The 144,179-nt window shown below is 37.4% G+C and overlaps 2 protein-coding genes and 1 pseudogene across 2 annotated transcripts; 2 read left to right on the forward strand and 1 right to left on the reverse strand.

Moving 5' to 3' along the window:
• The first annotated feature begins 2,215 nt into the window (after positions 1-2,215).
• On the forward strand, positions 2,216-19,942 carry LOC127661545 (tubulin-folding cofactor B-like; annotated as a pseudogene).
• Positions 19,943-20,235: 293 nt separating this feature from the next.
• tmem123 (transmembrane protein 123) lies at positions 20,236-25,896 on the forward strand. Its single transcript, XM_052152300.1, has 4 exons — positions 20,236-20,380; positions 22,526-22,675; positions 23,296-23,419; positions 23,594-25,896. Exons 1-4 carry the CDS (start codon positions 20,320-20,322, stop codon positions 23,616-23,618), a joined length of 360 nt encoding a protein of 119 aa, XP_052008260.1. The 5' UTR covers positions 20,236-20,319; the 3' UTR covers positions 23,619-25,896.
• Positions 24,265-64,287, reverse strand: LOC127661544 (transcriptional coactivator YAP1-like). The gene is made up of 8 exons (XM_052152299.1): positions 63,699-64,287; positions 62,105-62,340; positions 40,146-40,264; positions 39,299-39,412; positions 32,960-33,132; positions 30,152-30,285; positions 27,128-27,240; positions 24,265-27,027 (listed from the first exon to the last, which is right to left on the reverse strand). Exons 1-8 carry the CDS (start codon positions 63,897-63,899, stop codon positions 26,789-26,791), a joined length of 1,329 nt encoding a protein of 442 aa, XP_052008259.1. The 5' UTR covers positions 63,900-64,287; the 3' UTR covers positions 24,265-26,788.
• Between the last annotated feature and the right edge of the window lie 79,892 nt (positions 64,288-144,179).

The following is a 144,179-nucleotide window of genomic DNA, read 5'->3' on the forward strand; positions in this document are numbered from 1 at the left end:
TTTAATTTGAGAAAATCGCCACTTACCTTTTCTGTGTAACGTTATAGCCAATTTTACAACTGCGATGAAATGACGATGTAATGTCAACAAACTCTGAAACCCTAAAACTGTAAATGTTCTGATTTAAACAACTTCACATCTCAAATAATTTCAACAGAAAAATTAATGTGTGCTTTAATAAAAATAATAATCTTCACATTTCTGCCTTTAAACCCTCCAAAAATTGGCCCTATTCACTTCCATTGTAAGTGCCTTACTGTAACCTCGATTTTTGTTTTTCTTTTTTAAGAAAAAGTGGGATGAGCCTAAATAATATTTTTTGATAGTCAACATTTTGCCACAAATGCAGTCGATTGAGCTGAACTTCTATTGAATATATAGAATATATATATCTATTGAATATTCTATTGAATATTAATTATTGAAATGTTTTACTTTCCATACGGTTGCGCCAAATGCCACATTTTTCTCTTTAATCCCCAGGAAAAAAAATATACAACTGACTTTGAACTCAGTAATTAAAAACATGTTCATCATTTAAGAGGTGTATTTAAGTAAGTGTTTTGTGTGCCTTGCATTGTTTATGTATTTCTAAATAATTTACAGATCTGAACAAAGAAGAAGAGAAAAAAAGAGTCACCCTAAAACTTTACATTACCAGGGTTTTAAGAGTATTTGTGGTGTTTTTGTTGATACTGACTTTTTCATACTTGAACTTTTATTTACACTTTATTAAACTTGAAAAAGCAATTAATATTGACTGAAGACATTCTGTTTTTATGTATGAAAATTCCCCATGGAGCTCTAATAATCTCTGATGAGTTTGCAGCAGTTATTTTTATGACCTAAAACTTTAATAGCTTGTATTTCAAGGACAAAACGACTCCTTGTTGTAATTTGTCAGCACAAGAATTCACCTCATAGTGTTTGTGTGTGTGCGTGTGTGTGTGATTTAAAAACTTTGCATGCTGGATGGACAGGGAAGGATTTAATGTGAATGAGGAAATGCACACCTGGAAGCAGAAGGACAGATTTAGATGAGGCAGATCTCAGTACCTCCATATCATCCCTTTGCAAGAATGTAAACTTAGTTTTCAGGAAGGATCAGGTTGTAGTCAGACTGCCACCCCCATCCCCGCAACCTTCTATCCTCTAAGCCCATAACCCCATCACACTTTGATCATCTGTTTCATGCCTGTGGACACTTGCCTTTCAGCTCATCCAGTCATAGTCAAGAGTTCTACTGAACAATAGAATTTCCCTGTTTTTTTTTAACGCTGGTTGTCTCTCATACCACAGTCAAATATCTTTTTGCTAGAGTATTGAATGGTTTAATTCAGTTAGCCTATGTCAAGGTTAAAATTACTGCAAGCTGAGAATGTTTTGCATAAAACAAATTTAACGAATTTTAACAAATCAATATAAATCAAATTGCTTTATGGAGCAAAAGCTGAGGATCCTATGAATGAACTGACTCACAATGTCTTTATACGAATCAGGAGTTTCTAAAAGTCTAGCAGCATCGTGTGGAATAATTTCAGTACTGCACGTTTGTGGATTTCTCAAGTGGCTTTATGTAGCAGACCTGCGTGAAGTTGGTCCCCCACCCAACGCAAAACGTCGGCAAAATAGTCTCAAACATTTTTGTTTGCGCTGCTTCGGTTTTTAGACATTAAAAGAACATTTATAGTTCATTCTGAGGTCACTCAGCCCCCCCACATGCTCTAAATTCACCCCAAATAGTCTTGTTTGTGCTTCGTTTGTGCTGGTAAAAGTTTCGTTTGTTCTGCTTCGGATTTTTAAATATTAGACATTGAATTATTGGCGATGACGTCACGCAACCCCCCCCCCCCCCATGCTCTAAATTCACCTAAAATAGTCTCAATCTTTTGTGCTTCGTTTGTGCTACTTCGGTTTTTTTAGATATTAAAATCATATTCATAGGTCATTCTGAGGTCACCCCAATTATTCAGGTACGCTTTAACAAAACAACAAAACATGTGGGCATGTAAACATTTCACTGAAAAGCCTGATTCGATAGAGTACCGTTTCACCGCCCAAAACAATAGCAGTGACAGTTTATTATTGGTTAATAATTGAAGATCCCGCCCACTTGCTAATTTTCATTGGTTCCAATACGAAAGTGGGTGGGTAGAATCGTCCAGAAGAATCAAGTGGCGTGGTCATTCACGGAAGCACTTGTCATAACACGGGCAAGAAGAAAAACGTTAGAAGTTTTCAGACTTCATCCTCAGGAGCAGAACACGTTTAACTGATAATATCGAAAGGAGCAAACAGTAGACCGAATCGCCTGAAACAGAGAATAACGTGTAAGTCTTGCCACCTGAGTGCATGTAAATACTATTTAGCTACACCAACCTGCATGATAATTAATATTAAACCTTTAATGGAAGCAGTTTTTGTGTCTTTTAAAGCCAAATGGAGATAACAGAACTGTATATATTGCTGTATTCTGTTGAACAAATACTTAACACAACATTTAATTTCATCCTCAGCCACACGAGCAGTAACATCAGAGTTTGATCAGTCGCTTTGCTTAGTAACGGAAAGATGGACGGGAGCGTGACAGTCATAACTATGGCAGCCGGTTTCCGCCACAGTTAAATAAAAAAAGGTGATTTTGTAAGTCAATATAATGAGATACTAAGTCATTATTATGAGAAACTTTCTCATAATAATGACTTAGTATCTCGTAATAATGAGAAACTTTCTCATAATAATGACTTAGTATCTCGTAATAATGAGAAACTTTCTCATAATAATGACTTATTATCTCATAATAATGACTTAGTATCTCGTAATAATGACTTAGTATCTCATAATAATGACTTAGTATCTCGTAATAATGACTTAGTATCTCATAATAATGACTTAGTATCTCATAATAATGACTTAGTATCTCATAATAATGACTTAGTATCTCATAATAATGACTTAGTATCTCGTAATAATGACAGTATCTCGTAATAATGACTTAGTATCTCATAATAATGACTTAGTATCTCATAATAATGACTTAGTATCTCATAATAATGACTTAGTATCTCATAATAATGACTTAGTATCTCATAATAATGACTTAGTATCTCATAATAATGACTTAGTATCTCGTAATAATGACTTAGTATCTCAGTAATAATGACTTAGTATCTCATAATAATGACTTAGTATCTCATAATAATGACTTAGTATCTCATAATAATGACTTAGTATCTCATAATAATGACTTAGTATCTCGTAATAATGACTTAGTATCTCATAATAATGACTTAGTATCTCATAATAATGACTTAGTATCTCATAATAATGACTTAGTATCACGTAATAATGACTTAGTATCTCATAATAATGACTTAGTATCTCATAATAATGACTTAGTATCTCATAATAATGACTTAGTATCTCGTAATAATGACTTAGTATCTCGTAAAAATGACTTAGTATCTCGTAATAATGACTTAGTATCTCATAATAATGACTTAGTATCTCATAATAATGACTTAGTATCTCGTAATAATGACTTAGTATCTCGTAATAATGACTTAGTATCTCATAATAATGACTTAGTATCTCATAATAATGACTTAGTATCTCATAATAATGACTTAGTATCACGTAATAATGACTTAGTATCTCGTAATAATGACTTAGTATCTCATAATAATGACTTAGTATCTCATAATAATGACTTAGTATCTCATAATAATGACTTAGTATCACGTAATAATGAGAAACTTTCTCATAATAATGACTTAGTATCTCGTAATAATGACTTAGTATCTCGTAATAATGACTTAGTATCTCATGATAATGACTTAGTATCACGTAATAATGAGAAACTTTCTCATAATGACTTAGTATCTCGTAATAATGACATAGTATCTCGTAATAATGACTTAGTATCTCATAATAATGACTTAGTATCTCATAATGATGACTTAGTATCTCGTAATAATGACTTAGTATCTCATAATAATGACTTAGTATCTCATAATGATGACTTAGTATCTCGTAATAATGACTTAGTATCTCATAATAATGACTTAGTATCTCATAATGATGACTTAGTATCTCGTAATAATGACTTAGTATCTCGTAATAATGACTTAGTATCTCATAATAATGACTTAGTATCTCAATAATGACTTAGTATCTCATAATAATGACTTAGTATCACGTAATAATGACTTAGTATCTCATAATAATGACTTAGTATCTCAATAATGACTTAGTATCTCATAATAATGACTTAGTATCACGTAATAATGACTTAGTATCTCATAATAATGACTTAGTATCTCAATAATGACTTAGTATCTCATAATAATGACTTAGTATCACGTAATAATGACTTAGTATCTCGTAATAATGACTTAGTATCTCATAATAATGACTTAGTATCTCATAATAATGACTTAGTATCACGTAATAATGAGAAACTTTCTCATAATAATGACTTAGTATCTCATAATAATGACTTAGTATCTCATAATAATGACTTAGTATCTCGTAATAATGACTTAGTATCTCATAATAATGAGAAACTTTCTCATAATAATGACTTAGTATCTCGTAATAATGACTTAGTATCTCATAATAATGACTTAGTATCACGTAATAATGAGAAACTTTCTCATAATAATGACTTAGTATCTCATAATAATGACTTAGTATCTCATAATAATGACTTAGTATCTCGTAATAATGACTTAGTATCTCATAATAATGAGAAACTTTCTCATAATAATGACTTAGTATCTCGTAATAATGAGAAACTTTCTCATAATAATGACTTAGTATCTCATAATAATGACTTAGTATCTCATAATAATGAGAAACTTTCTCATAATAATGACTTAGTATCTCGTAATAATGACTTAGTATCTCATAATAATGACTTAGTATCTCATAATAATGACTTAGTATCACGTAATAATGAGAAACTTTCTCATAATAATGACTTAGTATCTCATAATAATGAGAAACTTTCTCATAATAATGACTTAGTATCTCGTAATAATGAGAAACTTTCTCATAATAATGACTTAGTATCTCATAATAATGACTTAGTATCTCATAATAATGACTTAGTATCTCGTAATAATGAGAAACTTTCTCATAATAATGACTTAGTATCTCATAATAATGACTTAGTATCTCATAATAATGACTTAGTATCTCATAATAATGACTTAGTATCTCGTAATAATGAGAAACTTTCTCATAATAATGACTTAGTATCTCATAATAATGACTTAGTATCTCGTAATAATGACTTAGTATCTCATAATAATGACTTAGTATCTCGTAATAATGAGAAACGGTCTCATAATAATGACTTAGTATCTCATAATAATGACTTAGTATCTCGTAATAATGAGAAACTTTCTCATAATAATGACTTACTGTGCACATGCGCAATGTGCTCAGTCAGACGAATTGTGTGTTTCAGATTGAGATGGATCAAACAAATGACAACAGCACAACTCTTTTGAAAGTAAGTATAGTTTTATAGCAAGAGGTTTGCAAATAACAACAATTTAGCTGATGTAAGTGCAGGGCAAGTGTGTTGACTCATGAATCGGTTTCACACCGCAAGCGAGGTGTGCATTATTAAAATAAATATATAATAATCTCGTTTATAATACCACAGTTGTTACACCTCAAGACATTTTCAGGTTTTAATTCCTAAAACGCTCTTGTGAGTATAACTACGTTCTTACGCCAGGGATTCAGGGGTGAACCTCATTGCGGCTGTTTTTAGTTCTTCACCTAGGGTCTTGCGTACAAAGTCTCCGTTACGGATTCAAAAGCGTCACTTTAGACCTACTAACGGAGGTTTATTGGAGTAACGTGTGTGTGCGTGCGTATGAGCTGGAAAGAAAGTGTTCAGACCTGCGTGTGTACCTGTGGGTTCGAGCTGTTATGAATCAACTGGGGATCGTTTTAACTGTGGATGTGCGCTTGCACACTGTGGTAAAGTTAGTTTTACGTATACTGTTACAATGTGATATGTAAATAAATAATAAAACAATGTGACAAGCAATACATCTTGGAAAAATTAACCTAACATTTATATACTTGCACTGTTTTAAAAGATGCCCATCCAAAAGCGTAGGTTTGCATTCCATGTTTAAAAAAGTTACTCTGGGTGCTTTTGGATGTTATTTAAATAAAATACTTGATTTAAAATTTGTTATTTAGGTGATGGCTTAAATTTCATAACTGACATATGTTTGTCTACAGGATGGAAGATCTAAAGGGATTCTTGAGACAGAGGAATGTCCCTGAGGAAACAATAGAGACACTGGAACATGAAACGGTGAAACAGATACAGATTAACACAGATAATGTTCATAAAAGTTTAAAAGTATTTTGTTAGAGATTAACATTTTAGCTCCAAACTCAAATATAAGCCGCCAAATCCATTCTTGCACTGACATTGGTAGTATTACAACATGTTGCACAAGTAATTGATTAATCGAGTACTCGTTCAGCTTTAAACATTTGACTAGAAAAACTTGATTTTCATTTGTGCCAGCTGTGGGCAACAATGAAACTGCTTTTCTCACTAAAATCTTGCAGTTACAACTAAATTGGCTGGCACTGTACACTCCAGAGCACAAAAAAACGGGTCAAGCCCAAAATGTCAAAACATTAAGTGAGGAAAGAGGCGTGACATGCTGATTAATAAAGCTAAATTTAGACTGAATAAGACGTTGGTCTAAAAAGTGGCACGTGAACTTGTCCTGTCACAAACCTGCTTTAGTTGAACCATCCGAGTCATTTATCAGACAGATGAAGATGATTTTTCTTTTCACTTTGCTTTATTCTCATTTTCTGCAGTGTGTTTTAGCAAAAGATGCCAGTCTCATTGCTGCTCACTGTGTCTCCGCTGTTGTTGTTAAAATAACTGCATCTGGAACTCTACGTAGCCTAATAAGGCTTTATGCGATGCCTCGTGTATATTGTGAGGGAGAGAGGCAATATGCACAGAGCAGGAAATTAAGTGTGTTCGGTGCTTGAGAAAAAGATGATATAGCGCTGATTGCCCCTGAGTGCTTGTCAGAATCAGAATCAGAAAAAGCTTTATTGCCAAGTATGTTTTTTTTTTTTTTAAGCATACAAGAATTTGTTTTGATGTTGTAGGCACGTGTCACACATTCTTTAAATATAAAAAACAAGTATTAAAATATAAGCAATATAAATATAAATATGTCCACACAGTATATATTAAAAGTAAGAATAAAAATAAAAGAGAGCAGTACAGCAGAGTAAGTACAGTGGCATGTAGAGCCAGAGGTGGAGTGTGGAGAGTGTCAGGGTGGGTACCGGGCCTTGTTGATAAGGTAAGTGGAGGATGGGAAGAAACTGTTCTTGTGGCGTGAGGTTTTTGTCCTGATGGACCTCATCCTTCTGCCAGAGGGGAGTGTCTCAAAGAGATTGTGGCCAGGGTGGGTGAGATCAGCCACAATCTTTCCTGCACGCTTCAGGGTCCTGGAGGTGTACAGGTCCTGGAGCGGCGGCAGATTGCAGCCAATCACCTTCTCTGCAGACCAGATGACACGCTGCAGCCTGCCCTTGTCCTTGGCAGTAGTAGCAGCGTACCAGATAGTGATGGAGGATGTGAGGATGGACTCGATGATGGCTGTGTAGAAGTGCACCATCATTGTCTTTGGCAGGTTGAATTTCTTCATCTGCCGCAGGATGTACATCCTCTGTTGTGCTTTCTTGATGAGGTCCTGGGAGATGATAGTTCCCAGGAAGCGGAACGACTTCACAGTGTCGATTGTGGAGTCCCCGAGGGTGATGGGGGCAGGTGCAGGTGAGGCTGAGTTCTTTCTGAAGTCCACAACCATCTCCACTGTCTTTAGAGCATTGAGCTCAAGGTTGTTTTGATTGCACCAGGTCACCAGGTGGTCAACCTCCCACCTGTAGGCGGACTCGTCACAATCAGAGATGAATCTGATGAAACTTCAGAAGCTTGACTGACTGGTGACTGGAGGTGCAGCTGTTAGTGTTAAGGGAGAAGAGCAGAAGAGAAAGAACACAGCCCTGGGGGGATCCAGTGCTAATGGTCTGTGAGTCGGAGACGTGTTTCCCCAGCCTTAGGGCTGGGGCGGTATGGATATTTTCTAACCGCGGTTGAAAAGAAAGATATTCCCGCGGTATAGCGGTAAACCGCATTAAATACATTACATTGGATCAGAGAAGTCCCCCCCGACAGACTTTGGCGCACACATCAGAAGTCGCTTTTGATAGACAGACTTTAAATATTGTCACCTACATCCGAAGAAAAAAAACGAGCACAATTTTAAATAGTCAAATTTTCATCAAGCAGTAATTTGGCATCAACTAATCACTGTGTAGATTTCCTTATTTCAGATTATTCTCAGATACATTCGCATTGAAGATGGGTCAGACATGATTTTGACCACTTTATTAAGTTTTGTTTTGTAGAAAGCCTTTCTTTAACTTAAAATTTCGTTTTGTATAAATTGTATCTTAATTTTAATCACTGTTTCATTAACTAATTGCCTGGAATTAATAAATAAGAAGCAAATATAGCAGACATAAAATCAGCAGCAGGACGTGGAAGCGCCGATGCGATCTCTTGCGCGTGAGCTCTCTCATAAATGAACCGAAACTCGGCGGCTAGGCCTACTGCCTCACAGACATGAGAAATAAATAGAAATCTTAAAATACATTTTAAACAAAATTCAAAACAAAATGATAAAATTTTAGGCTACAGTAGCCTAGTAGTCAGGTTTGCCGATGTACGCTACTATTTATTTATTTATTTTTATCCCTGTGCTCCAATCGGAAACGGACTTCACTGCTGATATTCTGGGGATACAACATAGCCAATAGGCTATAGCCTACTAGGGACTTTAGCCTTTAAAATATCTTTGCTGCATTGGATCAGTCTCCTTTCCAGAACAGCCAAGAGCTTTCTAGCCTCGCAGCAGCAGCCTTGCATCGCTCGGACCTTAAAACAGTCAGCGCCATGGATGCGGTTTTGAAAATTTATCAAAAAACGTTGGTGCGGACAGATGAGTTTTGTGATGCGGTTGCGGATTAAATAATAATAGCCCATCCAGCAGATCTCTAATACAAATGGAATGTTATTATGTGTCATGGAACATTGCGCTCCCCAACTCACGAAAGGTCGGATTTGCTCCATATTTTGATACGTTTTGTTTAGAAAACCTTGAATCCATGTAGGCTAATATCATTAGACATAATCCATATCATTAGAATCAATGAATCCATGTCATTAGACACAACGAATCCATGTCATTAGACACAACGTGCACACATGTGCAGGCCAAAGTTTTTTTGTTTTTGTTTTTTTGCGGTGACGACGGTGACAAGCTCAGACCCGCGGTTGGAGTCACGTGACCGCGGTATTGCGGTAATGCGGTAACCGTCCCAGCCCTACCCAGCCTCACATGTTGCTTCCTGTCAGACAGGAGGTCAGTGATCCACCTGCAGGTGGAGTCAGGCACACTTGGCTGGGAGAGCTTCTCCTGGAGCAGAGCCAGGATGATGGTGTTAAAGGCAGAACTGAAATCCACAAACAGGATCCTGGCGTAGGTTCCTGCGGAGTCCAGGTGCTGGAGGATGTAGTGGAGGGCCAAGTTGACTGCATCGTCTACAGACCTGTTGGCTCTGTATGCAAACTGCAGGGGGTCCAGGAGGGGTTCGGTGATGTCTTTGAGGTGTGAAAGCAGAAGGCCCTCAAAGGACTTCAGAACCGTTGCCCTGACCTCTGTGGTTATGAAGTCGTTAAGTCCTATGGTCCTTGTCTTCTTAGGAACAGGGATGATAGTTGAGGATTTGAAGCAGGCTGGCACGTGACATGTCTCCAGTGAGGTGTTGAAAATGTCTGTGAACACTGGATACAGCTGAGCAGCGCAGTGCTTCAAGCTGGATGGGGAGACCGCATCCGGTCCAGCAGCTTTCCGGGGGTTCTGTCTCATGAAGAGTTTGTTGACGTCGCTCTCATGGATGGGAAGAGTCGTCACTGAGGTGGGTGGGGGGGTGGAGGGGGGTACCTTTTTAAGGTGGGCATTGGTGGGGGTGCCCAGGCCCCTGCTGAGGTGGGGGAGGTGGAGGTGATGTACTGTAGCTGGAGCTGTTGTAAGGTGTCGTGGGGGATGGTTTCAGGACTGTCCCTTTGTTGGAAGGTGTCGTGGGGAATGGTTACAGGACTGTCCCTTTGTCTTTCAAAGTGGCAGTAGAACTTGTTCAGGTCGTTGGCTAGGCGTCGATCGTTGATGGCCTGGGGGGCTTTAGGCTTGTAGTTGGTGATCTGCCTAAGGCCTTTCCAGACAGACGCAGAGTTGTTTGCTGAGAGCTGGTGTTGGAGCTTCACAGAGTACCGTCGTTTAGCCTCTTTCACCGCCTTGCTAAACTTGTACTTCGCCTCTTTAAATCTGTCTTTGTCCCTACTCCTGAATGCCTCTTCCTTATCAAACCTTAACCTTCTGAGTTTGGCAGTAAACCAGGATTTGTCATTGTTGTAACTCACCCTGGTGCTTGATGGAACACAGCAGTCCTCACAGAAGCTGATATGACTTCACAGCCTCTGTGTACTCATCCAGACTGTTTGTAGCAGTCAAACCATGTCTGGAGATCCTCCACAGCCTCACTGGTCCACTTCCTTGATGTCCTCACTGCAGGTTTGCAGAGCTTTAGTTTCTGCCTGTATGCAGGAATCAGGTGGACCATGACGTGGTCAGAGTGTCCCAGTGCAGCACGGGGAACGGCATGATACACTGTGGTGTAACATTGATCCTGAATGTTCTCCTCTCTGGTCGGCATTTAATAAACTGTCTGAATTTAGGGAGTTCATGAGTGAGGTTTCCGTTTGTTAAAGTCACCAAGGACAATAACTAAACAGTCCGGGTTGGTCCGCTCCACACACAGTATCTGGTCGGCGAGCATGCGCTGTGCGCCCTGCACGTTGGCCCGCGGCGGGATGTAAACACCGACCAGAATGAATGAAGCAAACTCACGGGGTGAATAAAAAATCTTACAGTTTATTATGAGAGATTCCAGGTCAGGAGAACAGTGCTGCTGGATCACGGTCACATGGTTTCACCAACCGCTGTTGATGTAAAAACAGATTCCTCCACCTTTTGTGTTGTGAATAGCTCTGTTGTTTTGACACACAGCTCACTAAAACTGTAGCAAAGTTAAGATAGGACAGCCGTTGTCATTATCTCGCAATCTAGATGGAACCAAGCCGGGGTCCGGACTTGCACCGCAGTCCGCTAATTGTTGACCGCTGCCCTACACCAACCCCTAAACCTAAACTTCCCTTACAAAAATGAATCATGGTACTACAGTAACCATAGTTTCACCATGATATTTTGTAGTAAAATCAAATTAAAATATAAACTCCATGGTTGATTAAATTAAAACTATAGCTTCTGCCAAAAAATATGGTTACTGCAATATAGGGTTGCAGCGGTATACCAGTTTCATGGTATACCACGGTTTGAATGTTTTTTTTTCTTTCTCTCTCTCCATTCACGGTATTGTGTGACTCAGGACTTTTTTCAGATTTTTTTTTTATATATATACAAGTAAAGAAATTATTGTTTCCATTGTAAATATTAGTTCAATAATAAAAAAAAAAAAACGGCTACATTTACAGCTTCACCAACCAGACGTGATAAAATAAATTAATTTTTGCAGTATTCATAAAACAAGACCACATATTTGTACCAGACATGTGTAAAATTTAATGTGAAAAAAAAAGAAAAATACTTTGAACCACGAGTGTATTCATACAAACTTGTTCATTTGTGCCCCACTCTCCCCAACAATCTCTGTGAACTAAGGCTGTCGATTTAACGCGTTAATTCAGTGTGATTAATTTGGCAAAAAAATACAGTGTTAAAAAAATGTACTCAATTAATAGTATGTTTTATTTGTAAAGTTTAAAAAGTGCTTGAGGCATACAGAAAAAAAAAATGCTAAAAGTGCACAAAAAAAAAAAAAAAAAAAGAAGAAATGGAAAAATAAATTAATAATATTTAACGGCAAATGAAAAATTATTTTTGGTTGTAATGAAGCTAAGTGAAGGGGAAAAAAAAGCTGTTGGTGTTGTCGTCCACCTTGTCGGTGTTGCTAGATTTACTTTATTTTAGACCCATTTAGAATCAAACTAAATTACAAATGCTATTACTGAATAATATGCACAACGTAACTTTTGCAGGGCATTATAATTGAAAATTAGGATTTTTTTTTTATATATAATTTAAAAAAAATATTTCAATGCACCTTAATACAGTGAATAATTTTTGTATTTATTTTGGACAGTTGCACTTTCTTTATTATCCTTGGGAGGCATTTCAGTTGGTAGACAGCAGCCGATAACACAAAAACAATTCACATCGAACAAAACTAAAATTATCTTACGAGCTATTTACAGTTGAATTCAGAAGTTTACATAGACCTTAGCCAAATACATTTAAACTCTGTTTTTCACAATTCCTGACATTTAATCATAGAAAACATTCCCTGTCTTAGGTTAGTTAGGATCACTACTTTATTTTAAGAATGTGAAATGTCAGAATAACCGTACCAAGTGATTTATTTATTTTATTTCTTTCATCACATTCCCAGTGGGTCAGAAGTTTACATACACTTTGTTAGTATTTGGTAGCATTGCCTTTAAATTGTTTAACTTGGGTCAAACATTTTGGGTAGCCTTCCACAAACTTCTCACAATAAGTTGCTAGAAATTTGGCCCATTCCTCCAGACAGAACTGTTGTAATGGAGTCCGGTTTGTAGGCCTCCTTGCTCTCACATGCTTTTTCAGTTCTGCCCACAAATCTTCTATCGGATTGAGGTCAGGTCTTTGTGATGGCCACTTCAATACCTTGTTTTTGATGTCCTTAAGCAATTTTGCAACAATATTGGAGGGGTCATTGTCCATTTGGAAGACCCATTTGTGACCAAGCATGAACTTCCTGGCTGATGTCTTGAGATCATATCTTCACGTCTTCAATATATACACATCATTTTACTTCCTCATGATGCCATCTAATCTGAGGTGCACCAGTCCCTCCTGCCGCAAAGCACCCCCACATCATGATGCTGCCACCCCTCATGCTTCAAGGCTGGGATGGTGTTCTTCAGCTTGCAAGCCTCACCGTTTTCCCTTCAAACATAATGATGGTCATTATGGCCAAACAGGTAAGTTTTTGTTTCATCAAACCAGAGGACATTTCTCCAAAAAGTAAGATTTTGGTCCCCATGTGCACTTGCAAACTGTAGTCTAGCTTTTTAATGGCAGCTTTGGAGCAGCTTCCTTGTTGAGTAGCCTTTCAGGTTATTTTGAAATAGGACACATTTTTCTGTGGATATAGATACTTGTCTACCTGTTTCCTCCTACAGAATGTGCCTCCTTCCTCAGTGGTATGATAGCTGCGTTGACTCATGGTGTATATACTTGCATACTCTTGCGTCCAGCGTGTCCTGCTGGATATTTTCATCATTACAGCAGAAACAACTTAAAATACTGTCATTTTTGGGTATACAGATAAGTGTAAGACATCATTAGAGACTAAAGGGTCTACTTTTATTTGTGTACACTACATTTGCTATTGTTATTGTGAAAGTCTTTTATGTAAAGAAAATATATAGTCAGATTACTTCTTTTAACCTAAAATACATCCACAGGTACACCACCAACTGACTCAAATTGATCAGAAGATATATTAGGCTTGACATGATTTTCTGGAATTTTCCAAAGCACTTGGTGTATGTAAACTTTTTGTGATGTAGTCAGTTGAAAGTGAAACCGTCTGTCTGTAAACAATTGTTGGAAAAATGACTTGTGTCAGGCACAAAGTAGATGTTCTAAACGACTTGCCAAAACTATAGTTTGCTAATAGGAAATCTGTGCAGTGGTTAAAAATTTGTTTTATTGACTTCAACTTAAGTGTATGTAACCTTCTGACTGTACAAAAAATAGACCTAACTGCTGGAATAAAATCAATAAAATGCAAAATCTTGTAAATCTCATACAGGGACCAGGGAAATTTTTGCCATCCGTGCAGATGATTCAAATTAACTGTCAGTTTAGTTTTACAATACATAATACATAATACATAATATAATATACAAGTTGATGAAGAGTGGGCTTCTCATGAGAAAATACATGGTTATCATTAAACCCAAGTACATATCACGATGTGACGTCAAGTTACTTTAGTCTTTTGTCCCGGGATGTGTGTGAATGCAAGCACAGATTATGGGAAAGTTCTTGCAGTTTGAATGAACAAATTTTGCAGTCCCAGAACAGTTGCCGGAACGACTTTACCCAGGAATAATACTGGGATATCTGTGTAAAACCGCACCACCACCAAAGTGATTTCATAACTACTTTTCCGAGTTTGCTTGTCTAGGGAATGAACATTTTCCTGCGCGTGCCGCGAGTGAGAGAGGGAAGATGCATGCACAGCCTGAGGTGAAATGAAACTTTGTATCTGCTCCAGATATCCTCTTTTTAAAATAATATTTGTATTATTATATTTAAAATCTAACATTAATATGATCTGAAGTTAAGTGCAGCCTCTGTAAAAATTTTAAGTTTAATGGGGTAAATATTAGCAGATTAGTAATTCCAGTGTCAACTAGCAGCATCTGAACCGTTTAGTCGACTAGTCTCGTACATCCCTAGTCAAAACAGTGTTTTGTGGAAATGACACAAATGCTGTTAATTTTGCCTAACTTGTATTGAATCCAGATAATTCCTTTTAACATCTATTACTTTCACAGGGTAAACTGGAGATGATTGTGGGTTCCCCAGCTGCTTGTATGGATCTTGAGCTATTCAGCACATCAAATAACTTCTTACAGAAGCTAATGGACAATGAAGCCCTTCTCAGTATCTACCCTGTGGATGATGACTGCAGAATACATGTGAGTATCGCAACTTTTCTGACACCACATCTACACTGTCCGTAAACAAATTAGCAAAATTAGAATTTTCCCATTATAATGCACCCCTTGAAGCTTCTAGATTTGTTGCATTGCATCACTCACATGCGATGTAGAAGAGATGTGAGATTAACAGTTCAAATCTATGTTGTCAACTCGCTGAGCACTTTATTAGGAACACTATGGCCTAATAAAGTGCCAGATGTGGTCTTCTGCTGTTGTAGCACATTCGCCTCAAGGTTTGACATGTTGTGCATTCTGAGATGCTATTCTGGTCACTACAATTGTACAGAGTGGTTATCTGAGTTACTGTAGCCTTTGTCAACTCGAACCAGTCTGGCCATTCTCCTTTGACCTCTTACATCAACAAGGCGTTTCTGTTCACACAATTTTCTTTTTCTGGCACCATTCTGAGTAAACTTTAGAGACTGTTGAGCATGAAAATCACAAGAGATCAGCAGTTACAGAAATACCCAAACTAGCCCATCTAGCACCAACAATTGTGCCACGGTCAAAATCACTTTGATCACGTTATTTCCCCATTCTTATGGTTGATGTGAACATTAACTGAAGCTCCTGACCCATATCTGCATGATGATATGCACTGCTCTGCTGCCACACAATTGGATGTTTAGATAATTGCATGAATAAGTAGGTGTACAGGTGTTCCTAATAAAGTGTTCAGTTGGTGTATGTTATTAAAATGTGTTGATGTCATTAATGATTTGATAAATATGGGATGCCTATACTACAAAAGTTGTGTTAACTGATCGTGACCATTTTGTGTGCAGGTGACGGACCGCAGTGGGACACAGACTGGGGAGTTCACTGATTTGTCCTAGGTGGAGAAGTTTGAAATTTCTAATGATGCCTATGAAAAAAGGACAGGTAAGGTGCATGCATCATCAAAACTTCTATATATGTCTTGATAGCTGTACAATTATATGTATGAACTAACTTGTGTGCAAATGTGACACAATTCCAAGATTCTATTTGCTATTAGAGTGTTGCTGCAGTGACTCTGCTGTAACTGGAAATTGCTTTTAGCATTTCAAATTCAGTAACGCAATACAGTTAGCTAGCCGGAAATCATGATTTTTTTTTTGGCCTGTGTTTGCTGTCTATTTTGAATTTAACATTTAAGCTCCGATGGACCACGATAATTTTTTTAAAATAAAAATAGAAATTACTAATGTCTTGACCAACACAAAATAGGTATTGTTTTAAAGCTAAGAAGCTTTACAGTGCATGTAGGCATTATGACCAAAACTGAACAAGTGGTTTGAAATTTGCAGACAAATCGGAGGTATTCAGTTTTCATAATTTATAATTTTGCACTGCACATATTATTGTAATTGGTAAAAACATCAAACTGATCGATTAGCCATGTGTCATGTTGTTGGAAAGCTAAAAAATAGTTGAATAAAACCACACTTTTTTTTCTTCTTTTGTTTTATTTTTCACAGACAGAAATATAGCAAGTAATAGCCAAGTATATGTCTTTGACATGTTACATGTAAATATATATTATATTTCGTGTTTTTGCTTATAACTTAATGAAAACAGAACATAACATTTCACATATCATAACTTAGAGGAGGTAATTATCTTTAAAACGAGCCCACACACACAACATAATTGTATGGATTATCTATTGATCTATATGCATCCAAAGTCCAATGTGCACACAGCACATAATGTGCTAAATGGCTAAAAACACGTTAGATGACTTTTCAGAAAGTATGTAGTTTGTCGTACAGCATCATGGAACGCTAAACCAATGTATTCGAATTCAGATTGTGACGGGGGCCTGGATAGCTCAGTGAGAATTGATGCTGACTACCACCCCTGGAGTCACAAGTTTGAATTGTACATGACACAGACTCAATGATAGCTCAAATGAGACAGAATGGAATTAAATGAGATCTCGTTACTCATGCCTGCATGCTTTAGAGAGAGAGCATACCTTTTATTCATTGTTGTATTTGCAAGTGTAATTCGTTTTATTTGTTTGGAAAGCTACCTTATTTACACCTTGAGATATATAATGTCAAAATGATACAAAAAAATTCAGACTTATAACAAAAAGTTATAAGTCTTTAATTTTGTGTATGCCACTGCAATAGGAAATCTTTAAAAATAAAACATTCAGAGCTAAAAGGGTTAAGTAATGTCTTTCCTCTTAATTAGTTATTGAAATTTGTTTGTAGAAAATAATCTAATTTTTTAACACTTTTTTTTTTTTTTAGATTCAGTGCGGAACTTTAAGAAGAATATGAAGTTTGGTAAATTTAATGAGGAAAACAGGGCCAAGGAAGAAGAGGCTCTTGCTAAGAAAGAAGAGGAAGAGAAGGCAGCCGCTGCAGCTATTGCTGTTGGTAACTGCTGTAAAGTTGAAGTTGCTGGGCAACCCAGTAAGATTGGTACTGTTATGTTTGTGGGTAAGCTAACCTACATTTTCTTATCACACCTCTAGATTAAGGCTCCTTGTGTGTGGTTTGACTGATTTAATCACATGTACTGCTTTGTTTCATTGCATAGATTGAATTAGATAGATGTGTGTGTTCATAATAAAGCCAAAAATCTTAAAGGGATATTTCACCCAAAAATGAAAGTTCTCTTGTCATTTACACACTCCCATGCCATCGCAAATGTGTATGCCTTTCGTCATTCTGCTGAGCTCAAAGATTTTAAGAATAACTTGGCTCTGTAGGTGCTTTCAATGCAAGTGAATGGTGATCAGACATTTTGAGCTCAAAAAATTACATAAAGGCAGCATAAAAGTAAACCATATGACTCCAGTGGTTTAATCCATGTCCTTTCTAGTGATGCAATCACTTTGGGTGAGAAATGTATTAATGTAAAAAAAAAAAATATTACTGTAAGACTTGACCTTTACTTTTACTTTCAGAATGTGAAAGTGGAGATTTATTGTAAAAAAAGGACTTAAATATTGATCTGTTCATCACCCAGACTTGTCATCACTTCTAAATACAGATTTAACCACTGGAGTCATATGGATTACTTATTCTGCCTTTATGTGATTTTTGGAGTTCTAAAGGTCTGGTCACCATTCACTTGCATTTTTTGGTCCTACAAAGCTAAAATATATTTGTTTTCTGCAGAAGAAAGTCATGCATATCTGGGATGGCACAAAGGGTAGTAAATTATGAGATTTTAATATTTTGGGTGCACTATCACTTTAAATGTGAACTGCTATTGATTTTTATATTTACATTGAGAATGTTTGTAAAGGTAGTTTAGGCAAAAATTTACTGTAAAGTCCTTAGTCTCTGTAATTTATTGCATTGTTTTCCTTGTTTGCAGGTATGACCGATTTCAAGCCAGGCCACTGGGTAGGTGTGAAATACGATGAACCACTTGGGAAGAATGATGGCAGGTTAGTGCACGCACCAGTTTTAATGCTTCAGAGTACAACCAGCATCTCTCAAATGACTAATGTGACCCTTACATGAACCTAACAAAGAAAGTCTAACTAATGCTCCATGAACAACTTTTTGTCTTGATTTAGTGTGAATGGGAAACAGTACTTTGAGTGTGAGCCAAAATATGGTGCCTTTGTGAAGCCTCTATCAGTAACTGTGGGAGATTTCCCTGAGGAGGACTATGGTTTGGACGAGATGTAAGACTCCCCTGATAAGCAGTCAAAAGCATCAGAAGAAAGAAGTTTGACTCCTCGCAGCGAGACTTCGTTGCAGTAGTTGAAGTTTTTCTGTCGTCAACGCAGATCATTTTGTTTTATGCTGGTCTGAAAGAGATCAGAAGGATTGCATTTTAAGATGTACTATCAGAGAAATACCTTAATTTACTGCAGTCAAACCCAAGTAATGATCTTTAATAACATCTCTGCCATGGCGACTTGAAGTTACCAATTAGGTAAGTGTGAAGAACATTGGTCGAGATCAGATTAAAGGATTAGGCAAGATAGGCTGAAATAATTTGTAACTCTTAGAAGCATTTGCTTGCATGTTGATTATTGAATTACAAAATTCTGCAACTAATTTCAGCCCAGACAGAATAATTTTACTTCAGACTAACAAACCACAACAAATTATTTTTTTGCAAGGTCTGTACAAACTGTATTGTATAAATGCCTTTAGTTGTACCAATGAATTCCTCCAGTTGACTTTTTCGTCCAGTCCATCAATAAGATTTTGTTTTGTGTCTCAATCCCTTATTCGGCTAGGCACTTTTGCAATTAGCTCACTAATGAGTCAATCCTGTGACCTTAGTTTTCCCATGGTTCTTCATTTTCAGTGTGAATTCTTATAATTACAGAAATGTATAAATTTTAAGCCCGTCTTGCAGGTGAAAATGGGTATGCAAGCATTTTTATGCATGTTTTATGCACTATGTGCTGAATTTGGACATCCTGAAAACATATGCCCAATTTATCTGTCTTATGCAAATGCTTTAATATGGAGCATAGAAAACTGTCCATGCTGTGCTGAAAGACATTGATTCTTGTAAACATTAACCACTCACAGATATTTAGGATTATCATAAACATTTGTTTTGCTACATAACGCAGAAGTGGGTTGTATTCATATGAATATCATGTTTGTGTTTCAATTGCTGCACTACTGTGTAAAAGTAGAAACGTTTGACACCAGACTAGACACAAATTGATGTTTGAGATGAATACTCTAGATTAAAAAACAGACAGCTTGCATGTGTTTCTCTACAAACTTGCATAGTGTTACTTGTGCTGGCTACAATGCAGCTTTTCCCAGCACAAATATGAAGTGTTTTTGATATTGATTTATTTATTAACATTCAAACCATTGTGTTAAGTTTTAAATTATATGTTGTCATTTATCACACTGAAGATATAACTGAATTTATCATTTATAAACTAAATGTGGTAACCAGATTTCAGGATTTATGTGAGTGCACTTCTGTAAATTAAGACAAAGTGAAAAAAAAAATACGATTTTAAACCAAGAGTTTCTTTCTTGCTTGTATGCCATCACCCCAAACATACACGATAATGGAACATCAGAAATGCACCACCAAGGTTGACAAGCTGTCCTTGTGTTAACTAAAACTAGGGGTACATTTTAATTTCTCAGAAGTATGTTGAGCCAGTTTCTTATTGTAAAAATGTCATCTGTAGTAAGCCAGTCTGGCAGCTTTCTACAAACTTTGGAATGTTTTTTTTTTTTATAATTGTTTACTGTACTTGTATCATGGGCAATATGCACATATCGCACATGCCTAAATCCGCCACTGTTACCCCGCTTCGATAAAACAGCTCGGAGTTATCCTTCAGTCATGGTTGCCGTTCTGGAGTGCGGGACTGTCGTTCATTCGTCATGACAATGAACAGCTACTTGTGTTTAATCCTCATCAACACCGGTCTTATATTGTCGTCAGGTGAGTACTTTGTTTCTTAGTTGTTTGTTTGTTTATTTATCTTCTAAAACTCTTGATACCTCGCTATTTAACGTAATTTGAGAAGGCTTACATTGTGCATACGTGTACACAGATTTATTTTGCGTCGCTGCTGTCTCATCTTAGCGAGCTCCCTACCTAGACAGCATTTTTGGAACTTTTCGAACGCGCTATCCTATGTAGCACAAAGTTAGGCAGCTCACTCGGTTTGTGGACTGGACTGTGAATCAGCATCTTATTTAAGAGATTTGAATTACTAGCATTTTGTTCATGACGTAGTGTTATCATCTTATGAAGTACCTTTAATTGTTGCTTTGAAACTGTTTGTTAGACACCCTGAAACCCTTCCAGGTAGCATTGGAAGTATTCGGAAGCTCGATCATCTTAAAGGGATAGTTCACCCAAAACTACTTATCCTCATTCCATCCCAGATGTTTATGACTTTCTTCTGCTGAACTTAAATATTTTTAAAAGAATATGTAGGCCCAATTGGTCCATTCAATGCAAGTGAATAGTGACTTTCAAGCTTCAAAAAGCACAATGTCAGCATAAAAGTGATCTAAAAGACAGATGTGGGTGAAGGTGGGGATTGGTCATAAAAAAGGACTTAAATAGTGATCTTTTTGTTACCCACACTTCTCATATAACTTCTGAAGACATGGATGTAACCACTGTAGTTATATTTATTACTTTGATACTGTTATGTGCTTTATGGAGCTTTAAAGTTTTGGTCACCATTGATTTCAAATCAAATCACTTTATTGTCACACTACCATGTACACAAGTGGAGAAGTAGGTGAAAGACTTGTGTGCAGTTCCGAGCAACATGTCAGTCATGACTGCTGAGACATATACCAATTACAATAAACAACATATTTACACAACACAATTTACATATCAAATGTACACAAAAATAATATACAATGTACAGTAAAAAATACACACAATATAGAATACACATACAATAAAAATAAAGAGTATATAAAAAATATATATACAATAGTTGTATTGAGGAGAATATAATTATGACAGTCCAGTGTGAGATAATAGATGAATAAAGTGCAGTGCTGATTATTGATCGTGAGAGATCAAGTGTTCAAAAGTCGGATTGCTTGGGGGAAGAAGCTGTCATGTAGTCGGCTGGTGCGGGTCCTGATGCTGCGATACAGCCTGCCTGATGGTAGCAGTGAGAGCAGCGCATGACTTGGGTGATTTGCATTGGATGGACATACAGAGCTGACATATTCTTCCAAAAATCTTTGTTTGTCTTCAGCAGAAGAAAGAAATGTCTTGGATGGCATGAGGGTGAATAAATTATGAGAGAATTTTTCATTTTTGGGTTAACTATTTCTTTAACATGTAAATACAAAGAGACTATTGTAATTGAATAACAATAATAAAAAATATATATGAATGGAACTGGGTTATACGAAGTTCTGCCTTCAGAAAAATAGTTTTAATGTTTTCAGTTATCAGTACAGGACAGTTGACAGTTTATACTAAATGAGATTGAATAGCTGCTATATGACTGATTAGTGCACATAATTCATATTTTCAATAGAAAACTGAGATTTTAGTGCACAGAATATTACCATTTAATTGGGTGTGATTAGAGATGGATTTTTAAAGAATGTTTTTTTTAAAAGCTGTTTTAAATTAATTTGTTGTTTAAATGTTTCTAAGTTTGTCTAGGAATTTATGACGGCCTATCTGCTTATTACTTTAAATATTATTTTTGTTGTTTTCATGTCATGTTGATTTTTTTTATCACCAGAAAGGTAAATATTGAATTTCAATCTCTCTCTCTCTCTCTCTCTCTCTCTCTCTCTCATATATATATATATATATATATATATATATATATATATATATATATATATATATATATATGAGTATTTCAATTGTTGACTTTTTAAGATATATTGCATTTAAAATAAAACAGTGTAAAGTCATCTGAGTTATTAAATACATTTTTGAGTGTTAGCAAACAAAATGTTTCATGCAATATACTTTTTGTTACTTAAATCACAAAATAACTATTTTTCTGCACTATTTTTCTGTTTCCTGTCCTGATCCATTCACTTTACCATGTAAATAGAGCAGAGTTGTCCATGCTTGTTTGTCCAGCTGAAGGAGAGACAGAGACTGGATCCAATATGTATAGTCATGCAGTGTTCCTGCTCAAAACTGAACCAGTCACCACAACTGAACCATATCTGAGTACTGTGCTCATCCCAACAGAGAACAAAATCCAGACATCAATCCCTACATCTACAGGTATAGCACAATTTCTTGTATTGATGTTACACTACTCAGTCATTTGATTAGTTATAATTTAGTAATAACAGGCCAACATAGATTTAGCCATTTTGAGATTATCAGCATAGGCCGATAACCTTGCCTGTGATTGATAATTGAAACATGGGTAGAACATGGGACTTGGCAGCATTAAATACCTATTAAATGTAGTACCACCATAATAATAGTGTAATAACAGGGGTAGCACATTTTGTCACCATTTGGCCGATTTACAGAACCTATAGCTCTCCATTTTGTCAGTTTAAATATCTATTGACAGCTTTGTCAATGGTAAATAATGCATATTTTGTATGCTCAAATATGTTTAGTGTAAAATGTTAATTTACTTAGATAATTTGTGTACATCTCATTTGATATTATTACGGATTGTATTACACACACACACATATATATATATCAGCCATCGGCCACCCTGCTCTATAGATGCCAATGGAAGACCTGTTGGTCAATCACTACAAATAAGTAAATGGCATCAGCACTGTAACTATAGATATGGCTCTGATTGAGCATTAGAAGTAGATGGTATATTCCCTTGTTGAGACAGGTTTTTTTGTGTGCCATTTTTGCCCACCCTCCAGGAGGTCTCTGGTTCCATGCGGGTAGTTTCATAGGTGGTATGATGCTGGCCTTTGTTATCATAATGTCTGTTGCTCTGGTTTACAAGTTGGCCTGCTCACAACGTGAAGTGTGCTACAGAGCCATGTGAGTACCCTCCTCATTACTGCCTGTGTATGTACATGAAAGAGAAACATGGATATCCAGATTAATCCAGGGATTAATTGTTTAACAATGTACATTTACTTACTACTTTACAGTTTACAATGATGTATTAACCAACTGGTCTTTTTCTAATATATGTTATTTTATGTCATGCAGTGAGGAGCATGATACCATCATATAAAAATGGAGCCAGGAAAAAAAAAAAAAGTCAGGACAACACGGACACTTCACTACAATGTAGAAGCTTATGTTTCCAAAAGTTTTGTTCATGTTAAAAAATGATTAAGGGTCAAGGATCTGTGTTTGTTATGATATATTTCATATTGTAATCTCCAATAGGTTGTGCAATACTTGAGATATTTGATAATTTTCTAAAGTTCTTGAAATGTATACTTGGACTCAAATGTATTGTCAAGATTTTGTGTGTAAATTAGTCTAGTATTTGTACCACAGGACATTTTAATGAGTTGGGTTTGTACTAAAGTTACTTCAGTGTACACTGTAAGGGCATTTGAAAAGAATGCTTTGGTATTTTTGAAAGGGGTTGTTGATATTATTGTAACACTTCACAATAAGGTTCCATTCCTAAACATTAATTAATGCATTAGGTATCATGAACTAACAATGAATATTTTTTACAGCATTTATTAATCTTTTATAATTCTAGTTAATAAAAATACAATCGTTCATTGTTAGTTCATAGTACTTCAATTTAAAACAGCTTGGACATTTGCTCAGACACACTCTACAATACATGTATAATGATATATTCTTTGCTCACAATGCACAAGACACCATGAGTATCTGATCAAAAGACAGCATCTACCAAAGTATATACTTTATTCCAGGCCAATTTCAAAGTAATATGTAAAGAGATACAATGAAACAGAACTTAAGGTTCTAAAGTACATGCACATACATTGATTAAAAAAAAAAAAAACAGAGAGAGAGAATAATAAATGTATATAAATTCATTCTGGGTGCATTTAAAGAAAACTAAATACCAATCCATTAACTTGTGTGATTAGTACTACCACTACAAAAAAAAAAGTAAACATTTACTATATAATCTGAGCAGGTGCACACTAAGCAAGCATAAAATCATGTTTAAGTGACAAATACATTTGACTCAATGTTTTATAAACGTGCAATACCAGCACTGTACTCACAATTCATAAAAACATTTTGTTGCATTGCTCTCTCCAACACTGTTTTACCCCACTAGAGTCTGCCATCAATACTATGTTTGCAAAAATAGATATTTCTCTTTTATTTCCACGTTTATTTTCTCTAGAAACTCTAACTTTGATTACTATGGCCTAGCTTGCCAGTTTTGATCATAAAACTTGAACATCATTTTCCTTACTGGGGCAATTGAGTTATACACCTTAGCAGTGTATTCATGCCAACAGACCACAGAATATCACTCAAATAAACCATAAAAACAAAAATACATTTAGAGCATGGGCCAGTCATTGAGCGAAGATTGTGTAGTGTTAAGTTAACCATATTGTAAACACAAGTAAATATTCATATTGAATGGCTATATGCAAAGCATCTGCAGGGAATTTATAATCTGAAGTTCCTGTAGCGTTCCACTACTGCTGAATGATGTAAACCATGTAGCAAAAGACCGTTCTAGGTAACCTGCTTTGTGTCTTTAGTATTGATCAGAACCAGCATAAGAGGGCTCGTCGAATCATGAGTCATTAAAAATCCCCTGACAAATCAATTAGACCTTTTCTCAGTAGCTTATGCCTTACGTGTACATATAAAGTATGATAAATTACTTTTAGTTGCCCTTTAATTTTAAAGAGAAAAGAATCTTTGGAAGCCTCATTGAATGAAATCCTGACAGAACTGATTGTTTCCTTTAAAGTCTACTCTATCATTCATATTGATCAAGTTCAAGCTAACAGCTACTCAACACCACTAACCCTCAAGACGTGCTCATCTACCCTTCTAAAACTTAACAGAACCTTCCTATTTCTGCCCAATCTCTGTCTTAGCACCAAACAGCATCAATATAACTGGCACAAACCTTTATTGGAGCTCATAAAGTGATGTCTGTTTAAAAAGCCAAGCTTTTTTTGTTTTGTTTAAATAGTTGATGAAAGTGCCCTTGATATTTTGTTCCTAGTTTTGGCTGAAGGTTGAGATATTTTTTTTTACTAAATACAGTATGCAAAAACATACTAAAATTGTAAGATAAAAATAGATATCTGTATAAAAAAAAACAGACTTCCACCAAACGATCATTTCTGATTATAGTAAAACAGAAACGACGACTTCAATCTATTCAGTGTTTCTGTCAATTATTTCATGTTACTCAAAGGCAGCTCTTTCAGAATAGTTGTTCTGTATAAATCAGTAAGGCAAAAAAACAAACAGAAAAAAAAACATTCTGATCACACATGAATGCCACAACCCTCAAGAAACAAAATCAGGCTTAAATAAAACTGACACAAAGAGGCTAGGCTTCTTAAAACAACAAAACCCAACATAATATATATTTTTATAAAACCTTTGAAAGAAATAAACTTTGATTAATGAAACATGTAAGTAAAAGAAAGTGTTGTCAAATATGATTCATGATATCTAGTGTAAAACGACACAAACACGTTTTTTTTGTCCAAGAAACAAAACCGAAGGCACTTGATTAGTTTCTAGCATGATATCCTGGCACAGCCAAGCAGCAGTTTTTTGTTTTGCCACACGTTGAAACCCTTCGATTTGAACCTTTCAATCATAGTATGCAAATCCTGTTGTAAAACACATACAGATGACCTCCTCAGGTAAAATGCTTTTTGGATTCTCAGGCTCATTAGTGTATATGAGAAAACAATAGTTGATTCTAGATGAGCTGGGATTAGGGATGTTGTGAGAGGTTGCAGTCATAGGAGGTTGTAGTAGGCTGTTTTAGGGGGTTTGTCCGGTAAACACCGGTGCCCTCTCGGCTCTGTTCAAACAGTGAGGAGCTCATGAGGGGAAACGCACACAAATTCACATCCATCTCACAGATACACACACTCGGACACACTAACAGGCGGTCAATAGCACAGCCATGAAATAGATTTGGGTACTTGTGAAAACTTGTCTGTTCATGGGCCAGCCTTGAGGATGCAGACATGAAAAAAGAAATACGGAAAATAGGACCAAAGTTTAAAAATACCTCTTAAAACCAATTCGGCCGAACGTAGTGAATGGAAGATGAGAAAGAAAAAAGAAAGTTGTCCAGTAAGGTGAAATGTCTTTTCTTTTCAACTCTAAGCATCTACACATCCTTCACAGATTGGACTAGGCAGCAGTTCAGCATGTTGGAAGAGAAGGCGTAGTGTGGATTCAGGAGCTTTATAGCCAGGTTAGAAAGTTCTCCTTGTCGATCTTGGTAGCTGCCAGCACAGACTCCATGTCATTAAGGATGTCAGAGCTCAGGGCTTCCTGGAGGCTGGGCATCAGCTCCTCACCCTCGACTGCCATGCTCTCGCTCTCTAGGGTGCCCAGGTCCACATCCGTGCCTGGGATAGTATCCAGGTAGTCAGGGAATCGGGTGGGCTGTGTTGCAATGGAACCAGGGACAAGGGTATCACCTAAAAGTGAGCAATTAGATCAATGAACCATTTCTTTTTAGAAAAATCGATTATCAGAATGAAAATTATTTTATTCTGATTATTGTTTGAACCGCTGTACCTGTCTCCATCTCATCCACACTGTTGAGGAAGTCGTCTGGAGTGCGGGGGACGCTGTAACTGCTCATGCTCAGGCCACTGTCTGTGCTCTCGTCCCTGGAGTGATACGTCCCACTACGGAGATAAAAAAAACAAATACCATTAATAACAGGCCAACATGGCACTCATGGCACTCATTGGCATACACAAGTGGGGTTCAAAAGTCTCGCATCCAAAATTCTTCAATTTGCATGTTTCACATTGCAAAACCTGATTATTCCAACATGATTTGAAAATCTTGTGTGGTTCAATGGAAGCAAAGCAATCTGACCTTCTGTACAAAGGAGGAGGGTAACATGGGGTGCGTCACAATTAGCTCCCTAGTTCAAAACAATGTAAACCCTAATGTTCAAAATAATACATTGTTTTGAGTATGGGAAAATGTAATTATACAATTAAACCTTGATGAGTATTTAAAACTTTCTCTTACATTTGAGTTCATGAAACTGACACCTTTTAAGTAACCTGAATTGTTTTAAGTTTAATGAACTTGTCTCTTTAAATTTCCATTAAGAGCATGGTTTGCATTGCACTCGAAAGGGAGAGTAAATGTTATAATTAAGTGTTATATAATGCATTTTTTTGCAAGATGAATGCAAAGGGGGAGATTTTTAGTGTTCAATGTTTTGTTGCGGTATTTAGAAGAGTTTCTGTTATGTTAAAAATGTTGGGGGTTACCATTATGGTGAATAGTGGAGTTTGATCTTAGGTTGAGGACAGGTACAATTTAAGATTGTTCTACATTATACAGTATTTCTCTACTCTTTGAACAATTGCAATGCCATTCAAAACATGTGTTTCCAATAGGCATGCATTCAGCATGCTAGGATTGACAATACTTGCTAGTTAGTTTCCCTCTACTTTATGTATTTAAGTTGAGAAAGTTAAGTGCCATTAACATGTATGAGTTAGCTTACTCAATATTTCAAGTTAAGAGCAATTAACATGTATGTGTAATGCAAATTCAAAATCTGAAAGTTCTATTAACTTAAACTTGGGAGTTTATTCACTTAAAACATTTGATGTAACTGATTGCCTAATATTTGTTAGTCATATTCTGCTAACTAATTAGGGTTTACTGTGTAGTCAGGGCATCTCGATCGGGGAGTCCGCCATTTCTAGGGCTGTCTTAATTGCAAAATCGTCCCAGTGCACTTAAACTTCCACTACCTAAAAATGTCCAGAATCCACCGTAAAAACCAGGGAGCATCATAGCTCACCATGTTCCCTGTTCAGAAACGTCATGTCTTCAGAAGTTGATAGAAAACGAGTACAAGCGTAAATTTAATGGCATCATGTTTCTTTGTTTAAATTTTTTTTTAACCCTAAAGCTTTGTTTTTTTTCCAGGTTTAAATTCAATACTGATCCCAGATTTTCAATGCGGTCTCAGACTTTTGAACCCCACTGAATATTATCCTCAACCGACAGATCCAGGGCCAATGAAATTGCTTCAAGCCGAGGGGCACTACCCTCCCCGGCTTCAGTCACCATCAGTGCGGGCCTGGTTGTCACACCTGCTCCTGACTTCAGTTTCACTTAAACCCCCTTTTTAACTGACCATCCTGGGGGCTCAGGCATGTCATTCAAACCAGCGGGGGCACCATTCTCCTCTGTGAGACACTGGAGCACACCTGCTCCCAATGTTAATTTTCACTGCCATTAATCCAGGGCCAAATTCATATGGACATTTTCAGTTTTCTGACACCATTGTAGAAATATCCTATTTGCAGGCCTATATCACTGATATAATTATTTTGCAATCCATGTGGACCAGTGTCAGAAATGTAAATGTTTGCCCTGAGCTCCACTTCATTTCTGACTCTGAGGTGAGCATCATGTTGCACGTTTGGTTAAGAGAATCAATGGAGGACAATTGAGGTTTGTTCATGTTATCAACATAGCCACCATATTTGATTTAGGTTCTTTACTTTAATAATTCAATTTCTATCTGTTCATCGTACAAAGTGATTGTATTGTTTCAGAAGACCTAATAGTGCGCATGAGTAGTATCAATTAAACTACATTATAGGAATATAGTTGATGAGTCATATCAGTTACTTTTACTGTGGTTTTATGGCTCGCCCCCAAGCATTTAATAGATCAGAGTCACTATTTGCTTACATTATGGTGAATAAACCCTGTGAAGACTGTTTAAAAATGCACCTTTTGTGTCCCATGGAAGAAAAAGTTACATGGGTTACAAGTAACATTAGGGGGGAAAATAATGACAATTTAAATATTTGGGTGAACTTACACTTCTAATTTTGGTATATTTATACAGTATGTCAAGACATTTCTACACATTATGCTACTATTTGCTTCAAGAATTTTTGCTTGCATTACTTGCAGTGGCCTGCTTTGAACTGCTTTTAAGGGTCATTGTAAAAGGTGTTGTTTTGCTGGTGGTCTGGGAAAAGCTTTCTATAAATAGAAGCAAGTAAGTTCAGCACAGGGTGTTCAAATACAGAGGGCAGAGGACATGCTACAGTAAAGGAAAATACAGCAAGCTTCTCCTAATTAAGAGAGTGAAATGTGGCTTCAGTGCATGAGAGTTGCTGGATGAATGAGCTCTTTGTGTGAATAGCAAGGGTGGGAGGGTGGGATGGCTTTATCTAAGACTGAGACCACATGTTCTCACGGGCTGCCTTGTTATTCACATCAACCCTTTATCAGTTCACAAGAGAGTGTCCTTGACTGCCACTGGATGGCACAATTCACTGTAAAAGCAGCTTCACCAAGAAGGCCTTGATTTTTGATGGTTCAAGATGTTGCATGTAGACTGCATTCACAAAGCTCTCCACCAGAGGTCCCCAATGAGTGCCATTCAATAAATAAGCACACATGTTGTGGCCAAGCATGCTATGTGGGAAGGTTAATTGCCCTTCTGGGCCTTTTATCTGTTAACTATTACCATGTGTAAAAGCAAAAGTAACTTCTCCTGCCTTCATTGCTCTGTAAGGTTTTGCATGTTTTGATGTCTCTTACCTGTTTAAGAAAGGGTCAGAGCTGTTGGTTGTCATGTTACGGGCATCTTGGCCCATGACGGGCGAGGACACAGGATTCGGAGTACCCCCATCCTGCTCCATGCTGGTTGGCAGCTGGTTTCTCAGTGCCAGCTCCTGTACACAAAGTGTAATATGAGTGGGATGGATGTGTAAAAGTGATAAAATCCACTCTTTATGTAGGCTTATTCGAAGAATTGAACAGAACGGGTATACAGAAGCTAGTGACTGCAGCCGATGCTTGGAATAAAATGAACAATTTTCTTTGGAATTACTCTAAATTAAGTACAGAGTTCAGAACAAATGCATTTTCCTGTTGTAGAAAAAGGTCAGAACAAACTATACTGGTTTTACTCTAAACCCACGCACACATACACAAAACAGTGAGTGAGGTATGGAGAAGAAGAAAAAAAAAAAAGAAAAAAAAAAACTTCACCTACAAGTTTCACTTGGTAAGTTTCCTTTATCACCTTCTTGAGTAAAATAAAAGCCCTTCCCATCCAACAAGTCATGAGTTACAAATCTGGTTATAATTTGTCAATACATTGTGCAAGCCAGTCTGTAAACATCCTCAATTGTTTTACAGCCTCAGCCTGAATGGGTGGTTTGCAGAGACACTCACGTTGTCTAAAGAAGGTGTGGGTTTATTGCGCACTATTTAGGGTTGAGCGGAGGGTCAGATCTTTATTTTTACAACATACTTCCTATGACCAATTAAAACTCAAATACAACTTTTGCTAATGGATAATCCAACAAGACATCACCACAGAAAGGAGTTAAAAGGAATGTTCCAGGTCCAATACAAGTTAAGCTTAATTGACATAGTTTGTGGAAAATTTGGATTTCCACAAATAATAATTCTGACTCCTCACGGTTACAGTAATAAACTTACAATGGAAGTTAATGGGGCCAGTCCATAAATGTTAAAATACACACGGTTTCAAAAGTATAGCAATAATACATCAACATCACACATGTTAACATGGTTTTAATGTGATAAAATCGCTTACTAACCTTATCGGTGTTAAGTTCAATATTATAACTTTGGTGTTATGACAGCATAATGCCAGTAAATCCCTTATTTTATCTAATTAAAATCATTTGAACACTTCTAAAGTTTAACATTTTCTCCCCTTTTCCTCCCAATTTGGCATGCCCAATTCCCAATGTGCTTTTAAGTCCTCGTGGTCGCGTAGTGATTCGCCTAAATCCGGGTGGCGGAGGACGAATCTCAGCTGCCTCCGTGCCGGAGACCGTCAACCCGTGCATCTTATCACGTGGCTTGTTGAGTGCGTTGCCACGGAGACATGGCGTGTGTGGAGGCTTCATGCCATCCACCGTGGCATTCACGCTCAACTCACCATGCACCCCACCGAGAACGAACCATATTATAGCGACCACAAGGAGGTTACCCCATGTGACTCTACCCTCCCTAGCAACATGGCCGATTTGATTGCTTAGGTCCTAGGAGATCTGGTTGGAGTCACTCAGCACGCCCTGGTATTTGAACTAACAAACTCCAGGGGTGTTAGCCAGGCCCCAATCAACAGCATTTGTGGCATAATGTTGACTACCACAAAAATACAAAATAAAAATGTGTCACTCATTTTCTAAAAAAATTAATAAAAATAAAGCAAAAATCAATGTTACAGTGTGAGACTTACAATGGAAGTGAATGGGCCAATCTTTGGAGGGTTTAAAAAGGCAGAAATGTAAAGCTTATAATTTTATAAAAGAACTTAAATTAATTTAATTTACACACACACAAAAAAAAGTTTGGTGAGTGATTTTATCACACTAAAATCATGTTAACATGCATATTGTTTAAGTCTTGTGGCTATACTTTTGAAATAGTGAATATTTTAATGTTTACGGATTGGCCCCATTCACTTCCATTGCAAGTGCCTCACTGTAACACAGATTTTAGCTTCTTTTTTTTTTCTTTAAAGAAAAGGTGGGACAAGTTGAATTTTCTTTTTGCAGTAATCAACATTATGCTATAAATGCTGTCAATTGAGCTGAACTTGAATTGAACCCGGAATATTCCTTTAATGTTTTTGGACTGGCCCCATTAACTTCCATTGTAAGTGGCTAACTGAGATTTTTTCCTTTTTTGTAAATAAACATGAGATGAGTAAACTTTTTTTACTACTATAAATCTTTTCAGTATAAAATACTTCAAATTATAGAAGTAAATAGGGCTATGAACGCCGTTTCATGTTAACTTCAGCATCAGCAATATCATAGCTAAGCGATTCAGTTAAGGATTTCCAGTGATAAGATCAATGCCTTTCACTGTATTTGAGGGCCTAACTTTATTAGTCTGTTTAGTGAACTGCTTCCAGCTAAAGCCTGTAAGATCATCCCTGAAGATCTTGGTTTATTTTGTTTTCCAGCAGGGGGGTCTGCAACACTGAGTCAACACTGTGTTTACATTCCAAAGCAGGGGCAGCTGAGTACTACACCCTCCGTCTGCCCGACTCCATCCATTCTTCAGATCTCTCATTTGCACTCTTAAAAACACATTGTGAATATCTCTACTAACAATTCAACTGTTTGCATTCATCCCTTCCATTCAAAATACTACTTGGTGTGAATAAGCTGCAAAGTGCACCTGTTTTTAGGCAGATTGACAAAAGTCTGGCTCTGCGAGACTGCAACAAAAACTAGCTCAACTAAAAACAACATGTATTAAAAACTAAAATATGTAATTTGCAATAATTAACAGAGTACACTTGGTACAGCTGTCTAGTACGGAAGGACTGAATGTCCTGACAGGTGTGTATCTTACCTGGGGTCTCTGGCGAAGGAGCTCTTGTTTGAGTCTCAGTCTCTCTTTCTCCATCTGGATCTGCTGCAGTCTGATCTGGTTGTTTCCTCCTATCACTCCATTCTGTGGGCTGGAGGGCAACTGGGAGCCTTGCTTCACTGGAGCACTCTGGGAAATTCGCTGCTGGTTGATAGCTATGAAGACACAAAATTAATTGTTTTACTGTCCTTGGTTTGGTTAGTCGTTTGAAAAGCAAGCATTAATTACTTGTTAATTAGTTTTTATTAGTGCTGTCAGTCAATTACACTTTTAATCGCAACTAATAATGTTTTGTAGTTAATAGCGATTAATTGCAGATTTTGAAAGTGCTGAAATTTGACATAATATATATTTATATTCTTTTCAAAATGCATTTGCTTCCATCTTTGGAAAGAAAACAAACAATATTTAACAATATAATGCTTTATTAACATTTTCCAAACAAAGCCTTTCACAAAAAAGCACCAATTCAAGAAACATTAAATGTTTCCTAGAGTGTAAGTGGGTGGTTGACTAATTGAAAGAACTAGTTTCCCCATAGGTTGTATATTCATTGGAATGGGTATTTAAATCTCTTAAAATTCTGGGTTCAATACAAGTTAAGCTCAATCGATAGCATTTGTGGCATAAGGTTGATTACAACAAAAATAATTTTGACTTGCCCCTCGTTTACAGTAAGGAACTTCCAATGGAAGTGAATGGGGCCAATCCATAAACAATAAAGAATAAATTTTTTTTAAAGTATAGTCCAAAGATGGACACATAAATGTTAACATGCTGTGTCAAGTTATATCCAATATCAGGTTTACAGTGTTTCACTGTCATGACAACAAAGTTGTTATATTGGATATCAATTTACACAGATAAGGTTAGAAAGCCATTTTATCACACTTAAATCATGTTTAATAATACATATAATGCTTATGTCTTGCAGCGTTTTTGAAGTAATGGCCCCATTTGCTTCCATTTTAAGTGAGTATTGTAACCATGATTTCTTGTAATTGTTTTTGTGGAAATCAACATTATTCCACAAATGCTGTTGATTGAGCTAAACATATTTTAAACCTGAAGCATTTCTTTAAGTGCCACCATTCCGCTAGAAGATATGTATACAGTTTATGTATCTACATGTTTGTCGCTGTGTTTAACCAAAGTAATGTTTGCATCAATGAAAATCGGCAAAGATCAAATTTACATGGTATAAAAAAGTCCAATCAATGCAATTGAATGGATGAGTATCACCACAAACTCGGATAAAATAAACAAATCCTTTTGGCCATTGGAAGTGGGGTGTTACAGTAATTGAGCCAATGAAATTGCTGTTTACTTATGCACTGGGGCCACCAGTGACAACAAAGCTGTGATGGTGCTGGCATTGCGAGGGAGTCGTGTCTTCTCTGCTTATCCTCATCACCGTTCAATCAAAGTGTGTTTACACTACCTCAGAGCTGAATGAATCTCTGCTCCCCTCTCACCATGGGAATCAGATCAGGGACTCACCACACCTCTTTCTCTTATCCACCCACACACACACACACACACACACACACACACACACACACACACACACACACACACACCCTCCCCCACACTGCCCGAGGCATGAAAGAGTGTGTGGGAATGTATATTGAGTGCTAGTGGGGGAGTGTGTCTCGGTGTTTGTTTCTCTTTTAAGACTCTTATCTCGCATATATATGGGTCTATGGAAGCCGAATGATGGCAATTCTTGATTCTCAAGTCTGGATTTCCCTGACTAGTCTGTACTTGTTCTGGAGTTTCTGTGGGTATCTCACTTAGGAAACTCCACAGAAAACAAAGTCTTATCCATGTGGCGGAATGACTCAATGTTGCATAAGCACGGAAGATCTGCAGGTTCGTGCCACGGATATGTTCTCTCTTGAACCAGAAAGAGCAGGAGGAGGGAGAAGGAAATGTGCCAGTGAAATACACATAAAATGAGGTGGAGAGAGATAAAACACTTTGACGTAATTTGCTCATTGTTGTTTACACACTGGCTTTGGAATAGGAACATCCAGCAAAAACAGTCTTTATCAGGCCATCTTGCAAAGTAGGCAACCAATAGTGGTTCACCTGTCCTGGCAGGTGAGACCAGAGATGTGTTGAGACACTTTTAGGAGTGCTCTCAGAGGAACGCAGAGTCCCACGAGAACCTTTGAAGCCTTTGTAAACATTTGACGCCTGTCCATTTAACACATTTGTTCTATGAAAGCCAAGCTTAGTTGCGTTTCCAGCTAAGAGATAAGCTGTGAGGGCCAAGGAGAAAAGGAAAGAGTCAATCTGCACCCAGAGGAAAAGCCTCTCTATCCTATCATACACAAACCTCAGCAGGCAACACAAAAGGAAGCAGTGAGCTGCCGAAAGCCAGATGGAGGAAATTCAGCTGTGACTAGCATGTAGTAGGACACAAATTGAAGGGAAGATGGTAGCCACATCACTTACTAGTGGATACAGAAGGCTGAACATTCATACAAAAAGGCCTGATAAAGGCTTGTGGACTTTAATACATTTGAAATGATAACTAATGGTGCTTGTATAGAATTTGGCTCACACTAAGGGTAAGGGATTTGAACAAACTCCTAACCCTAAATGCAAACATACACTTTGGTTTTCATCATGACGCAAATTTAGTCATCAGCAAACCACTCTACAAAAACTATACTGCACGTGGACAGTTTGTGTCATTGCACGTCGTTGGAGAATGCAACTGCCACTGACTGTGCTAAAAGGAGTATCACAAAGCAGTAGTGTGCAACTGCGAATGTTTAAAACGTGTCCATATGGGTGGACAACAGTGGATCTGCATGTCAAGAACGTGTGTGTGAGGAGGTCAGGAGATCCCTGCATTTGTATAACTCAAGTCTTGAGGGAATATAAAGAAATCTTCATGGGTCTAAACTCCTGAAGAGAAATAGTCCAGTATCTCATAGCAGTCATAGCACGCATGCGCCAATCACCTGTTTAAGTCAATGGAGTATACTTTGTCAGGCTCACGTTTGACTGTATGCAGATGCTAAGCATTTGCGTCAAACCAAAGTATACTTTGTGCCTTAGGATTGTGGCACTGTGTTTTGCAAAAGCAAGTAAGATTTTCTTCAACAAATGTAAAAATGCAATGAGAAACTCTATATAACTTCTAAAAGTGAACCACTGATGTCACATTTCTCAAGTTTGTCATCCTTTTCCCAAATAAGGGGAGTGCCTTGGGAGTTGTGAAGTGTTTATGCAATAGAATGTGTGTGTCAGTGAGTCAGAGGGGCTCAAAGCTCTGGAAAAGTTGAGCGCTTCACAAGAGAGTGAGGTTACTGTGCACTTGCCAACAAGGTGCCAACTCCTGCGCTGAAGCACTGTGATAAACCAAGCGGATAAATGGGCTGCAGCACAAGACTGATAACCAAAAGGTTCCACTTGGCCTTTGTGCTCAAGAACATCTACCAACACATAAAGACTGCCAATTTAAAGAGTTTGCATGATTGCTTTTGAGCCAGTGGGGCGTGCGTTTATGCTGTCTGTATTATTGATGTTTCACCAAATGTGAAAATACAGTGGCCCCTAAACATATTTGTACACCATTTGAATGCAAGTGGTCAAAAGCAACGCATATTATGACTAGGTGTAAACAGAGAGGAGTCTCGTTTGTCTACTTATGATCGGATCAATCACAAATAAATTCAAATCGCATGTTGGAGTCTCAGACTAGGCCTTCTCTCTGGAGATCATTCACGGTCTGTACACTGCCTCTCCACTAGTTAGGACGGAGGCACAAGTTTCCCCTCCTGAGCTTTCTTCCTTTTTCTTCATTTCCTCCCCTTCTTTTTCCTCTTCCCTTACTCCTCTGTGGCGCTGCCTCCGCCTGCACCCTTCCCCTCTCTCTCTCTCTCTCTCACTCGCTCCCTCTCTAACATTGGTTCTCTTTGACTGAAAAGGTCTGGAACAGATTAGGAGCAGAGCTGCAGCATCAAGAGTCCTGGCACCAACTCAAGTCTGTCTAGATGTGTAGCTGAGAACAGTTCTGCCTGCGCCGGGCCTCACGGTGCGGGAAGGGGGAGGGGTAGAGAGAATGGACAAACTTCAGTTCTCTGCTAAAGGAGTACAGTCCTATTCCACCCATGCTCATATTACCCAACTGTCTTCAGTAACAATGACGACCAAAGACCCTGACGGGACATAGCTTTAAATATATGTCAGGTTAGCAATGTGGTAAGTACATTTAATTTAAAACAGTATAATTAACAGAAATGTAATTGTTGTTTTTTTGTTTTGTTTTTTTAGGTTTAATTGCCCTGTGGTGCGAGTTTCTTTTCGAACTTTTAAAGTTAGCTGTGTATTTAAAGTTATGGCATGGCGGTGAGATAATGTTCATCAGAAAGTCTGTAGATGAGGGATAAAAACACAAGAGGCCATAAAAAAATGCAGACACAAGAAGTTACATAAAACTGCATGGGAACGCCCAGACTTTCTCAACTTGTGGCAAAGAATGAGTTAACCACGTCTACGCTCTCTCACTGTTTTCCCCCTCATATTACGTCTGTAATTCAGGGGCCCACCAGGCTTGTCCGCTGAACACTTCTAAATCTTCAAAGAGTTTCACCCCCTCCTCCTCCTCTTTCCCTCTCTCTGTCCCTCTCTCTCTCGCCTAGCCCTGCACAGGCTGCTTACCACTTTCTCCATGACCACTTGTGTTAGGCGCACATTTGTGCACTAAAGCTTGTTTTGTAACATCATCACTGAGAATTTGAGTAAAAAACAGGGAAAAATCATGCTAGTTCACACATGTAGGACACAGACAGTGAGAGAGAGAGACTCCCAAGAGAATGCTCTTTGGGATGAAGGGAAAGCACCTCAAGCGTGAGTAACTCAAAGTGACATAAGTAGAAGCCTTCGTCTCATTGTGAGTCTTACGTGCACATAGAATGAGATTAAAGAGGGGGACTGAAAGGGGTAGAGGACAAACATCTCAGTCTGACAACCTGTCTGTGAACCATTTATCTCGACAGCAAAAAAGAGATTAGTAGATTAACGTGACTATTGCACTACTTGTTTCAGCGTCTGTGCAAGTGTGCATATGGATTATGAATCTGTATCTAAACAGAGGGTTTAGGGAGCAGCATGGTCAGATGTAGTTTAAGTTAGTTTGCATGAGTAAAAGAATCACATAGCAGAGTCCTGACTGTGGAGCAGTTTTGGCTAACCTCAGTATGAGTCACAGGAAGTGGTAAACCTCTAAATAGTTTACCACAAACACACACTACACTAACTTTCATTCACACATTATTAGAGAATACTTCCATGCAAAGACAAAATGCAGTAACTACTAAATTTGTCAAAATTGAGTCATGACCAAAATTGGTTTCAATAACCATGTTTTCACACACATAAGAAAATGGTTTATGCAAGTTTTTTTGGCAAAAAAGCCATTTCTAAATGTCATGTAAACAAGATTTTCCTAACGCTGTTTAAGGGATTATGAGAAAGCCGTTTAACACACCTTGGTTTCTTCCGCATGTGCATGAACAGACTGGATAACAATCATCATAGGATGGAGGCCAACAAGAAGTCAACACAGCAGAAAGAATTCAACATTTCTCGGAGTACAGTGGGAAAAGTGCATACACTATAAACTATACCCATTTATACACACCAATGTAAAATATCGACTGTCCCTCATGTTTGCGCATACGCACTCATGGAATTACGTAAGAGGGAAGCCCCACTATTGCAGTGCTATTCTGTTGTAGGTCGCGATGGAAAGTTAAAGAAACAAACGCAGCAACAACTCTAAAATATCTGGAAAAAGCAAAGAATAAAACAGCATAGTCTTCCTCACATGCCATGTTTGTTATACACAAGAGTTGCATGGAAATTACATTGCTGTGGAGAAAGCTGATTACTGACCGAGCAGCAGTAGCTCTATCTGAACTGCGATTGTAGTAAGGTGTGTAAGGGATAATGTGAAGCAAAAACTACCTTATCTGGCCTAAACACCCACATGACAGTGGAAAAATCACAGTGACGCACAGCCTTGAATGACAAATTGCCCTCATAAAATGGCAAAAAAGCGATACAATGTTGACACTCATGTAAAATAAACAGTTTTATTTAATATTAATAATAATGTGAATAAATGATTCTTCCACCAAGTAATACAGTCCTATAGGCTAGCTGCAGGCGGTTTATGGTTGACAAGATAAAGTAGTGGCACATTCATAAAATTGTACGATCACAGTGGGACTTCAAACTTAGCATTTTATAAGACAATATTAATGCTGAGCCCTAATTTGTCTTGTAGGATGTAAAGCTCACCAAAACGTGGGTCAAGTCTTGGGTCCAGCCAAGAGGTGGTTTTGTTCTTGTGATTTATGTAGTAGATCTCTCCTTCTGAGGTAATGGCTTGCTCCCAGCAATCAGGAAGAGGACCTGCGAGAGAGCAGGCAGGGTACAGTCAATACTCTAACAATAAACACATAGATTTTCTCAATTTACATTGAGAAAAGAAACCAATTCCATGGGTAATCTGTAGGCCTACACAGAATGTGCAACTGTTTTCACAATTTCTTTGGTGATGTGCTAAAACATGTGTAATGGATTTAAATCTGCTAAACTGTGTTAAACAAAGCTAAGAGCAGTATTGCATTATCAAATTACCCAAAACAGACATGCAAGGGGGAAAGGGGATGTGTAGAATTTTATTAATGATGAATGGTGTTCGTATTTGTGAAAATATGCTGTGGGCGGAGATAGGGTTCCGTGTAGGCCTAGTAATCTAAATAAGAAAATGAGGAGACTACGATGTCATGTTTTTAGGTCCATAAGTGACCAAAAGTCTTTCTTCTCCAAAGACTGACATTTAAGTCACTGAGGGAACACCTTACAATGCTGAACATCACTGGTCTTGCCCCAGTTCCTCTTGAGCCTTACACAGGCCTGGGCACCCATCTCACTATTGTCACTCCCTGAGAGCTACCAAACAAGAAACTTCTAACCCAAGTGTCATTCATATGCATTCGTCTGCCAGCTTAATATCCCTGATAAGGTTTCTGCGTTTGCTAAGAGAGGTTGGGGGAATACAGGGACTTCTACACCCATAGAATTACCATGAAAATGCTGTGACTGAGAGTGTACTTTTAATACGTAACGAGTGTCTGCTGACCTGAGGCAGGGTTCATGATGTTCTGTTGCTGCACAGGCACTGGGCTGGCCGGGGCGGCTTGGTTTAATTGAAGGAGGGCTTTACGAGGGTCTTGCCAGGTTGTCGTCTGGTCATGATGGCTATTGGGAGACATAGACAGATATAAGCATGACAAATAAACAAAAACTATAGTGGCAAGGTCTAAAAACTTGATTGACAAAAATATAATTGTGAAACCAAATAAATGTATTTAATTATAAAAACAAATTATAAAATAAAAAAAGGTTTTGAAGTTGATGACTTAGACCAAATAATAAAGAAAAGCAGCCAACATGTGCCCAACATAGATGGAAACTCCTTCAATACTTTTTAAAAAGCATCCGAGGGTGACACCTCAAGACGATGGTTGAGAAAAATTATAATAAATAATAAGCGTTTCACCTTTTGACCTATAGTGGATGTGTGTGTGTGCGTATATATATAAACAAACAAAAAACTCTTCAACTGACTTTGGACTGGCTTTGTTAAAAAAAAATTTTTTAAAAAAATTCTCAGAGAACTAAAACTATCACAGTATAATAAAATGTTCCATAGACTTCCAGGCCTGGAAACTGCTTTAAAAAATAAATAAATAAATAAATAAATAAATACATATAATATATCACAAACTCGAATATTTCCAGGTTTTAACTAGAACGGGAACTAGAAAAAATTATACCAACAAAAATGCTTTAAAGAAAGTATACTGCCATGTAAAACATCTTCATATACCCCACACTGGTTTAAGTGCAGAGATGACAGAAAACCCCAGAGAGTGGAACATTTACAAGATTTATGTAAACATCAGAAACCAGAAATCCATTTGTACAGCAATTGTGTGGTGGTGGTGTAGTGGTCTAAAGCACATAACTGGTAAACTGGTAATCAGAAGATCGCTGGTTCAAGCCCCACAGCCACCACATTGTGTCCTTGAGCAAGGCACTTAACTCTAGGTTGCTCTGGGGGGATTGTCCCTGTAATAAGTGCACCGTAAGTCGCTTTGGATAAAAGCGTCTGCCAAATGCATAAATGTCAAATTTAGTCTTTTAATCTTCATAAGCAAAAGCGAGCAGAAACCAAACAACTCCATAGCCTTCTAAAAGCTGTATGTCTATCCTGTTACAGTCCTGTAAGGAAATCCAATTCATTTGTCTGCCTAGGTTGCTAATAATAGTCTCTTATGAAAGTCCATTTTGTAAACTTTAAGATTACCACCCACTCTAGTTTCAGATTTGCTGATGTGTTACAGTGGAGGGAGGGAGGGAGTGTGGAAAACTGTTGGTTACTGGTAGCCCTTCTCCACCAAAATTGCATTTGTTCTCGTGCCGAGCCTGTGCTCCGCTGGTTCACGACTGGGACAATCTGGAACCTATCGTAAACTGGCCGTGCTTTCCACTGACCTGAGAGCTGAACGGTGACATAACGGGTTACTGTCTGCATTAGTCGTTTTCAACCAGGGGGACCTCAAGATCTCTTAATATTATTTAAAATATGATAGATTATAATTTTTATATAATTATTATAATTACATTTACTGAAAATGCTAAAAATGTAGAGTAGCTTTTTCCTTTGCAATCTCTGTAGTTTATCTCGGATCTTCGTGAATAACACATTAAAAGTAGAGCACCTTGTTTCGTCGCGTTACCTGAACACTTTTGATGTCTGATAATTTTGTGTGTTTTTTTTTTTTATTTTTGTTATAGAGCGAAGAATTACTCCTTGCTGCAGATGGTAGCTTTTGTTTAGGAAAACTTTACCATGGTGATGAAACATTAATCGGTTCCTGCTTAGAGACCAGCAAGCTTTTGGGGCCGGTACGGAACCAGTAAATGGCCCTTTCTGTTATGGAAATGTACGGAACAGTTCAAGAATTTGTACCGGCCCAGGAACGGTAAGTGGAAAAGGGTGGAAAAGGGCTATGGGTGAACTTTGTCCTAGTTTACTTGTGATTTGCCTGTGGGCAATGGGCTGAATCTGTATCAACGGCACATGAGGTCACCAATTACTGTGTAATGTCAGTAATGAATAACACGGTTACTGGATAATGAATCAACAAGACCAAAGAGAGGGAAAAAAGCCAGGCTTACACCCTTTTGTTTATTCAGAAGTTAAACAGACAGAAGGATGGTAGGGAGAACAGCGATAGTTGACGCAGTTGTTCCTGTAAGGTTGAGTTTTTTTTTTTTATCTCTTTCACCGCAGTTTGCCACACTTAAAGGTTAAGCAGTCTATCACATGTGGAGCTTGAATAATCACTATCAGAAAATGTAGGCCTTTTCAGCTAAATCTCAACACACATACAGAATAAATGTATTTGCATCTGAACAAATAGAAAAAGAATAACGTAAATCTTCAAGTAATAGTTCACCGATATAGTTTTTGTCATTTACACACCCTCGTGTTGTTTAAAAACCAAATAGGTTTGCACTACTTTTATTTTTTTTTGTTTTTTTTTAACTTCCCTTACTTTTTTTGTCTATGGGGACCAGGGACAGCCTTGGTGGTCATCATTCACTTGCACTCTATGGACAAAAGAGCAGCTTGTACAGGACATTCTGTTAGATAACTCCTTTTGCATTCTATGCAAAAAACAAAAACAAAAAAAGGATAACACGCATTTGAAAAAAAACATTTTTGGGAAAACGTTACATTTAAATATTCTCCTCCAAAACTCTAGGAAAATTTGTACATGTATCTAATCTCACAACTTCCAAAAGATCAAACCTGACATCCCTTCCCCTCCTTTCTAAACACTGCAGTCTCTAATATCTTTACATTTTCTTTTAAACAAATGAGAAGTTTTAAGAAAATGGTTTCAATGTCCTGAAGGCACAAGCACATAATTTGCAAGCAGATTTTGGAATGGAGTGGACAGTTCAAATACGTGCGTGCAAGAGGTGAGACGCGTTTTTTTCATGTCTGAGCTCTATTAAACTGCGGCCAATGTTTGATGGTGGTACGATAAAGCCAGTCTGGATTACAGTTTTAAATGCGTATTATTACTTAAGGTAAATACTACTGGAAGTTTTTTACCCAAAAAAACTTTTTTGCATATTTTACCCAAAAATGAAATTCTGGCATCATGTACTCACCATCAAGTTGTTCCAAATCCATATGACTTTCTTTCCTCTGTGAAACACAAATGGAGGAGGTGTTAGGCAGTACATTAGTCATAGTCACCATTCACTTACATTGCATTTTGACCATACAATGACAGTGAATGGTGACTGAAACCGTAATTCTGCCAATCATCCCCTTTTGTGTTCCGAAGAAACGGAAGAAAATTAAACAAGTTTGGACAACATGAAGATGATTAAATGATAGAAGTTACATTTTTTGTGTGTGAATTATCCCTTTTAGAAGCAAAAAGATTAGATTTCTTTGAAAGATTAAAGTGGAACTTCGAGAGAAAGTAGGTGGTGTGAAACTTCTCTCTTGCTAATGAAAACTATTCTTATGTCTATTTGAAAGTGTAAACAGGCTGCAACACTTGGTGTAGAGACATTACTATGATTGCCTTGTCGAGACTTGTTGCTCGATTAAGATGGAGAGTTAATGCAGGAAAAGGCCCCCCCCCTTCTCTCTCTCTCTCTCTGGCGAGGGCCTGTACATTCAGGCAGGGTCAGTTGTGGGTCTCCTCCCAGGAGGTTTCTTTCTCTCACTGCCTGTTCCAACACACTGAAGTGTCAGCCTCTATAACAATCTGGCGCCACTTTTACAAAGCTTTCACCTGCTGGACAAAGGCTCAGAGCAAGCTATGACCCAAACCCCTAAATGCTATTCATTTGCTTCTTTTTCCCCCAGCTCTGCTCACTTTGCCTATTTAAGAGGAGTTTTGTCAAAGAATACGTATACAATTGCTATAAGATTTGCATGTGTTGAACTTATCTTTGTACATGTGACTGTGGTAGACAGAAATATTGGCAAGGCTCATAAATTGGCCAATATTATTTAGTCATTTTGAAATGATCTGCATTGGCCGATTAACAGCAGTCACTTCCTTGTGTTAGTTCAGAAATCTTCAGATAGCCTTGTCAATGGATACACATTGACCGTTTTCAATATTTTTGTGCATTTTTAGTAAATAGTATGTACATTTAAAAGGTCAAATATGTAACTTGTACACCATTGGTATAATAATAATAATAAAAATAAGACAAACCAGTTTCCTGAACACACCAAAATCAAGCCACTGATTGAGGCTGTTAGCATGTCGCAATGTTTTGAAACTCTTTTCTGGGAAAACAACCTACTAATGGCTTACTTCTGGTTGTTTCTGCATATAAAGCTGGGATAGGAGACAGTGGTTTAACATTAGTAAAATTACACCCATCACTTTTAAGCAATTTGTCATTTGCCATCATTAAGAAATAATGTACAGTCAAGCAGTCATTATGGCAAAACAAACCGTGACAGGGTGGTCAGGACTGCGAAGCAGAGGGCCCTTGTACCAACCAAATGGGGATTATTTTCCTATAATGATTAGCTGACAGTAAATTATCCATCTTATTACATGACTACTTGACAAATTAATAATTAAATCCTCAAGTAGTATTGATTTGTGGTGAAATTATGTAATTAGGTGAGAGGAAATAGACTGCAGAGTCCAGACAGAACTGACTTCCACCTACGGTTTGCATCAGTTCTGTTGATGTTAATTTAGCTAAAATTACTGTCTGACTGCTCATTATTTCACTTATTGTCTGTCTCTTTCTTCTGTGCTAGCTTCTACACCACTCCAGCTACTCTGGGAACTTGGCAGTGTGATACTGCATATATTGTTGACTTTGGTATGACAAATTTCTTGCTACGTTCCTCATTTGTAAGTCACTTTGGAAAAGCATCTGCTAAATTACTAAATGTAAATGTTATAACATGACCACTTGCCAAATAAATAAATGGACATGAAATATTGATTCAAGTTGAAAATTTTATTAGCTTTCTCGAAGAGATCGCAGAGAGATACGAGAAGTAGTCTGGTATCATTCTCCCTGCGTCCAATTATCCATTCCATACTATATAGTATGCCAAAGACAGTATGCCAGAGGAGAAGTTTGTCCGAATCCTCAGTATTCATAAGTGAGAAATGCCAGGATGACCATCTACTTACGCCGGGAATCCGAAGTGTGGATCGGTTGAACACTTTCCTATCCCACAATGCATCGGGAGCTGAGGAGCTTTATGTTCAAAGGTTGTTAATCCACTTGAGTGGATTATTTTCACGGTTGTTGTTGTCGTCACATCATATATTATGATCACGGCACTATGCGTAATTTCCTGGATGTTAGTATGTCCGAATTCTGTTCATACTGCCTCTCGGATACCTAAAGAGCGTATTGTACTGACAGAGATGTGCGTTTCTCATCAAATACAGTGCATACGCAGGGACGTCTCTGGACGTGTGTTCATTTTCAGAAATATTAGGACTGCTGTATTGCGCAATTGACCAATCAGAATTGTGTATTCCAGAGCGCTGTGTAATACTTAAAATTACTTAGAATATATCAGCATTATATTGGCCATCAAACACTCTGCACTCTAGATATCTGTGTCAGCCATTGAGAAACCTGTTTGAACTTGTGCATAAATTAGGGATGTCAATCGATTGCATTTTTTACATACATACATTTTTGCTGAGAAAGCCCCTCAAATAACAATAATTCAATATTTTATGATAAAATAATTAAAAACAAGTTATATTTAAATCATTATAAATAATATATTTGGACCATCTTGGTTGCATTGCGTCATAAACATACAGTTTTTAGGTCGCTAAGTTCAACGAAGTTTGGAACTTGTCTTGAGATCCTTGCCTTTGGATTTGCAATCGATCAAGCCATGTTTGTAAGCTAGAATGTGTTCATCTTGTTTTGTCTGCTCTTGGTACATGCAGTTTGCACTCTGTCTGAATAAGCTGCATGTTGCCACCTATACAGTTTTGCTTACTGCCCCTGGAGAAAACAGGTGGTACTCCATGCTTAAATATCTCGTATGGAAGGAATATTCCTTATTATGGTCCGGTGACTTATAACAGTCCACTGATTAATTGCATTTATTTATTAACATGTTACTCTTAATATAATTACATGGTGATAATCACAGTGAATAAACACAATAAATCAACACCACTAGTATAAATTAATTCAGCATCTTTCCAACCATTTTTTCCTATCATAAACACTTCTCAGTTAACATTTTTCCCTGCCGTAATTTCTCTATCCCTCCCAATTAGTCACTATTCCGCCATCAGTGACTTTTGAGAAAGGAAGAACAACAAAAAGAAAAGAGAGAGAGAGACTGACTCAGCACTTCACTACCTCCTCTCCTAAGCTCCCTCTTGTTTATGCTTTACTGATCAAAGGAGCTGCCAAAAACTGCCCCCTCTCCCACCCACCTACCAGTAAGCCACCCTACCCCCCCTACCCCACACACTCCAAGAAAACAGCCTGGGCCGCAGCAGATGAGGAACAGGGGGCCTCTTCAGGAGGGTCACGGGGAGGGGGGCAAATGACCGTCAAACAAAAAGAGATGGGCCACAGAGGGAAAAAAAGAGAGCGGAAAAAACGAGCACGGAAGCAATCCCTCATAACTCCATTGGCTGGATCGCTGTGGTCCTGTTACACTTTATGTCACCCCGATCCTCCCCCTCCTATTGCTGCTGGAAACTATGACAGAAAGGGAGAGATGAGGGGAGGGTGGGAGGAAGAGGCAGTGTGAGTTAATTTTAATTGGAGCACAGGAAGTAGAGTATGAAGATCTCCTCTTGGGTTTCAGCAAGGGCAGAAACGGGTGCATTCACATAGGTGGGCTTTATTAGACCGGCGTGCCCTTTTCCGTGCAAAACATTGCCTCTTACGTTTAATTAGGTTTCAAAATGATACAGACTCAGAATCTTTAACTGTAACTTCAAAAGTCAACTGTGCTCTCAGAAAAAAAGGGCCATCACTGGGATGGCACCTTTATACACAAGGACCTACTGTGTAATTTTAAACTTTTTATAAAATTAGTTTATTAGTTAAAGGGATTGTTCAACCGGGGCAGAATTTTTTTAAATACAAAAATACTTAAAAAATCATCATCATTTACTCACCCTCATGTTGTTCCAAACCTGTATGACTTTCTTCTGTGGAACACAAAAAGGGAATGTTATACTTGAATTGCTTCTTTTTCCATACAACAAAAGTAAATGGTGACAGAACATTCTTCCTAACTTCTTTTGTGTTCCACGGAAGAAGTATTGCTCGCCATGTTCCTAGTTTGTAAGTAGCTTTGTATAAAAGCATTTGCTAAATTACTTAATGTAAATGTAAAGAAAGACATACAGTGTAGGGCTGAGCAATATGGCTGCAAAAATAATTTAACAATTTGTTTTCAACTTATTTTCGATATTCAATATATCACGATCCTTATGTTTTTGCTCTTAAAATGGCATTAAGTGATATTTTTTTTTAATCGGAAGAACAATAATTTCAACCAAAAATCCACTGTAGCAAATTATAATCAAAGTGCATGAAAAAAAAACTTTTTTATATCAAAAGGCATAATTCCAATTTTCACTAAATTAATACAATATTTTATAATTTTTATTTAGATGCACCAATACAACAATAAGGTAATAAAAAGCAATATTTATTTACATTGTTTATTGACAAAAAACTGGAGCTTTTATTTTGGCAGAACACTGGAAGTGCAGTGTGTTTTTGACAGTTGTCACATATGACAATGCTAAAATTTTGATGTTATTTAATAACTGTGCAGCCCTGAAGAATCATGAAATTAGTCTAATTATGCACTCTTCAGGAAATGTAGAGGAAGAATAAAAAGCAATTATTGCGGTATTCACGATATTGTTTAATTTGATATCGCCAGAAAAATCATTGCGATGATATTGTAATTATTCGATATATCCCAAGCCCTAATATGGGGTTGGAACAACATGAGTGAGCAAAAGATGACAGAATTTTTATTTTTGGGAGAACCATCCCCTTTAAGTATGTTCAAGGCCAATATCTAAATTGGACTAATAAATAAACTCTGAACAAATGCATAGACTCACATACATGCAATGAATAATAGGTCCACACAACCCATATTGGGTCAGAGCCCACTATTGCCTCATTCTAAGTGTCTGCTCATGCAATGTACTGGGCTTCCAGCACACATGAACACAATTCACGAATGAGGCACAATGACTTCCCTTTACTCAACGGGAAAGTACCGGGAAAATGGGAGAACAACCAAAAAAAGCCAAGAGTAGCAATATTAAAGAAATACATATGCATATACAGTTTGACTAATTATTTCATACTTTGCCTGACATTTATTTCATGATGTCAAGACAAGCTTCACTTGATAAACTAAAGTAGCCATTTCATACTTTTGACAGAATTATAGAGATCAATACCAACATTTTGACTTTGGTATGACTCCCACAACAAATTAACAGCCTCAGTTCAGTATCGATGCCAATATTTGACAATTCATTTGCATTTAGTTCTTTTTAAAGGAACCTTTTAAAGAAAATTTTGTGTTTGACAATTCATTTGGATGACACATGTAGAGGAATATCCATAAATATTAGTATTTCTTACAGAATGTGGTTTTTGAAGGTGGGCAATAGCTGCAAATTGTCGACCTGGTCAGGAAAACAATTTTGCAAGATGATATTGTCTCGTAATAAATGTTTTACGTAACTGTATACAGCACTACAATATTTGGCACTCACATTGTTGTGATCTACATTTAACTAAACGTTACATGAGCTAACAGCAGCCAGTATATTTAGACATTTGGTCAATAAGTGACCAGTTTCAGATCACTCATAAGTGCAGTTTAATCAGGTTGATTGCACATTCAAACACCTATGGCAATGGTAACCCACACTCCCAGAGGAAAAACATCACCACTGTCATTGCTACTGCAATGGGGACAGAGATGGAGACAAAAGCATTTATTTTGAAAAATATTGCAACTGCAATTTAAACTGTGATATGATTATTAACATTTAACATAAACCTAGTAAGAGTTTCCTTTTGACAAAAAAGTAAGCCATGGGAAAACATGCTCTACTGCCAATATAAATACTATAAGTGTGTTAACACTTAAGCCCTCTTAAAAAGACACAGATGCACAGATTTCTGTTTGTAGTAGAGTTGACAATTGACATTTAATGCAGAGAAATGCACACTTATGTACACAAAACTGGATGTTATGAAGTTACTTTTGATTTGGAAAGTAATTATTTGCGGTCAGTCTTATTTGAAATTACAAAAATGTGCAATAGTGAATCTAGAGCACTGTAAATTTAACACACTCAGCTCATTAGCCTCACACTACAGAGAACACTGCTGCGCATATACAGTAAGGAACCGCCAAAAATAATCATCAGCCATATGAGTACAAAAGACTAAGAGCTGAAAAGTGAAACGGGATGAATGACAAAGAGACAAAAGGAGAGGTCTACAACCCTAGTACCAGGCCTTTGGGTTACGCCCAACAGGCAGACAGGGAGAGCGGAGGTGGGGATTGTGGTGCTCAAATCACATTGAGCCATGACCACACAGAAATCACTCCATGACACTAAAGGAGACAGTGCTCTATAGAACTTCACTTCCTGATTTCCTCTCCAGCTGTTATCACCGCTCATGAAACCAGAGAGCGCTCAAGGAGGTTAGCGAGCTCACAGCATTGGACCTAGACCCACCCAAGCGCTCGACATGATTGATGGCCCAATTATCAGGGCCCTGTTTATTGTGCAGCAGTTATTTATAACAGAGCTGAGCTGGAGGTGCAATGAATGCTTCTCATAGTGCGATTCTAGTTTAGCTAGCATTGATTGTTTCCACTTTGTGCAGAAACAAGATTTTGGCCTCAAAATATGCAGCATACTGAAATATATATCCTCACAATGGTCTTTGTATATCCAAGATAAGCATTACTTTTACATCAGAACTTACAAATGTTACACCAGTTTGCTTCAGTGAAAGGAATATTATCGGTTAAATAGAACTACACAGACAGCATCTGTGGTATGTCGGCGATTACCCAAACATTTTGACTTGTCCCTCAGTTCGTAAAACAGAATGGAAAATGCATTTATTATAATACACTTAGAATGTAAACATAGAAGCATTATTGAAGGTTTAAAAAGCACCCATATGAAAATTGAGAGTTTGTGGCAAATTTGCCGCAAATTCACCACTGATTATTTTCACATGCAAATGAGCATTGTGGCAAATTGCGGCAAATTGTATATTGTTGCCAAAGGTTTGCCGGAGATTCACCACTATCAGTGAAGAGCTGCAAACTTCTGGCAAACATTTGCGGTCAATCAAATTCTAATTTGCATGTGAAAATAACAAGCTGCAAATTTGCATATAGTTTCGATATTTTGTTAGGGCAGAAATGTAGATGCAGATGTGCGCACTTGGCCAACACATTGTCATGGCACGGTCTGGTTAAACATGCTTCTTGTGTGTTCTTAAGATACTGTGCCAGTAACAAACTGTTACTGCAGTACTCAAGAGGGTGATAGTTACCTCAAAGTCTGCACCATTATACAGAATGTATTATCATTTAGGTAAATTGCTAGAAACATATTGACTTTCACTTGTTGCTCCGCCATGACAGTAGATGAAAAAAACTAACCATCAAAAGTGGACAGTTCACACTATTGTCTGCTTTAGCGCCCCCTATGGCAACGTTGAGAATGCAATGCAAACTTGCATTGTGTTATGAATTGTGGTCAAACACATTTTGTAAAGCAACACCGCACAAAATCGAACTTGCGCAGCTAGAAGCATCTGCATTCACGTACTTGCGTAGAGTGTGATCCTGTTCACAACTGGTATGAAGATGGGTCTTGGGTACAATCACATGTGGTCAGGCGAGACACTTTGCCGTTCACACCTGGTCACTCAAATGCTTCTCCTGTGACCACTTGTGTTCAGATTTCGAAGGGAAGGGTCTCTAATTTCATCTCATCAATCACTATGTCACTGTATTACTGCACGATAATAAACTGCGAAAAAGCCAGAAAAGACCAAGAAAGCACAAACAAAACGGCACGTTGTCCCAGAGCAAAATTGTATTAGTTATTTTAGTGAAGTACCTGTTTTAGCAGAGCTTCAAATGTGCCCTGCATGTTGATATCAGACACACTGAAGAAAATTATCTGCTTGTATACACTGGCGGCCAAAAGTTTGGAATAATGTAAAGATGTTGCTGTTTCGGAAGGAAATTGGTAATTTAATTCACCAAACTGGAATTCAACTTATCACAAAGTATAGTCAGGACATTACTGATGTAAAATAAAACAAAAACACAAATCACTATTTGAAAAAAGTAATTTTGATCAAATCTAGACAGGCCCCATTTCCAGCAGCCATCACTCAAACACCTTATCCTTGAGTAATCATGCTAAATTGCCAATTTGGAACTAGAAAATCACTTGCCATTATCAAACACAATTGAAAGCTATTTGGTTTGTTAAATTAAGCTTAACATTGACTGAGTTTGTTTTTTAGTTGCCACAGTATGTAATAGAATAAAATTGTAAAAAATGGCAAGAAAGAAACAGCTTTCTCTAGAAACTCATCAGTCAATCATTGTTCTAATGAATGAACAACTGGCTCTAACAAGGACAGAAAGAGACGTGGAAGGTAAGATGTACAACTAAACAAGATGAGAAGTACATCAGAGCCTCTAGTTTGAGAAATAGACACCTCACCTTTGAGCTGAGACACCTCAGCTGACAGCTTCATTTAACTCTACCTGCTCAACACCAGTTTCGTGTACAACAGTAAAGAGAAGACTGCAGGCCTTATGGGAAGAATTGCAAAGAAAAAGCCACTTTTGAAACAGAAAAACCAAAAGAAAAAGTTTAGAGTGGGCAAAGAAACAAAGACATTGGACAACAGATAATTGGAAAAGAGTGTTATGGATCTTAACCCCATTGAGCTTGGAAGCGTGGGGTGAAATATCACCTGGACAAACTGACAGCTGGAATGCAAAGGATCTGCCAAGCTGTCAATATTTTTTTATGAGAACTCTTATAAAAGTATTTTTCAAATTGTATAAGTAATTTTCATATTATTAATGTCCTGACTATACACTGTGATCAGTTGAATGACACTTTGGTGAATAAATGTACCAATTTCTTTCCATAAGAGCAAAATCTGTCATTTATTCCAAACTTTTGGCCGCCACTGTATGTATTTGCCTTTTCAATTTTTTTTTTTAAAAATCAACAATTATTTCCTTTTAAAGCCACTCGAAACAGGCACAGTTTAAATTCCTGTTTTAGTGCAGCAATTGATTCACAGGTGATGGGTTGTGCTTCACTGTTGTCTGGGATGCATTCAGAACAGATCACCATTTACACTTCAAATGCGATGTGGTCACATGCGTTTTTGAATACCTTTCGTATGTGTTTTTTGTGATCCCATCACAAAACGTAGACCCTTATTATCCATTGACATTGATAAGGCTGTTAAAGTCATTTGGAACTGATAAGCCAAACTGATAATCTCAAAATTACCAAAAAAATCACTACATTTCCATCTATAACTACTTTAAATCCTCTTGAAAGCATGACTTCGAAGCTAAAACCACAACAGGTCCTCACAAAGACTCTATATTTTAGCCTAACATAACAGACGCTGCCTCTAATGAGGCCACAGAGAGGCAGCCATTATGAATGGCTGAATGCTACTAGTCAGGGCAGAAAGAGGACCTCATACCTCAGTCAGCTCTCCATTTCCCAATTGCGGGCGAGCTAGCGAGCGTGTATTGGGAAGGGTGGATGAGTGACTGAGCTTCCGTCAGCAGGACATCATCAGGAGAAATTATTGAGCGGCCTGCTGACCTCTGGCCGGATTTAAGTTCCTCTTTGAAGGAGGGCTTACATCACAGGGGCCAGTGGATAAAGTAGTAAGTTAAAGGAATTGTTCACCCAAAATTGAAAATTCTCTCATCGTTTACTCACCCTTATGCAGTCCCGAATGTGTATGAATATTTCTTCAACAGAACACAAATTAAGATTTTTTAGAAGAATTTCTCAGGTCTTTTGGTCCATAAAATGACAGTGAATGGTGCCAAAATTTTGAAGCTCCAAAAATCACAAACATCAGCATAAAGTAAAAGTAATCCATATGACTCCAGTGGTTAAATCGATGTCTTCAGAAGCGATCTGATAGGTGTGGGTGAGAAACAGATCAACATTTTAGTAAAAACATTTTCTATAAAGTCTCCTCCCTACTCTTTTCAATTTCCACTTTAATTTTCACATTCTTATTCTTCTTGTGCTTTTCATGCATACGCCGCCTACTGGGCAGGGAGAAGAATTTATAGACTTAAATATTAATATCATCTCACTTATGAATATATGGATTTAACCACTGGATTATTTTGGATAACTTTTATGCTGCTTTAATGTGTTTTTTGGAGCATCAACATTTTGGCACCCATTCACATTGTGAGGACCTACAGAGATGAGATATTCTTCTAAAAAGCTTAATTTGTGTTCTGCAGAAGAAAGTCATACAAATCTAGGATGTTATGAGGGTGGGGATGAGAGAAATTTCATTTTTGGGTGAACTATCCTTTTAACACAGTCAGAAAGAGTTTAAGAGAGAGATACCAAAAGACAACTCTGGTAAAGGTTAAGAATAGGGTATATTTTGTTGTGCTGTTATGTCTTGCATGCCTACTAAGAATGTATTGTGATACTCTTAAAATACAGTCAACGGCAGGCACTTGTACAGATTGTCCGCATATAAGCTAGCCTGCTCATGGACAGTCCGTTCGTACTGTGCTGTTGACAAAATTTGCATCACTCACTGTGTGCAAGATGTAGGGGCACGCAGAAAACCGAAGTATACTTTGGCCTTTATGAAGTTCCAAAAAATGCCATAGAGGTGAATTTCAAGACAGAAACGTATGGCTCATATTTCACACCAAAGCCTATTTTTAGACTGTCATGAAAATGGTCACAATGACCTTGAATATCTTGGCTGTTTCTTAAAGATAAGAACGCAAAGAACGGACACAAGAAGACCTGTCTTGCAAAGCTACATAGGAAGGACAAACTTGGAAGGACATGAGGACATAGAAAGCATCTATGTGAGTTTTGAGACATGTAAATATGTAGAGTCAACAACGTCATATCTATTGTCTTTTTTCCAGTGGTGGATGATGTCAAACGAGTTTACAAGAATGCTATAACACATAAGAATACACATTGAGAAATCCTTGTCATTCTGACACTTTCATGACAATTACACACATTTTCCCACCAAATTCTCCTTATCGTAATGCAGAAAATCTCATTTTCATTACGATAATACAGTAATGAAAATGATCCTGTCAGGAAATGTCATTTTATTAAAATCATCATAACTTGATCTAAATTACATCAAATTTTGAAAAAATACTATTGTACTGCAGCTCAGTTGGTAGAGCGGGTCAGCCACTAACAGCAGGGTTGGTGGTTCGAATCCCGGCCCACACGACTTAACATGCCGAAGTGTCCTTGGGCAAGATACTGAACCCCAAGTTGCTCCAAATGGCAGGCTAGCACCTGGCATGGCAGCTCTGCCACCACTGGTGTATGAATGTGTGTGTGAATGGGGGAATGAGTCACAGTGTAAAGCACTTTGAATACCACTAAGGTTAAAAAGACGCTATATAAGTGCAAACCATTTCATATAGGCCTCCAGTAAATAACTGCTGACCAAAAACTCAAATTTGCATAAAACATTTCACATGTGTGCATTTCACACACATGCTGCACTGTTTGGGAAATTTAAACAGCATTTGGGTCTTAAGTCTGAATACATAGGCAGAGGTTCTTGAGTCAGTTTGTTCTTTAGTGACAGTAGAAGAATTGATGTCTGGGGCAAAGGTGTTACATCGGGACTGGGAAAACACTGGTCTGGATAACTCTGCCTTCTGTACATACACACACACACACACACACACACACACACACACACACACATGACACTTCAACAGGAAAGGGGCTTGTTTGTGTGTGGTCAATAAACCCCAAAGCTTGACAAACACACATTTGCTCAGAGTAAATGCTTCACACTAGATAGCTGAGAAACAAATCCTCCCTGACCTGGGAAACTGAACATTACCAAAACAGGGTGATTGTAATCTAACAATGACTCATTAAAAATCCAGTATCTAATGTAATTGGGTCTGTTGCTAACAAGTCATGGAGCACAAGGTGTTTGAAAGTAAATTTAGGCTTAAACATGAGCGTCTAAAATCAAAATCAGTAGATAGGCTTGTAATTGTAAAAAGGCATTGATTATACATGAAAGTATGATTGTGGTCAGGGTTGGTGGGGAGGACAGTTAGCCTCTCCCTGTGATGCTGATCACACTTGCAACAGCAAACGTTCACTCCTTTCTCCCGTCCTCCACACAAATGTGCTACAAATGGAACTGGGAAGAGAGGCCTGACCCAGATGGCTTAACTGTCAGCCATCAAAGAGACGGCCAAAAGCAGTACACAACACGCTTGCTCCAAACTCACACATATGAGGCAGTCTCCTGATGAGTGTATTTTAACACAAACAGGAGATAAATTTAAATCACATGAACACAAAACTCTTCAGAGCTCACAAATACTCTGTTATGTCTATATTTCACTTGAAAACAAATTCAAATAAATAAATTGAGACAGACATGAATTTAGCCGCTACCTTCTTTTCACAGAGAGAGAAAAAGGAAGCAAAGCAAATATTTTCCTAACTGGCTGGAGGAAAACAGAGTTTGAGTGTGAGAGGAAAATCCAAAAGAAAACAGCCCACCCCAGAAGACTACAGCACTCCTCAATAACAAAGACTGTCTGAGCTAGCAGTGTGTGTCTGGACATGCAATGTTTCCAGCAACAGCACTTATTTCACTACAGTACTGCTAAAGATATTACAAAAGGCTTTATGTGTGTTGCCTGCTCATAATACATAATCTTTCATTTTCGTTTCTACAAACACTGTTTGTTTCCATTGGAACACCTGTGATGTTTTGCAGACATGTACACACGCGCACAACGCTAATACACTGCCTAGCCATAACAAAGGTCGCTGTTTGGATCTAAATAAGCAGATGTGTAAGAGCCTATGATTGGATCATTATTGAAGAGATTAATATGTTTCAGCTGGCAACAATTCTTTACTATTAACTGATGTAGTGTGTAGCTTCTCATTTCTTAAACAACCATGTCTTAAGACATATCCCATGGTCATGGAAAAGATGTTACTGTGTATCAGGAGGGGCAAAAGATTGGCCTCCATTAAGCAAAGAAACAACTATGGAGATTGCGGAAATCACTGGAAATGGGTTAAGAACCATCCAACAAATGATTAAAACCTGGAAGGATAGAGGTAAACCATCAGCTTTGCAGAAGAAATGTGGTCTGAAAAAAACTTGAATGATCATGATTGGAGATCACTAAAACGCTTGGTCACATCGTGAAAAATGGAAAAAGGTCATGTGGTCTGATGAGTCCAGATTTTCCCAATTCCAAAGCGATGTGCACATCAGGGTAAGAAGGGAAACGCATGAAGCGATTCACATGTGAAAATGCACTGATTTTGTGGTTTACGCTGCACATCCAGCATTTTCCTCCACTGGAAATGTTTTGAAAACACTCTCCATTACCACATAACTTGGAAAACGATGACGTAAGGAAACAGAATATGGATTTTTCATGTTTCTAAAAACAGAGCTAAACTATCAGATTGCTTGCTCTATAATCTCCTAAATGCAAATAAGACCATATACGTCAACAAAGTTTTGCCTTCAGGAAATATTTAGTATGCCTGAGACACACCTTTGTGTACTAATTAAAAGCAGCATGCTTTAAAGAGTATAGAGGGGTGATGGTGGTTCCAATCAGAGGGATTAATCCCTGTGATAGCTGGGGTCTACATCCCTCAGGGCCCTTCTCCTCTAGGGCTGCCCTCCCATGGGCTAAATCCCCAGACCCCCACTGAGTCCTGGCTTTAATAAGACAACGGAAACACTGATTAGCTCCACTATTTGGCCACATTCTGCAAATTAGAATCCTTCATTAGTTTATGACCCTGGTCTCAATTTTAGTGCCCTGTGAACTTAACCCCCACCGGGTCCCCAAAAAACAGGCAGGCGAGAACCAAATAAGATGACCCACAACCGGCCCCTGAACTCCCCCCTTCCTCTGTCTGAGTCCATTATAAATCAAAGCTCACAGTAAACTGTTGGAGAAAAAGGAGAAAAAAAAAAAAAAAGAGTAGAGGTCAACACATCATGTTGACCTTTTCCCACTTCCCTCTTCCACACGGTTAATAATGAAAGCAGGAAGACGAGAAAATAATGGGAACAGTGGATGGAGATGTAGGAAGATATACTAGCACCAAACTTGTTTTTTTAAATGAAAAATAGAAAATAAAGGACAAGAAATTTTTTGGCCAAAAATATCACACACTAGGGGTGTATGTGTGATATTTCAAAGAACTGTTATATTTTACCTCACAATACTGTATCAACATTCTCATGCCAAGAATCAATATTTTTAGTTATATAGTTATTTTTATTTAGAATATTTTTTGGGAAAAGTAGACCACCACTGAGTGCAAATCTTAGAAAGTAAAACATACTAGCATTAGGTTAACAATGAACATTTAATTTCTATTCGACCAAAATCCAAACACAGAATGAGCTAAGAATAAAATTGCGCAAGGTTCAAATATATATATATATTTATGTATTACTGTATATTGTGCGCGTGTGTGTTTGTATATCGTATTGCAATTCATGACCATGATATTGATATAATAATGTTTTGTGTTGATTCCCACCCTAAATTGTAGTAGCTATTCTCAGGAAGATCCGCTACAAACACCTGAAAGGTCCACAAAAATAGTTCCATATAATCCAAGTTTTTTGAGGGGGTAACGAAACCATCTTCAAATGACTAGGTGTTGAAGGTTGATTACAACTTATTATGGCTTAACTCTTTCCCCGCCAGCGTTTTTAAAAAAAAGTTGCCAGCCACCGCCAGGGTTTTTGACGATTTTCGCTAAACTTTAATGGCCCGCAGAATATTTTCTTCCATGAATATATGAAGATGCTATATATCACAATAAAGATCTGAGCCTCTGCTTTTAGGCAAAAAAATAGATTTTATTTTATCTTCATTTGTTCTTTTTTTATTGCGACTTGAACAGAGGTCGGTTTTGTCAAAAAACAACATTTCAGACAAAAAGCTGATAAAAAGGCATGTTTATGTCTGATATTTTGAGCTTCTCAATACTCCACTTCTTCATGTTTGAGACGATCGCAGTCTGTTTCTTTGATCAAAGAGTTGCGTACTCTTTCAAAACATGCGGAGGGGTCTTCCTTACCGTATAACACCTAAAACACGGAAACACGGAAAATTCCGTGTTTGGCGGGGAAGCGTTTTTTTATAAAACACAGAAAATTCCGTGTTTGGCGAGGAAAGAGTTAATGTTTCCCTGCCATTTTCTTCCTGCTATCCCAGTGTCACGGGACACCAGGACACTAAGGCCTAAGCAAAGGCTGATCTAAATAAAGGACAAAAAGTATTCAGTGTAACCGTTGACGGCTAAAAACTTAACATTAATGTGGTAGATCATTCATTTCCAGTTTCTCAATCTTGTTTGTTTTTCTATACTTGACTGGATCACATGAGTGCCACCGGATGAATAATGCACACTGTTTCACCAGTAAAACAAAAGCACTGTCACTGAGGCTCTTTCAGTCTACCCTCTCTCTCTTTCTACTTTATCTCTTCTGACACAGCGTCACAGCAGATTCACAAACTGCACTTTCATTCATGCCAAAACATAAATTGAAAAATTTGTCAGACTTCCCTTAGCTGTGTGACTCACATGAGGCCTAACACAAGAGCCATCATGGCGCTCCGCAAACCACCATCTGCTTATCTATATCTGACATCAACGGTAAAATTACATGCTTTCTGACTAAATCTCTGGCCTTAGGAGAGAAAGGCCATGCTAATGTGAAAGTAGAAGTGCTATAGTGGTCACCTGAAAGTAATGCGAGCTTCCAAACAGGTTGGCTCACAGCCATCCTACCTGATTATAAATAGAGGCGTTTCTTTTTTTCAAGCTCAAGTAATTTGTTGAGCAATGTATGGAGATTTTACACCCGGAATTCACAGAAATGACAATCAATATCAAAAGCAGAGTGCTGTTGAACCGAATATCAACACAGCTGTGCTCCAGATTATCAGTAAAATCAGCATAAGTATTATCCTACTTGTGTAATATGGCATATATATATATATATATATATATATATATATATATATATATATATATAATGACAGTTCTTTAAACAATAAGTTAATTTTGAGTAACTTACATTTTAGACACAATATGGCCACTTATTTTGTCTATTTTTGGTATGCTAATGAAAATGGTACCTAAGGCAGCTAAAGTAGGATCAACCGTTGCACGTTGCAGGGCAATGCACAAACTGACAGCCTGTCTACTGGCGTGAACATAGATTAGTAAAGTAATATAAATAGTAAGGCGTCCTAATGCTGTTACACTAAATATCAGCACTCTTGGAATGCTGCTTGTCCAATCAGATCAGAGCAAATTCTTTTTAGCAAGTCAGTCCACTCGACGGTCATTTTTGGAACACTCTCGGGCAGGCTAGGCAGCTATTTTTCTATGTAGACAAGCAGCATAACAGCGCAGCTCATTTCTCGCAGTTAACTGTTGTATAGTTGTGAATGACAAATGCTGACAACACTGAAAATGTCAGAAGGTATAAAACGAGCAAAAACAATTAACTTCTTTATTCAGCTCCTTGCATCTAATAAGGGTCACTGTGATGTGCACACTATGAAAATGAGGAAATTGTTGATGAACCATAACAGCTTTCTGTGGGAAAGTTATCCACAAACAAAGCTAGGGTCAACAACAATAAGCTAGATGAATAAAATGAGCCTCCCATTTCTCTGAAACCCCAAACAAAGAGAAGTTAAAAGAAGGAGGGGGGTTCTACAGACAAGAGATGACTTGGACTCCCTGACTTTTATTTGTGATTTGAGCACTGGCAGAGACAGGGTGAAGATCAAACAGTGCCCACATACAGACAACTCAAAAAGGTAGAACGAGTAAGACGTCTCAGCATTAGCTCAAGAAGCACTTTTAGAAGCACTTTTGCCATGACTCACTGGAACTGGAAAATTAGTCCAACTCATTTCTGGATGCATTAGCAGTTGCGACATTTCCACAAACATTAGCCTTGGTCTTGTGCGCCGTCTACACAAGTGCCGTTTTCCCCTTCCTGTCCCTCATTCCTTTTTGCACAATTCCTGGAGATCTGGTCCAAATGAAACAGATGTTCTCCAGATGTTCCTTAAAAGCTTTCCATTTTATCACCGTAAATTGGAGACTAATCTTGTTTGTCTAGAATCAACTGGTCAGAGAGTCACAGTTCCAGACGTCCCAGAAACTTTATATTCAAAAAGATCTGTATAAATTCACTTGTAATACAGCAGATATGAAATATATAATAAGAACTTGAACAAAACATATAAAAAAGACTCCAATACTACTTAAATTTACATTTGGCCCTTAAATTCTAATGGCCTCAGCTGTAGCCTCCAGTGAGCGGCCTGTCTCGGATTGCGTCCTGAGGATAGTGTTCTGTGACCAGGCAGATGAGTTTAGCAGGCCGGCCAGTCCTCCACTCTACACTGGGCCTTTGTTCCCCTCTGAAACTTAATCCGCAGAAACATTAAGTACCCACACACACACACTTAGAGAAGGGAACCTCTGCACACAGGCTAACACACTGTCATAAAGTCTAAAGGCCCCAGCACACTTACGAAATAGTTGTTCTTTCTTCGACCAGAGGTAAAAAGAAGTTTGAAACAGCTGAGCAACGACTGTTTGGGAACATTCAGACATCCGCCACATTGCTGTGGGTGGCATTTAGAAGGCTATTTACATAATGCAATGACACACAGTTATTGTGATTTTTGATTACACTGATACTACTGCAAATATGGGTGTATAAAGAGTGATAATGGGCAGAATGCAGACAAAAGAATAAGTGAATGGCTTTCACTGCAGATGGTATTTAAGATTATTTGAGTAGATTTGATTCCTTTTGTAGAGTAATTAAACAAAATAAATAGCATGACACAATTTTGGTAAATGTCTCTATGCGAATGATACAGTACAGATGTAGGTAAATCTGCACCAGCTCGCTAAAACCTCTGCATGACGGTGTGTTCATGTTGACTGATCTTAACTGAATGAACGTGAATTTGCTGTCTGCCTCAAAGTAGGTGGAGCTCAGTCACACCTACTGATGATGTGACCCAATGGCAGTAAGGTGTTTAGCAGCTGTTCAGAAGTTTTCCTAAAAGTTCACCCAGGCAAGCCTAACGAACCACTAAAACAAACTAAAACAAACTTTTTTTGGCCAGATTTTTTTCGAAATGTTACACTCGTTCATTCTTCAATTTCGAAGGAAATATGCAGAGGCTTTATGATCTGCAAACCAGCTGGAGAAAAGACTCCATATTGGGAGTTTTTCTGATCAAAAATGCGTTATAGCACATTAACAATAAGTTTTCATCTGGATAATTAAAATAAAAAGACATATGAAACCTTTTATAGTGGTTTCTATTATATCTTGTAGTACAAACTTCAAAGGAATACCACTTACTATTACATCTTGTATACTGTGTAATAGGTGTATTATTGTGTGCATATTGTGTATTATGTGAATACTATTCACATAGTAAGGTAAATTCTGAAGGTCAAGGGGTCATCATTACAATAATTACTTACAGTTAACTCCAATTCCAGAATCATAAAACAACACCGAAACCCAACCGTTGGCATACGCATCATATCAGGCATGACAACTTTAGGAACTCACTTAAGGAAGTATCTCTGGCCCGAGGGAGTCTTGGCCATCTCCCAGCCTGGCGGTAGCGGCACATCATCGGGTATCTCGAAAGAGGACTGACGGAGGTGTTGAGGTGGGGGGTTTGCTTGACCCATGTTATTCAGGGCGCCCGGGGAAACTGCACCCAGCTGCAAGGAGGCAGGAGAAGAGTGCGCCCTCACGTGCTGGGGTGTGAGTGTACTAGCAGTACCTGCATCCGTGCTGGCCTGTAGAGGGTTAGACGATTAGACTCACATAAACAAAACATTCATTAGGCATATAATGTAGTTAAAAAGCAAGTTAAAAAGACTACAAAAATGGGCTCAGTAGGGAAGAGATTTGTGTGTAAACCTCAATGCATAAAATCCTGCAAAACACAGATTCTTTTTTATCAAAGTCATATATACACATAGAACATGATTGCACACATGTGCATGTTCACCCACATGCATATACACATACAGGACATGTGAACTTTGGTGGGGTTAGGGAGTAAGGGAAGTGAGTCAGTTATTTTTCATCGGATAAAGGGAAAGTTAGAGTACATATGAACTTGGACAATAATAACAACAAAGCCTTTTCCCAATATGAATAAAAACACAGCCCTCTGACACAAAACAAACTCTAGTGACAAGATTTATTCACAAGGGCACTGCTGTCATTTTGAATTATAGCTTAGTTTTGCTTTCATTAGTTTTATCAGCTCCAATTTCAACAACAAAAAATTAAGAAATGGATGTGGCCTATACTGTAGACTTGAGGAGGAGCTTTGTAGGAAACAGGCTGTCCAGGGGCAACTTTATAGCACAACTCAACCTCTACTGTGCTCAGTGAAGTTAACATCGGCGCATGCGCGAGATGCGATTCCAAGATCGATAAAAAAATAGATTTTTGTAGCTCGTAGTTTTGTTAAGCTTTAAACATAGAAAACAGTCATTTCTACAGTAACTTTTCATAGATTTAATCGAAAAGGAATGGCCTATTTAACATTTCACTACATTTAACAGAGACGTTTATGCAACCTTCAAAAAAATGGTTTAACTAAAATATAACTATAAAATGTATTATAAACATTACAGTGCTACAGTAAAATACAAATTGTAAGAACACATTGAGGGAAACGTTTTATAGAAAGATAAAGGTGTAAAAGTACATTTAACTTTTACTGTTGAGTGTTAATGAATGAACTGTGCAGTGAAGATGATGTCACAATATAGTTTCAACACCTCATCCACACTGCTATCGTCGCGACAATCTACAACGCTGCCATTATAACCATCGAATAACCAAACTTGACTTTGTAGTGCATGTAGCTCGTATTTTTATGCAAATTGCGAGCACAAAAAGTCGCTGAACTTTTTTTGTCTTACTCGATATTTGTATGTTTTCTTTTCGTTTAAATGTCCTAATATGCACATGTTTGCATGTATCTGTGCATTGTTTTTAAAAACATAAAAAATTAAGTTGTGGAGAAAGTCGCTAAACGGTGCAGTGGGCCCTGTGCGCCTGTCGCGTCGCCCGCTTGCTGTTGATGAGCAGGAAAAGTTGGGGAAATAGTTTGTGGCTTCTGTGGGGGTGGTCTTACTTGTCTGGAGTGCGAATTTGGCTCTGGTGGCTTAAAGAAGGAGTCTGGCAGCTTTCTCATCCTCATCGGCACGGAGGGGGGAACTATGGCATTTTTCGGGTTCATCACAGCGTTAAAAAGAGCCTCCAGATCGGTCTCTGAGTCTCCCCGAACATGGACGATCTGGTGGCCGGCAGGAGGGTTGTGCTGGCTCGGATCCATGACTCCAGACAAAATATAGTGTTATCTGTGAGAAACTGTTCTTCTGTCTATCCGCCTGAACAAGTGTACACGGGAAAGTCAAAAAGCCATACAAATTCAAAGGTAAATCCAAACAGGCCAGATCCTGTTCCTCCCCTTTATTAATTATCCAAGCCTTGCAAAAAAAAGTAGGCAACGATCTATTTTTCTGCTTCCCGAAAACACCGCTATAAATATGGAAACGCGCATATCTACTAAAGATGATCCTTAAAATGTATTCTAAAGTCTCTTAAGTCTTCTAACAGTGTCCGTATGAGTTTTCCAAAAGTTTAAGGATCTTCCAATGCAAACATTGGCGATGACTGTTCTGCGCATTGAAAATCACAGCCCACTCACTAACCTAACTAACTTTTTGTCTCAACTTCTGAAACTTTGGGCAGGACGTCCAACATTATGAGTCATGTGACCACTGACTCAGAGAGGGCGGGGCTTGAGATCCTTTAAACGCAACACGCTTTCGGTGGTCTTATAAAAAAATATAATAAACTACTAAAAACTAGCGTTACTCAGCCTTAACAAATAGGTACAACGGGGCTAAAAGCCCCCCTTCCGCGATAAAAATCTTATTTTATTTTATCCCAAAACACTCAACAGCAACAAAACCCACCACCGTGCTTTCCATGACACCTGTTTGTCACAATACACTGCGAAATATTAATGGATGAAATCATAGCGTGTAATGTCTAAAGTTTGATTTGAGGTAATTTGATCTAATATTTAATAATTTTTAAAATGTTTCAAATTTATGTATCACATTTATTTTGAGACAAAATAGGCTACTTGTTTGTCATTTTCAGTTTTGTTAAAGGTGATTGAAGCAAACGTTTTTTAATATCTGCCTAATAAATGAAATGATTTATAATTTTGGGGTAAAAAAAAAACTCCCCTGTTGAAGGGGATAAAGGACCCCATAAAACACTTTTTCTTTTTTTTTAAGTGGGGCGAATAGATTGGTTATGAAAATATTTCAAAATGGGGTCACATTGACTGATTCGATTACAATGAAATGTATTTGTTTATAAAATACTTCAGATGTTATGAAATGCCAAATGTGACTGAAATTAACTGAAAATCTTTATTTGTTACTCAAAAAAAGCATCTTACTGTCTCAAAATAATTTACCTCAGTTGACAAATTTTGCCCTGTTCACACAATGTCACTCTAACCCCCCTGGTGGCCTTTTACCCCAAGTGTGGGGTAAAATGTTTCCTCGCCACCTTTAAAAATAAAAAAAATCAATCAATCAAAACAACTTTCCATTATTATTTATTTTCATTTATTTTTATTTATGATGTTGGTCCATCAATATAAATTTGTTTCAACTTTGATACACTTTGTGACCAGAAAAAAAAGCACATTTTCCTTAAGCTGTGCCTTTAGCCACATTGTACACTTTTTATAATATTTCAAACAGTCAGTATTTTTTATTTAAAACAATCTGCCTTCACAGGCTGGTTGCTAAGATTTTGTATAAATTATTTACTATTTTAGCCTCAATTTATTAACTCTGTATCACCAAGTAATAATTCTATAAGTAATATTTTATCTATTTTCCATCCTAATAAAGTGCACAGACAGTGACTATTGTTGTTGTGTGTGTATTTTAAAACGGTGTCACAATTTTTTGATTCATTTTTAGGCTATGTCATGCAGTGTCACTCACCATGGAACAGTATACAAAAATACACCAGCGAAGTTCAAGCTCTCAGCTCTTTATGAATAAAGAAATAAATTGTCTTTCATTCTGTAGAAAGCCACAGAAAAGTAGTTCCATGCTGTTCCCATAATTGTTATGCAAATGAGTCTTCCCGGTCCATTGAGAAATAATTTTGTCAAGACTCTTTTCCCATACATTTAACATTGAGTGACTGATAATGAACCCCTTTTAATCCCCTGCGGGAACAGAAAGAGCATGATGAATTAATTAAAAAAGTTACTTTGTACTTTTCCCTTTAACCAGCCAACCAATATACAGCCCTAACAAGAACTGTCTCTGTAAGCAATATATAAATAACCACATTATGTGCAGGGTTTCTTTCAGTCCCTTGTAATTTGGATTCTGCTCTGAATTATATCGGTATTACACTCTAGTATTCATGAACAGAAGGTACAATGGCAACATTTTGGTTAAAAGGGCAGTTCACCCAAATATGCAAATTTTCTCATCATTAATATTAAACATTGATCTGTTTCTCACCAACACCTATTTTATCACTTCTGAAGATATGAATTTAACCACTGGATTCTTATGGATTACTTTTGTTCTGCCTTTATGTGCTTTTTGAAGCTTCAACATTTTGTTACCAATTCACTTGGATTGTTTGGACCTAAAGTGCTGAAATATTCTTCTAATAATCTTTGTGTTCAGCAGAAGAAATAAAGAAAGTCATACACATCTGGAATGGCATGAGAATTTGGGTGAACTATCCCTTTAAATGCTTTTATGTTTCTGTGAACAGCTTCACACAATCACTTTTACTTTATCATATTCAAGGTGCTTAACTGTAATGCAACTAGTTGTTGTCTATGTTCAGTAAACTATGTTGCTGTCATGTTTTGAATATACAGCCTGTGCGTTTGAGATTATTAAAAAGTTGTAAATATCCCGAAATGATTGAGGCAAAATTTGAGGTTTGTTCTGGGGGCTACCCTGCCCAACCCTGGGGAAGACCACCCACTTAGCTGTCCTGAGGGTGACTCCATCATTTAGTCAACATGTCCCAACATCTTTGAGCCTGTGACAATTGTTTACAATCGTTGGCATCAGAATTACTTGAGAAACGGGAGTGTAATTGAACTTTTTTTTTATTTATTTTTTTGCCATTGTATTGTAATTGAGTGGGTTACCTAAATGAAAAGCAGTTATACTTTTTTCAATCTTATAGATGTCAAAATTTACAAACAATGTGGAGATTTATTTTATTCTTTTCCATTTCTACTTGCTTTCTTAATAATCACAGTTATTATACAGTATCTGTATAATCAGCGTGCTGAATATCTGAAGGTGGCAACATTTGCAAAATCCCTAATTTCTCCAAGTATGGGAACTGAAATATTTGTGCGCCCCCTATAGGCCAATGGCACGTTTGAGATGATGTAGTTATTGGCTGAATCTAATGTGTAGACATTAGATTCTGGTGTTTGTTTGCATCATCCTAATTAGAGACTAATATTGTGAAAATAACAAAAGCAATAATCATTCTTTAAAAAAAATCATATTTACCAAGCATAGATGATAATACAGAAAATATTTAATTTAATTTGTTTTGCATTGTGTTAATATTTTAGTTTGTTAAGTAGTACTTTTAGATAACATAATTAACTATTTTAAATTATGTTTTTATAAAAGCATGAATTGAGTAGGTCAACATTTTTGCATCTCTATCATAAGCTCATAAGCTCATACCAGGGGCGTAACTACATTTACAGTTAGTCATTTAGCAGTCGCTTTTATCCAAAGTGACTTACAAATGAGGAACATAGCAAGCTATTTGTCATACAAAGTTCAACAACATCTACAGTGTTGTACTGCCAAGCTCTCAAGGTGAATATTTCATGAATGTTTAGAAGGTAACAGCAGATCATGTGGATGTTGGAAGCTCATCCCACCACAATGGAAAAAGAAAGTGAAAGACTGTGAAATAGACTTTGAGCCTCTTTGTGATGGGCCCACTAGGCATTGCTTGTTCATAGATTGCAGAGAGTGATTTGGAGCATAACCTGAAGAAGTGAATTGAAGTAAGACGGTGCGGTTCCATTGGCTGTCCTGAAAGCCAGAGTCAAAGCCTTGAATTTGTTGCAGGCAGCTACAGGTAACCAGTGAAGTGAGATCAAGAGTGGGGTGACATGAACCCTTTTTGGCTAATTGAAGACCAGACGTTCTGCTGCATTCTGGACCACCTGCAGTGGCTTAATTGTGTTAAATGGTGAGCCAGCCAACAAAGCATTGCAGTAGTCCAGTCTTGAAATGATCAGAGATTGGACCAGGAGCTGTGCAGCATATTCAGACAGGAAATTGAGTGGTGGTGGTGTAGTGGTCTTAGCACATAACTGGTAATCTGGTAATCAGAAGGACGCTGGTTCAAACCCCACACCACCATTGTGTCCTTGAGCTCCAGGTTGCTCCAGGGGGATTGTTCCTGTAATAAGGGCTCTATAAGTTGCTTTGGATAAAAGCGTCTGCCAAATGCATAAATGGAAATGGAAAGGTCTGATTTATCTGATGTTGTACAGCATGAATCTGCAAGACTAGTAGGTTGATGAGATGTGGGTGGTAAAATGTATCTAGTCATCTACCACCACTCCTAGGTTCCGAGCTGTTCTGGTTGGTATTTGTGTAGTTGAACCAAGATGAATAGTGAGGTTGTGGTCAACAGATGGGTTGGCTGGGATCCCGAGGAGTTCTGCATTGGCAAGGGAGTGCAGGGTTCTGTCTAACTACAGGGAGGAAAGGGTGGGTAGCCACCCCAGGGTCTGGGGTGAGAGGGGGCCTGCAACAGTCGACCAAAAGGAACCATAAAAATTATTGTTGGCCCAGCGGGTGATGATAAATGACTCAGGCTTCCCAAGGAGTGGGCCCGACAGATTCTTTGCACTGGGGCCCGTAAGGCCCAAGTTACGCTACTGGCTCATACACTACATTTGTCACAATCTTTCTATTTAGTTTGCTAAATGTGGAAGTCTATACAATTTGCCATTCTGTAAGACTAAAACAGCAAAGTTATCTCTTAATCCCCAGCCTACTGTGACTGTGATGGTTTAATTGCAGTGTTTTGTTGCATAACATGAATATGTCAACAGTTGACTGACTGCTGACTGATCCTATTATAACAAAAACAAGGAAATTGCCATGCCCTTCCCTTTCTATCTATTCACTCCATACACATTTTATTCATCATTAAAATGGAGCTTACATGCCAGCAATATGCAAACAGTACATCTTAATTAAATGGCTCTTAAGAGGCATTGGATTGTAAAATGTGTATTTTGTGTCTTAAGTAATTTTTTTTTTTATTATTATTATTTTTGCAATGAACCACACCTTAGGCACTTTAACATGGTTTTAGTCACCAGTAGTACCTTTTTGAAGTATAGTTGACCCCTTAAAATGTTTTAGGCACTAAAAAAAATTTGCATAGTGTGGATGTCTTCAAAAAAAAATGCTATAAATAAATATAAATACATAGTTTTAATTTATCACTTAATGGCATACAAAGTCCAGTAAACATAAAAAAGCTAAATCAATATTTGGTGTGACCACCTTTGCCCTTAAAATAGCCCCAATACTCTTAGGTACACCTGGACACAATGTTTTTTGGTTGTTGGTAGATAGGATGATCCAAGCTTCTTGGAGAACTCACCACAGCTCTTCTATGTGTTTAGGCTGTCTCAATTGCTTCTGTCTCTTTATGTAATCTCAGACTTACACAATGTTCATTTGGGGGCTTTGTGGGGTTCTTCTGTTCTAATCTTTTCTATTTGCAAAAGTAATGTTTGGGAGTCTAACATTCTATTGACACACTAAAGCTGAAGATATACATAACTATCTTAAGACAAATGCTTTTGTGAAACATCTTATGTGCATAAGACTTTTGCACAGTACTGTATCTTGCATAAATTGACAGGACTTACAGTATATTTATTTGGACTTTAGATGTCAACAAGTTGTCATTACAACAGCCTGTTCACTTTAAAATGTTAAGAGTAGGGAAGATTGAATGACTATAAGTGGAAACCTAAAACCCACATAAAACTCATCCACGAAGGAAATCTAACAAGTTGAACGTGAAATTTAGGTGAGAACCTGCCCTTCAGTCTGTATAGTACAGATGAACTTTGAGTCTGAAACCAGTCCAGCAAGTGTGTTCTTGCAATACATTTAAATTCGTCACATTTCAAAGAGGGAAGGCAATCACTGCCAAATTCTTCAAAGGTGGAGGGACCTCCTCTACCTGCTGCAACAAGCCAAGGCAAGCTGACTGAAAAGTAACTGCACCCTTCCCAGAAAGACCTGACAAAATGAACTGCTCTGAATGCAGGCACATCTTTAATCATGCATTACATGAAGATACCGGTGTGTTTTTTTTTCTGTTTTATTCGCATGAACATTTAAATAAGCATTGCCTGATATCCAAGTTAATAGTTGTATAAAAAATGGACAGTATGCTAATTTACATAATATAGCAAGTCATCATACTGTCAAGAGTGGTAAAAGAAGGGGTGTCAAATCACAAGGACAGGGTCATGGCTAACAGGATGAAAGGTGGGAACTATTCTAGGGGCCTACAGCAATTCCAATTGTATTGATGTAAGGGGCCCAGAGTGTCTAACTACAGCCCTGATCAACCATGTTCTGTTGAAGGAAACTGAAAACTGGTTTATTGAACAATCTAAAACCCTTAAATAGTTTCATTTTCACATCTTTAATAATTAAAATGTTGTAATAACCAAAAACAAATGAGTAATAGTTTCACATATTAATAAAGTTAAAATGAATGATGTTAAAAAAAAAAAGAGTTCATCCAATTAAATGTTTTGTAGGGCCTCTAAAGTCTAAAGTCTTTTGCAATAGCTACACTCACTGAGCACTTTATTAGGAAGACATGTACAGCTACTCATTCATGTGATTATCTAATCAACCAATCATGTGGCAGCAGTGCAATGCATAAAATCATGCAGATATAGGAGCTTCAGTTAATGTTCACACCAACCATCAGAATGAGGAAAAAATGTGATCTCAATTGCTGGATTTCCAATGACAAGTGCTTTTTTTCAAAGAATTGTGTGCCAAGGTCGGACCTTTCGGTGGGCTATTGTTACGCAGGCAGACGAGGAGTGGGGATCTAAATGCGGTTTATTGAAAATAATAAGACAAACAAGACTGGAACAAACAAAACATCCACGAGGGAAAACAAAAGATATAAACAAGGGAAAACATCCACGACGGGCTCGGGCAGGAACACAGACCAGAGTACAAGACATTAACATAGCATTTAAACATTCACATTTGAACATACATTCAACGACCAACAATGACTGACCAAACAACCAGGGTTTAAATACAGAGGGATAATGATAACCAAACGAGACACAGGTGAGAACAATGAATGACTGGCAAATGATGAGGGCAGGGATTTATGGGAAGTGTAGTTTATGACAAGAGAAACACAGGGCAGACAACAGGGGATCGTGACAGCTATAGTCATATCAAGCAATCGGCACTCATAAAACATGCACAAACAGTCAAAACACATCAGTGTTTTGCGAATATACCATTTCCATCACCTTAATGTGCATTTTAACTAAAGCAAAACTCTAGAAAATCCACCTCCTCCTAGCGCATTACATTTTAAGTGAATTTAGAAAGTTTATTCACATATCAAGCGTTTCCATTTAGGATTTCTTATGCACAATTTCAAAATGTGCATAAAAATAATTGGATGGAATCCCGACAAGTGATTTCAATCGTGACATGATTGTTGGTTCCAGACGGGCTGGTTTGTGGATTTCTGTAACTGCTGATCTCCTGGGATTTTCACACACAACAGTCTCTAGAATTTACTCAGAATGTGCCAAAAACAAAAAGCATCCAGTGAGTGACAGTGCTGTGAATGAAAGAGGTAAACAGAGAATGGGCAATCTGGTTCAAGCTGACAGAAAGGCTACGGTAACTCAGATAACCAATCTGTACAATTATAGTGAGCAGAATAGCATCTCAGTATGCTCAACAGTGTTCAGTTGTGATGCTGGCTTATTCTTAAAGTCAGATAAATTGATCAGTAAAGTGGTGCTTGCTTGTTCAACACAATATTCACTGGAACTGGAATTCAACATGCTGCTACCGAATGTGTGATTCAGAGTTTGCATCTTTCCACTAAGATTACATTTCCACTCCAGTGATGGTTAGATTTATGGTTGGTATTTGGGGGCAGAGTTAATTGTGCACTTAGTAACATTTGTGTTTGTGTTATTTTGGACTAACAATTACACCTAGTGGTGTGGATGCATTCAAAAATCAATAGTATCATTCAAAATCAATAATTTTCATTGTATAAATTCACTATTCACAGTCAGCCATGATACATTTAATCCTGTAAGTGTCCGATAACAGGGCAGTTACTGAGATTAAGTAAGTAGTCTTCAGCTGGTCATGTGATCTCAGCGTGACAGCCCCCATGAAAGGACCCTTGCCAAGTTGATTTAAACAGCTTTAATTAGGTTACTGATATGACTAGTCCTCATCTCATGTGATGTCATTTTATACATATGTTTCAAAATTACATTTAATTTGTTTAGGAGAATACATTTGTAATTAGGAAATAATTACTGAGTGAATCTTTAATATGCATTCCTCTTCACTGTATTACATTATTTACAAATAAAACACCTTGTTTTACAACTCACTTTTGGTGCCACTCTGTGGTCATTTCACCCAGAAACTGGAGCTCACATGTGCCCATATGTTCATTGTAGACAATCACTCCAAAGTCATTTATGCCTTTCTCCCAAGCTACTGTTTTTTGAGAAGACTGAAACAGAATCTCTTGCAGTATTTCCCTGTAGTTTGCACCAACAAGCCCTGCTAATGAGAACTTCACCACACTTTATGGTCCACCTCGGATTGCATAGAGTGTGTTAAAGGAATATTCCAGATTTGATCAAAGTTAAGCTCAATCGACAGCATTTGTGGCATAATATTGAATGCCTAAAAACAATTATAATAATCTGACGTCAATTTGAATGTATTTTTTGTCATAATCAATATTATGTTACAAATGCTGTCAATTGAGCTTTACCTGGAATACTCCTTTATGCTGTGGGTGTTACATATGTGCCATACAGTTGAGTTAAGAGCATTATAGTTATGTAATCTTAATGAGGAAAAAGGTTACGTGAAAACATGATGTTTGATAGCAGTTACAGGGTGGTGATGGTACAGAGCAGCAGGACACCAAACAGTTGGGTTTAACTTCATTATCCTGAAAAGCTTGTGTGGCGAGTCTCCCATCACTGTAGTAATTAATAGTCACTCAAATGTCACTCTCACATACTGAGTCACACACCTATATAAGCTTTCTCATGCTGATATAGATGAACTACTACTATTACACTCACACACAAACACACAAAACATTTGTGTAAGTCATAGGCACACGCATAATAATACTCACACCCTGAAAAACCTGTCATGATAATGGCAAATGTACAATGTCCATCTGTAGCCAATTTATTCTCGACTGACGCAGAGGTCATGCTGCGCCTGTCTTAGCAGTGGAAATATAAAGCAAAGCAAAACTGTTTTGTTGTTTTTAAATACATTTTATTTTCCACAAATAGTCAATATTATTTAGAATAAAAAGTACAGCAATATACAAATTAATTATGTGCATATTATCAAAAAATATATATTTTCAAGGTAAAAAAAGAAATTTCCACTAATCAGAATGCAAACATATGAAATAAATGTTCTCTAAATACACAAGACAATATGCATTGTTGAATTGTCAGAATTGTTTCACACATATTACATTTGAAAAAAATTACTATCTCAGTACTTTGTCTTGATTTCCAATAAAATGTCTAAATATTCTTAAAACAACAAACAAAAATGAAATCTTGTTTTAAATAAAATAAAAAATGTAAAGTTTAATTTAGTGGGTTTCAAATGTATAATAAAATAAAATAAGTTTCTCTGACTGTTCTCTAGTGCGCATTCATGAGTCTGCAGAGCTTTAGAGCTCTTTGCACAAGAGCTACAGTAGTAACACAGAACGTGAGAGATGGGGTGTTCAAATGAAAATTAATTTTGTTTAGCATCAACAGGACCACCAGCAATATTACAACAGAAAAACAACAGCTTCACACAAACCAGAGAACAGAAATTTCAAACATGTCTGAAGAGTTTGTAGTGGAAGAATAGATTTACCAGAATTACTTTTCTGAACCAGATTCCTCCATTAAACAGAGATGGGGATGAAGCTAAAGTCGCAAAGAAATGCAATAAAAGTTATATTTTCTATGCTAATCAGATATCTTTGTCCTTAGCGGCTGCAACGAGCAATGGGACATTCTGTTGATAACTTGGTTTCTGTATTTGGCGTCACTATGAACTGTCCAAAATGCGATGCATGGTGCTAGGCGATTGTCTTTGTTCCACGACTGCTTTCGGGTCCTTGAATAAGGTATAATGTGCGAGCGAGTAAGGGCAATTGTTGAGCAGGTTCTCAAAAAGCTATTTTATGTTTTCTGTTGTTAATATCACTGGTGGTCCTGTTGAAGCAAAACGAGTTGTCGCTTGAACGCCCCATCTTGCGTGTGCTGCGTAACAACTGTTGCTCTGCAAAGAGCTCTAAAGCTTGCATCATACATTAGATTTCAGTTTGTTTCTCACCAAACCTCATCATATGCTTTCATAATCATCATGAGTCTCATGGAATAATTTATTTAGACTTCTGAATTATACTTTTCTGTCCTTTTGAAGCTCGAAGAGGTGGTCACCATAAACAGCCATTGTTTGACATCACTGAGCACAATTCACAATTTTCTCCCTTTGTGTTAAGAAAAAGAGAGTCATATGGGGTTATAACAACACAGGAGTGAGACAATTATGGAATTTTCATTTTTGGGTGAACTAATCCTTTAATACCTTATGCCATTTTGTTTCTTATAAATATAATGTTTTAGGGATGTTTGTCTACAACAAAAATACTGATTAAGACAATAATTATTTGTATTCTATAAACTCTCTGTGCCACTTAGACACAGACGTATTTGAGTTTGTCTCAGGAATATAAAGTGCGTAACTGTAAGGTTTGAAGATTCAAAAAGTGCTCGTAGAAGGTTGTTGTGGATCATGGCAGGTGTTGTCAGTTCAGGTGCGATTGCCTCGCCTACGCATAGTGACTCCCACACTCTCACCTGTCTGGTTCTGCAGGGAGGAGAAGAAAGAGAGAGGGGACAGATCTGTGAGCAGGTCACATTAGGTCAGGGGAACAGATCGCTTCCTCTCATCATATGGGCAATACTCACAAATGCAGGAGCCAAAGCGAGGATTGCCTTCACTGGTGTGTTGCCAACATCTGTTTCTTGCACATCTGTTAAATCATCTGGAAGTGATCAGGAGTGATGAAGCTATTGCGCATGCCAACAAACACAGGTGTTGCTATTTTGAAAACATTAAAAATAAGAAAAACTCACTTAAACAGACAAATTAAGAGCAACTCTGCTCATGTTAAATAATTATTTTAATCAGGGATACAAATTATTTAGCTGTGATTAATCAGTTTGATAATTGGGTGAAATGTAAGACAAAATGTAGTAAACATATTAGCGTTGACTGTGCTGATTAAATTTACATATTTTAAGATGAATCTGACTCTGCAGGCATTGATTAACTCTATCCAGTGACTGCAGGATCTTCTGCTCCTCCAGTGAGAGAGTACTGATGATGAGAGACTGTGTTCTCTGGCTCTGTGGGACTGTGCTGGTCTGGTGGGACAGAGACCAGTCCACTGCTTTATGAACACCATCTGTCACCTCTGGGCCAGGAACACAGGACAAAGACAATAAAGAATGGAAATACTTCAAGTGGTCCAAATCACAACTTAAACACATAAGTGTTGTAAATTATGTACAATTATGCATATTACAAATGTTTGAATGTCAAGAATGATTTGGTAAAAGTAACTTTTGCCACACTTGCCAATGGGCAGGTGAATTGAGAAAATTTACCGACCATAAATATTTCGTACTGCCATGAAACTGTATTTTGCATAATGTTTTCTTTAATTTGTATCTGGTACAAAATACAAATACAATAAGTCTGGAGTGGAGTGCGGAGATTGTGGCAGCTTTCGAGGATGTGTTAAGTAGAAGGGGGTTTTGGGATTTGTTTGATTATTTAACATTTTTGGGGGACTCTCGGGGAGGGGCTGTGGAGAGAAAAGGTTAGTTTTAATTATCTATGATTATTATATATTTTTCAGGGTTGTTCGTTGGGGTTAAGGGTGGGGTTGGTGATTGGGGAGGGGTAATGGTGGGGGTTAAATGTAAATGTTGATTCAATGTATATATGTTGTGTTAGTCTTTGAATCAATAAAAATTGTTAATTACAAAAAATACAAAATAAGTCAATACAGAAGCACTCTCATTGTGGAATAAGTGGAGCCAGAGCTCTTTAAAGGAAACACCCTGGGATTACATCTTTAATGCAGTTATATTTATTGTGTTATAGCTTTAAAGTTCAAATAATAAGGAAGCTGTTCATGTAAATAACTACAAACTCTGAAACAGGCATATCTGTGTGTGGTCAGTGCCTCTTCTATGAGTTGCACAAATGTCCCGATCTAAGGGGGAGAGATTGAAACTGCGCCTGGTTGAGGCACACTCTGTCTCAGGGAAGCTTGTCCCTCGAGCGCATGCGCTTGCTGCAGCTAGATTATAACGTGATGGCTCACGACCATTATACACTGCAACAAAATACATTTTTGATTTGATTTTGGCTTGTTTTCCAATATGAATATCTAAAACTAATTTAAAACAATGTACATTTACTTTAGAAGCTATACTGCAGAATAAAGAATTGTTATCTGAGAATGTTGAATATAATATAAAAAATACAAATATTTAAAAATACCTAAAATTTATTTAAAAAAAGATGAATTCACCTGAGAAGCATCATATACGATATTTAGACTTGCTTTTAGATGATAGCTTTTGAATATAAGTACATTTTGTATTTACTGCACTGAAAAAATACATGTGTATTATATACATAATACACATATATTTAAGATACATTCTCTTAAAGCAAATCTAAATATCTTATATGTTGCTTCTCAAGTAAATGTATCTTGTTTTAAGAATTTTTAGACAATTTTAAATGGAAAAAAAGAAACTCTTGATAACAATAGTATTTTTTTTTTTGCAGTAATTTGTATTTTTTACTGAATTAAACTTAATAAAAAGTACTTTTTACTTTCATTCAGTGAATATCATTTAAAGTTACTTTCAAAAAATGATTTTGTCCTCTTTATTGTTAGCAAGCACGTTTAATACAACTTTTTTTCAGATAAAAAATGGTTACAAAATATGTGTCACAACAGATGTTTTCTTTGATAGATGGTTTGTATGACTTTTTTATTTACCATCTAAAGTCAGTTTTTACTCACATTTAGTGCTTTATGTGTGTTCATCTTGGACCCTGTCTACAAGTACATGCTTTGAACATACTGCAACATATGAGCATTGTTAAATTGATATTAGATTCATTGTTTTACAAATGAGATTTATAGGAATAATTAATAAAAAAATGAAAATTCTGTCATCAGTTACGAACCCTCTTAATGTTCTGTAAAGGAGTTCAATGGAAAGGAGGAGGCGAAAACCGGCTTGTCAATATAAATCATATTTTAATGAATAACTTAAACCAAAAGACATGGACATGTCCTCACATGACGGACATGTCCTCTCGGAGGCTTAATTTGCCTGATAAGGGACCGGGTGTGTATAATCACAACCCGGCCCCGCCCTCCGCCCTGCCACATGTTCCAAAACCTTATTTTCACTCTTCCATGAAACAAAAAGATGTTAGGCAGAATGACAACCATTCACTTTCATTGCATCTTTTTTAAAAAAATTTTTTACATACAATGTAAGTAAACGGTGACTTAGGTATAATACATATTTTGTGTTCCACAGAAGAAAGTCATATGGGTTTGAAACAACATGAGGTTGAGTAAATGATGAGGAGAACTAGCCCTTTAAGAAAATCTTGAAACATTGAAAACTGAGCAACCCCAAATATCCAAATAATAATATAAATTACCTTCAATGTCTGCTGCATGACCATTTTTATTTGGGTGTGGCATTTTTGGCACAGTGACCTGTTAAACCAAAATCAACCAATCAAAAATTATCAATGAATATAAACACTTAATCTGAGAATGTAAATTAGTCAAAAAACATACATAAAAGCTCCATAGGTATATTTTCAACATTGCATTTATCCTTCAAACAACAAACTTGATGCTGTAAATAAACCAATGCAAAATGAAATAGTTGTAAGTCACATTTCACATAGCAGTAACAGCATTTTTTTCTTTGCTTCCTAAGACAATAACATGAATATTTGTGTATGTGTGAGTGTACCTGATAAGGAAAAGTGGGCTTTCTCTGTGCTGTTCCTGTAGTTTGGGTTCTGCTGCCTTCCACTGAAACTCTGTTCTTCACCATGTTTCTTTCCATAGTCTCCTCACTGGATTTCTCACAAATTTACAGAGGAATCTAATTTTAAAAAGCACATTCATACCAGGCCGAGCACATTAATTCATTAGCAGATCACTTTACCTCAGAGTCTGGGTCAACAATTACCATTGAAAGCAAGCAATGTTCTGAATAATAGTGTCCTTCATTTATGGGCCCAGATCACAAGAGGCAAACTTAAACTCTGTATATCCATGCAGCTGTAATGTCTAAACAGCTCTAGTGAAGCAAATAAGATGTCTTTAATTGTATCACTTATATTGTGCCACCAGGGACACATTTCCTGGCTTTTGGACTTTGAGGAGATAAATGCTTTAAAAGGATCCTTTTGATGGCATTAATAATCTAAACCTTTGGCCTCTTACCATTAGATGAGGACAAGAAAAAGCCACCCATTCTTGAGACTCCTTTGACTCCACTGATCAAGCTATCACCATTGACGGCAACATGGGACAGACTGGCACAGGCTTGAGGCAAAATAGACAACGGGCCATTGTTAGTCAGGAAACTTTGAGGGTCACCTAAGTCCATTCAGAGTAATAGTGATAGAAAGACCCCCCCCCCCCATCATTTATTTACCTGATCTGTTTGACTTTCTTTCTTCTCTGTAGGTCTATACAATCCAAGTGAATGGTGACCAAAACTTTTAAGCTCCATATAGCATATAAAGTCAGCATAAAAGTAATCAATAGTGACTCCAGTGGTTTAATCCATGTCTTCTGAAGTGATCCAATCAATTTTGGTCGAGAACAGACCAAAATGTCACAAAACTTTCACTATATATCTTGACATCTGCAGTCAACTTGGCAATCATGATTTCAAGCATAATTACACTTCTTAGTGGCATCTGGTGCTCTGCGTGTGCGCCAAGCACTAGGAAGTGTAATCAAGCTTGAAATTATGATTATTAAAAAATAAGTTACATTTTGGTTTGTTCTCACTTAAAATCTCTTGGATTGTTTCAGAAGATATGGATTAAACCACTGAAGTCTTATGGAATAATTTTATGCTGCCTTTATTTGCTTTTTGGAACTTCAAAGTTTTGGTTTGTGTGCACACCTGGGATGGCATAAGGGACAGTAAATGATGAGAGAATTTCATTTTTGGGTGAACTAAGACAGTTCAAGGGAAAGGTCCCAAAGTATGAAACTTTCTTCTCCTGTTATGAAGGTCTCATCCTCCAAGATATCCAGAGGTTTTCTTATGTCATAAAAAATAATTGTTCCTTGAGGAACAACACTCATCATTAAACGGATCAATTTCAACAACGTAGTAATCCCAAGTGGTGCAGTGCTATGCAAAGAGCCAAAGAAAACAGATCCAACACTAAAAAGGAGCCTTTCCCAAAATATCCCCTAAGAATCTCAAACAAAGCTGCTGAACTTGCCGACAAACAAAGAGAGTTCAGTTCCTTCAATAGACTCACATTTGACTATGACAAAGTGCAGTATATTTAATGGGAAGAAATCTGATTCTAGCTGGAATGTTCCTTATTAGTTGAAAGACACCAAACCTGAAATATTTTTTTCCACAGCAAGTAAACAATCATTCTTCAATTTTCACATTTTTTTAAAGAAAAAGAAAACAAACAGAAGGGAAAATAGAAAAAGCAAAGTCAGAAACTCTATGTTGTAACTAGGCGCAGTAATTTTACTGTCAATGCTGAAGGAACAAATAGTGCACTGTGCAAAGCAGCACACTCACAACCAATTTAAACACATTTCATTTTTAGTATACAGCTATGTTGAGCAGGACTTTGGATCAATAGAATTACTCAGCAGGCAGGGCTACTCATTTACATTTACATTTATGCATTTGGCAGACGCTTTTATACAAAGCGACTTGCAGTGCAATTATTACAGGGACAATTCCCCCGGAGCAACCTGGAGTTAAGTGCCTTGCTCAAGGACACAAAGGTGGTGGCTGTGGGGTTCGAACCAGTGACCTTCTGATTACCAGTTATGTGCTTTAGACCTCTATGCCACCATCAACAGCGTATGCCAGCGTAATATGCAGAGACAATTATTAGTAAGCCATTCATAGGTTAATTTTCTTGAAAACTTTAAGCACTGTGTCTCTGTGGCACTATAACATTTTAGTCTGTTTGTTTTGAGAGACCCACTCCAACACCGTTACTCAACCAATGGTGCGAGTTGGGGGTGAGACTATCTGACTGTTTGAACATAAGTAGATGAAAGGCATGTTCAGAAGGCTGTTTTGAAAACATTGTTTATTTTTGCAGTTCCATTCGGTGGCACTAGTGTCACAGGAAATACATACTTCAGCTTTAAGTTTCTACTTGATCTAACCCTTAAAAATAACTTTTGTTAGTGTAACCTAATATAGTCAAATTAATTAAGTTATATTAAATTATATTTAAGACTTTTTTTAAAACCAACTGATTCAGTTGCTACTACATTAAGCTTTTTTTTTTAGGTTTACCTGACAAAACCAAGCAAACAATATGTGACTCATTGCTTGTCATGGTTGCTCGGGACAAAAAAACTCCATTGTAAGGCCACATCCCCACTACTCATGAAAACTCAGTTTTAATTTTTCTAACGTCATTGTTTTCCAAAGTATGCAATAATGGGGAGAATTTTTTAAATGCTCCATTAGTTGAAAATGTATTAATGTGGACGTGGCATAAGTGCCATGCACAATTCTGCAAATTCCTCAAGTAAAATAAAAATGTGTTAGGAAAGAAAAGGGTTTGCTTTACCATCTTTGCTGGCTAAAGCACTTTGGACTCCATGCCACAGAAGTGTGATCTCATCTGTTGAAGTCTGGTCCAAACAGATACCTTTCTCTCCACATCTGAGCCTTCAGATGTTTGCAAGTACATCTGGAGGGGAGAGGGAATAGATGCCCTTGGACACAGTCTCATGTGCGTAGGTATAATGAGTCGCCGCTGGAGCAAAGAGAGCATCTTTATCTGTTTTAAGGATAGGCAGGTGAGCCATTGTCTGGCTATCTGGATTGTCTTTGTACAGGGCCAGCTCAACTGGCAGACCTGGTTTGCTCTGTACACCATCATCACGGTAGGCTGCCTTGAGGTTGTACTGTACACTGGGTACTTGGCTAAGTTACACTCCGTAACTTCTGGTTTTGGAGGGGGCCAAGGCACCAAGATCTTCCCCTGGGTCTTGGCCACATGTTGCACTTCCCTGGCATATTGTTGTCTGATGATAGTGCCCTTTCTGGCCCGGGACTTAATGGGACCTAAGCCGACTCTGGTTGAGTGCACTCTCTGGGTAGTCTGAAGGCCCCCAACATAAAGGCCTCCTCTTTGTTCCGTGGGCTCCCTTATATTCACTTGCATACAGCTTTCTTGGAGTCCTAAATCTGCCCAAGCTTGTCTAGATGATTGGGCTCACAAGGGCCAGTGAAGGTCCAGAAATACCCCTGTGAGTAAATTCACATAGTCTGAGTTCTGCAAACCCTGCTGTAGATCTGCTGAGAGGTGTTTATGTGTTTGTTGAGGCAGGTAAGCATGCATGCTTTTTGGTAATGCTTGCTTGCTGGGGTCTTTACACATTTTGCTCTTTGAGTTTTGCCCTGACCAGCTCCACACTGTCCCTAATTAATATGTCTAGGGGTGTATGCTAATTTTACATTTCCTGATTTGGTTTTTAAATGTTTTTTCATGTTTAGGATGTGTGGGATCTATTCTTATACTCTCCTCTCTGCTCAGAGGTTTGGATTCTCTCTTGAGCCCTCTAGCATTGTCTACATCTGGCTTGCGTTTATGGGACTGTAACGAACTCAGCGTCTCTATTGTTTTAATGTCTAAGTTCCGGGAATATTATGTTCAGACCAGCAGCAGAAGCGCTTGAGAACACTTCGAACATACTGTCCCTGTATTTGCATCTACTGGCTGAAAGAGCTGTCTGTCTTTCTGATGAATGTCTAGCGTGTTTCTTTTCCAGGGTTGTTGTCTGTGGATTGGATTCTGTCTTGAACACTTTAGTCAGACTTGAGGATTCCAGGGGTGTGGAATCTGACATGGTCTGTGTTTTGCCGTGGGTAACCACACATCCTTTGTCTTTCAAAATAATTCCTTTAGTCATTATGATGAGTCATATGTTCTGAATTAGCTGATAAATCCTGCTGAGCCAATTCTTTTTTAAAACAAAGAGTACACTGGGTGTCAAAGCTCTGCATTTCGTCCTTTAGGTTACATTGTTCTGTTGCTTGTGTAACATTCTGGAGACTCCTGCTTTCCTCTGCTGACTCATGATGCCTGGGTTTGCCTTCATGGTTTAAGACCTCCTCCAGGAAACTCTTAACTGCAGAGTAGGAGGGGTTTGGCGATGAAAACAGGTTGTTTTTTTGGGGTCTTGGAGCTTAGGGGGAATCATGAGGGAGAAGGAGGACTGGGCAGAGTTGGTGCTTTGGTGGGAACAACAAACCAGGTTAGAGCAGCTCACTGATATATTGCCATGGGTTTGCTGAGGTTCTCTAAGTTGTCCAGACTAGACAGGCTCTCTGTCTTACTATGATATCAAGATACTCCTAAAAATAAATAAATAAATAAATATATATATATATATATATATATATATATATATATATATATATATATATACACTACTGGTCAAAAGTTTTTAAACACTTGACTGAAATGTTTCTCATGATCTTAAAAATCTTTTGATCTGAAGAAGTATGCTTAAACGTTTTAAATGAGTTTTGTAGACAAAAATATAATTGTGCCACCATATTAATTTATTTCATTATAAAACTAAAATGTAATAAAAAATGTTTTTGAAATGGATAACTTGGACCAAATAATAAAGTAATGCAGCCAATAAGTGTCCAACATAGATGGGAACTCCTTCAACACTGTTTAAAAAGCATCCCAAGGTGAAACCTCAAGAAGTTGGTTGAGAAAATTCTAGGCAAAGGGTGACTACTTTGAAGATGCTAAAATATAACACAGTTTTGATTTATTTTGGACTTTGTTTAGTCACAACATAATTTCCATAGTTTTTTGATTTTGCTATGACTTTGCTATTATTCTAAAATGTGAAAACAAAATAAAAATAAAAAAAATGTGTTTCAAAACTTTTGACCGGTAGTGTATATAAAAAACTTTAAACAACTTATACTGTGATACTGGTTTACTGAGTGCTTTTAGGAGATCATGTTGTATACTTCATTGCTGAGGGATAGAAAAAAAATATGAAGATACCCTTTAACATTTGAAAGACAATAATATAATTCTTAGTTTCTGCAACAACAGTATAATTAATAGGACACGTCAAAATTTATTTTGAGTATATTATAGATTATCTCTAGGGATAGGGATAGTTCACCCCAAAATGAACATTCTGTTATAATTTACTCACCCTTGTGTTGTTCCAAACCTTTATGATTTCAGTGGAATACAAAAGGAGATGTTAGACAGAATATTAGGGATTGACAGCATCATTCCCCATTCCCTTTAAAGTAATAGTTTCCCAAAAAATGAAAATTCTTTCATCATTTACTCACCCTCATGCCATCCCAGTGTATGACTTTATTTCTTCTGATCAACACAAATGAAGATTTTTAGAAGAACATGTCAGCTCTGTAGGTCCATACAATGCAAGTGAATGATCAGCAGAAATGATGTGCTCCAAAAAGCACATAAATGCACCATACAAATAATCCAAAGGACTTCAGTGGTTTAATCCATGTCTTCTGAGGTGTGGGTGAGAAACAGATCAATATTGAATTAAGTTTTTACTATTAATCTTCAGTTTGACCAGCCATCCTATGTGGATTCGCAAGAGGATGAAGTTCTTCTTTTTCTGTTTTTTGGCAATTTGGCAGGGAGGAGAAATAAAGAAAAGGGAGGGAAAAAGTAAAGGAAAATAATAAATAAATCATATTTGCCCAACTGCCCAGTAGGTGGCGATTTGCACAAAGAATTTTAATTGCCAAAAACCCCAGAATACAACCTCTTGTAAAGCGGATAGGAGGGCATTTTTAAAGTAGATTAATGTAAAAAAAAGTACTTAAATATTGATCGGTTTCATATCACTTCAGAAGACATGGAGTAAACCACTAGAGTCCTATTGAATACTTTTATGCTCCCTTTATGTGCTTTTTGGACCATTACATTTCTGGCCACCATTCACTTGAATTGTATGGACCTACAGAGCTGAGATATTCTACTAAAAATATTTGTTTCTGTTCTGTAGAAGATATAAAGTCATACACATCTGGAATGCATGGGTGAGTAAACAAATTTTCATTTTTGGGAGAAATATTCCTTTAACTGTGTGGAAAAAAGTGTAGTGATGACATTACTCCAAATATCTCCTCTTGTGTTCCACAGACAAAAAGGTAATGTGGGTTTGGAACAACATAAGGGTGAGTAAACGATAAGAGAATTTTCATTTTTGTGTGAACCCTTTAAGGATCTGCGTTCTTGGATCTGCATGAAAAAGCTTTAGGATTAGGAATCTTAAATCTGCTTTACCAAGAAAAATCATAAATAATGCCATACAAAATGGTAGCATGCTGAACCTCCAAGATGAAAATGAAATGCAGACAGAGCACAATGGTCACATACATTACTATGTAGGGCATTCGATTTCAAAAGTCTGACTACATTTGTGCATAAAATGTAACACTTTTCCAAGAATACCTAAGCCTAAAACATATCCTATAAATAGGATATAGGATATTACCATATGTTCAGAGTTCTACATATATATACAAATTATGTGTTGCTCCAAGCCAGTGTAGGTAAAATTCTAGTTCCAAGTATAAGAGGACATACAGTAACTGAGTGTGTGTGACTGAAAAAAGATAAGGAGGAAGAGGAGGGAATGTGTGCATTACATTTACATTTATGCATTTGGCAGACGCTTTTATCCAAAGCGACTTACAGTGCACTTATTACAGGGACAATCCCCCCGGAGCAACCTGGAGTTAAGTGCCTTGCTCAAGGACACAATGGTGGTGGCTGTGGGGATCAAACCAGCATCCTTCTGATTACCAGTTTACCAGTTATGTGGTTTAGACCACTACACCACCACCACTCCGTGCATGCGTGTGTCTCTGCGGTTTTAATTTGGGTATGCATGATTAAAGCATCAGGATGAGCTTGTCCCTTTAAAAGATCTCAGTTTGTTCAAAAGATTCATGTTGTGGCATGTGGAGCCCTGGGCTAAAATTACAATGTGTGTGTGTGTGTGTGTGTGTGTGTTTTAACAGTTGGACTCACTTGGCTCTTAACACACTCACACCTCTTATTCAGATTTACCAACAGCCTCTATTACAGGCCCTGTGAAAATCACTGTGAACTGTCATTAGAAAAGGAAGTTGATAAAAACAAAAAATCAATATCACATTATTTTGCCACATTTCACACAAAAAACCTTGACCCAGAATAATACATATTCTTGCAGAACACACCATAGACTATATTCATTTGTTACTGTACTGCACTGTAGGTTAACTAATGTTAACTATGTGTTACCAAAATATTCTTTATATAAGATTTACCACAACTATCTTCAGAAAATGTATTTATATTCATCTGTAGGATGACCTGCTCTTTGTACAGAGTTTGTTTCATGCATCTCATTGAGGAAGAGCAGCTGGTTGTTCTTGAAGTTACTCAGGCTATTCTCCTGCATGGGTTTGGCATAGGCCTCAGCTGCAGATCGGCAAATAAAGTTCCTGGTGCAGCCAAAAGTATAAATTTTTTTATTAACTCAAAATCAGTTGGAAATCAGACATTTTGGTTTGACTTTATTAAAACTGTTATTAAAAGGATAGTTCACCCAAAATGTTTCATTCTCTCATTATTTACTCACCCTCATGCCATCCCAGATGTGTATGACTTTCTTCTAATGAACACAAACAAAGATTTTTAGAAGAATATTTTAGCTCTGTAGGTCCATACAATGCAAGTGAAGGGTGGCCTGATCTTTGAAGCTCCAAAAAACACATAAAGGCAGCTTAAAAGTAATCCACAAGACTCCAGTGATTAAATCCATGTCATCAGAAGTGATATGATAGATGTGTGTATGAAACAGATCAATATTATTTTCTTTTTTTACTATAAATTAGTCCTGCTTGTTCAGTAGATGGTGATATGCACTGTGAATTGTGGCAAAATGTTAATTGCCAAAAAACAAAAGAAGAAGAGTGTAGATTGATAGTAAAAAAGGATTTAAATATTAATGTGTTTCTTACCCAAACCTATCATATCCCTTACCTTACCTTACCTCAACTCACTAAGGTAAGCCTAAAAACATTATTCTTAAATTGAGCTGTCGGATTGGATTTGGTGCTGGCTTATGACTTTCATCCTTGCATCATAACATTATGTCCATAAACACAGAAATATGTACCTGCTATCTCATGTTCCGGCTGGAGAAACTACGTTCAGTTCAGTCAGCCACACTCACGCAGTTCAAAACAGCATCACAGCAATCTGGGTGGATGTATCTACATATTAACCATATGGAAAAGTTGTTTACCCACTATAATGCTTGGATATGTTTTCTGGTAGGGTTGTTGAAGCCAATATTGCTTGTCACGCTTGTATGAATCGAACATTACTCGTGTGCTTACCGATCGTGATGTGTCTATGTTATTGGGGAAGTTACCATGACATGTTTACTAATATGTATGACTTCTTGTAATTGTTATATTGTATATAAGCATATTCATATAAGGTATGTTTTATCTCCATCATCATCCTTGTTTTATGTTTTAAGTTTATGGTGTTATTGTGTGCATTGCATGGACATACTATTGTAGTATTATAGATCACTTGCATTATCAACAGAGGCTATAAAATATAATATAAAAATAATAAATTCTTCCATTCCATTCCAACTCGTATCACCCATATGTTCACCTCTTCAATTGCTAAGTGTTGTACAATGCAAACATTAATAGAAGAAAAAACATTTGAAAAATCATATTTAAATATACAGGTTAATGGTGGATATTGAGGTGATTGAGTCCCCTGTTCTCTGTGTAAAAATGCTTTTAGTGTAGTTTTAAAAAAGCACCACAAGTGTATGTGTCAAAATGTAAAATGTAAATAGGTGTATTTTATCGTCATCAAAGCAAGTAACATTTCATTTTTAAATGTTTAATTGTATAACATAATATCAACATGAAAATAGCACCTTATGACTTCGGCTCTGAATATTTCAGAGTGATGCCCAGGTAAGCTCAAATCATGAGATTCATCCACCATAAGAGCAGTGCTGAAACAAGACTGAAGTAAAGAGCTCTCTCTCTCTCTCTCTCTCTCTCTCTCTCTCTCTCTCTATATATATATATATACCATAAATATTATATTAATGACTTATTAAGCTGCATTATATATCATCAACCAATAAAGAATTACTGTCATGTTTCTGTTATGACAAAATAACCCACCTGCTTATGATGGAAGCACTGGACAAAAATGGAGACTGATGAGCACATAAGCGTAGAGTGGCTTGAATATGATGAAGTACTTCATCAAGGTTGGGTTTTCTTCTGTTAAAGGCTGTTGCAGAACCAAAATCACTTCATTTAAAATGATGGTTACAGCACATGACCTAATCAAAACAGACAGTTCAAGAGATAAAGCATGCATATAGACACAGTGGTTAGTGTGGGTCTGACTGATTTATTGCCTTACCTGGTCTCTTCCTCTGGGAAAGAGTATGGAGTACCTGACATCCTACACACAATATGGTCAGTTATTTTATAAATGTTTGCTCCACTGATGAAAATAGTTCCAAATGAAGACTAGGCAGGATCAGTGATTGCATGTTGCTGAGTAATGCACAGACGGACAGCCTGTATGGAATGCCACAAACACAGACAAGAGGAGTGATACAAACACTGGTGTGTCTCAGTGCTGTTATACTAAATATCAGCACTCTTGAAATGCTGCTTACCCAAACGCAGAGGACTGGGACTAACTGTTGTACAATGGGGTATCATATGAACTTTGGCAACTGCATAAAGCATATCAAATGCACCACTTGAATCAGAACGGAAATGAGACTTCAGTCTGATATCAGCTTTGTGCAGGCTTTCGTTATCTCAGACGTTTACCAAGATCAACAGAAACCTCTTCTCTAACAGATAATTTCAGCTAAATTATTATGTTAATGACACAGCAATTAACACATGCCTACACTGTGGAGACACTGAACTGTAAAACAGAATTGCAAATAAAATCATGCAGATTATTTTAGGATGGTAAAGCAAGATGGTATCTGTTCATTTGAACCAAAACCATTCATCACATCACTTGCATACATTGGTGTGAATACAAACACACACTCACTCAATGAATTTCCTGGTACACTTGCTATCTTTCTCTTTTAGGAATTATTTAATCACAACAGAAATAGCTCCATATCAACTGAGCCGGATCTTTGTCTCAACCTTGTCTGAACTTGATGGGGGACGCACTTGTCCTCATCACCATCATTGTTCTCTGTAAAGTAACTTTCCTTTGCTCTTGCTGATTAGAGGTTCTATTTCAAGCTGGTAAATCCTGGCAAGCAAATAAAGGATTGTGTAACAGTATCTGTGCCCTGTATGGTAGCTTCACTTTCAATGTGCACAGGGATTGACCATGCCAAAAACCCAACCTGTGGCATTAACAGCACGGAGACAGTTCTTACAATATATGACTCTCAATAGCTGTCTTTACAGTCTCATCAGCTCCTTTTTTGTCAAATTCATCAGTTGTGCACTGCTTCTCATCAACTCTATGGCACACTCAACCAGGAGTCTTTCAGCATAGTTGCCGCCTCTGTGAATATGTCGAAGCTATATTTTTCTTGTTATTGCCACCTCATGTAATAACAAGTCCCTGGAGTAGAGCAGGCTAGAGACTTCATCAGCTGTGTAGTGCTGAAAACTTTGTTGGTTTTCTAATCAGGTAATTAAAAGGATTGTTCACACAAAAATTTTATGAATTTTCTCAATATTTACTCACTTTCATGCCATGCTAGATGAGTATGACTTTCTTTCTTCAGCAGAACACAAACAAAGTTTTTTTTAGACAAATATCTCAGCTCTGTAGGACATTTTAGTGAATGGTGGTCAGAACTTTGAAGTTTCAAAAAGCACATACATGCAGCATAAAAGTAATCAATTCGACTCCGGTAGTTTATTCCATGTCTTCTATAGAAATGCAATCACTTTGGATGAGAAACAGATCAATATTTGAATCATTTTTGTGAAAGTGAAAGTAGATTTATAGTACAAAAAAATACTTAAATATTGATCTGTTTCTCACCCACACCAATTATGTCACTTCCAAGACATGGATTAAACCACTGGAGTCATATGGATTAATTTTGCTGCCTTTATCTAATTTTTGAAGCTTGAAAGGTTACATTCATTTGCATTGTATGGACCAACAGAGCTAAAATATTCTTTAAAAAAATCTTTGTTTGCATTCTGCAGAAGAAAGAAAGTCAAACAAATCTGGGATTGCATGAGGGTTAGCAAATAATGAGAGAAATTTCATTTTTGGTAAACTATTCCTTTAGTTGCAATTAATCAGGCTTCCATGCTGTCCAACTGGACTGGTTCTGCAACAACATTGAGTAAGTCTTGCTCTAGTGATCGAAAGTACAGAACAGCTTCCGTTCAACTTGTAAAACAATTACATCAACCTAAAAAAACTGTGTGTGTGTGTGTGTGTGTGTGTGTGTGAGAGAGAGAGAGAGAGAGAGAGAGAGAGAGAGAGAGAGAGAGAGAGAGAGAGAGAGAGAGAATACGAGTAGTAGTCAAGTGTGCCCTTCAGGGCTGGCATCCCGAACATCAGGTTGACAAGCTGATGACAGCTCTCAATATAGCCGAGTCCTCATCCAAACAAGAATAGTCCCATCCTATTGCTGTTCTAACAGCAGCACAATAACTGCAAAATCAAATTTAATATCTGCTGGAATAAAATATTTGTGCACTGACGAAGGACAAAATAAGATGTAGACTGGCCAGCCAACGCGAGATCAGAACTAGCCCACCAATGACCATTACTTTCTTTAGTCTGCTATTTCTATCTAAACCAAAACAGCGTCTATCTAAACCAGATGCTCTTAAAACACTGTTTTAAATGTTTAATCATCATTCGGTTACGCCTGTCAGAAGTGACTGACGTTAATCAAAGTTAATGGTCGTGCTACAGTGCTGTCATCTGCTGGATATAAATGGAAAGGCTTATGTTATATCATAGGTTCTATCCGTAGGTGGCGCTACTGTTGCATGAATACACGAAGTGACGTGAACGTCTTCATTGCAAGTAGGCTACTCTTCGCTGCAGACAGTGTTGCTGATTCAGCAATGTTGGTACATGGATATATATCACACTAGATGTGTCTGTAAAGATTTCATTCATCCGTGTATAATGTCAGATTGAGTTCAAACTCATTTTTCTCTTTTGAAGATGTCTAGCACATGAAAGAGTCACTTTACTGTAGTTGTGAATCGCCTTCCCTCGATGGATCCTGTCAATTACAGCTGCTGTTAGAGTGTGAATTGGAGCGAAGCTACCGGGTTAGAGATGTTAGAACGGGTATATAAGCAGGTGACAAGCCGTGTCGACCGAGTTCAGATATGGTTTCTCCAGCTTGCCAGAGCAGCCTATTCTGAGCTGTCTGTCCAAGATCTGTACAAGGCTGTCCTCCTGTCAGAGGGCCGTTTCCTAAGATGCAGGTATGCAAAGAATCCTGCTCCTGGGCCATTCTATGAAACGATTGCATTTCCTATTTGAACAGGTGATTTTTGATTGTGAGCATTATATAACTAAAATAACTGGGTTAAGTGCTAAATTGCATTGTGCCATCTCATTGTATACAACTGGCATAGCCAAGGGTGGGCACCCAGAATATTAGAGATTATTCTTTGACTTCAAATATGTATACATAAAATAGTTTACAACTGCATAAATTCTGATTTTCACAGACCCTTTTGAATACAGAGCTTCTCTGCTGTTTAGGAAAATTTGGTAAAAAAAAAATTGTGGGCAAAAACTTGGCCCATCCATTTTTATTGAGGCCCACCCAAAAGTAATTTCCTGGCTGCGGCCTTGAGGTAAACTAATAAATTGTGATATATTGCCTCCAGAAATGCAACAGGGGTGACAAGGTTGAGAATTGTACCTTTTAGTCTTACATCACAAGCCTTATGCTCAATTATGTTTTGTGGTAAAATCATAATAACAAGGTTGAAATTTTAAGTCATCTCATACTCATCCCCTTCCCCTAACAACAAATAACATAAGATAAAGTGATAAAAAATGTGGAATCTCTCTGTTTAAGTAATACTCCGGGTTTAATAAAGCTCAATCAGACTGTAAACGTTATTTTTAAATGCTGGAAACCAGTTAAGTTCGTTCAGATGATTTTTTCACTAAAGGTGAAATGGTTTATCACAGTATAATTTTGGAACTACACCACTTCATGTTGCCTGAAAAAATGAAACATGTGCTTTGAACCTGCTGGAAACGAATTATTTACTACATATACATGAGTGGCTAATTTAGATACAAGGAAAACATTATTCGATTTAAAAAAAATTCTCAGTTGTTTCCAAGTCTTCACTGAATTATTTTGAAGCTTGATACTTTAATACAGATTTGATGCTGCTGGGTTTTGAAAAGCAGCTCTTTAATTAAAATGTTACTTAACTGTATGCTTGTTATGATTTCTGTTGTGATAAATTGGAACTGGTGTGTTTATTTTGAGGCAAGTGGCTTATTTTGAGCTTGTTTTTCCAGACCATATTGCTTGCTTCTCTTGTGAGATCTTGCAACGCTGCAATTGGTATTTACTCAGAGTACTGAAAATTTAAATACAACGTTATTAACAATTATTTTATTTTATTTTGTTCTAACCGGTAACCATTTAGAAAGGAGGCTGCAGAACTTTTGAACCAGATTGGAAAGATATAGTTTTTGCTCAGAACAAACCGACATGAAAAACATTAATTTTTTTGTCCCTGCTTTAAACCCTCCCAAAATTGGCCACGTTCACTTCCAATTCTAAGTGCCTCACTGTAACTTTACTTTTACATTTACATTTACATTTATGCATTTGGCAGACGCTTTTATCCAAAGTGACTTACAGAGCCCTTATTACAGGGACAATCCCCCTGGAGCAATCTGGAGTTAAGTGCCTTGCTCAAGGACACAATGGTGGTGGCTGTGGGGCTCGAACCAGCATCCTTCTGATTAACAGATTACCAGTTATGTGCTTAGACCACTACACCACCACCACTCACTTTTTTTTTTTTTTTTTTAAAAGGACAGATTAGTTGCAATTATTTTGTGTATAAATCAACATTATACCACAAATGCTGTTGATTGAGATTAACTTGTATTTTTTATCGAAAATTCCATTACTTTTAAAATATGTTGAAAAAGGGTTGATGCATACATAACCTGGGGACCCAATCTCATGACTTTTTAATAATACGTGATGCCAACTAACATAAATGTAGGCCCTATTTAGAGATAGATATATAGAGACAGAGAATAAAGCCAAATGCTAGCTTTTATTCACATATTTTGGTGTGTAATCAAAACGTGCATACAGTGATTGCTAATAGTTGGAAACACATTGTCATTGGCCAAAAAATCCTCATGACAAAAGAAAAAGAGGAAACACATTTGTTTTACTGATCTTTTTTCACGTGTAGAAAAATGGCTATAACAACACAAAGTAAAAGTTGGCATCAGCTATGTATTGTAAAGTAATTTTTTACACTTACGTTTATGAGGGATACAGATGACACCTGTTTTGTAGAATGACACTCATACAGTATGTTGGGGCATCTGCATACATAAATACTTGAAAATGTAGAAAAATTAGAACATGCAATTAAGTTAACAAATAAATAAATGAGTAGAAATGTACAATACAAGAGTAATATAATACAGTACATATGTGGAAATACAAACAGAAAACAAAACAAAGGCTAATTCTGTCTGTGTATCTGTTTGTTCCTACAATATATTTATTAATTCTAGTATTTAATAAAAATGTTAATGTATTTAATTGCTCATCTCTGTATTTGTTTGTCAGGATAAGTCCTACATTTCAAGTTTGAAAAGTTATTTTAAACTCTATAATACAGTATGTTGCTGCTTTATGCTGTTTAATTCTCTGCCATCAGATAATGACATCAACATTAGGTGTATTATCTACATAAAAAGCCTATCTACAAATAAATGTAAGTGCAGCGTAGTTCTAGCTGGAAGACTAGCAGCTGTACATCATCGCACCATTAGCTGGGTAATCCCTAGCCAATCACATGTAAGCCATTGCTTTATAAGTCTGCTCACAATCTATCACATTGCTGTTTCAGTGTGCTAACGCGACAACCTCCACCACCCCACCACCACCAGTTGAGTACCGTCCTGCACGGGGGTAGGCTCCTCATCCCTGCCTCCTATCTCCAGCAGGATATCACGGTTCGAGTACAACTTCTTCGGACCGCCAGATGGGGCCTACGCCAAAAAGAGATATTATTTTCTGTATATATTCATCAAATAAATGTAATCTTATATTTCACGCAAGTCTGTGAGTCTTCCTGATAGAAAGTAAATAATAATTGGATTAGTTTTGACTAATCTGTCAGATGCAGTTGAAGCTAGTAATAATAAAACCAATGTTCACGAGGTATATTTAACCATACACAGGACATCCTTTATAGTTACAGTTAATTGCCGTTAATCTGGTGTTTACAAGGGATCTTAAATTAATTAATATGATTTACACTGGCTTCCAGGTTCTTGTTGCTTCTATTTCTCTGTTGAACCAATGTTTGTACTAACCAAATAATGAACCCAGGCTAAGCATGTGGAGGACAAATGTAATCCAGATCTCTGTAATCCAGTTACTCTGAGACATCCTCTCTGATCCGGATTTACACTCACAATGAAACACTGAGGGTGTGAAATTTATGCTACCACAGAAGTGCTCTTTCACATCACATAGGGCTTTAAAGCTGCTTGTACAATCCTGATATTAAGAACATATTAAAAACTGTGTAAGACATCAGGCATAAACCCTTGAGATACCAGTCCCTTTTCATATTTAGGGATTTAACTTTTATCATAAGAATTACCGTCTCAGTACACAGTTATTCATGTTCTTTTCATGCATGCACAGTAGATCACTTTGTCCAGCAAGAGACAGTAATGCACCATTAATGCAAGTGAATTTGTTACTTTGTCTCTGCTCTAGAGGGCTCTGTTGTCCCTTTTTTGTTAAAAACTGTGGGTAGGTGAGCCTGTGTGTGTGTGTGTGTGTACATGTGTGGGAAAGAGAGTCTGTCTGGAGAGATGAGACTCAGATAAATATTGTTAGTACAACTGTGTTGAACTCTCATCGGAGGAGGAAAGTGCTTCAATAGCACAGAGAGTGTGACACTGAAAGCCAGATTTTCTCCCTTTTAATTGTGACCCTCGGGGTAACACAAGTGATCTTTTCACCCAGAATGGTGACTGATGTGTCACAAAAAGTGTCTCACAAGCCACATTGTCTAGGACTGATCGGCCGTCTCTTTGCTCAGTAAAACATGAGGTAAATGGATTTTGTTTGGACAGTGTTTATCTGGTCTTGTAGAGGATAAAATTGTCTCCATTTGCTGATAAGGAATGATCAGGAAGTGAATGTATGGTTATTGAAAAAAAGTGCATGCATTAAACTTGGTGCAGTACAAAATGAAAAATAACTGCTAATTTAAAGGAATAGGTTAGCAAAAATGAAAGGTTCTGACATTATTTACTCACATATGCTGGTCATGTGATTCTAAAATGGCAGCCCCCATGTGCGGACCCTCTCCATGTAGAATAAAACAGCTTTTATAAGGTTACTGTTATGACTGGAGTCTTGATTTTAATGTGAGTGGTCATGATTTCCTATATACTGTATATTGCAAAATTAAAATTCATGTCTTTTAGGAGTTAAACTTCTTTTAATGAGGATAGAATTAATAAGTGCACCTTTAGGTAGGCTATTAAGTAGTTTATATGACTCATGGGCTATATTCCAAGTCTTCTGAAGACATACTATTGGTTTATGTGAGGAACAGATAAAAAGATGTTGAGTTTTTTTCTTTTTGCAAATCCAGCAGAATCATACAGTACAGCACATGTCTAAGGTACAAGGTAATTTTGCCATTAATTTATATAAGTGTGATTGAGAACAGAAGTTTTATTTCACTTAGTAGTTTTTTTAAAAATTTGTTCATGCATTGTTTTGCTAAATATTTTTATTTTCTTCCTATTCTACAGAACTTCAGTTATATGAATCAGTACCACCACTCCCTATAAGCAGACTACTCAGTCTGCGTAGGGCACCAACTCCCTAGGGGGGCACCATCTTACCCTAGGAGGGCAACAGAAAGTCCACCGACTGCCCTTATTCACACTTTATATGTTATTCAAGGACCCGAAAGCAGTTGCCGAACACAGATGATCGCTTCGCACTCATATCACGTGTAAATGGATGCTGAGGTATGTGTCACATGATGCCACAACCGACTCTTCATTTCATGCCTGTGCCCTTCAAATAGCTCCTACTCTTACCCTATTACCACCAAATTTTGCTCGCTGTTTATAAATGTGATTATTAATATGACTTTTTATAACACCGGAAAAAGTGTTGCACCATCACATCAATAGAGTATCAGGTCAATTTTATTATTATTTTTTTAAATATAAACATAATTCAGTTTACTACTAACATGTACCTTACTAAATTAACACTTAATGTATGTTTAAAACAATAAACCTATTGGGGAAGGCTTGCTTCTTAAATTAATTAATTACAATATTAAAATGTAACATTAAAATGTAATTAAATGTTCTTGTCTTAAAGGTGTATAGATTAGGGATGCGCTGATGTGTTGGCCACCAATATTTATCAGCCAATTAAATACCAAATTAAAAACATCGGTATATCAGTTTAAGCATGAAAGCGGTGATATAAAAAAATTATTGCATAATTAATTATTATCACCCTTTGTAAAAACTCTTTGAATTCAAATGCACAATACAGAAATAATGAAAGCCACAGAATGTAGAAGGGTTGGCACCCCAGAGAACAAGTAATATTACATTTTTATTCTCACATTGAGGACAAATAATTTTTACGTGACACTTGTAAAAGCAGCACTTACCTTTACATGATGAAGTAAAACCATCCAAATGCTTTGAAAACAACAAACTTTGACTTCTGAGACATACTGTAGGTATGGTATCCATTAAGGCTACCCGATTGATTGATTTGTTTGCTCCTTTGGTAACTTTTTATTTTTAATTGATGTGGTTGACATTTCCTTGGAATTGCCCAACATAATATGTTTGAATATTATCAATTTGAGATGTTCTATTATACACAGTACAAACTTGTAACATGTGAGTTCTGTTGTTTTGCACTGCAAAAACAGAAGTTCAAAAATGTTTTAGAAGTATAAAATAACCTAATTTTTACATCAAGCATCAAGCTATAGTATTTAGTTATTTTCCAATATATTTTTTATCTTTTATCTTTCATTTGTTTTTCATTATGGCTCTCTTTAAAATTTTGGCTTGTCATGTGTTCAACAGATACAATCCATGTTCAATGGAAAAATGTATTGTTAGAACAAAAGCTTTTGTACCTCTGTAATTTTTAATGCACAATTCCTGAGAAAAACTGTGATCAGATGACAAAATAAGGTAAGTGGCAAAATATTGGTATCAGCATCGATATCGGCCAATAGTTATTTGTTAAATCAGTATTGTATCGGCCAAAAATTTTCATATCAGTGTATCCCTATTTTGGATATTTTACTGGAAAACTAGAGAATAATACTTGTTTAGAAAATGATTGTTGTCAATAATGTATACAAATATGTAAGAAAAAATATAACCGTCATGCCTTGATAACATGCATAGTAGCTGATGATACAGCAGTGATCGTTCTGTGCAATGATGCTGGAAATGGGCAACTTTACAAACAAAAGAAACAGTCTGTTTCTCTTCCAGATGACTAGTTCAGTTGTCAAAAAAGCTTTCCCTGTCTATTATAAGACTTCTTAGCTTAGATACTAGGTGCACCACAAACTGCACGCTTCTGCACTATTCTACGCCATTCTGTAGTGTAAGTAGTGTGTGTGTGGTACTTATACACTAAAAATTAAATTACCTGGATGATGCACATTTTCAACCATAAAAACAGAGTGTGGAATGTTGGACACTTCATGAACTCAGCGCATGCGGCTTGCCATACATAGCGGAAGTGGCGGTGTTACCTGTCTGCACTGCTGGTCTGACAAAACAATTATTAATTATTGTAAATAATTAAGAATGTACAGTAGCAGCTGGCAAAGCTTCAGTGCATACAGCACCTTACAAATGTGAGTTGAATGCTTTACCATCACCCCAAGCTGTGTGTATATGTAAGTTGTTTAAGATACAAGTGTTGAACTGATGTTGGCTAACATGCTAAAGCTAGCAGCAACACATCACGTGTGTTTGAAACGGCACTTCCGTCAGCTGTTAAATGGCGAATGATTCTGTGACGTACATTTTTTTTAAGTGTTCCATTTGTGACGATACTACATTTTGACATGCACTACATGGCTGTGTGCATAGTATATTTTAAAAGTGAATAGTGTTTAGTGTGTCGTTTGGGACACAGCTATATAAAGTATAATGTTGTTTGACAAGCCCTATTCTAAAATGATGACAGTCTGTAGGCTACTTTTGAGGTGTAATGTAACACTTATTGGATCATTTGTTTGCACATACTGTTATTACCTCAGTTCCAGTGGACTTGCAGTAGAGGTCTGCACGGGCCTTAAAATTAAACCCAAACCCGAACTGTACCTGAACGATACCGTAAGATTTTAAGCCTGAACCCAAAATGATGTTAGCATATAGGCAATATTCGTAACAGTATTGAAAAGTAAACATACACAGTTTAACAAGGCACAGCAGCCCCTCAGTACACTAGAGCAGAATGGATAAAAAGCATTGCCTTACCTTTTATGCGCTGAAACTTCACTCGTTGCAGAACAATCTGGAATAAAGTGAAAAAATGCAACAGTCCCCCAGTACTGTACACAGTTACCGCCTGAACTTGTTCAGATTGTTGAATCTTTGTGACAACTGTGCTGAAAACAATCTAGATGCAGTGCTAAGAATGAAACAGAGCACAGGTGTCTCAACAAAATTGAAGTTCTTTTTAACTTGAAATGGTGCTTAAAATATGTCCTGTGCGAGATGCTGAAGAAAAAGCGAGACACGGTGTAAACGTCAAAGACATTCGTCCAGCATGTATTTACATAGGAAAACAATGGGAAAACAGAACAGACGTGTGCAAAATCACGTTCGGTGTGAACGGCCCCTAACTCGTTAGTTTGCATCTGTGAGTGAGAGCATTTGTGCGAAACAAGTTCGGTTAGCTTGTTTATTTTTTCTTTCATAGAAACCCGAACCTGACCCGAACCCAAAGTCCACCTTGAAAAACTGACCCGAACCCGGCCCCAAACCCATCGGGTTCTCAGGTCCCATTGGGCCCGGGATGGGTTGCCTCTAACTGGGAGGATATTTAGAACAAGGCGATGACCACATCCACTTGGATGTGTTTCCTTACCACTTACTGACCTAAGAGCTGAACGGATGCTATTTCAAAGGAGCCATAGAATGTTTTTTTTTTTATCAGTTGTTGGATTGCAGACACAATTGTCATACTCTTTCAGATTTTTAGCCAAGTGAATTTTGAATGCAGCTTCCAAAAACAAAATTATTGTTATTTTTGATAATTAAGTTGCATGAATATTGTAGGTAAAAACTGAAGGTCTTTATTTGAAAATACTATTGGAATACTATTTGGAATTTTAAGCTGCCTAGCATGCCTTACACTTCCTCAAAGTGTTTTTCTTTTCTTTAGTTATCATGTTTTTATCTTGCTTAAGGCACTAAGCAAGCCAGGACTGCCACTGGTGCCCCCTGACAAAAAATTGGTGCGTGATGCCAATGATTGCAGGGTTTATACGGGTGGGTTACTAAGGTTAATACCGAAAAGAGCATCACTTTCTTGACAGGGTATAGGGAGTAAGAGCATAGAAACACATTTCTCCCTGACAATAACAGGCTTAACAGTGTTTCAGTGGCTTTTTCTGAAATAAATATTGAATGGAGTTACTGTTCATGAGGCAGACATTCTCCCAATAGACAAATTGCAATAACTGTGTGAAATGTTTGTGTAACAAACTGTGTGTAACAGTTTGAAATGTTAAATGGGTTATTCAAACTGTATCAGTCTTGAAAGAATGCACTGAGACTATAAAATATTTGTCCTTTAAACATGTTCTTTCCTCTTCAGTAGACCATTTTTAATGAGACAGTTCACTGGTAATATGGAAGTAATATTGTCATGGCAACAGAACATTAAAACATAATTTATAACAAAGACCCTTAAATTTTATTACATACAGTGAATGGCATGGTATACAAAGCTAATTTTGAACTACACCAACAAACTGCTTATCTTTGCAGGTCATTTGTTCTTTTAGTGGCATTTTGTGTTGCTGTATAGTTTCTATTGCTGCAGAGAACTTATTGATGTTGTGAAATTGAATTATTTACACTCATATACCCCAACACAAACCACGACTTTGTTATTGGTATCATTCCTTTGTATCAAATTTTTAAAGAAAATACATTCTTTTTTTTAACTGAGGTTTTTCTTCAACTATGGGCACTTTTGGTTAGAAAATAAACTCTCTTAAAACATTCATAAAACATGTAGCAATTTTTCTTAGGGCTGTCAATCGATTTAAGTTTTAAATTGAAATAACTACATGGTATGCTAAATTATTAATTGAATTAATCTCAATTAATCGCATATGAAAACACTTGCTGAGAAAGCCCCTGAGATAGCAATAATTTAATACACAATGATTAAATATTATAAAGAGTTATATTTAAATAATTATAAATAGTTATATTTAAATAATTATATATATATATATATATATATATATATATATATATATATATATATATATATTGTGACAGGGCGGAGGGCGGGCCGGTCGTGATTATACCCGGTCCCTTATCAGGCTAATTAAGCCTCCGAGAGTGATAAAGGCCGACTGCGGAAGGTGGTGCGACGAGATAGAGATTGTTTACGGTCAGCTGACCATCGTGTGTGTGTTTGTGTCGTTGGTTTAAGTTTCCCATTAAAATATTTTTTATATTGCCAAGCTGGTTCTCGCTTCCTCCTTTCCATTGAACTGCTTTACACACACACACACACACACACACATATATATATATATATATATATATATATATATATATATATATATATATATATATATATATATATATATATATATATATATATATATATATATATATATATATATATATATATATATATATTTCGCAATGAAGTGAACCTCAAGGAGCAAATTAAAATAATAAAAAAAGGCCCTGCCATGACCCCTTTAATTTAGATTTACTGGCCAATGTTTCTTTTCTGCTTCCTATGTCCTGAGTTAAACCCGCAAGTCAGATTTAGTAGTCATGGTGTTTGATTGTTTCCATGGCAACAGGAGCACACAAGTTCAGGATATGTGCAACTGTTTTGCCACCAAACGCAAAACCCAAGGATGTTGACGTTTTACTTTATGATCAGTTCCTTTTGTTTTGTTTCTGTAAATTAATAGTTATTGTAAAATGCGGACCAATTCTTTAATCAATAGTAATTATTACTCAGCCACAGGCGAAGATGAAATTTTAATCATGATAGAAGGAATATTTATGCCATTCCTCCTAAGAGCAAATAAACACAAATTGATTCACCATTAGGCCTGTTGACTTAAATATTAAAAACATCTTTCAGTAGATGACATTCGGCATGAACATAACACAAGAATCTCAAGTTGGAACACACAAACAGATTTTTTTGAAAAAAAATACACAAAGTTTATCTGTTATTAAAGTTTTAAACTAGACATCTGAGCATGCCAAACACATCCATGAATATTTGATAGGCCTATTACTTTATTACATCACATATTACAGCATAGCTTTGATCATTTCAAAGTAACTCATAAATCTCAGCTACATTCACTGTGTTCTTATTTTTCTCTGAGCAAAGCCATCTTAACATTTAGCAGTACACATCATACCACCTTCACAGCTGATAAACGGGAGTCACATTGCCTCAGTGGAGTTGGGATGCAGATCTGCATCTACCTTGATCTAATTGCTAGGAGGATTCTGCAGGACCCTCTCTGAGTCTTCATTTCTTATTCCTTTTCATATTGTTCTTTATTCAAAGGACTTTTCAAATATAGTGTCATCATTCTGTACACACCCTGTGAAGGAGGGAGAACTCCCCCCAACACCATATGACATGAAAGCGAGAATGCCCTCTACAATCGTGGATATTTTCAGAATGTGTGTGAGTTTGATTTCATCACTTTTAAACAGATCACCCCGGGTGCAGTCCAGAGCATGTGAGCGAAACGGAGCAGTATGACACTCCACTCAAAATCCCACTCCATGCGTGTTGCACACCACTCAACTGCTCACTGCCCAAGCAGATGCTCCGCTCAAGTACAGCTCACCTGTAAAAAAGCGTTTGCTCAAATTCCTCTCCGACATTAAATTTCTCTGTAGTATACTTGGTTTCAAACACATACACGGGGTGTAGCTACAGTGGCCTGAGCAACTGCCGCTTTGCCCACATGAGCTGAGGTGCCTCTCTGGGTGAAATATAGACTATAGGCCAACGTTTATTAAATTATCAAATGCTTAGTAACGTACACATCTGAAATTATGTGGTTGTATTGTTGTGTTTTAGTATATAAATTCTTGCTGTTTTTTGTGGATTGGTTTACAATGGCTGTTAGATAATCGGGTCTACCAGACCTTCCTGATCATTTGTAATCAGTCAAATATTTCTCTTTTAGCACATATGTCATAGAACATCTTCAAAAAATGCCACAACATTTGTTTTCAGTTCTAATTACCTTTATTTACTTCATCAAACATGCCTCTACAAGTGATAAAACATATGTGCGTTGGAACTGAAACTGACATATGTGCAAATTTGCGCTTTTCAGCTTAAACTGGACCCGAGTGATACAACCGACCCAGAAATCCACAACCTTTTCAACTTTAAAGTATGTTTGAGTCGTTTATGGCAATAATGAAATCATGGACTGATACCAGGAAAAATATTGCATATAAAAGTGAAATTCATAATTGTTTTTCAGTTGTCTCCACAGAATTATTACTCTGTAGATTTAATACATTAACAGATTTCTGATTTAATGCTTTCAGACTTTGGGTCTGTAAATTAAAATGAGCAATTTCTCATCCTAATTTTGTGTTCAGTTTTAAAGGGTACCGGTATATAAAGTTATCCAGAAAAGAGCAGTGAATGTTTTTCTCTTTTTCAGTGTTGTTGCTTTATTAACATTCCCTATAACTTTATATGTACGAATCATATGCGATCTAAAGGACTGTGGTTATTTATATAATAATTATTATATTAGTAGATACCATGTGCCCCCTTTGTTTTTCCTTGATATTTTTAAAGCAGCATAAAATGAATCAGGACTTTATATATGTCAAACAATCATGTCTTGTGCATGAGCTCTTTATATGTGCAGCTAGGTTCAGAGGAAGGACCAAGTCATTGTTTTCCAAGTCACAAGTCTCAAGTCCCAAGTCAAGGCAGGCAACTTTTAGCTTCAAGTCTTAAACAAGTCATTAGTGCGCTTTGCCCAAATTAGTGTCAGAGTATTAATTGCTGTAGTAAATTTATACAAATTTTATCTAGAAGGCTTTGAAAATATGTTTATCACTTTGCAGTTTAACTTCATTTGAGATGAGGTATAGACTATATTTTCACTAAGTGCACCCATCTTTCTCAGTTCAATTTGTCTTCCTTAGGATGTGCTTGGAAGTTTCAAGTGTGACATAAACTTAAGGAAAAGCAGAGAAAAAAAAGTTTCTTTTTTTATTGGTAAAAGATTAAAAAAAAGAAAAGAAAAAGAAAATCATTCTATAAAAATAGCACAACTGCTACACACTTTGCATGTGTGAGAGAGAATTAGTCAGGGAGTGTTTTTATATCTAACCCCTAGAACAATAATGTTATTGGTACCTCAAGGGAATAGATTAAGTAAAACATGCGAGAGAGGAAATATAGTTGCAGAACAAAGCAACTGTTACCACACTTTACAAGTGTGTGTATGTGTGAATGTGTTTGCGTATGTGTGTATGTGTTTGCGTATGTGTGTGTGTTTGTGTGTGTGAAAGAGAAGGTGGAAACACAGATACAGAATAACCTAGAAAGTCATATAGAACTGCTGCTGCTACGTACCATACTTTAGATTTGAGAGAGGGAAAGAGAGTGTAAATGTGATTCAGCGAGTGAATGTTTGATTTATTGAGGATAACTGTTCTTCTCTTTGGCCCCTATGATGCATTGCACTTTCAAAAGATCAAATTGGCCAAAAGTCTGTCAGTCATTTGTGCACAATGGGGCAGTAGTATGATGCCTCCATGGCTGAAAACACGCTCCACCGGAGCACTGGAGGCAGGCACTTCCAAGACCCTGATGCCCACTCAAAATAGTGCAGGAAGTGTTTTCATATTCATAGCCCATAACAAGAGAGCATTCTCTCCTTCAGAAATGTCAAGGTAGTGACTTAGCTCTTGTGCTGGAGTGGTCCCACTGGACTTCCTTGGTCTCTTACGATATGCTGCAAACAGCCCCTCCTCCTGTTCAGGCTGCTGACCCTCTTGCTCGTCATGCTCAATCCATGAAGCAGCCTTACATCCTCAACAGCATCTTGCAAGATGAACTCTGGCAAAGAATGAACACCGCAACAGGCAACTATTACTATTACAATGTTGCTAATGATGCAGTAAGTTAAACTAAAAATATATTATTGTTTCAATCATTTCATGTGTGCCAAGGGAGAAAAAATAATTAATCATAATAATATTTATTTGCCCTTCACTCCTTGTGTAACCACTTCCTTGACTTCAGAGTTTACAAGCACATGCACCACCCACTGCAAAGAAAAATGTGGATCCAATACAGCTGCTTTGAGGTATACTGGGTCTGAATAGGGCGCAGTAGTCCCATCTTTTGTGCTTGCCAGTTTCACAATGACGAAGATTCCAAGAACTCTTTTGGTCAGGGATGCCTGTAGATTTCTGACCAGGTTGCTTAGGAAACAGGCCTGAGACTTCAGCTTCTCCAAGTGGTGATTCAGAGCAAGAACAGAGGGAACAACAGAGCTGATGGTAACCATTCCACTCACTTGTTGTGAACAACCTCCGCTCCTTATGTCCAGACTTCCCTATCTGACACTCACTTGACGTAGTGTCGATGTAGTGACACTAGGGGTCGCTCTTGAGAGCCAGAGACACCTCTGATCTTTGATAAAAGGTGTAGAGTATGAACGGAAAATCATGAACTCATTAATTCTGAATGCAATGCACACATTTTTACTAAGGGTTCTAAAACCCCCACACCCTGTGACTCCCCATCTAAATCACCAGGTAGTGCCAGCAAGTCTGGGAGTTAGAATGCTTCTTGACGTTTTTACAACCCAAAGAGCCTCTCCAGAGACACTCGTGATATCGCCATCTACACACTGAAAATCTATACACTCATACCATTTAAAACCAAGAAATGGCTTAGTTTTAAGGAAATATGTTTTATTCCCGTATGCTTGGGTATTTCTGCTATTATATCAAACTAGTTAAGATTGTTTAGTTGTGTAGTTAAACTCTGGGGGCTTATATAAAGGGTCTAAGAATATATATTCACTTTTAAGTGTACCAAATACAAGTTTCTTGGTATCAAATTAAACCTTACGACTCGCCCTAGCTGAATATATATATATAAGGTTACATTAAAATGTATTCTGCTATGTTTTACCATCTTTTGAGTGATTCCAACCACATCCGGACCCTGTCATAAATTAGGCAAATGAGTAGCCTTGACAAGACAAAGGGAACCACCTCACGCCAAAACTGAGGAGCCTCATTGGGTCATTCCTCCCAAAGGAGGCGTGACCTCCCTACCTTAAAAGTCAGGATCGGGTGTGGAATCACTCTCTTCCTCTTCACTCTTCGCTCTTCTCTCTCTTCAAGCTCTCTTGCTTTTTCTTCCCTTTTTGTGTTACTCTCGTCAGACATGTCTTTTGTTTTATTTGGTGTTTATCTCAGTCTTTTCCTTGTCTTCGGACAAAGCTCAACACTCTACGTTTTTGGAGCAGTCCGATATCCTCCAGGTGAAAGGACTCTCTCTCAGTTTCAACCATTACTCCTAAGATGCTTTGCACTTCCATGGCGATCCACGCTCGGAAGCACCAACAGAAATCTTCCAGCTCACGGGACCTTAGCGAGGACATTCACGCTACACACGCAGTCTTGCTCAGCGACACAAAGGTCCATTTTGCAAGTATTATTCCATCTAAATTCAAATGCGTTAAAGTGTGTAATTCCCTTGCTGGCTCTTAAGGTTTAACTGTTGTAACAAGTTTGCTATCATTTCCCTTACTGTTTTACTTTGTTTGTTCTATGTTAAATGTTTGTTGTAAAATGTGTTCTATGTTTATTTAAGTGTAGTGATATATCCTAGTTCCTTGTATTAAACCCAATTATACGCTTGATTGTCTGTGTTGTTGGTCATAAAACAAAGCCTCTTTAATGTGCGATCTAAAGCTACGAGCTGATATTATCAATGATAAGTATCGAGCAAAGTGGTTTGCTGGACGAACTGGTTGGTTGCGGTACGGGTTAATTCCATTAAGGTGTTCTGAAAATTAATACAGCCTGTCTGCATATGATGTATATTCCTAATTAATTATAATTCGTTGTGTTTAATTATCTATATATATCTGAAGCAGACTTTTGGGCTATATAACCCCTGTTTTGGGGCAATTTAGAATGTATTGGGATCTGGTTCAAACCGTATGATTAATCATTGATTACAATCATTAATATTAATTGTACATTCCCCAAACCTGAACCAAGAAACCCTACAAAGGCCAATGGGAATTGGAAATTGCATTTATATGGGTATAAAGGAGGGGATGTGCATGCCGTGCATGGCTCGTCCCAGTGCGAGTTCTTTGCAGAGAAACTCGCTGCCATCTCAGTACTTGTGCTAACTAAGCCCCGTACTGGGACAGGTGCTCCGCATGTGCTGGTCCCCCGTAGGTAACCCCTTGCGATATATATTCCGCTGAGAACGTTTCCCTGTTGGTAAATTGTGTCTTCCTTGGGCAGAAGCCCCTCTGCCCCAGTAACCATGCTCGTAGAGCCTCCTCCCCCATTGGGTAGGACCTACCATAGGACTTCTCCACATGACATACTTCTGACTAGACTCGGTAAGACCATGTGATGTATCTCCACTTGAAATACCTCCTCCTCTCTCTGGGCGGGGTTTGGACTCCAAACACCCCCCCACGTGGACACTGGTGTCCCAGTCAGTTAACAATCTCTCTCTTTTTTCTGGGGAGAAAAATAAAAAAAGAGGGAAGAGGCAGTCAACTCGTAGGGCTGTTCGACATGCATACCAGCATCAGGGGAGGTTACGTGCCGGCCCGGTGCGCTGGATATGCGGCACGCAGTCGTCTGCCCATCTCACACAGCCAATCCACATTACACAGTTCAGCTAGTTGTTGCATTATTGCAGGGGACCCCTAGTGTCATTACATTGACACATCGGCGAGTGAGTGACAGATAGGGAACGTCCTGGTTACTTCCATAACCTCCGTTCCCTGATGGAGGGAACGAGACATTGTGTCCCTTCTGCCACAACACTGAACTACCCGCTGAAATTGCCGGGTCCTCAGCACAAAACCTGAATGAGCGGTATGCATGTCCCCTCCTTTATAACCATTGGCCTTTTATCAAAGATCAGAGGTATCTCGGGCTCTCAAGAGCAACTCCTAGTGTCACTGCATCGACACAAAATTCTGAAAAAAAGAAATACCTACATGCAACATTGGATCAGCAGTACTCTCAACACAATTAATTTTTTCTAAATACATCAGAAATGGTTGCCACGCAGTATAACATTTCTGAATACATCCTCCTGTTGAATAGCGAATGTTCTCCATTGTCAAATGATGTGCAAGATCAATCCATAACTTGAAGTTTGGGGGAGTTTTTCTTTCCATTCAACCCTCTGGGGTCTGAGGGTGTTTTGGGTCCTGGAGAAGTTTTGACATGCCTTGACATTTGTGCTTTTTTCAGTTGCTTAAAAACATATTAATGGCTAAAGTCTGATAACACTGTATTCATCACAAACTGGGCTACAATAATATGTGAGCAACATGTATGTACAGGTTTGTATTTTTGAGAAAACGTTTATGCGTGGTTTTTGAAAAAATGCAAGTCTTGTTTGTCTACAAGACTTTTGAGAACTGGATCTTGTAGCCTAGAGTTTTTGCTAGAAAATGATGTGAAAATCACCCTGATCACTCATTCGTACAAAACAATATAGTCATTTAACTTTTGTAAGACAATTTTAGTGTTGAATGGTAATATGCGAGGAAGCATGAACTATCACGAATATTTATGTGATTCACACCTGAGGACACAAAGACCCCTCCTCTGGGCCTATCAATGAGGAATGTGACAGAAAGAGAATGAATGTAAGGAGACTTAATAATCAAAATCAAGTTTTAAGTTAAAAGAAGTAATCTGACTATACATTTTCTTTACATAAAGACTTTACTTAATTTTAGACCTACACTACCATTTAAAAGAAGTCTCTTCTGCTCACCAAGACTGCATTGATTTGATCCAAAATGCAGTAAAAACATTGTGTGAACTCATTTTACAGTTTAAAAGAACAGTTTTCTATTTGAATATATTGTAAAATGCAATTTGTGATCAAAGCTGAATTTTCAGCATCATTACTGCAGTCTTCAGTGTCACATGATCCTTCAGAAATCATTTAAAGATGGTGATTTTCTAATATGGGCATATTTCAAATGTATTTTACTAATTTAACCTGTACACATATTTGCAAGCACAAGCTTTGTTGATGATAACGAGGCAGCATAAACACGTTAAAATATAATCTAAACATTCATATTATTTTTTATATCATATTACATATATTTATATCATACAGCATACAATGTAAATAACAACATTTACATGTAACTAAAACTTGCCTATTAGGCATATTTCAAATGTCAATACTTTGAATCCTGTCTGGAAACATTCCCACTAGTAAAATATGTAAGTTTATATAAAATAGCATGTCAGCTAATGAAAACTAATTGACTTACTCATTTTAAATTGTATCCTCTGCTGGATCAAGTCTCTCTTCAAAATACAAATGTTCATCTGAGTCCCGCTCTTCTTCTGAGGAAAATGTTAACTCATCCTTACATCCAGGAGTTTACAAGCATGCAGAAAAGTTGAGTTGTGTTTGTTTACATTAAACCAAAATCATTATTACTTATAACTTTGCAAATTAATTACTACATTTAGGAATTAAATACTTAAAATGAATCATCGAAAGATAGGAGTACCTAATAATCTACAATTTTCCCTAGATCTTGACAGGATTAGTCATTTTGAGTTGTTTATGTTGCTCTGCCTGTTTTTACTTATGGTAAAGCTTATATAAAGTCTATATCGGTTTACCTGTTTTAATGCCATCAGCTATTATCCACTCTGCTATTATTGATCGTTTTGGGCAAGCTGATCTTCATTTTCTGCTAAAGAAATTTTGGCAACGCTTTAGACTAAGGGCCGGAAAGTACTATGTAATTAAAACGAATTTACAGTGTATCTTTGAGTAATTACAGTGTACCTATAAAGTATGTACATGTAAGTATAGGGGAACAATATGTAAAGTTTTGGGAATAAAGGGGTAACCACCAGGAAAATAAATTATTTATACTTTAAGTATTTTAGAACTAAGGGAAACTTGTACTATTATGATAGACAACAATCTTAAGTTTGAGAGCCAGAACATACACTACACCTTTTTGTATTAATAGTGTACACATAAAGGCTTTTTTTTTAATTATTTGGATGCAGTGATGTCTTTCCTCAGTCGACTCGGTGTTTGGATTTCATGTGATTTCTCATTATGGTGGTGATATTATGATAACTCATTATCGTTTCATTAATAATTGATTAAAAGTAATTCCATTTTGTAATATCATTTTCATCTAAGTAATTCCAAACTTCACGAGGCAGACAACGACATTGTGATCAAATACAATCCACTTGTTAAACATGTTAAAATTCGAATAGTATTTTATTTTCGAATAATAATTACAGATCGAATATTCGTGCACATCCCTACCTAATTCCCAAAACTTTACATATTGTTCCCCTATACTTACACGTACATACTTTATAGGTACACTGTAATTATTGAAAGTAACACTGTAAATTCGTTTTAATTACGTAGTATTTTCCGGGCCTTAATCTAAATCGTTACCGAAATGTCATCATTCAACAAATATGGCTGAAGCTGTTGTGGTCTTTTTCCCTGTGTGCTGTCTGGTTCAGTCAGTAATTCCTCAAATTAAGGTGAATAATTAGACAGCTTGAAACTGCCCGAAATGTAGTACGTAATCTGCTCCTGTTAATTTGGAAAAGAGACCCAAGGAGTGATGTTACATGGTTCATGTCTGTAGAGGCATCTTATACTGTAGAGGTTCTTATTCTTGTTCTTGGTTGTGAAGAGCAGCTGATCCCATCTAGTTCTTGGTAATGGAGGCAGATAAATTCAGAGAGAGTGTGATATCATCATTTTATTTTTTCAGCTCTTTGATTTTAATGTTTTGTCCTAATATTTTTTGTCATGTTTTATAAAGAGGCAAACTAGTGATGGAAATTTGGACAGGGAGATTTTGGAGAAAATAACTGTCCACCTGCACCACCCTCAGCTCCACCTTCACCTGCCTCATCATCGTCTGCTTCACCTTCACTTGCCTCACCTTCTCCTGATCCTCCTTTGCCAGACATCATAGCACAATTAAAGGCAGAACATGAAGCCCTCAAAAAGGAATTATAGAGAACCTAAAAACAAATGTTGTCAGACGTAAGTGTTTATTAAAAAAAAATCCAAATATTTATAAACTAGTTTTAAATGTTGACGATGAATATTAACATTTAGCAATCCATATAAGTTTGCCCTACTGAAAATCTCAATTGTTTTAACTGTTTTGCTTCCTAGAAATGCCAAAACTCCTTAGTACAATGGGCAAGCTGGGGAAATGGCTTGAAACGAAGGAGCAGAGCCCACATGAACAACTGGCATCACCTTCCAGCATACAGGAAACTGTGAGTATGCTGTTTTAGGGCTGTACGATATGATGATTTATATCGTATGGAGGATTTAAAAAGTCTATTGTTTCATATTATGCTCTATCGTTTATCGTGGTGTCGCAAAAAACATTGTTTACGACAAAACTTTTTTATCATTTGGATGACTGCAATCTTACACCCCAACCATGGGGATGCAGGCGGAAACGTGAATAACATGGCGGGGAGACAGAACCGGGTGGCTCCGAGCAGGAGAAGGACCAGCCAAGACAAACGAGGAGCTCGTTCCTAAACGAGGGGCTACCTCTGTAGCATGGACATGGTTTGGTTAACTTTCTATATGTTTGGTTGACTATTTTATTTTGATAATGAACATGCTGCGATGTCAAGTTAGCAATGCTAGAACGTGTGCGCGTGTGAGGTGTAAGCGTGATCACAGGATTTTTTGTCCTTCTGAGTGACCTGTTACTCTAATTTATGTTAATACGGATAGAAGCAAAAAATTATTCAAAACTGTAAAGCTTTTGTAACATACAGAACACAAGCACGGTGACGTTTTCTGCCGTCTTGGTTTCCTTTCTGTGAACTTTGGACCCCGTCCCATGAACCGAGGTCAGCAAAATGTTTCCTTTCGTTTTATTAATCTGTAATTATTTAAGTGAAATAGCCTATATTTCGCATATAGGCCTATATATTAGTTTTATATATTTAGTTTTATTCTGTTTTCTCCGTTCACAGAAGCGTTATAAGGCGAGACACTACAGGTGAATAGGGACATTTTTTAAATTAGAAGATATCACTGTGAAACTTCTCCAGTTAATTACTGGCATAAACATAAGAAAAAAATGTATTACAAGTTTTGTGCAAATTAATGTTTTAATATGCAAATGAGGCCTTATATAGTTAAATATACGCTTATTTGCATACGTTTCCAAAAACAAAATCTGGAAATTGGAAAGGACCAGGTTTAAAATTCTTGGTTCTATTTGTTGACATATTAGATGAAAGGGCTTTTACAGAGGGGATTCTGGATATCTTATTTTGTGCTTATTGAATACTGACAATAGCCTTAAAAAAATCAATTTTCACCATGTTTATTTGGAGTAAAAGGACATGGATAAAGGATAGGAATGATATATCAACAAATATGTCTGTAAAAGCCTTCAGAATATAGTTAAGTATAAGACTGGAAAAGTTGGTGCTTGTAGGTGCTACTGGAGTGGATATATCTGATTCTGAGTGTGACAAAAAACTCATTTTGAGAAAACAGCCTTTTAAAGTTTTAAATTGTATAATTTCATACATTTCTATTGAAACCCCCAATCTACAAACAAAATATATATTCAGTTAATTAATATCAGTAGTTTATAATATTTAAAACACATGGACATTGAGAAATGAATCAATCTTAAGCTGAAGAGAAATACCTTAACAAACACACATAACAACAGTCACAAAAACTGCAAACGAACTGTCCCTGTTTGTTGTAGTATGTCCATTTATAACTAATTGAATCTAATAAACAGCTCCCTGTCTGTTTACAGTGTGAATGTCCATGCCTGCACCATATGTAGGCCCCTCTTCGATCTCCTGTTAGTGTCTTTTCACCTTTTTGGCTGTGCTTATGTTTTGGCGCAGAGAGCCAATCACGTAGTTGGAAATTCACATGACCAATCAGATGTGGTTTTCCACATATATACCATAGTATACCATACCGGAAGTTTCCCTGGTCTGAACCTTGCAGTGGAAGAGTGTGACAAGGAGAAGGGTATGGCTGGGCCGTGAGGGTGCACGGCCGGCGCTGAGTCACCTAATCAGCTGGGAGGGGGATAAGGTCAAGACCGGGGCGACAGTTCGAGAGACACACGCGTGTTTGTGCATCTGTGTGTTTTATGTTATATTCAGTTCTGTTATGTCATTAAAGTTATGTTGACTGTGGTGTCAGTCCCTGCCTCCTCCTTGCCCATCCTTACCCATTACATTGGTGCCGAAACCTGGGAAGGAGGAGGGATGTGGTTTTGTGGAGTCCTCGACGTTACCGTCTTAATCGGGCGGTGGAGGAGTGTGACTAGAAAGAGGGCCTTATTTTTCTTAATTGTGATCATCTCATTTATCTTTAATACAGCATAAACTTCTGGTGTGAAGAGTGGAACCATTGCAATTTGTCGGCCATGAGTCATTACAGTGATGCACACTTCACAACACACAGTAAATGCAGAATGATCAGTTTTTGTATGCAAGCCTGAAAACTTTTCTTGTGGAGTTCAAAGCAGTGCTTGATGCTGACGCCCTAACTCGAATCATGTACGCAGCTTCACGATTGCTGAAACAAAGTGGAGAGCTACAGTCTTCCGGGCGATTAATATTGTGGAGTATGAGAGTTTAAGAGATTTAATACCTATTGCAATGAAAATACAACCTATGTGGGTTAGGGTGGTTCTTTCAATTAAGTCTCTCCCATTGAGACTTTGGGAAGCATTGAATATTGCTTTAAATAAATATTGCTATTTTAGTGCATTTCTATCTTTATACTGTGGAAGGCTTTCAAACTTTGTTTGGAAAATGTTAAAGCATTATATTGTTACATATTGTTTTGTTTTCTTTCCTAAGATGGAAATAATTGAATATTTATGGGACAAGAAGTATATATAGTGTAAAATTTCAGCACTTTCAATGTCTGCAATTAATCACGATTAAATAAAAAAATTAATCATGATTAAAAATGTTAATACTGTCAGTGCTTATACTGAATATACACCAGTGATCCAAAATATTGTGACCACCTGCCTAAAATGCTGCTGGTCCTTCACGTGCTGCCAAATCAGTGATGACCCGCTGAGGCATGGACTTCAAAAGACCTCTGAGGTGTCCTGTTGTATCTGGCACTAAGACATTAGCAGCAGATCTTCCAAGTCCTGGTGGAGCTGCCGTGGATCAGACTTGTTGGTCCACACCCACAGATGCTCCATCAGATTGAGATCTGGGGAATTTGGAGGCCAGGGCAACACCTTGAACTCTTTATCAAGTTCCTCAAACCATTCCAGAACAATGTGTGCAGTGTGGCAGGGTGATTATCCTTCTGAAAGAGGCCACTGCTATCAGTGAATGCCATTGCCATGAAGGGCTGTACCTGGTCTGCCATGATATTTATGTAGGTGGCACATCAAATTGACATCCACATGAATGGCCACTGTGTGTTGTGACACATTCCTCCCATAACCATCATTACAATTTTCTGTGACTTGTGCCACAGTAGACCTTCTCTCAGGTTTACACCAGATGGGATAGTCTTTGTTGGCCCTTGTCAAATTTGCTCAGGTCTTTACTCCTGCTCATTTATCCTGCACACATTGACTACGAGAACTGATTGTTCGCTTACCATCTAATATACCCAGAGTTGTATATATGTGTATATATATACACATGCCTACACAGTCTAGGGTTGGGGAGGGGAGTAACAAGGAAATTTATAAACAGAAAATATAAAAAAGACTTAGGCAACCCAAGAGATCTCCTCTCCCGTCCCAGTACTCCACAAAAATCAGTCAGATTTTAGAACCACTCTAAAGTAAGATTTATAGGCAAGTGCAAAATACAAAAGGGAAGCTTCAAAAAGACGTCAGGAGGGGACCAGGCCAAAATAACAAACATAAAGTTATTCTGACTTTTAAGGGAGAACTTTCTAAGCTTTTAAAATAAAATACAAAACTCTTACCTCCCTCCCTCTCTTACCAAAACACAGGAGAAAATATGGACATTAACAAAAATGGCATCCACCTCCCTACTGCTATAACAAATACAATTATAAACAATTAACTTAAGTCTCTCATTAAGAGTAACAACGTGCTTAATTTGTGAAACAGAATTAACAATTTACTGAATCTACTTCAGTGAACAATAGGTTGTACACTAACAGTGACACTAACATGTGGAATGGAAAAACGAAAGAAGTATAAATGGATACTTAATACACTTAGGCCCTGATTTACTAAGATCTTAAATCACTGGTGCTAATTTGCTTGTGCAGTCTTTGAAATTGCATGTGCATGGGTGTTTTGTGGGTGATTTACTAAGAAACATTGTGCAAATCACAACATGTGTCTGCCCTTTTGGATGTTGGACACAACCTCCAAAAGGAGGTTTTTGTTTTGGTACTTGCACCAAATGCAATTACTGTATAGCTCTCACTAAATTCAAATACATTTTTATTCAATATGACATTTATATGTTTATTTATAGGATTGTATGATATCATCACAAAATCACTGCGATTTAACAAGTGTAAGAGTAGTTAATGAGAATATACATGACACTCTTCACTTGAAATGTTTATAATTCACAAAAACAAAAAAATATTATGTACACATTAAGCCATCGCACCACTAATGTATACTTAAATGAAATCTGAATCTCAAACTGCTATTATCTTGACCATGGCAAAATAAGATGCACACAAGAGAGACATAGGAAGCTGCAAGGTACAGAACTTGCACTCCCTGTTCATTTCACAGGATCAAGAAGAAACCTGTTTGGCATACAGGTGCCAATCGAACTGCCTACTGGAAAGAACCAATATTACAATATATACAAAGCAATATTTCTGCAGTTAGATTTTTTTTAAAACATTAAATTAAGACATAATTTGGGCATCAATTGATAGAAGGCTTATGGTGTTATCAGTTATGATATCAAGTTTGAAAATAATCTACTAAAATTGTTTTTCATGAGTATTCATTTAACTTCACATTAATGTGGGTCAATAAACGGTGTTCTATGTATTATCTGTTCTCAAAGTCTCCTATTTGCCACAAAGACATATCACAAAATACCTGCCTTTCATTCGTATTAATTTGCTCTCTAGTTTCCGATTCTGAAATGACTAAGGCTTTGCGTATGCAGTTTGATTCATTAGCATCTAAACCGCCCTTTATTATGCGCATTTGGAGGCACGCCTCTAAATTACATCATTTTGGGGAAATGCAAAAATTGCCAAGACGTGCTATTTTGCGCATCTGAAAGACAGCTTATACCTTTTTTAGCATGCTATCAAGTTTACACATGTTTTTATACACGCAAACCTTTAGTAAATCTGGGACTTGAATTAGATTTTCATCAACACATGGAGTCTACAAGTAATCAGATTAGATTACATAAAACGCATCATTTAAAAGATTGTTACTGATTAAAATTTTAGATGTGTAATTTGAAATCAGTACCAGATTATATGTCAGAAGTAATCTATCCAACACTGCTGACAATGCAAATGAATCATTTAATCAGGCTTGGGGATCTTTTCACTGAAACAGATCATCTGAACATAAAATAAACAAATTTGACCAACTCTAATGATAAATTTACATCAGAGACACTATTAAAACATATCTGTTTTAAAGGTGCGCTCAGTAATGTTTTTCCTAATTAAAAAAACGTGTTTTCCTTAAAAAATTAATTGTAATTTTGAAACATGTATAAAACCGAGAGTTCACAAGTAAGATGAAGCCATTTTATTCTACATGGAGAGGGTTCCCTCATGGGGGAGGACATGTTAAGATCACATGACCAGTGGAATATACTCACTTAAACTTAGTAACTGCCCTGTTATGTGACATTTTCAGCCGTTTAATTTTTCATGGCTGACTGTGAATAGTGAATTTCTACAATGGCATTGGCATTTGAAAACGTTTAGAATGATGCTGCATCCACACCACTAGGTGTCAGTGCAAGACCAAGAATACAATTTGTTCAGTGCACCTTTAACACTCTCATACGTGTCATGCGACAAGGAAGTAGGCTTGTTGTGATTATTAAATAATCATCTGATCACGGTTATTTGGTCTAACCACAGACATCTCACATAAATTATAAGTTAATTGAGATAACTGCGATTATTGTGCACTTCAAATTCCAATCAAATTTTACTGTCCAAATAAGGGAATTTTAAGTGAATAACATGTCATTCACAAGTTGATTCCAAGGTAAATATAAATAAATGACTTCTTAAGGTGTATGACAATTTGTATCATAATGAATTGCCATAATCGTAAACAGTTTTGGTTCTATTTTGTATGGCGTTCTGGGTGAACCCCCCCTTCAGAACCCCTTTCTCAGCTGTCTTCACTCCTTTTCTTTCTTTACCTCTGTCTCTTTATGTCTCCCGCACAACCACAATGTGATGATCAGTTCTGAAAGCCTGTCATTGTCTCGTACTGAACATCTTTAATGGATTCCCACTGTGGCATCAAAGAATAGCGGCAACCTTCCTATCCAGCATACCTTTGACAGAGTATGAAAGTTCTGTCTATTTGGAAGGGGATGTATGAACATCAGTAAACCACGCAATGGCTCACACGGTGTTTTTGGAGAATTGTTATTCCAATAACAGACTGGGTTTAAACTGTGCATGATGTATTATCTTGCTCTACAGTTTGGAAAGTGCAGCATTTAATACATAGTAGCAATTGTAAAGTTGTGTAAATGCTTGATTACCTAATTTAAGAAATTAAAGAAAATGTTTGGTGTGTTATGTAAATCTCCTTCTACAGTGTAAGAGCCACTGATTTTAAGCAGATTGTTCTTTCTCACAGATCGTTTACAGAGTGCAATCAATTAGGCCCAGAATGCTCTGAGAGTGAGTGCCATTGAACTTTGCCAGGAAAAGCATGACCGTAAGGCATGACAACAATGTCAAAATGTACAATTTCAACAGTAGTATTTTCAAACAAATGTTCTAATCAGAAGAGACCAAATAGATCCCTTCACCATTCCAGCTATCAAAATAAATGTATCGTCACCATGGAAACCACAACCTTTGCAATTACCTTTCTGACCTTCAGCTATCATCACTGCTCCCTCCAGTAATCCCACTGATTCAACTGGATCTAAGATACTGATTGGTGATCTTGAGTTACCCTCAAACTAATTTACAGGTAATGCATAGTTAAACACAAAGGTAGAAGTTGTCAGCTTTGTGAGGAGAGTGACTTTTATTGCTAATACATTACTACTAACTTACAGTATTTGCTACTACAGTACAGATTAAAAAATTATATATAAATCTTTTGACGATATTCAATATACAGTATATCTCTATATGTATTTGCTCAGAAATGGCTTGATTTTCCCCACCCCAATCAGATGAACAATCATTTCAACCAAACAGCCTAACAGCTGTTGTAAAAGAAGTAAAACTATTTAATGTAAGAACTAAACACAGTAAAAATGTTATAAAAATAATCAAGGCATGTTTTTACACAAAATGAACACAAGGAAGAATTATATTTATATATTTTCATGCAATTTTTATGCACAAATATTAAAATAAATAGTAAAAAAACAGCAATACTGATCTACCACATGTATATTTACTTCATTCTAATACATGAAAAATGCCACATTTTTGCCAAGTATTTAACAGTTTTGAGTGATTTTGACCATTTAACCAAAGTTTTAAATTGATTCATTGAAGTTGACATTTTTAACTGATTTATGGAAATTAACTGATACAAATTAATATATACTGATATAAATTACCTTATAAAAATGTTGCTTGAATTTATATCACCAGCAAAAAAATTATTATATATTGTGAAAATGTGCTATATCAGCTATGCCTGTTTACTACTTTTACCATTAAAGAATAGGGCTTACTTAAAAGGAAATAGGCATTGGCTATTTCCATGAAGCAAATGACTTGTTAAACAAAATATTTTCTGTCTCTCTGTGTTCTTGTCTCTCTGTGTTACAGGGATAGTTGTAGGGAATAAAGGAAATGCGACATTTAGAAGTGAACTTTAAATTGCCCTCATTCTCACAACATTATATGTAAGGATATTTGGTATGCTAAATTTAGAAGGGAATTTAGGGTCTTGAAATAATGGGAGCTATGAAATAAATTAAACTGTCCTTATTGTACCTTATTAGGTAATGAAATGAATTAGTCACATTCGACAACCATTATAAATTAGATAAATTCTACTGTAAGGAATTAGCTTTAATAAGTGAATTATAATTAATTCGCTTATTGGAGGGATATTATTCTCATGGCTTATCGAAAATAATATCACATGTATTTAGGTACAGCTTTGAAGTGAAACCTTTTAGAAACAGGGATGAGATTATTTATCAAAATATATATACTATATACTTTATTACTATGCTAAACACAAATCTAATCTAACACATATATACATAAGACAGGTTGGTTAAAAGAGTGACAGAATGATCAATAGAGTGAAAATGAACTTTATGGAGTCTGTTGACAATACCTTAATAACCATTTATCCTTCTTTGTGTCTACATCGATTTGCAATCGGAATACCCAAATTATTTAATTAATACACCAGCACTTTGAGCACAATATTGGAGATGTACTTGTGTGTCTTTGTTGCATTTCCTTGCATTCTTTTTGTGGCTTGTTTCTTGGTGCTTGGTCAAAAGTTTGTTCCGTCGATGTTTTAACTTCTGTATGATAGAATTTATTGTCTGTATGAATGATGATTTTAGCTGTGAAGCAAGGCCTTCTCATTCCTTCTCGGGACGTCGAGAAGAGAGGATGAAGAGAGAAGAGCGCATGTTCTTCCAGTTCGGAAATATTTGAACTGAAATTGGCCGCATTCCCAAAGGTGTCCTGCACCAATCAGAAGTGACTTTTCAGAGTCACTGTAACGTACCCATGACTGGAGGCTGGTTAGAATCCATGCTGCAGAGGTATTTATTGTGAACGACAATAAACAGGCAAACAATCCAAATTACTGAGCAAAGAGATGAAGTCGAATTAACAGGCAATGGTCCAATAACAGGCAGGCAATCCAAACAGGCGACAAGGCAAAACAGTGATCAAAAGACATAATCCAAGTAAACAGGCAAAAGGGTCATAACATGAGACATAAACAGTGAGCAAAGGAAAACGCTTGGTAAAACAGGTAAACTGGCAATACTTCGCAATCTGGGTGTGTGAAAGCACTGCTTATATATATGTCAAACAGGAAGTGACATTGTTCAGAATTCAGGTGAGGGCTCCCTGTGGTGGACGGGAGACCGCTCAACCATTACAGTCACATGGTCAATTGGGCTGTCTTTTCCGACAGTTGAGTTATGGCCCTTTGTATCGGACTCTTAAAAAATCTCCTGCTCAAAACCAGTGCATATTTAATCATGAATCTCTAGAATGGTACAAGAGACATGATATTCATTCTCATCAGCTTTCTCTGCATATGCCAGCGAATGCTTACATACTAAACATGACATTTTTTATGGATATTATACGTGTAGGTAATAAAACACAAAAATCCCTGGTTACAAAATAATACTGGTTATTTCATGGGTTATACAACATTGATGAAACCTTACACACATTTTAAAGAGGTACATCAGGCTATAATCATTAATTTGTCAGTTATACAAGTTACCACAGTTCACAGCAATTGTCCAAATGCCTAGCAAGACTAGATATTGTTTGAATTGTGGATTTAAATGCATTCTGTACATTTTGGAAGGTTGATTCAGCAAAATACTGTTACTTTGTGTGAGATGTTTCTGGATTAAGGAATGTCCCTTTTAAAATGCTGTATGCTCAACTGTGGTCATGATATCACGTGATCTGATGAGTAAGTGTAGCAGATTGGTTTATATCGGAGGACAGAATCTCTCGGGAACTCCCAGAGTTAGTGTTCTGTCTTTTTTTGCTTTGACCTTTGAACTTTGGGTCTCTTTGCAGAGAAGTTTTCAAGTCATATGGGATCTAGACAAGTCTCTTTGTTAGTTTTATTGGCACTAACGTCTTTCCATTTATGACATTGTGGAATTCCAGGATTAATATTGGGTAAATCCTAGATTCAAATCATGTCGTTTCAATTCTTCTGCATGTATAATCCAACATAGTTCACCCCAAAATAAAAACATTTGCATCATATACTCACCCTCATGCAATCCCAGATGTGTACAACTTTCTTCTGCTGAACACAAATAAAGATTTTTAGAAAAATATCTCAGCTCTGTAGGTCCATACAATGCAGCTGAATTGTTTTTGGTGATTCCAAGACTTTATAGATATAAAGTTTCATTTTCTGTTAATGCATGATTTTCTGTAAAAAAACTTGACTTGACTTGATTTGCATTCTTCATTCATATCACCACCTACTGGGCAGGGAGGAGAATTTATGGTAAAAAAGGACTTAAATATTTATGTGTTTCTCACCCACACTGGTCATGCTTCTGAAGATATGGATTTAACCACTGTATTACTTTTATGCTGCTTTTATTTGATTTTTGGACCCTCAACGTTTTGGTCACCATTCACTTGCATTGTATAGACATACAGAGCTGAGATATTCTTCAAAAAGAAGAAGAAAGTCTTCTTCTGACTTTCTTCTGCAGAAGAAAGTCATACACATCTGGGATGGCATTTGGGTGAGTCAATTATAAGATCATTTTTATTTTTGGAGGAGCTATCCCTTTTAATGTTGATAGCCTGCTGAGAGCTGTTATGTCAGGGAGTATGAAGTATGGTACTGTGATAGCATCACATATTCACAGTTCAGAAATAACATATTCTGTTGTACCATGAACTTCATGAAAGGAATCACTTTAAGAGTGAGATCTATGCAGAATCTCTGAATTCTAAACAACAAAACATGTTCTGAAATGCCATTTCAATGTATGTGCTTGCCACTTGAAAAACACAAGAGTGATTTTTCTTATTTTTTAAAGTGACTGGGCCTCCATGCGAGAATGAAGAATTCTGCCTTCTAGTTCTAATTTGTATGTTAATACGTTTATGTGTTTTGGCTAAATAACTAAATCTGCTACTAATCCTGCTCATTAGTTATTATATTTCTGCATTCTGTGGTAAGAAACAGCATATTTTCCATCACCCCAAGGGAGGGGAACAGTGTGGTCAAAAAGAGACTGATATCTTTCAACTTTGCCTGAGGTGAAGTCTAAGGTCCCTGGGGGCTGACACAATGTTTTGACCCACAGCATGTTCACCTCTAAATCCACCTGATGATAATGTTTGTTCTAGTGTTCTAGTGGCACTGTGAGTCTTAACCTCTCAGAACAGAAGCAAGAGTAACAGCTTCATGACTTGATTAATTATTATCCTCCAAGGACTGCAGTTGATCCTATGAGCTGGCATCTTTCATAAATATTTATATATATAGTGTTATATATAAAATATTTTGCCATAGTGTTCACACTTCTGGGGTGAAATTAACCTACCAATAGAACAGAGGCGGCGGCAGCCGATGTTGCCGGGGCTTCAGCCCCGAATATTTTGAGTGTAGCCCCGAATGAATTTTGAAAAGTTGACTGACAAATATGAAACTGGACAATAGCCTATGTAAACCCCCGAAATCACAAGTTGGCTTATTTCATTGTGCTTTGGCTTTGCACATACTGCATACAGCCTGTAATTATAGACATAGGCATAATCTAGCCTATAGAATAAGTTTCTTTGCTGTCGGTAGCCTATGGGGACTCCGTTTCTTCCTCTCTGTTGAATATGCAGCAGGTAGGGGAGGAGTTGACATCAACTAACATAACTTAGTGCCGAGTTAACAGCAGTTAGCAGGAAAGACAGCAAAAATGAAGCAAACGAGGCTTCTAAAATTTCCGAAAGAAGTCAGTGGGTAAGAATTCACATTTGTTTTTGTCCCTATAGTCTAAAGATCATAATCTGGCTGGCTTTCACCCACAGTAGGCTAAACCTTCAAGACATTTACTATCGACTGATAGCTTCTAGCTTTGTGGTTAACGCATCCACCTGTCATGCTGGAGACCGCAGTTTGAGTCCTGTTCGGAGCATAATTTTCTTGTATATCAGGTGTTGTTTCCTCTAAGGATAACCAATAAGCATTAGCATAAAATGTATGTGTGACTTGTTTTGTGATATTAGTTTGTAGTAAATATACACTTTGAGGGTAGCAAAGATGTGCCACAATCAGGCATGGAAACTGGTAACAATTAATCAGTCACTTTACTTTAGAGAAAGTTAAAAGTGAAACATTGTTTATCCCAATGATCCTAATGAAAGGATTTTGACAGATGAACATGGAGAATTATATACAGTTCGATGCCATAGTGTGTCAATGAACTTAGACTAAAGTCATTCATGTATTGCTTTAACTTAGGATCTTATACATCATTTTGACTATTTATGTCAAAAAATATAAATGATTTATAGTCAGTATTTTTTTACCTCACTTTACTCACTATAATAAGATCCTTGCCATTTTTGGGGATTTCCGCCTGGATTTGGCCTACCCAAATTAAAAAGCTTCCCATTCCCACATACTTTGGCCTAAATACACAGTTTTGGTGTCATTTTACAGGAAACCCTTTGAAGTTGCATAAAACACTGCTAAAAATTAAAAAAAAATTAAATATATGTTGTCTGAACAGTAATAACCCTCCTAAAAAAGAGGCGCTTTTTGATTTTTTTTTATATAAATTCATTTTTGAAAGTGTATAACTCAAGCCCTGTAAACCCTAGCAGCAAGCAGACAGTTTTGGCTGTTTCCACTAGATGTCAGCAAATACCTGAAAAGGAATTTTGTCTGTATCATGTTATATTTAATATCTATTTCAATTTATTTGAAGGGAGGAATATTACCTTTTTTGGTGTACTTTCCGCCTACCCAAATCTAAAGTCTCCCCATACCCATATACAGTGCTATAAATGCAAAATCCCAGTGTAATTTTACAGAAAACCCTTTGTCATTACATAAAACACTGTTGAAAGTGGTAAATATGCGCTCTGGTGTCTGGTGAGACGCTGCCTGTGTGTTTTGGGCACGTAACCTAGTGATCACTTCACAGTCTGGATGCAATATCACAGCCCCTGATTGGTCTATTTGATCTTGAGAGACATTGCCGGAAAGCGGAGGGTCTAAGCTTTACGGCAATATATGCTTTATCCGGATCGGATGTTTACATATTTTCCTGGATTGTTGAATATCATATAACATTACTTTGTGGTGTTTCTGCACTCGAGGGATTACTTGGGCACACAACCACAGAAAACACTGAAAAACGGCTCATTTTGCAGAGAATAACCTAAGGTAAAAGATTATGTAGCATTTGTGGCTAACTGTGCTGTCTAGTGCGAGTAGCACGGCAAATATTCAATAATTTCACTTGTATGTTTACAAATGTTGATTGTATACTTCATGATTCATTCGAAGTGTATTAGATATGTGATTATACCTCAATAAAAAGACTTATTGGAACTTCTTACTGGCAATGAGAGCTTTCATTTGATACATGGTTTGTACATGTAGCGTCATATTTGAGCGATATGAGAAATATGCGTATTCAAAAACGCACATAATTATGACACGACTTTTGATGGGTGGAACTATGTAATTTATTGTAAATAAGTTACTTAGTGTAAAACAAATGCCAAAGTGATGCATATCTCAAGAAAGTAGACATTCTAAGCTTTCAAATGGTACCAGATATGAGCTCATAACTCCTCCGCATACATTTAAAATTGGAAGTACATTATTACTGACGTAATTTTAAATCCCGGATCCGGGATCGTGGATTTTAAGATGATAACTCTTTTGTGATTGCTTTATGGTAATGTACATGACAATTCAAGAATCATGATAGATCTAAGGGCAGTCCCACTGATCTGCTCTTCCCAATACATTTTCTTCAATGGTATTGGTCTACAATTTGACATATGTAGCACTTGATGAATTAGTTGTTTCAAGCTGATTTGCAATAAGTTATGAGCTGTATCTGTTCTTTTGCATCACAGATGATTCAGGGAGGAGAGAGGATGTTGAGGATAGTACTAGAGTGGAAGATTTAGGAACTGTAGAAACAGGCCCAGCAAGAGCAAAACTCAAAGAATACCCTCTCACCAGCTTTGGACTACAGAGAAGTGGTTGCTAGTGTGAAAATAAAATGGTCTGGGCTAAGCCCCGGATGTCCTTCAATGCTGGAAACGCCTCTGCAATAGAATACATAGTTGTCTTTGCATATTATGTGGGGATAGGAGAAAGTATTTTAATATAGACAAAATTACACTTTACCTTTTAGCATACAAGAGAACTTACAATCAAAGAGCAGTGGTGAAAATAGCAGTAAATAGGTCAAAATGTTGTGGTTGTTTTAATATTCTTACATGGCTGTCTCTGCTTCACATCTTTTTTCACCTTTAATAGAGCAGAATGACTTTGAAACAGACAGCACTGACAGTAACTATAAAGTTCACAAAAGTTGAATGAAGCTGTTTTCTGAATTTGTGATAATTTCAAGTGTTAACCTTGCAGTCTGAACTTCAATTCCAAACCTTGATGCCTCCCTTTGCTACTTTCTCCATCTCTTTCTTACATTCAATTGAACATCATCTGTATCTGAATGTTCATACTGTAGTAATAAATAAAAAATACTTTCACAATCATTCACTAAATTCACTAAACAGTAGCACCACTTTTGTGAGTGATATTTCAGCGCATAATGCTGCATCTTATTCACTAACCACCAGCAATCTAGTTTAAGGAGGCTGAGTAAGTGCTGAAATAGCAGTGCTCTTGAGTATTTAGTCAATAAGTCATTTGGCCCTATTTTTAGAGCACTAGTGTTAAGCACAGTGCTAAGCTTTAAGTCATATGCGCAAAGTTAGTGGCCAAGGGCACAAAGTTTTTGGTATTTTCGTGCAAGTATGCACTAAGTCTAGACGCAAGTGGGTTTGGCGAAATTGTGCCTGCAAAGCGCTAATGGGCTGGGCCAAGTGCGATATAAGTGCAAGGTTATTGCATCGTCCTCGTCCTATTATATTGTTCATTCCTTCAAGCACCAGCAATATAAACAAAGACAGCACATTCATGAGAAAATGGTACTGTAAATGGACTGTATACAATGAAGTAGAATAGAAATATGGACATTAACCTTGTTGAATGTCAAGCATATTTTGCTCCATTTATATGCATGGAAAATTTGGTTCTCATCAGGATTTGTATGTAGGGTCCATTAAATTATAGAGAATGTAAGTATTATTAATAATTTTAATCTACTGAGACAAATCATGGCTAGTATTAACAGCGATTTTATCTGCTTTCAGGTTAGGCTGTGGATCAAGGCATTTATATTTAGCTTAATTAACTTTAAGCTAAATATAAATATGATCAAAATAACAAATTAGTCACAAAATACAAACAAACAAAAAAAAAACATACAAAATCCAAATATTTTAACTTCTCCAACTTTTTCCACCTGCCCATTTTGCAGTGACTTAAAAATCGCTCTAAGCCAACAGGTGGAAAAATACCAATATACTGTAAATTAGATCATAAATACAATTGTAAATATAGCCTAAATATAATAATAATAATTGAAAAAAAGTGACCTCTGGAAAGTTTTAACTCAAATCGCATACTTTTTTGTTTCATAAAACGAGTTGTCAGGGACATACACCGATCAGCCACAACATTGAAACCATCTGCCTAATACCATGTAAGTCCCCCTCGTGCCACCAAATCAGCTCTGAACTGTTGAGGCATGCATTCTACAAGACCTCTGAAGGTGTCCTGTGGTATAGGGCACCAAGACATTAGCAGCTTGATCGCGCTCACCTCCATCAAGAGGGTCGGGACATGAAAGCGTTCTCTGTCAGCGACACCTGCCTGGAGTTCGGTCTGGCAGACACTCACGTTACCCTAAGACCGCGACCGGGCTACGTGCCCAAAGTTCCTACGACTCACTTCAGAGACCAGGTAGTGAACCTGCAAGCGCTGACCAGAGAGGAGGCAGACTCAGCCCCTTCATTGCTGTGTCCAGTACGTGCTTTGCATATATATTTGGACCACACGCAGCGCTTTAGACGTTCAGAGCAGCTCTTTGTCTGCTTTGGTGGACAGCGGAAAGGGAAAGCTCTCTCCAAACAGAGGCTTTCCCACTGGGTGGTTGACACCATAGCATTGGCCTATCACACCCAAGCCGCTTTAATTCTATGTGAGAAACATAGTGAGAGAAAAAGTGTGGCTTGCTTGGCACGTCGCCTTGTTCCCCCATATCGGGGTGTAGGGAACCAGAAGATTATGACGATCTTATGGGGCATTGGGGAAGGGTACATACAGTCTGACACGGCCTGTCACTTTGGCACGCAACGGCCTGCCCGCACCTGTGACAGCAGCGCACGTACACGGTTCAGCGCATGGCGTGATTAAAATTGGACCCCTAGTGTCGCTTCTTCGACCCAACGTCGAAGTGAGCGACAGATGGGGAACATCTAGGTTACTGTTGTAACCTCCGTTCCCTGAAGGAGGGAACGAGACATTGTGTCCACCCGGCCACGTCGTTGAACCGAGCCACTGTTACGTCCGAACCTCATTGTCGGCTCCTCAGGCAAAATCCTGAATGAAAAGAAGATTTCCCTCTCTTTATACCCGTATGTCTGGGGGCGGGACATGCAAATTCTGTCTGCCAATTTCTCATAGGTCTTTTCTCAAGTTCAGAGATGCGCAAGGCTCTCAAGAGAGACCTTTAGTGTTACTTCTTCGACACAACGTCTCGTTCCCTCCATCAGGGAACGGAGGTTACAACAGTATTATCCATTTTCTCAGAATTTACTGATTATACTGAACATTCGCTGGATGAAACAGTTGGTTGATCGTTAACATCAATTCTACTACATCAGCTAATTCTTGCATCTGATAAAAATATTTACCATTAATCCTAATTAATGGTAAATATTTCCCTTTGAGATACTTTTACTACATAATGGTGGAGAATGTGGGCATGTTTGAAACTTTGTTTGTGAGCAGATTCAGTATCAAACTTATGTGTTTGTCTTAAAAGTTAGGAAACCATAATTCTAGAATGTGTTTTGATCATCTTATATGTCTGTGTGCTGGCTTGTTGTTTTGAATATGCTATAGCTTGATCTTGCCCTCTTGTGGGTCAAAGGTGTAAAACCACCTTAAGTGGCCGAGTGTAATTTTAACGGGAGTTTGTTTTTGCATTCATGAAAGCTAGAAAGCTCAAAAGTACAGTCATGGTTACAATAAAACTGTATGTCCAGAGAAACTGGCATTGTAATTTGAGATCTGCTGAGATCTGTTGAAATTGCTTTTGCAATATTGGCATGAACCTTGAACAGGCGCTATTCTGAAACAATAAAATAGCAAGCGCTACGTCATCCAGACGCATACATTTTGAGCTTTTGAAATTGCAAGTGTTTCCACGTGCCAAACAAATTGTGAGCATCGCGTGCATAGAGACACGTTCGGAATAAATAAAAAAACTATAAGCGTTTCAGTACTCTGAATAAATAAAATAGACCTTGCCCTGGTGTTGCGACCTAGAAGTATTATTTTATAATATCATAATTTCCTAGAATAGGAATATGTTTAGAATTCTGTAAGGAAATCACTATAATTTCATTGTAATTTAATTTGATAAATATTCTGGATATTATTCTGATTTATGTTACTGAAAGGTCAAAGTTCAGTTACGATGGTGTCATAAGCCAGCGCAGTAGCGGTGTCGAGAGCGGAGCCGAGAAAATTTAATGTAGGCTATATCGCTGAGGTTAGAAGATGTTGTGTTGCTTCGTGTAAAAAAAATCATTCCAACAGATCTGGCAAAATAAAGTTGCAAAAGAAAAGACGGAGTCTGTTTTAAGTGTGCAACACTGGCATAAATGTTACTCTATTATTTATGCATTGTTTGAAATCGCTCTTATTTGTGCACTGTTGGAAAGTTGGCTGTTGCTGTTTGTTCACTGTTTTAAAACACGCCTATGTTTTACACAACTGGCTTGAACTGTCACCTCTTACACAAACCAACAAGAGCATGTAACAAATCAACGTGTCACGTATGTTGCTATAACAACAACAGGTCACGGAATGTACTAGAACATCCCTTTCCGGTTCAACTCCCATCGTACATGCGCAACCTGACGATGTCATATGGTAAACAAAGCGGCCCTAGCCATAATAGCTAAGCTAACATAAGCAAATTTACACTTACATTTATGCATTTGGCAGACGCTTTTATCCAAAGCGACTTACAGTGCACTTATTACAGGGACAATCCCCCCAGAGCAACCTGGAGTTAAATGCCTTGCTCAAGGGCACAATGGTGGTGGCTGTGGGGATCAAACTAACGACCTTCTGATTAATAGTTGTGTGCATTAGCCCACTACGCCACCACCACTAGCAATAGCCTAGAATAGTTAAAACCCTGTGTTGGTAGCATTTGGCTACAGTGTGTGCATGTGTGGTCATTGTGAAAGTGATTCATCTTTCAAGCATTCAACCTATACTCTGTACATTATTCTTGCTCTCTCCTCCCTCTCAACACTTTAATGTAATTTTACTAAATTCAGTGTTTTAGTTGAGATTTATAATTAAATTAAAATGCTTCCCTCTTTTATACAGGATAAATTACATTTTTGTGGGTTTAAATAAAAATTGCTTAGTCTATCCTCGTAGGAATTTGAGGACTATGTCCTTGTGTTTTATTATGTTTTATTATGAAGCTGATTACCCTATAACATTAAAGTGCAAAGCATTTTAGTTGGAAAGCTCATTATATCTTGCTGTTACTCTTTGTTATCTAATTCTCCACTCAAATTCTCAACTTAATATCTCTATTATTCATTTCTTCTCCGTAATTTCAATAGATTTGGCACTCCTAACTTTGTATATATTGCTGGGATCCTGAGGCTATTGTTTCTGATTTTGTGAGTCTCTGACAGCCTGGTGCGCCTGACTCGAACTCGACACCTGCTCTGAAGTACCTTGCATATCACTGCCACCTGTCCAGCATTCCAACCCCATAGTATGACTGAGCAGTGGGACACTCCAATTTACCGAGTCAGCCATACCACCTGGGTGGTCACTGAGACTCAATTTTGAGTGTTGTCCCATTGTGTTAAAAGTCTCTTTTTTGACAAAAGAGCAGCCCGTCAATAATTTACACAATCATTTACTCAGACCATCTTCCCAACTAATTTTGGCTCCTGGCCAAAGCAATAATCAATGAATTCACATGTCTGCTTCAGTTAGTTACACCCTATACAACCCACATAGTCAAACACTGTCCCCTTTGCTTGCCTCTTGCCTCTCTCTCTCTCTCTCTCTCTCTCTCTCTCTCTCTCTCTCTCTCATGCAGTGTGCAAACATGTCTCAGACATTAAGCCCTACCTCCCACTGGGAAGACCTGGCTGACTACCCTGATGGCAGTCTCCTACACGAGACCTCCAATGGTCTGTGGAAGCAAAGTTGAGAGCAACTGTATGATGACTTGACAAGGCTCATGACTCAAGACCCAAGTCAGAGCTACAACCACAATGACACAGCCAAGCTCACTGGTTACTTGGCACACATCCTCATAGCCCAGCTGAGACTCAGTGACCAGAACGCTGCATGCCTAGAACAAGAGAGGGATGACCTGCAACGATAAGCCACTGAAGTGAAGTCATGTCAAGTCATTATTTTTCTGTATAGTGCCTTACACAACACACATCGTTTCAAAGCAGCTTTACAGAAGATCAGGCATTAACAGAAGATAAAACTGTAATGTCTATAATGTCTTAGAGTATTTATTGTGTAGTTTGATGAAGTATGATTGTGAATTGTGTTTAAAAATAAGAAATTAAATAATAATTGTATTTATATCCCCAGTGAGCAAGCCGAAGGCAACTGTGGCAAGGAACACAAAACTCCATAAGATGTTGGTTAATGGAGAAAAATAACCTTGGGTGATTTTTGTCCTTGTTAGTTGGCTGATGAAGGGTTTTGTTTGGCAATTCATTTACTCATAACTGATCCATTCTGTATTCTTATTTGGTGTTATCCAAATAATATAGTGTCAAATCTATATAGTGCCTTTTTTGAATTTCTAACCTTATGTTCATTATGTATACCTCTAGACTGACCTATGGAGTCTAAATATACTCCAGGGTCTGGTTTATAAGATCTTTTAGCTCTATGATTCTTCTCATTTTCCTTTATAGGCAGTCCTGGTTCCCATTCCACTATTTTGACATGCTGAACAATCCGTACTCTAGCACATATTCCTTTCCATTCTCGTGATAAGGAGGCCATACATTTATTTTTTCCACAGACCCAAAATAAATCTGCTACAACTACTGTCTGATCTATATACAACTCCAATGAAGATAATGCTATAGCCCTTGCTGCCTCTAATGGTCAGATTTCTACTACCTACAGATATTGTACAGCTATATTGAAGGAAGGTTGAGAATAGGCCTAAATAGATTTTCTTTTCTGTAAATTACATATATACTCCTCATTAGTTACACAGCAAAGGTTTAGTCTCTCTATCTGTATCACAAATTCTACAATTTGAAATATGACCAAACATCCTACAAAGTCAATTTCTCAGAACGTTTTCTCTGTGTTTACAAAGAAAGTTTTTGTCAAGAGACAGGCTTTCATTCCCAACATTCATTCAACATATAAATATACAACATATATACACATTTTCTTTATTAGACAGAATTTACTCCATTCATTGTGTCCCTTTATGATAGGGCTCATGAAACATGAACTGTGTTCCTTATTATTTTTAAGGAATCATCATACATTCCATTCCCTCTACTGGGCTCATGAACTTATTCACAATTTTACAAACAATCACACTTCACAGCCACTTCACACACACTTTCAGACACAGATACAAACACACTCACAAACACAGAAACTTTCACACTTTTTTTAATTATCTTGCATTGAACACAGAAAAACAAATCATAAATACACAGAATCAACATTTAACTGCCACTACCACCCCTACCCATCCCCAACCCCACCCTGACCCTCAACATACACCCCTGTGGTCACACACGAGCGAATAGAAAAATAATTATTTATATATATATATATAAATCACACACATTAACAACTACCCCTCTCTCCACTGTTCCACCTCGAGAACCCTATAGGAATGCCAAGTATCTGCCCAATTTCCCAACAAACAAATCCAAATTCCCCAGTCTTCTATATGACCCTCCTTCAAAAGCCACCACCCTCCCCATATCCGAGCACCACTCCTGAAATGGGGGAAGTTGGCTCTGACCAAATCTCTGAGCCAGAACTCTGTGAGCTCACTCAATTTACAGCTTATGGCCTGTCATGTCGAGCAGACTCGGGAAGAGCTGGTCTAGGAATTTCAGCATATCTCAGCCTTCTTCATTCTCAAGAATTCCAACAATTAGGATGTTGTTTTGCAGATTATGATTTTCAAGGTCTTCCAACTTTTCCAAAACACGTTCCAAATATATCTTGGTTGCTAGCGGGTTAGCAGCTAATTCCCTCTCTGATATTTCCTGATAATCGATCCGTTTCTCGACATCTTCCATTCTTGTAACAACTCAGAGGATTTCTTCTCCATGGCAGTGATCGATCGATCTATTACAGCAAGATCCTCTAAGTCAGCTATGACCTTCACCAACATTGCTGATATGCTCTACAGTTGATGCTGAATCTCTCCTACTGCACAGTCCAAACCGAGTCCCTAGTCTGATTCCCAAAATTCCCAATCAAAGCACAGTCGAGTCAAACATTTCTCAGAGGCGCAAAGTTCTGATTCCAAAAATAGACTTTCATTACAGAGAAGCACATTTTTTATAAATCACTTCATATGGTTACATATTTTATATGGACTAACAATCATTACTTTCTGCATAATTTGATTTGTATACTAAATGATTTCCCTTATTACAATTGTTGGTTACACAAAACATCCCTGTAAGATGGAGAAATGTGTGCGCTGAAACAGGAGGTGTTTGATCATCAACACACATCTCTCCCTATCGCTCCAGTATTATTACACACATACATTAATTTCATCCTGTTTCTAGCACTAATTAACGCACATTTATTATCGGCATCTTTCAGGCACCAGGTAGTGCTTGACTCTGCTGTAATTAAAACATTATATCATCCTTTTAGTATCGACACACACATCTCCTTCTGAGTTATTAACAGAAAGGGTCATACAGAGAGATACAGATACAGGCTGTAATTCTCCATAGAGGAGTTAAGTTGTATTTTTCCATTGATTTTCACTTTGATTATTAAACTGAGTAAATTATAATTAAATCAATAAATGAATGATTAAATATCTAACATATTTAATAATATTCATAATGCAGTTATTCATAGTACATTAGAGCAATGCATATTGCATACATATTAATTCAATTATCAAAATGGATTAACTGAATGATTAAATTAAAATATTCCATTAAGGCCAGTACACAAACTTTGCACCCCACTAATTATTACAGACACACTCCTTTGTACTTATATGCTTTGCATGCTTAATATTAGAGTAGATTTATGTATCTGTTAAGCAGAGGTTGGTAGAGTAGCCAAAAATTGTACTCAAGTAAAAGTACATTTACTTCAAAATCATAATTACTCAAGTAGAAGAAAGCATCCAATTAAAAGAGTACTCAAGTAGGAAGTAACTCTTTACTTTCACAAATGACACAATAGATGTTGACTCCCCTATATTCCATTACATAATACACATTGAACATGTACTACAGAATTGTTGAGTTATGGTTCAGCTAGCGTTGCATTCAGAGGAAAAGAGTGGACGATAGAGATGAGTCATCTTTAGCCGTTCTTGGCATATTTATTTTCAACTGCAGACACATCATTCTCATGGTTGAACAGCATAGAGTAATATATATTTTTTAACTACGGTAAATCAACTTGGACAAACGATGCAAACGCGTCCTCCATAGCTTGCACTTTAGTGCCCTCTTGTGACATAAACATATGCACAACACAGAACAGTACAGCATTACACTACACAATATACAACTGAGGACATAGTGAACATACTTTAACAATAATTATGATTATTATTAATGGAAATTCACGATTTAAGTCACTGTTTAATTTCAGTCAATGTTTTTTTTAAATATATATATATTGAAAGTGAATGGTGACTGAGACTGTCAGTCCCTAACATTCTGTCAAACATATTTTGTGTTCCACATAATACAAAGTCTCACACTGATTTGGGACAGCATGAGGGTAGAGAAATGATGACAGAATATTAAATTATGGCTGAGCTATCACTTTAAAGATATAGTGTACCCAAAAATGAAAATTCTCTCATCATTTACCAGATGAGTACTTCCTTTCTTCTGCAGAACACAAATTCAGATTTTTAAAAGATTAGTTTAGCTCTGTAAGCCAAATTTTTGATGCTCCAAAAAGCACATAAAGGCAGTATAAAAGAATCCATAAGACTCCAGTGGTTAAATCCATATCTTCAGAAGTGATATGATAGGTGTGGGTGAGAAACAGATCAATATTTGTCATTTTTTGCTAGACAGCCTGGGGCGATATGCAGAGAAGTATGTGAATCACCAAAAACACAAGAAGAATGTGAAAGTGATCTTGTTTCTCTGTTTCTCGTCCACACCTATCACATCACTTCTGAAGATACTGATTTAACCACTAGAGTCTTATGGATTATTTTATACTGACTTGTGTTTGTTGGTTTAGCTTTAAAATGTTGCCTTGTCACCCATTCACTTGCAATGTATGGACCTACAGAGCTGAGAAATTCTTCTAAAAATCTTCATTTAAGTTCATCAAAAGAAAGAAAGTCATACACATCTGGGTTGCATGAGGGTGAGTAAATAATGAGAATTGTAATTGTTGGGTGAACTATCCCTTTAAGGGCTCTTGTCAGATCTGGATTAATTTGTCTATTAGAAGAGATGTTTGGAAACATTTCTAGTAATTATTACAGTGAAAACGTGAACATTTTATATAATGCGGAAATATAATGCCTTCTTTTACTATTTCATAGCTTTTAAAGTCCTGTGTGGATTCTTATTTCAGTGTAGTTACAGTGAGTAAGAAGCAGTGTCATATGTATTTCAGTGTAGTTACAGTTTTCAGTGTCGTAAGTATTTAGATCATTAGTTCTGTACAGCAGTACTGCCGCTCTCTAAATGCAGAGTACACAACCTACGTAGGGCACCAACCCTGATCGTGGAACACTCGCTGTGTCTGAAACCACCCCCTATCCACTATATAGTGCACTACTTCGAGTTTTTGCTATTTTGTAGGAGTGTCTGAATTCTGAGTGAGCCACTCGTTCCCAACTTTTACTCTAATTTCTAATTTCAAGCGTACATTTCAAGTACACTCGATGATGGTTAATTTCCCACAATCCACCACGGGGAAGATGTACAAGCTGGGAGTTTACTGCTTCCTTCACTCCTGCATTGTTTTATTTCATGCTGAATGTATTAAATTACTTTTTGATTTGGATTCAAATAATATAGTAACATATAGAGAGACAAAACATACAGATACATTTTAAAATGTACTCTTTATTTGATCAAATGTGTTTACTCGTTATATTAACACACAGTATATTTAAAAAATGACAAACAGAATGAAGATTTATTGTATTCATATATTATTTAATAAGAATAACAAATAAGGCCCAGGTATTTTAAAATTTCATATGTGACGATTATGCACCAGACCCAGAGCTCCAACACTCACGTCCGAATTCACTCATTTCGTTCACTTACTGATGAGATATAGTGCACTAACTACCATTCACTATATAGGAAATAGTGAATGATTGAAATGATTGCGGACTCTCGTCGCGACGATTGCCTTGTGGACATCACACGCGCACCTCGCTGTCCACGCACAGAAATGCTGTCTGTTCGTGCTCCAGTTGTCGATCACACGAATGGCTGTAATTTACACTTAACTTGGATCTTTACATGAATTTATTCAGTTAATCCACCTGAAGTAGCTGCGAGTTTCTGGTACCCCCGCGAGGGCGTGGAGTAAATGCATAAATACTGATTATGACATGCGGGACAAAGCACACTGATATATTGCTGCACTGATTTAAAACTGTACACCTAAAAACTGATGTCATAAGAGCCCAGTTACAGAATCACCCCTGAAAATGTCTAATGTGGGCTTTGCTGCGTAATCTCATTACCTCAACGTGCTGCCTATAGTTGGAGCTGTGACTTTAATCTTGAAATATCAGCTTGTCTTAAATGAAGGCATTGCAAGACAGAACTATTCTTTTTTCACTGTGTGGAGTGCAGAAAGTTTTACACTTTGAAGAGTTTGATGCTGCTGCACTGATGACTTGAGTGACAGTCTCATCACGTGCAGCTGTGAACTTCCACTCTCGTAAAAGTCTCATTCAATAATCTCTCAATAAATTACACATTCATTAAAATTAAACCCAGTAATGTAACTACAGTAATGCCACACATTGTAAAGAAGTAAAAGTAAAAAAAAAATCATTAGAAATTTACTTGAGTGAGAGTAAAAAGTACCCAATTTCAAACCTAATTTTCAGGTATTGCAATGTAATTTCTCCTTGCTGTAATCCTAAAGCTACTATGATTCTTAGCAAAATGACTCTGTAATGCATGTTTTTTTTATCCCCTTTCTCCCAATTTACATAGAATGCCCAATTCCCAGTACTTAGTAGGTCCTTGTGGTGGCACGGTTACTCACCTCAATCCGGGTGGCGGAGGACAAGTCTCCGTTGCCTCTGCTTCTGAGACCGTCAATCCATGCATTTTGTCACGTGACTCATTGTGGATGACACCACACGTGGAGACTCATGCTGCTCTCCACGATCCACGCACAACTTACCACATGCCCCTTAATCACGAACATGAGGAGGTTACCCCTTATGACTTTACCTTACCTAGCAACCAGGCCAATTTGGTTGCTTAGGAGAACTGGCTGGAGTCACTCAGCACACCTTGGTTTTGAACTTGTGACTCCAGGGGTGGTAGTCAGTGCCAATACTTGCTGAGCTACCAAGGCCCTGTAACGCATGCTTAAACATTTATTTACCTACTCAAAGTACTAGATATGGTGTGTCTGGTATCAATACATTCAGCTTCTCATTTCCAGAATATTGGAGTATATGTTGTCATAGTAATGTGCACAGTACTGCTGGGATAAGAAGGAATACTAAATTAAACCACAAACTCATGACATACAAATGAGGGTGGTCCCAGAGACAAAGGACCGTCTTCCACCCAAAACACAACACTAGAATTTGCTGAGCTACCCTACAAGTAGTGTCCATTCCATGGGTCAAAAAACCATTACCTGGAACGCATAGGTAGTTGATTTTCACCAGGAAGTCACAGCTCACCCACCAGACTTTCTCTTCCAGATCCTCAAGACCAATACTTCCAGTGAGACCATCCAGCACTCAACAAAGGACACACTCTCTTTCTTCAAGCAAGGGCAACAACAGAGGCGAACATATATTTCTTAAATTTAGTCATCACTAAATTTATATATTAAGTTTAAGATACCTACTCTATTTTGTTAGAGTACAATGAATTTAAGACTCACTGCTGGTATTCTGAGTAGTGGTCTGTCATATTTCATCAATTTCCATAATCTCAAGGTTCTAACATTCCTGTCAGATCCATAGCCTAGCGGGCTGTGCTCATGACAGTTGGTACATCGTGGGTGATCCTAGTTTGAGTCCCGACTCGTGTGGTCCTCTCCCGATCCCATTCCCACTCTTCTCCGTCTCATTTCCTGTCACCTCTCTACTTTCCCTATCCTGCCAAAAAGCCATTAAAAAAGGAAAATGTTTCAAACATTCCATTCATCTTCATGTGTGCATGTGTATGAGATTTATGTTAATGTAGTTTGTAGCTTTTAGTCAGTGTTTCATCTGAGTTTAATAAACCGTTGTTTGTATTCACTTAAGATTGTTGCTGTGTTCACTGCTCACAAATTAAGGTCCCTAAAACATTCTGATCTTGTTACACGCTTTGAACAATACTGTATTTTAATAAGAAAAGTTGATTTCTGTGGCCAGGAGAATAACATTTTCTCAGAATTTACTGATTATACTGAACATTCGCTGGATGAAACAGTTGGTTGATTGTTAACATCAATTCTGCTATATCAGCTAATTTTTGCATCTGATACAAATATTTACCATTAATCCTAATTAATGGTAAATATTTCCCTTTGAGATACTTTTACTACACATGTTAAACTAACTTTCTCCAACTCACTCTTTTTGCTTTCTGTTTTCTAAAAAAGGGATAGATACTATCCACATAGCCAATCAGGTGTGAAGCTATGGTATCAATGGAGTTGTCATTGTGTTTTCTGTCTTGCGTTTGGGTTTTTGACCTACCATTGTGTTTTATGACTTGCTGTTGTGTTTCAGGATTTGCCATTGTGTTTTCTGATTTTTTATTTTATTTTTGAGTTTGCTGTTGTGTTTTATGATTTGCTGTTGTGTCTGTGCATTATGTTTTTGGGTTTGCCATTGTGTTTTCAGAATTGTTTTGTTTTGAACTTCACAGCCTCTGTAGTTTCAAGCCAAAGAAACAAAACTTTAGACTATGTGAGAGCCCCTTTTTTATTATTCAAATTGAGTGCTTTTAAATGACATGCATTTCTTGCATCAATACATCTGAAGCCATCTTACCAAAGCCATAATTATTTATTTTTATTAAATTCGGTAATAGATGCTAACTTTCCATGCCTCGACAATATTGCATACAATTTCCATGTTTTCCAATATTTTTGCATTGTTTTCATGTTGAGAAGACAAACTTCTTTACATATTGGCCAAAGTTTAAGCACATTTTGCCATTTGGACAGCTCCCATGATGAAGCACTTATGGTCTACTTTTTAACAAGCGATCTACATGCTGGTTTGGGAAACAGTGTTACTCCATCATAAAACAACGAGCGGCGTTAGTTAAGATGATCGTTAATATCTAGTTGGCTGACATATTGTTCTAGCGTGTGCAACACCAGATAACCACAATTTGTTTTTATAATCAAGACACCAACCACCCGCACAGAGCTAGGTAGAACTGCCTTTTTTATTCATGCTCAGTATACATGGAATGAGCTGCAAGGGGCATATTAAACATTGAATATGTACCATCACTTGATCTGTTTAAAAACATTTTAAAGTCAGTTTTATTGAACAATGTAAATGCTTTTAACATTAGTTTGTGATCTCTATTGCTTTTTTCTTTTCTTTAGTCCTTGATCCTGGTATGTTTTGTGTTTGTTTATGTGTGGGTTTTATGTCCTTCTTTGTATTTCTGTGTGATTTTTTTTATGCTGCCCTTCTTGTCCAGAACTACCTAGTAGTATCTAGTAGTAGATTTTGTATCTCAATGGGACCTTCCTGGTTAAATAAAGGATCAATAAAAAAGAAATGAATAAAGCTTAAGTTGCAACATTACTGGGAAACCCAGCCCTTTTCAGTGCTGTAGTGCACAAGCAATGAGTTGAGTTTGTCACAGTTCCAGCATTTTTGCTAGCTCATACTGTTGTTTGTTTTTCTCTCTCACTCATGTCTCACATGTGGTGCTGGCACGCATGATCAGCGTTTCCATGGGATGCACTGATCCTGGCAGTGATTACTCACCTTTTCCACCTGCTTCACACTGACTGTGCTCCCTACTTATTTCTTGTGTTTACCCTCTTTCTTTGCCAGTTTATTGTTTGCTGTCAAGTGTTAACCATGCTCTCTTGTTTAGTTGGAGATTGCTCATGTGTCTTTTGGTTGCCTGTCTCTAGAGGTGTGTTACCTTCCTGTTCGCCGTCGCCTGTTTTGTTGCCTAGTTTCCTTGGAGTTGGATTCCTTGGTCTCTGCCCATGTGTTGGAGGAGAAACTCGTCTGGGCTTTGCTTCGCACCACACCAGCTTCAGTGGACTCTCTATGGATTGCTCCTGACTTCCACAAGTCTCGCACTCATCATACTAACACAATCATTCCTTAGCCCGCTGACCAGCTATAGCTTTTGACTCTGCTAATCACTGCAGCCGGTGCTAGGTGTGCCTGTCCTTGTTTACAAACGTTGTTGTTAATGAACTCATTGACTGTTTCCTTCTGTATTTGGGTCTCTTCGTCTCCCCTCACCCCCAGACAGAATAAACTGGCCACCATAGACCCAGCGGAGGAGACTGCTCTTCCCTCCATCCTTTCACAACAAGGAGCTCTGCTTGGATGACACCAAGATCAAATATCTACCTCTAACTGTGCTCTGGAAATGATAGATTTGCAGCTTGTGTAACTCACCATGGTGGTCCAGCAGCTCCGCACTCCTCTCAATCCCAGTCCCGTGCAGGACACACCCCCATCTCCTTTGGCAGCTTCCCATGCCCCATAGTGCCCAGAGGTGCACATCCTCCCTCCAGCTCCATTCTCAGGTGAGGGATCTGTTAGAGATTTTCTCTCGCTATAGTCACTGTTTTTCTCCTTGCAACCTTCTATGTTTTCCTCAGACATGATGAAGATTGTGCATGTAATCACGCTCCTCTCTAGAAGGGCTGGAGAATGGGGAATGGCAATGTGAGAGAGCCAACATCCGTGCTGCTCCACCAATGAAGCTTTCTCCTTGGAACTTCGCAGAGTGTTTGACGGTGCAGCTCAAGGTCGTGAGGCTTTGAGGATTTTATCAGGATTGTCCCAGGATAATCGATCAGTAGCTGACTATGCAATAGAGTTTCGCAACCTGGGCATTTCCAGTGATTTGATCGATCACGTTACGTGGGACCTGTTCTTGCGGGAACTTTCTGATATCTTCCAGGACGAGATTTATCCTTTGGATCTTCACCCTCGATTCAATGATTTGGTGGACCTGGCCATCTGAGTCAATCAATGCCTGACTCAGCAGCGTGATCATCATTGACGCAGTGCTTTTCCCACTCAGGCAGCTGATCTTCACCCATGACCCGCACTTCTACCAGATCACCAGACTCTCGTCTCGACTCTGAGCCCATGCAGGTTGGTAGATTTCCGGTGTCACATAAGGAATGGCAGCAGCAGCTTCTTAAGTGGTTATGTTTTTCTTACGGCCAATCGGGCCACCTCTACAACATGCCCTTTAGCCTGTTTATACGCATTTCCCCCATGCGGTTGTGACGTCACTCTGTTTAAGTTTAAGATGAAATTAAATGCATATTACGTTTAATATGAAATGAAAACATGCAATATCAAAACGGGACTTCATAACTTTGTTATGAAAACGCGATCGCCAGATTAATCCAGTTCGCCACACTTGGGTCAATTGTCCATGGCAAGCGTTCATTGAAAAACATCCAATATCACTTTTTGTCCATAAAAGTGATACATCTGAGAAATATTTATATACTCTCCATTGTTTACATGAGATCTTACCTGAAAGTTTTACCCTTGTCATCATTCTTCAACAAACTATGCAATCTGAGCAGCATTCATGTTGTAAAACTGTATATTATCTTATATATTAGAGTCCTGTAAACAAAATGAGCGTGTTTCCAAAGTATATTTAAAAAAATGCGGCATAGTATTCCATTAGATTACTCAAGATCAGTGATGTATTCTAAACACATTGGATTACTTCTTCAGCACTGGTAGATCTTTCACTTGTTTTGAGTATAAAACTCTGCCAGTACATTAAGACAAAATACACATAAAAATGTTTTTTTTCTGAAAAACCTAAATATTTTATGCAGTGTTGTTTCTAAAACAAGATAGATCAAACTGATCTTGTTTTAAGGATTTTTAGATATTTTTTTACAGGTAAGCAATACAAAAATTATTAACAAGAATAAGATTTTTGCCCTGATATCAAATGTCTTACTAGAAAGAAAAATTATGATCCAACGTGAATTTTATTGATAAAAAATACGATTGTGCCAGGAAACGGCTAGAAATAGCATTTTAGCTTAGCGTAAAGCTGAAAATTTCTATTTCTTCACCAAACTTACTTCAAACTTACTTCTCTGTCTGCTCGTATGAATGTAACACATCATAAGAAAGTGTTTCACATTTACATTTACATGTATAAATGTTTTTCATCTGAATGGACTTAATATTAAATAAAACAAATGACAATAAAATGCAAAGTAATCTCTTCAGTAATCAAAATACTTTTTGAATGTAACTGTATACTAATTACCAATTATTTAAATTGTAACTGTAGTGGAATAGAGTTAATTATATTTTGTATTTTAAACATACTGTTACTCCCCAATCCTGATTATCGGGTGCTGAATGACATCATGCAAGGGGTGTCCTTCTTTATGAAGTTGGACCTACACAACACTTATCACCTGGTCCATATCAGGAAGGGGGATGAGTGGAAGACAGCATTTAACACCCATAGGGGGCACTTTGAATATTTGCTCATGCCTTTCGGATTGGTTAACGCCTCACCGTCTTCCAGGGGCTCATGAATAACGTGTTTAGAGACACGGTCGATCGTTTTGTTTTTGTTTATCTTGACAATATTCTGATCTTATTCTCCCAAAATATGCAGGACCATGTGCGATACATCAGGCATGTGCTTCAGCGGCTTTTGGAGAATAATTTGTTTGTCAAGGAGGTTTATATGAAATTATAGCAGGCTCCTCTAGGCAGGCTCGCTGGGTGTTGTATTTCACACTTTTGATTTGACCCTGTCATAACGCCGGGGCTCCAAATCATCAAGCCTAATTTCTTATCTCAATATTTCGAAATTTAGGCCTTCACCAAACCAGTGGATACCATCCATCCAAGTGGTTTGCATGGTATCCTGGGAGGTGGAGGATAAGGTCCACTCTGCGCTACACAACACCACGTCCCCTGCCACATGTCCAGTAGGTAAGCTGTTTGTTCCGCGATAAGTTTGATTGCATGTCCATTTAACATCGCCTGCAACCCAGGAGCTACTCGTACACAGACACTCATTAGACAACTCTTCTGGTGGCCATCGCTTGTGCGGACATTTGCCAGTTTTTGTAACCCCCCAGCCGGGCTCCTCCTGGTAGCTCGCCTGGGCTTTGCTTCACACCACACCAGATTCAATGGACTCTCTTTGAATTGCTCCCAACTACCACAATACATGCACTCATCATACTAACACACTCATTCCTAATCCCACTGAGCGACTAAAGCTTTTGACTCTGCTCATCACTGCAGTTGCTGCCGGGTTAGCTTGTCCTTGTTTACAAAATTTGTTGTTAATAAACTCATTGAATGTTTCCCTCTGCATTTGGGTTCCTTAGTCTCCCCTCACCCCCTGACAAAGTTGAGTAATAAAGCGTGAGAATTATTGAATTCAGACTGGTTCCCTCACAAACAAGAATTACATTGCTTTGTTTGATTTTGAGATGTTGAGCTGCGGTGCTTATTGAAGACCAGAGTTTAAGTCTGCATGGGTCATATTCTCCTCTCTTTCTCCCCTTAATTTACTGTCTTTCTCAACCAGTGTAATAAAATGTCTAAAAAATGTTTGCAATTCTTATCCGTGACAACAGTGGCACAGAAATGACACACCTCTTTAAGAGCAAGCCTGCTGTTCTTTATTTTTCTGTGACGTTTTAATTTGATTAAAAGCCAGCAGGCTTTAAAAATATATATTGTTTTAGATCAGTATTCTACAGGTGTGTTTTTGCCAACAAAGTGGACCAAGGTCATTCAGGCGTGTAGTGCAACAATGTCTGATTGATTGTGACTGAAATGATTGCTGGGAACATTTTATAGACTGTGTTAAATACATCATGATCAATGATTAATAAACTATGTTAAGGAAAGTGCAGTTGAGTGTAACCTAGATGGGCTTTTTATTTGGGCGGCTCAATGACAGCGGATTAGACATGACTTTATATAATTGTTAGTCTCATTTTTACTTCAGACCATAAGTCTTTACCGAAGTCTATAACTTTACCTTGATGGGCTTTAATGTTGAACATGTATTGAAATCAGAATGCTTTTGTAGAACTCTGACTTGGATGAATCTCTAATTAAGATTTTAGGTTTGAAAAGTCCCAGAGGCTGCTTACACAATTTCTCAACTATCTCTGCATGGTGAACTTGAGCATGATCCATGACCTCTTGTTGAACATCTTGAGCATTCACAGGTGTACAGGTGAGATTATTTTCTGCTACCACCTGCTCTCTGGAGAGACACATAAATTCCCTTGTGCACTGACACCTCAATAACTTTCAGAGATTAAATATATTATCTGTAAGTCACTTTCTCATACATTTTGCAATATATTATATAGAAACAATGTATGAAGAGAAGTACCTCTCTTCATACATATTGATTTTGTCTTGTGAGATATGGAAATACAAAACAACAACAAATCCAACTTGTTCTCACTCCCAAGGCATAAAATACGGATGCTTGTGCAAGAGCCCTTTGTGTCACTATACTGTATAGACATCAAAAGCTGCCTCTGGCATGTCGTGCATCCACTGTAACGAATCACTGCACTCACCTTAACATTCAAAAATTGCCACTGCAAGAAGCGTTACGACACAGATTTGACATTAGTGATGTAGTGCAACATTAGTAATGTCAAATGCCATGTGTCTTGTGACCATTTGCAACTAATTCAGCAATTAAAACCTTCAGTTCTCGACATTGTGTCGATGTAGTGACACTAGGTGTGGCTCCTGGAGCCCCAGACATCTCTAATCTTAGAGAAAGGCCAAGGAAAATTGCCGAGTGGAATTTGCATGCATATGGATATATAAGGAGCTTTCCTCCAGTGAGACTACTTACACAGACACTGTGCAAGTTCGGGGAGGACGAGGAGCAGGTCATCCTGGTGGCTCCTTATTGGCCCACCCGGAATTGGTTCTCCCCTGAGGAAGGACCTTCCCCAGACCACACCTCGTTC

The sequence above is a fragment of the Xyrauchen texanus genome, chromosome 21 (assembly GCF_025860055.1).
Source record: "Xyrauchen texanus isolate HMW12.3.18 chromosome 21, RBS_HiC_50CHRs, whole genome shotgun sequence".
NCBI classification, from domain to species: Eukaryota; Metazoa; Chordata; class Actinopteri; order Cypriniformes; family Catostomidae; genus Xyrauchen; species Xyrauchen texanus.

Bases quoted from the DNA above. Each gene is read 5' to 3' on its own strand.
- tmem123 (XM_052152300.1), top strand. From the start codon at position 20,320: ATGACAATGAACAGCTACTTGTGTTTAATCCTCATCAACACCGGTCTT. The intron at 20,381-22,525 runs GTGAGTACTTTG...TTGTTTGTCCAG, and splicing joins CGGTCTTATATTGTCGTCAG to CTGAAGGAGAGACAGAGACT. The intron at 23,420-23,593 runs GTGAGTACCCTC...TATGTCATGCAG, and splicing joins GAAGTGTGCTACAGAGCCAT to TGAGGAGCATGATACCATCA.
- LOC127661544 (XM_052152299.1), bottom strand. From the start codon at position 63,899: ATGGATCCGAGCCAGCACAACCCTCCTGCCGGCCACCAGATCGTCCAT. The intron at 62,341-63,698 runs GTAAGACCACCC...AACCCTCTACAG, and splicing joins CAAATTCGCACTCCAGACAA to GCCAGCACGGATGCAGGTAC. The intron at 33,133-39,298 runs GTGAGCTTTACA...GTGTCTTCATAG, and splicing joins AAGACTTGACCCACGTTTTG to CTATCAACCAGCAGCGAATT.